General features: G+C 35.5%; 7 protein-coding genes and 1 long non-coding RNA gene across 12 annotated transcripts; 4 read left to right on the top strand and 4 right to left on the bottom strand.

Annotated features, from left to right (window-relative positions):
- Nucleotides 1-3,823: 3,823 nt before the first annotated feature.
- LOC149415353 (alkaline phosphatase-like) lies at nt 3,824-25,051 on the top strand. The gene is made up of 9 exons (XM_089642309.1): nt 3,824-3,981; nt 6,892-7,094; nt 9,250-9,442; nt 10,606-10,769; nt 12,528-12,741; nt 14,133-14,266; nt 19,101-19,299; nt 21,696-21,926; nt 24,864-25,051. The coding sequence occupies exons 1-9, from the start codon at nt 3,867-3,869 to the stop codon at nt 25,049-25,051; spliced, it is 1,641 nt and encodes a 546-aa protein (XP_089498435.1). The 5' UTR covers nt 3,824-3,866.
- A 12,294-nt stretch (nt 25,052-37,345) lies between these two features.
- Nucleotides 37,346-47,936, bottom strand: LOC149415354 (cytochrome b5-like). Its single transcript, XM_089642310.1, has 4 exons — nt 47,631-47,936; nt 42,717-42,805; nt 41,614-41,676; nt 37,346-39,177 (listed from the first exon to the last, which is right to left on the bottom strand). Exons 1-4 carry the CDS (start codon nt 47,736-47,738, stop codon nt 39,090-39,092), a joined length of 348 nt encoding a protein of 115 aa, XP_089498436.1. The 5' UTR covers nt 47,739-47,936; the 3' UTR covers nt 37,346-39,089.
- Nucleotides 47,937-51,443: 3,507 nt separating this feature from the next.
- On the bottom strand, nt 51,444-54,634 carry LOC149415355 (uncharacterized). The gene is made up of 3 exons (XR_016303763.1): nt 54,400-54,634; nt 52,093-53,424; nt 51,444-51,920 (listed from the first exon to the last, which is right to left on the bottom strand). It is a non-coding gene; the product is annotated as an uncharacterized LOC149415355 (long non-coding RNA).
- A 706-nt stretch (nt 54,635-55,340) lies between these two features.
- Nucleotides 55,341-71,339, top strand: LOC149415356 (uncharacterized). The gene is made up of 4 exons (XM_089642377.1): nt 55,341-55,667; nt 57,726-57,991; nt 58,541-58,672; nt 70,914-71,339. The coding sequence occupies exons 1-4, from the start codon at nt 55,535-55,537 to the stop codon at nt 71,337-71,339; spliced, it is 957 nt and encodes a 318-aa protein (XP_089498503.1). The 5' UTR covers nt 55,341-55,534.
- Nucleotides 71,340-74,760: 3,421 nt separating this feature from the next.
- On the top strand, nt 74,761-82,741 carry LOC149415357 (ribokinase). Its single transcript, XM_089642558.1, has 6 exons — nt 74,761-75,048; nt 76,223-76,355; nt 78,163-78,447; nt 78,900-79,027; nt 79,400-79,550; nt 82,514-82,741. The coding sequence occupies exons 1-6, from the start codon at nt 74,996-74,998 to the stop codon at nt 82,706-82,708; spliced, it is 945 nt and encodes a 314-aa protein (XP_089498684.1). The 5' UTR covers nt 74,761-74,995; the 3' UTR covers nt 82,709-82,741.
- A 218-nt stretch (nt 82,742-82,959) lies between these two features.
- Nucleotides 82,960-86,205, bottom strand: LOC149415358 (uncharacterized). 2 transcript variants are annotated; one of them, XM_089642556.1, is made up of 2 exons: nt 86,097-86,205; nt 82,960-85,866 (listed from the first exon to the last, which is right to left on the bottom strand). In XM_089642556.1, the coding sequence occupies exon 2, from the start codon at nt 85,795-85,797 to the stop codon at nt 83,065-83,067; it is 2,733 nt and encodes a 910-aa protein (XP_089498682.1). In that variant the 5' UTR covers nt 85,798-85,866; nt 86,097-86,205; the 3' UTR covers nt 82,960-83,064. The 2 variants fall into 2 exon arrangements, with proteins under 2 accessions (XP_089498682.1, XP_089498683.1); XM_089642557.1 differs by having other exon boundaries at nt 86,129-86,189.
- An 822-nt stretch (nt 86,206-87,027) lies between these two features.
- On the top strand, nt 87,028-104,585 carry LOC149415359 (uncharacterized). 4 transcript variants are annotated; one of them, XM_089642559.1, is made up of 10 exons: nt 87,028-87,183; nt 91,581-91,765; nt 92,032-94,657; nt 97,522-98,247; nt 98,333-98,484; nt 98,580-98,768; nt 99,476-99,715; nt 101,228-101,291; nt 102,120-102,232; nt 102,480-104,585. In XM_089642559.1, the coding sequence occupies exons 2-10, from the start codon at nt 91,601-91,603 to the stop codon at nt 102,636-102,638; spliced, it is 4,434 nt and encodes a 1,477-aa protein (XP_089498685.1). In that variant the 5' UTR covers nt 87,028-87,183; nt 91,581-91,600; the 3' UTR covers nt 102,639-104,585. The 4 variants fall into 4 exon arrangements, with proteins under 4 accessions (XP_089498685.1, XP_089498686.1, XP_089498687.1 ...); XM_089642560.1 differs by having other exon boundaries at nt 101,237-101,291; XM_089642561.1 differs by having other exon boundaries at nt 97,708-98,247.
- Nucleotides 104,586-106,625: 2,040 nt separating this feature from the next.
- On the bottom strand, nt 106,626-118,284 carry LOC149415360 (uncharacterized). Its single transcript, XM_089642202.1, has 3 exons — nt 118,278-118,284; nt 107,566-107,673; nt 106,626-107,044 (listed from the first exon to the last, which is right to left on the bottom strand). The coding sequence occupies exons 1-3, from the start codon at nt 118,282-118,284 to the stop codon at nt 106,626-106,628; spliced, it is 534 nt and encodes a 177-aa protein (XP_089498328.1).
- Nucleotides 118,285-124,174: the final 5,890 nt, after the last annotated feature.

Raw genomic sequence — 124,174 nt, forward strand, 5'->3', positions numbered from 1 at the left:
CGCTAAGATTATTTTTCACGAAAACGGTGCTACAGAAAAAATCAAATCATCTGAATATTATTGATAATAGTAATTGCCTACCTAGGCGTCTACTGGTTTCGACAAGGTGCGTCAAAAGTTTTAGTCGTGCCAAGCGTTGTTTTGCTTCAGGGCCGGCCCTGACCATAATCACCGACCTCCGGCAAATGTCGCCGTAATTGCCTTTTAGTAATTGTGCACCTGAATATTGCTGATGCGGGCTGCTGAAAATTGTTGACGAAGCGTTTTCCCGTGCCACTCCAACGATAATCGCCATAAATATGTATATTATTTAAAAAATCACCTTTCTTGTTATATTTGCGGCTTATGAGAAATAATACGAGGTCACATCGGAACTATCAACTGCAAAGTCTTTAGAATAATGTGGTCTTCTTGGTGGGTACCCATAGACATATGAATATTAGTAGACCTGCCCTAAGTGATTAAAAGCGTATTATCCCCACTCCCCATACCGGTTCCATTGGAGCCGGCTGTGCTCGCGTATGGCCTCAAGTGAAATTTGAAAACGTGACGTCATCATTCTTGTGCGAACTATGGTCGAGGCATCATCGGTTCATTTTACGAAATAACACGGCAAAATGTTGACTTGTACTATGAAAACTTGTAAAAATAGATGTGAAAAAGAGAATAAACCCAATTGTCGTATTACATTCCATATATAAGCATTATTTTACTTTATTTTAAGCATATTCACATCGTATAATATGAATCAGTTGTTACTATCACATCGAGAAACGTCTGGACGCGAAACACAAAGCTGGTTGGTTGCTGGGAAGTAAATTATGAACATTTATAAAAGTGTCTTAACTAAATACTTAAACGAAATATTCGACTCTGAAAATGAAACCGAATTTTTTTGCCGAATTTGGACTTCGCAAATTTGTTCATAACGTGGCGAGCAATTTGCGCTCCCATGTAAAAATGTCTATTCATTCAAAAGCAGATTTTACTTTTAAGAAGTAAATGGTGATATTATAATGCGAGATGCCTATTTACTGTCAGATTGATTTATTGACGAATCATAGTCAGTTTCACTCCCTTCGTTCTTCAACAGTTGATTTTACCCCTCGCCATTATCTTCTCGTCTATTAATTCCTATGTCTGTGTGGGTACCCTATTCCTTGAATGTTGATTGAATAATTTTTCCCGATTAAAACCTACCGGCAAACGTCATCCACGTTGGCCCAATGCATTGGGGCAACTCGCCAACGTTGGCCGATTAAAAACGGCCATTTCGTTTAGGCGGCAAATCGAAAATGACACATTAATAGTTATAGATTTTTTATTTAGTCAGCGTAAAATTAAACTAAATATACGTTTTAATATTTTTTCGGTAATAAATAAAAACAATGGAATATTATTATTATTATTACCCTATTCCGCGTAGATCATAGGATCTTCTTTTTTAGAACCGTCCAAGAGTTCCAACTGCTCCCAACCGTCTGGAGCCAATGAGACTACATCAAAGATATTAGATGAACGAGATATGCTATGTTAGCCGCCGGACCGTAGGCGGAGTACTACCTAATTAGGATACTTTGAATACTATCGGGACGTGTACGCACAGAAATCTGTTCTATGTATTAGTGCGGATACCTTAGCGTAAGCGAAGGTGTGCAGTAGTATTGGTGAACAAAACCGGCGACACTGGGCAAAACAATTCCGCACAGTATGAACTGCTCATAGCACATCTCGTTCTTCTAATATCTTTGGACTACATCATCCCCAATCGGGGTATGTTGTGAGGCTGAAGGTAGTGGAGAGGGGAAGGATATGGGGAATAGGAAGGTAGGGGAGTACCTGGCTAGATATAGTCACCAAACACGGCCAAAGCCATTTCAAGCAACGTTTAAATTCTGAATGGTGGTATTATACCAGGGCAACACTGAGAGTATCTTCATACACGTTGGGCCCAATGCATTGGGCCAATGTATACAGGTGCTATTACGTAACACATGTTTTATGACAGTGGTTTAAAATTTTTGGGTGGACATCAGAAGGTTTGATGGATTCAGTCAATAGCGCCCTTTATGTGATTTTGCACAAAAACGGCGCTATACAAATCATCCAATTATTTTTTATAGCGACTTTAATAATTATTATTGACGTCCAATTATTGTTTTTACAAAATATAATCACACGTTGAAACATGTAATAGTACTTCTAGTAGGTGGAAAAAATAATTTATAAATCAGTTTTACTGAAACTAATTCTTGCGCATTGCAAAGGTTTAATACAGCGCGGGGCAGAAGTAATGACCCGGTTTTGAGAAGGTATAAAAAACTAATAAACTTAGAGTTAAAACTTTTTTTATTGTAATCTGTAAATAATCCAATTTGTTTCATTATGTTTTGGATGCCACTTCAGCAAGATGGCGGCCTTCAGCAGCAATACAATGATGTAGTCTATTTCTGAAGTTTTGGGCTGCTTTTCTGCACATTTCAAGGGGTACCAATGGCGGATGTTTCCTCGATAATTCGGGTTTTCAGTTCTTCTAAACTGTGGGGACGATGTTTGAAAACTTTCACCTTCAAAAACCCTATCCAAAAAGTCGCACATGCTTAAATCTGACGCGCGCTGGTCATCCCACGCCACCTCTCAGAGACACAAGTCGAGCAGGGAACATTTGCCTCAATTTTGCCATAGAAATCCGAGCTGTGTGTGCTGTAGCCCCATCTTGTTGGATCCACAGATCTCCCAGATTAGTTTCGTCGCTCAATTGTTACTGCAAGAAAAGCAGCCCAAAACTTCAGAAATTAAGAAACATCAGTATATTGCTGCTAAAGGCCGCCATGTTGCCGAAGTGGTATTCAAAACACAATGATCATAATAAAAAAGTTTTAAGTCTCTAACTTTTTTTTTTTTTTTTTAATACCTCCTCAAAATCAGTTCATTACATCTGCCCCGCCCTATAGTACAATAAACAAAGACCACACCATTCACCACATAAATGTCTGTACGTGACTGAAACATAATTTGATAATTGCTTCCATGGCCGAAATGATTATCATAAAACAGGCAATGTCCAACATAGCAACACTTTAAAATCCAAATTTTTAAATTGTTTTATCTGTCATAATCAAAAGCTACTACGATAGTTTAACGAGGACCATCTTTAAAAAGGTTATTCTGTTAATTTTCTGTCTGGAGCCAGTGGCAATGGCATCATGACTGAAAGGTAGTGGGGAGGTGAAGGAGATGGGAATAGGAAAGTAGGGTAGTTCCTGGTTATACATCATCAAACATGGCTAAGCGACGTTTCCATTCTGAATGATGGTCTTTCATCATGGCGATAAAGAGAGTACCTACCACCGGCGCTGTTCTGGTACTATTACATAACATGTACCTATTTCTCATTGCCCAGAAACTAACAAAAGGAAATAATTATGCTGAGTCAGTAGACATCTTCAATTTATCACTAAATAAATGCAAATATTGTTGCTGGGGCAGCTCAGTTATGTACGAAGAGAAATAAAGAAAAACTGAACAATTTTACTATTCCTTTGTAAAAGCCGCAAAAAAAGGGCGTCGATAATGAAATAAATACACGGAAAATGTTGCATGCGCGGTGATGGAAAATTTAGATAGCCTGGGGATACTGACCGATTGATTTATAAATTGATCTATTGTTAATTTAATATCAGATAAAAACATACTTGTATACATAGATATATAAATATTTTAGCAGTCCCGTAAAAGCTTATCAATTGGTCACACTACGAAGAGACGACAAGAAGCTAGATAACCACTGTGGATTAACGTGAGTTTCTCACTATTCAGTTGAGTTAACCGTGTTCGGGTGTCGAGCCGCGCTTTGACCATACAACATGTTGCCAATAGCACCTATTAAATTTCTAAACTCAATCAGTCTAATCGCTTTCATATTCGCATCGACAGTTTTTATCAGCCTTTTGACATATAGTGTTGCCAGCGAATCGAACGGTAAAACAATTGAAATTTATTTCGGGTGTTGCCTCAATTAAATGTTTTATTTTTCAAACACCCGAGCAAGTACCCGTGTGGGTTCTTAAGGCAGTTTTACATGACACCTTTTTTCGAAATTTTTTGAAAAAATGGACATGTTCTAATCTGGTAGTTGGAACCGTGATAAACGTGTTTTGGTATTACAGATTTTCGTATATTTTAAGACGGTGGACATTATTTGACGTCTTGTCACCTGTCACTGTTTTACGTAGATATATTTCGTTAAAATGTTGAATGTATATTCAGTTTTGTATGAAAAATATTAGTAAAAAGACTACAATATCTATTTATTACTGTTTGTAAATGTGTATTACTGCTAGGTATTTCGCGTGTATGTTTGATAATTGACATGTTGTTTCTGCTATCTCTCGTTGTTTTATGTAACTATATTACGTGAAAATGTTGCATTTGATTTACTTTATATTTTAACTATTAATAGTACTATTAACTACAATATGTATTTATTACTGTTGGTTAATGTGTATTACTGTTGATTATTTGACATTTTGTTTTGTAGAAATAATACACAAGAACTTTACATACGCCCCATACCTATGTGTTAACTTGATATTGTAACATACTTTTAAATTAATTAATGGTTGGGAGAACTGTTGCTTTGGCATCTGCGCTGCTGTATTTTGGCAGTTCCATCTCATATATTATACAAATATCGTAACGATCAAGATACGACGATTAGGTAGGCAATTTTGCCAAGGCAAAGGTGCCTATAAAATCACTATGACAAAGATCCAAAGACGAACGCGTAGATAAAAACATCGATTGGGTAATGACAACACACGTGACAAAGCTCGCAATGATTTCAGGATTGTTATCTATGGTTATGTTCAAGGTGTTGCCATTTTTGACGATTTAGTGCCGTCTCAAAATATTACTTCTTCTCTAATGGTATATATGAAATCGTAAGTATCAAAAGTGGGTGCCGATTTGGGGATCGGTATGAAAAAAAGTATGGTGTAAAGCAGTCATTAGTTTTTACTTACCTACGTAGGTACTTGTGTATTTTTAGCGTGATGAATGGTACTGCAATTATTATTATAATAATGGTGGCAAAAGGTTTAAAATAAATAACACATATTTTTCAAACAATGGATACTCGATAGAATCGGTAAATTTTATGGCTCCATGAAACAAAATAATTTTTAACTAACAAACCACCCTCCCGGGTCTCTTGTCTGTTACTGACACAGGTTCAATCCTTCCTTTCTTCAATAATATCCTCCACACAGAATCCCCAAAGATGGCATAAGCCATGAGTCAACTTAACCTCAGGGCTTCCTGTGTAGAGTTTATGTAAAAAAATTCTACCTTTTTTTATTTATTATTAAATTTGTTGTTACATCCATATAAATATATACATTTTATATTAAGTACAACAGAAAGAACTATAAAATTTTCTTTTTTATCTTATATGTAGATATAAGATTTTTTTTTAATTTAATTAAAATCAATTTTAATAATATAATTATTAAGTTCTGCAAGTATTTTTTGGTTTTTGTTATTGTTACAGCTGTTTAGGCTTCCAAGGCCATTTTCAAAGCCGAAACAGCTGTAACAATAACAAAAAATACTTGCAGTACTTAATAATTATATTAAATTTGATTTTAATTAAATTAAAAAAAAATAAATGGAGTTCTACAAATTAAACACAAAAACAATAAATAGATATAAGATAAAAAAATAATACAATTAAACAAAAAATATAGTACAATAGTATGAAAAAATTTCGATCTAAGCATTTAATTTTTTTTTTAAACTTTATTCCTTTTTTTGGCAATTAAAAGATTAAACTTTCGGAGGCGAGCCTTCACTTTGATGTATTTTAAAATAGAGCTGATATTAACGATATATAATATATAGGCAAATAAGAATAGTCAACCGTATAGGCGAATAAGTGCCTACCGAAAAAAAATTTATCAGAAGTGATTAGTAATTAGTATTTTTTATGAAAAACAATTAGGTATATGCAAAAAAAAAATATTATGAAATGATATTTATTGTATTAGTGTAAAATTATATCAAAATTTTTATAAGTTAACACAATCAAGGAGTAACTAAGATATCTAAATACCAAATACTAAATATAAATGGCTATAAATATATATATACGTACATTGCAACAAATATAATTTTAAGAGATGGCTGTTTTAAAAAATAATTGGTTATTAAAAATATTAAATGAGTTTAAACACTTTTTCTAATTTATGAAAATGAGCGAAGAAAGGAGTGTAAGGAGAATATATGACGCAAATGCGAATGTTAGCAGAAGTCGGGGACGCCCGAGGAAGACATGGCACGATCAAGTGAATCAGATACTTGAGTCAGGTCATGTCAAGAGTCAGATAATAGAAGAGAATGTACGAGACAATGTATGAATGTGAATGAGAAGAAGTGTGTGCCAAGACCGAGTTGTTTGGCAGTCCGTTCTCTCTGCCTACCCCTGGGGAGAAACGGCGTGATGTTTAGTTAGTTATGTTATCAAATTGTAAACCCATTATATTTTATATTCTTATATAAAATTGTAAATTATCAGTTGGATAGCCCTGAAATATTAATGTAGATTCACTTTCATGTTCCTACCATTAGATCAAGGTTCCCTAGTAAGTTTTTTTTGTTTGTTTTTATTTCTATTAATAACTTTGTACTTTTTCTTGTTAACTTATATAATCTTATAATTTTTCCTTTCTTCCCATATTGTACTATGTCTATCAATAACTTTCATGTGTGTAAATGGCACTTGTGCCGTTAATTCTAAATAAAATAATTATATTAATATTCTAAATTAATTCTAATAGTAAGTTGTAACCCTTAATGTAACCCAGTATTAATTTTACAAAATTTTATCCATAGATGCAGCGTACTGGAACAAGTTGGCAAAGACAGAGCTGGAAGAGGCACTTGAGGTGAAATGGAACATGCAGAGAGCGAAGAACGTGATTCTCTTTGTGGGGGACGGCATGGGACCCAACACAGCCACAGCCACCAGGATCTACAAGCACGGCGAAGGAGGACACCTCGTCTTCGAGAAGTTTCCTCATGTCGGCTTATTGAAGGTAGCTATTAAAAAACATGAATCGTTCATCTGCTCTACATGCCCAAACCATTTAAGCGTACATTTCTTTATGCTTTTTATTTATTTATTTGAGACACAATTACGACATCTATGAAACATGCTTGTAGGTAATACAAAAATTATTACTATTCAATATAAATCTATCTAGATTAATGGGTCTGTAGCATTAACATCAATGTATATTCACAAAAACAAATACATACATATAAAATTTGACAGTGCTGTAGAGGCAGGCCATTGCCAACGACTAAATAAAATATGCCAATACACACACTGTTTGTGATATTTCTTTCAAGATCTTGAGGTACGGTTGTTTTGCCGACGACTCCCCGAAACCAGCCTCAAGCAAAATCGCCCGGCATTGGGTGTCCACCACTACAACACTGTTTGCACAGAATATGTAGGAAACATAAAAATTAAAAAAATATCATTACATTATCCCTAAAGAAAACAAAAATTAGAAATTAAAACAATTTTAAAAATATTAAAATAATAGTGGCTAAAGTAAATTAACCTTCCAGCGGGCACGTTGAGAAATTTCCCTTGAGCGGGCGCTTGTCGTAAATTTTACGTCATCGAGTTTTCTCCATGTAAGTGGTGTTTTCTTTATACAAATGTTAGGGAATTTCTTTAAGGTTATAAAAAATGATAATAGGCAGCACTTAAAAAAAATAATTATTTGACTTTCTCAAAAAAAAACGAAGCAACACTCTAAACATGTTAATATTTCAAAACAAATATTTTATCGACTTATTTAGTCAGAATCAAAATTCTCATCCTTACAATTGTTACAAACCACCTCATCTGAAGAATGGTTCTTGCATGTAAAGGACTGGCAACGGCAACACTTCATTGATGCTGAGGATCTTTTCTTATCCAGTGCACATAACCGACAAACACCGCGTTTTGGAAAGCTTCTATTTTCTTCTTCTGTTATCGGTTCAACTGCCCGACCGTAATTCACTTTAATCCCGTAATTCAGCACTTATATATTGCAGTAAATGATTGACATTTGATTTGACTCTAGCATATCTCGAAGCTCGATGCTTACGACTAAGTGGTAAGAGTGGGGGAAGCGATAAGGCGCGTCTGTCGTAAATTTAACGACAGCGCGCCAGCTGGAAGGTTAAAATTATAAAGTACAATTTCTCAGGTACAGAAAATTTTGGAGATATCTCCAAAATCTTGATAAATGTCTTCAACATCTTGATCTCTATGTATGTTATTTGAAAAAATGTCTATGGTAGCTCACATCAGCCTTACATTTTTTCCAGATCTCCACATTTAAAATTAAAAAATCAAAGTTTAACTTACACACGCTCCTGATATTTCTTCAGCATTCAGTCAACTTTCGTCCTTCCTCTGCCAGTCCCATGCCTCACTGCCATACATCAGGGTTGGTATCAGCACTCCATTGTGGATCGCTAGTTTCGCTTCTTTTAACAATTTTTTATTCATGCCAATCGTATCCAGTCAATTAATTGAGTTTCCTGCATTTAGTCTTCTTTCAATATCCCTATCAGTCTTTCTATCTCTCGTAAACACACTTCCCAAATACACAAACTCATCCACTTACTCTAAAGGCAGAATGATAACTGCTGAGTGCTTGGCCGAGACACTTGCTTTGTTACTTGCCCGAGCAACTTATTGCAGAGTAGAGGTGATCACATGTTAAAGATATAGTGGGCGAATCAGTTCATTGGGATTAGTTTAAAGTGCCGTTAACATGGTTTCGTGATGGAGGAAAAATATAAAAATTAAGATAGTTTTACAACAACGAGCCGAGTTGAGTATGAGGTGGAGGGGATACTTATTCATTGGGCCTTGCTTTTATCCACTGTCTTTCCTGAATCACTCGCTCGCTACTAGGCTGAGTACTGTACTGATCACATCAGCCAAGCACTTGGCCGAATGCACTGTCTCGGCTGAGCACTCGGCAGGTGTAAGGCAGATGTAATTCAGGTCACTATACACTACATATGTATTGTGTATAGTGTTTAATACTATCTATTTCAAACACCATGTCTTAGACTTACATTCATCATTAACTCATTCTTCCCACAGCACCTGTTTTTTATAATCCAGCAAATACCACATACCTTATTGTAAGATTAATGAATTTATAAATTATTTAGACCTATTCAAATGACAAACAAGTGCCAGATTCGGCTTGCACTGCCACGGCCTTATTCACCGGGGTCAAGGTGAACTACGAAACTGCAGGCGTCGATTCGAGTGTCAAGCTCGACGACTGTGAGGGAACACTGAGAGAAAACGCCAGACTGAAGTCCCTCGCTGTGTTGGCAAAAGACGCTGGGATGAGCACAGGTAATTACAACTGGTTCCTTGATAAAACAGAACGATTATTAAAAAGTGATGAAAAAAAACTAACCCAACCTAATCTGTTATTTTGTCTGGTTGTCATTGTTAGATTCATCTAATTAATTAACATTAATCACTGTTAGAATACGGTGTTATCAGTAGATAGTGCAATTGAAAATATCCTGAAATTTCTAATGAAAACCCAAAAAGCCATACAATCAAAATTATTCTGAAAGTCCCTGTAAGAACTAGCACTGACGAAATATTCAACAATCTTAGCATCATGTCAATTAAACAATTCTATATTAAAACAATACTCCTTTACATTCATAAATACAAAACACAACAACTAACACATATATTAGAAACACTAGATATCAGTACTAAACTCTACTGCAAAATCTCACTCTCATTCAAAACTCAGAACAATATCATAACATTTAAATCTCAAATGAAAAGCTTGATACAATACATAGGGAAATCATAAATACACAGAAGATATACTGAAACCAAATACAAACCGAAACCACTCAACTGTACTAAAAAACACCATATAATATATTTATAATTATTTCAGAAAAAAATCTCCATAATACATTTGTAATTACTTATTATATTATCCATTATACTAAATTTTAATTATATGTAAATGAAATCCTCAGCACGGGAGATCCCAGTGAGGATATCATTATCTCTATGTGTTACAAAAAAGGAATATAATAAAACATTTACAATTATTATTACAACCACGGATAATACAAATAAAGGCAGATGTGGCGTAGAAGCGTGATGATGTGATCTCCGAGCTAAGTACGACGAAACTGCACAGATTATCAAAGCGCTGGAGCCATTAAAAGTTACGTATTTTGTATGTTGGTAGAAACAATAATGTGTTTTACGATAGAACTTACCTCCCATTTTCCTGTACATTATTTATTGCATTTTTACACGGTCTGTGGAACGTTTCACCCCCATATAAAAACAGAATTGATTGTAGTTAAACAAGATTTTTGAATTTTATCATTCCACGTTGTGTGATATCACATCTGAGGACAGGTATCACCTCATTTTAGAGGTAAAACGATGTTGATAGATATTGTATCATATCACATCTCCTCTAAAATGACGTCAACAGACGCCGTGTCCATGTTATTAACTTTGATTTGCAGGATTTGTGACGACAATGAGAGTGACGCACGCAACACCGAGTGCTCTGTACGCGTACACGGCTAACAGACGATGGGAGTGCGAACACAAGCTGCCCCCAGGAGCAGGCCGCTGCAAGGATATCGCCAGGCAACTGGTGGAAGATCTACCGGGCAGAGATATCAATGTAAATATCCTATTATAAGTCTTTACAGATTGTAGAGCGGAGGTTCCCAACGTGGTCTAAGTGGACCCCCAGGGGTCAATTTCGGCTTGCTGGGGATCCACGTCAATGGGAAAAAAATTGGGGATCCACGAGATTTAAATGGTGGAACACACGATTGGACCCAATTTACATCAAGGCATCATCAACAACAACGTAAACGACATATACAACTACCACAGCTAATACATTTTACATAATACTGTGTAAAATATAGCATAGAAATGACTTATTTGATCTTTCATTATTATTGAGGTCTATAAATAAAACCTACACTCCTATTCTTTTCAGAATTAATATATTGAAGCAAAACATTGCACATTGGAAGGCGCGAATTTTCTCAGTTCAGAACGGTCTATGTTCTACATTTAAATGTACTTCACACAGACTTCAAAACGAGGTTTGAGGTCATTTTGACTATAGAAATGGAATGTTGAAGAATCTGATACATATGACAAGAAGAACTGACCGGAATAAGCGCTAGCTTAAAAAGGCAGTTCTAGCTCCAGAAACAAATTCCCGTTGCTTATCCTGCTTTATGGACTTCATTTTTATTTCTTGTAACACCTCACAAGGGCGCCCCTGTCTGCACAGTGTAGGGACTGGGGAACTATATCGCCACCGGATGTTGAGCCGGCAAGTGAAGGGAATCTTCTTACGTAAAAAAGAAATTATAATCACATTTGACGTTAATAGGTTTAGGACAATTCAATATTCAGGTCTTCGGATATAAAAAGATTCATAGTGGTCTACGGGGAAAAAAAATTTGGGAACCTCTGGTATAGAGCTTGCATTTTGAAAGACAGTAAACAGCTGATATTAGCCCCCTAGCGACAGATTTATCAAATTTGACCTAAAAATTCCAACTTCCAACTTAATTTGCTCGAAAACGGAAGCAAATCAAAAAATTCTACCACAAAATTGACTCCAAATGTGAAGTAGAATCACCAGTTTCCTGTACCACTAGTTTACGGACTTCATGTATACCTTGTTATGAAACATATGTGACTTATTTTAACCAGTGTTTCTTAAGTTTATTTGGAGTAAAAATGTAGATGGCGTTTTGATCTCTCAAATAACAAAAAAATGTTTCACGTGTCGTCACTGGTCATTCAGCCTAGTAACTACCAAACCCCTCACCCCGACCCTAATTGTCCAATGCCTACTGATTTAAATAATGTTTTTAAGTGAAACAAATGCCATCTTTGCAGTAGAAGTGAGTCGTTCGCGAACGACTCGGCTCAGTGAACCGGATCTCCATCCGGTTCGCAAATACCGATCTTCACGGTTCACGGATCTTTGCGAACGAGTGAGCTCATGACCTGGTGAAACGGTGAGCCGTTGACTCGTGTGAGTGGAGATCCGTGTGATTCAACGGCTCTCACGTCACTACTGATTCTGAGCAAACGTGAAAGATAAAAGTATTTCTCGATTTCATTTGATTCTTTCAAAAGGGGATTCCAATAATATTGGGATTGCCTTTTGTAACATTGAAATATTGACTGTGAAAGTGAGGGTGAGGGTGGGGGGAAGGGGCTGACTCTTTTGCGAACCGTCATTTAATCGAGCCGGTTCACCGAACTGCATCTTTACAGAGAGCTGGAACTGGTTATCTTAATCTTAACTGAGCCACTTCGCTATTAGGGTGACTTTAGTGGGTTTTGAAACAGTGCCGAAACTGTTGCCATGAGCTAGCAATATTATATAAATATTTATCTTCAGGTGATTATGGGTGGCGGGAGACAATGCATGAAGTTCAACGTCACCGAGACCCCCGGAGACCCCATAGACACATGGGCCTGCTTGAGGAAGGATGGTAGGGACTTGCTGGAGACCTGGACGCAAGACAAAATACAGCGAGGCCTCAAGTTCTCTATGGCCCAAAACAACGCCGAGCTAAGAAATGTACAAATAGATTCTACTGATTATTTTCTAGGTAAGAATTTTTCATACTAGCAGGTTATCGCCCACCAAATATTTTTTTAGTGTTAAGTTTTAAATTAAATCGTTTTCTTAATTTGCTAATAAATAAACCAACAGCTGATATTTCACGATATATATCTATTATCAAATTAAGAAAACATTTTAATTTTGCTCATTTTCAAACCTAACCTTGAATTCAAACAAAACCTAACTTTTATTCTCTGATGCAATCTAAAGAGCATTTGTTCTGAAGATGGACACTGCAAAGCTGTCTGAAACGTTGGATCAAAGAGGAGGAAGTACAACAATACATATTCAAACTGCAACGATAATAATAAATCTAGAATCTCAAATCAATAAAGTATAAATATACTATGTATGTATATTTATTATTTTAATATTAACTCCATACAGGAAGGCCTGAAGAAAATAATTTCTCCCTGAGGGCTAAGGTTGCTATGTGGAGGGTTTTTTTGTATTACATACCTACAATGTTAGCTATGAAAGATAATAACATTGGGATGGGTATGTCACAAAAACTGTTCACAGCGGTTTTTTTATAAACGATTTTTATTGAGGAAAGTTACAAAAATGATTAAATGTGTGTACCTATGTATAATTAGTTTTGTCCCATTCAAAACTATCCTGAAAATACTTACAATCTTACTAAATACAATGTTTAAAAACAAAACAAAGCAACAAAAAAAAAAACTTACATAAATGATTTAAAGGCAATATAATAATAACACAGACTAATAATTTAAAAAAATTCAAAAATGGCATTGAAAACTTACAAAATAAAAAATACATACTATTGCAAAACAAAAATAGGGCTATCTAAGCCTATAAGATGAATTCTAAATAACTTAAAACTATGTATAACATAATAAAATGGTAAACACTTAATTAAAAAAATAAAATAAAATGACAACAATTGTCAGACAAATAGGACTTACAATTAAAATTAACATGTTTTATCTTTAAAACCAAAGGAAAATTTATTTTGTTTACTTCTACTGCGATAATAAAATCAATTCCTTCCAATAATGTCGAGGGCAGATTGAAATCAACGTCATTATCAAAAATACATTTGTGAACAGACTTCGTTGTAATATTTATGTGCTTTAAGACTTCCTCCGCGGATACATAAAGATGTGTAGACATTGGTGGAAACTCGCTATTGATTCATCGTTGTGTCTGAATGTTTGTTGATTCGACTAAAGAAAAACTAGATCGTTTTTAATTTCTTATGTACTAATATAAATGGTTGCAACACTGCAAAAATGATTTTACAATGCTTTGCTAAATATATTCCTCTAATATTGGATTGGAAAAGAAAGTGATATAGCCCTGTAAGCTAGCAGTGGAAAGTTTTTATGTACATTATAATTTTTGATAATTCAGGTATTTTTGCAAATGGTCATCTTAAAATGGAGGACGAGAGAGACGAAAGCGATGCGGGCATGCCATCCATAACCAATATGACAGAAATGGCCATAAAAATACTACAGAAAAACACAAAAGGATTCTTTTTGATGGTAGGAACAATATTGTAATAAATCTAAATACTAAAGAAACAAACCAAAATAAGTAACCCATATGGTTATTTGGAAGGATGATGCATAAAAAAATGTTAAAGTAATTTTCAATGATCAACATACATTGTACGTATATTACCATTGCCATTATTTGATTCTCATGTAACTAATATGATTTAAGATTTTCACAGCCAAAAGTATTTTTGTTATTTGTTTTTGGGGTGTTACGCCGTGTTGCGCTAGCTCCTTCTTTAGCCAACGTTTCGGACAGCATTGCAGTGTCCATCATCAGGGCAGATGTGTTATTTTGAATCTAATATCTTTTGAAATAACTAAATAACTAATCTTTTGAAATAACACATCTGCCCTGATGATGGACACTGCAATGCTGTCCGAAACGTTGGCTAAAGAAGGAGTTAGTGCAACACTGCTTAACACCCCAAAAACAAATAACAAAAAAACTCATGTAATTACTTCCAACAGTATCCACAATTAGCAAACAAAGCTAGTATTAATGAATTTAGAGTTTCATTTTTAATTTAGAACCGAACACAACTTTATCAGAAGATTTTTTTGCATGAAAACTTTTGCTTCTGGATATAAAATCTAACTAACACTTAAATTAGTTCCTGCACCTCCACGATCAGCTGGAACACTTGGTTTTGTATGTCGTGAAGTTTAGCGAGGATTTGTTTAAGTTTGTTCCTCTGCTCCTTTTCTTTGTCGCCAACATTGTCAAGAACTTCAGATTCTGACTTTTTGATCTCTTTACTGGATTGTTCGACGAGAACTGCTGTAGATTCTTCACACTTTTTGTCATTTGGTTTCTTTTGAGCGAGTTTAAGATACCCGTCGATTAAATCGTACTTTTCGTCCAGTTTGAAGTGGCAAGACCAGCTGGATTCATCAACAAACGTAAAATTGGCATTGATAATATCGACGCAAACTTTGCGTTCGGTACTCAGGAAATCTTCAAATATAAAAGTAGATGCAACAAAACTCGGATACCTGGATGAAATGGCACTTAACGGAAACATTATGAGATTCAAATTCCGATCCATGAACTTGCTCTTGCCGTGGTGCAGGACTAAACTTATTTTTACGTTTCCTTGTCGTTTAAGTCTCTCCATCCAATAAAAAATGTGTTCGCAAACTTCGTTGCTACTGTCTAAATGATCTAATTCAGATAAATCCACGAAGAGTACCTTGAAGCCTCTGTTGTCCTTTCCGACCGGTTTGACAGCATTTGAATATTTTTTATCCAGTTTAACATCGTACTTTTCACTATGGAACAGGTTCCTCTGAAAATTACTGTCTACCAGGGTAAACGCTGCAGCGAGCACGTCACCACCCGTAGAATCCAATACGGATTTCAGCCATTTGTCGTTCTTCATCTTCTCCATGTCTGATGGGTTAGCCTTAAGGAAGTTCGCTTCTACTAACCGGTAGAACATTCCTCTTAAAACTTCCACGTTCCGTGCAGTCGACGTCATGATGCGGGTGTAAAACTTTTAATATTCTAATTAACAATGATATATCGTTGAAACCAATTGAAATGCGTCTTCGTTTTAAGATTTGTCGCAGTTATTTTTTTCTGTGGTAAACAGTACCAGGCACCAGTGGTCCCACCGTTGCAGTTACAAAAGTCTTACACAAATGACCTCACACAATACGGATTACGATTAAGTAACTTTACGAAAATAACCACATAAACAATAGTATTTGAGGACTACGGTGATTTTGAGAAATATTTCGGTGATTTTGAGTCAATAATTTCTAAAAGTAGTAAAAATCCGAAAATATTATAAAACATAATGTAAGATGACCCATTCATTGAGAGAAAATGGAAAAGAGCCCGGTGCTGCAAAAGAATGAATATATTTGTTTTATACAATAAAATAGTGTTTCATCAAAATTAATAATAATAATTAGGAAAAAAATACATAGAATGTAACATTAGGCCTTTAAAGTACTTCTTATGCTGAGCGTATAATAACCAAAACAATGATGACCGTGTGTGGCCCTGTTCTGTTATCAGTACGCATCTCAGTACGTCAGCCCTGGTAATTGGGATTCCCGCTGAAAGTATGCCCGTTATGTTGGTACCGTGCTACGAGTGGCTATTAGTGCGATTTTGTATGAATGGCATTGAATTATGTGGCTCTGTTCTGTTATCAGTGCGTCAGCCCTGGCAATTGGGATTCCCACTAAATGGATGTCCTTAATATTGGTCACATCTATAGAATGGTGAATTCTTTATTCTATGGTGAGTGTATATCTTTGATTTCTATGGCACCTTGCTACGATGCAGTGATGTGATGTCTACAGAAATTTCCATAGATCTAGGGGAGAAAAATATTTTTTAGGGAAAAAGCACCAACATATACGGAAATTATGATACGTTTTTCGAAATAAGGGCAAATTCTGGAGAAATTTCGAATATTCTAGGAAAATTTTGGGGAGGAATGCAGATCACGCCAAACTCTGGGAATTGAATAAAAATGCACTTTCTAGATGAAAAAAGTGTGTAGAAATTCATTAAAAAAATAATTAAGGCGCGGAAGAATAAATTGAGGGAGATACAGCCGATCAATATTTAATAAATTGCACTTCGCGATCTGATATTATCACCATATTCGGACAGTCCGCCGCCATATTTTGTCACGAAAATCAAATTAAAAACTTTTAATACTTTTGAAATTTCAGTAGTGCCATCCAAAAAATAAAAAGTGTTGCCATATAATAATATCAATGCATGGAAAATTCTGAAAATTAAATATCATTTGCCAGATTGGTAGTTTATTATTTAAAATCTTGTAAATACTTAATTTATGTATATATATAACCTAACCTAACTGTGATTTTCTATAACAAAAAAATGACCCTTTAATAACGCCCACTCGCGTCCCCTTTAGAGTTTTATCCCAGTTTTCAAGTAGTTTGTGGGCTACGCTAGGTTTGTATAGACGGTTTGTGATTTAATACTAATACCTTTTTTCCATGTTATTTCCTGTTACACAAAATTGCCCCTTTAATAACGCCTGCTCGCGTCCCCTTTAGAGTTATATCCCAGTTTTCAAGTAGTTTGTGGGCTACGCTAGGTTTGTATAGACTGGTTTGTGATTTAATTCTAATACCTTTTTCCCATGTTCTTCTGCCTACTCTAACCCAAACTAAACACCTAACCTATTTTGTAAAAAAATATTATTATTATATGGCAACACTTTTCTTTTTTTGGTTGGCACTACTGAAATTTCAAAAGTAAATAGTTGCTAATTTGATTTTCTTAAGTCATAATTGATAAATAAAACATGGTTCCTATGTATCGCGTACGAAGTTTCAAAACCCTATAACTCAGTTAATAGTGCCGACCCCCACCTAATTCTTTCAGATTCGGATTTCCCAGCCCTAAATTAGTCTAAATCAAGTTCAATTTCGGTTATACTCCCATAAACCGAATTTTACCCTCAGATCGCGAAGTGCAATTTTATTAAACTTTGATCGGCTGTATCTCCCTCAATTTATTCTTCCGCGCCTTAATTCTTTTTTTAATGAGTTTCTACACACTTTTCTCATCTAGAAAGTGCATTTTTATTCAATTCCCAGAGTTTGGCGTGATCTGCATTTCACCCAAATTTTGATATATTCTGAAAAAAATTCTAAATATTCCACAGTTTTGCGGAAATTGTTATCCGAAATGTACCAGAGGACACGAAAATATTGTGGGAATTATTTCTCTCAAAATTCCCAAGCCAACATCCCGCCCATAAATTTTGAAATATTATAGGGAATATTTTTTCCCCGATATTCTCTAGCCACCCCTCTCCTCCTGGGATCCAAAAAAATATTGCGGGAAATCTAGTAATGAGCAAATAAAATACCCCATACAAATCCATTCTGAAATCTAGGAAAATTTCGGTCTGAAATTTAGGGAAATTAAAATTTTGGGCGTACCATCACTGCTACGATGCTACATGCATGCTAAGAGTGGCTACATTTAGACGTGAGTGGTTTATTTATGATTCAGACCAACAAACAACACTAATGAACACCTTTTTGCATACTTTACCATTTGCATTCGTATTGCACCATTGCATGTTGCAAACGCTAGTAGAAATGATTTTTACAAAGACAAAAAAATTAAACAAGTTAAATCATCACTGTCTTCCATCGTCATTACATCAATCTGTCTCCTCATAGGTATATCTTTTTCTTCGTTTCGATTCAGAAAACAAAATTGAGTGCCTATCGTCAACTGCGAGTTGAAATATTATTATTATTCTTAATTCTTTCCCTTCAATGATATTCACTTGTGATTTGAAAATTCTTGCGTTGATTGTTTATTGCTTGTATTATATTTAGAATTTCGATGAGACATGAAATGAAAAAAAAGGTTCCACTTTTGTCTGTCCAATTTGGCCTCCAACGCTCTACCGACAAATACTCTATAGGAAAATACAAAATCAGGTCTACGCGCATTGCGCACCGATTATCACTAGTGGAACACGTTTCGACAATATAGTAATACGCAATAGCGACTCTAATTGTATAGCTCTATGGCTTATTGTACTTATGTTATTGTGCTTATATTAAACGTATCAGAGGACACGAAAAAATATTGTGAGGAATCCAGCACTGAGTGAGCAATACCCCACACAAAACAAATCCATTCTGAAATCTAGGAAAATAAAACTTTAAGCACTATCACTACAAGGTATAAGTGCGAAATACTAGGGAACAGGTATTTGGAATAAGTATTTATTCTTACTTGTACTAGTTGTTCCAAGTATCAAGACGAGCTAGTATGACTCACCTCTTGTATTGTTTTATGCAGGTGGAAGGTGGCAATATAGACATGGCCCACCACCGAGGGAAGGCGAAGAAAGCCATCAACGAAGCTGCCACGATGGACGAAGCCGTGAAGAAAGCCTTGGAGATGACGGACTCCTCGGACACTCTCATCGTAGTCACAAGTGACCACAGTCACACGCTCTCTATCAACGGGTACGCCGAAAGGGGGGCCGATATATTTGGTGAGCGACCTTTCTTTTCAATGTTTACCAGGTCTCAATAGGTGTAGAAAAGAAAGGAGAATTTTTATTTTAATATTAAGTTCCTATATAATTAAATTGACAAATTTTAGAATAATTTCAAAAATTGGTGTCGAGTTCAGACCGGCTTTTCCAGAGATGGAATGTTGAATGGAGGGGAGGAAATTTTCGTATGGCTTGATAGAAACTAATACATCTGTTTTAATACGGACAGCCAAAAACGTGTTATCTAAAGCTCTTGCTAATTCTAAACCTCATAACGTAAGTACCTACTATTCGGAGAGTTAAACACGTAACTTTTAAAATGGTGGGCAATCTCCAATTTACATTCGGGCAAGTGAGATTTTTTTAATATGAGAATTGATGGGATAGTGCCTACATCTCGACGGTGAGTGAATAAATATTTAGATTTATTTACAATCAACCGCTTGCAAGATGATTTAGTTGCAATTTTTTGGCTTAGGATGATTTCTAAAGCTTTCGGAATTTTTACTTTTTTATTAATTTTCAAAGCGGCAGAATTTAAAAAATATATTGAATACCATTGAAATTCTTGAACGTTTTATGAACTGCAAAGAAAAGTTTACTTAATTGACGTTTGAACAGCCATAATACAAATAAAAGAGAGTATGTCATATTACAACAGCTGTCAATGTCAAATACGTAAGCAGGGTTCCATTCGCGGAAAATTCCCTTAATTTCGGGGAATTTATAAGAACGTTCACGAATTGGGTATTTTGTGGGGAAAACTCCAACCAAACCGATAAATAATATTTTTCAATTAAAACTGAGTTCGGAGTAGAGGTGGATCCTATGAGTACTTTTCGTTACTGGGTACAATGAGTACAGGTATAGAAAAATACCGGTGACAAAATACTCAAAAGTATTTAATACCGAACTGAGGATTGATTCAGAATACGTAATTCTAATTATAAATTCTTAAAACATCATATGTGATTCCCCTCAATAATTTTTCGAAATCCATGGGGGGGTAGCTACGGAATTCCATTTCCAAAAATTCCTCACATTTTTCCAGTGGCAAAATATCATGTCATCAAATACATACTACAAATATCCATCGAAAATACCCATCAAAAATACCTATCAAAAATACCTACTAAAAATACCCATAAAAAATACCTATCAAAAATACCTGGTAAAAGTACCTATTAAAAATATTTAGTCCCGGTATAAAATACTCATGAGTATTTTGGAACCAGGTATTTTGGAGATCTGTCACAAGTACAAAGTATCGCATGGAAATACCCGGTACTTTTACTGGGTACGATAAATACGTCTCACCTCTAGTTCGGAGGTAGAATTATTATTATAGGAACTTGTGGAGATATAGATTGTCAACCCTGTACGTAACTTAAATCAAGAAAAAATAAAGAATGTAGATTTGAGAAACTTCATTATTGTAGAAATAAATTAAATTACATACCTGGGTTTATTTTTAAATTTCGTTAAAACAAGGTGCTGGAACTCCAATTTCAGTTTTAAAATTTCATTTTAAAAAATTGTGTTCCGTAACAAATAACATCACATTATTATTTTGTAATGATAATATGATGAGATAAAAAAAATATGTAGCATTAAAAAACAAAAAAATAAACATAAACATTAAAAAAGTTACTTATAAAAAACACGAATTTAATTATTTAGTACAAGCCAGAATAATATATTTTGGTAAATATTTATTTAACCGCCGCTCAAAAGTAATTTTAAATGGACACAGATTATGGAAATTACACTTCGTTCCAACCTAATTACTAAAAGAAATAACTTTACTCTTCACATTGGGGGATTTAAATAACTTGTGCGTATTTAGATTGAAACCAACTCTAACTCCAATTCAATACTAAAAATAATCCAGAACAGCGGCACACAATCTTTTGACAAGGGAAATTTTGAACGTTAAATAAAATGGAAATTGAATGCATCTTTTACCATCTTCCGCAGCTTGAATAGTTGTTTTTTGTATTCATTAAGTTGAAATGAAGTGTAATTTGTGTAACCAGTGCCTATTGAAAGTGCGGCGGTTAATTAATATAATATATACCTAAATTGTTTGTAGAATTTCCGTATTCTCAGTAGAAAAATATATTTATAAGATTATTTGTTGCTAGCGCTAGGCCCATTGGTTCTCATCTGACTAGACAGGTACTTCCTAATCTTCCCCTCCCCCACTTCCTACATTAAATTAACCAAATGGGGATGTAGTAGCTCCACTGGCTCCGGCACTTGGAATTCTCGCAGTCCATAGCAACTCAGTGGAACTGCTGTCGGATGAGTCATGAAACTTTGAATCATGTAAATTGAAAATATGCACTTTCCAACTCTCTTAGCTTACTAATTATAAATAATGTTGTTTTTAGGAATTGCCTCTGCTTCAAAGATGGATTCCAGGAATTACACAACTCTGACCTACGCAACCGGCGGCCCTGATTCTTTTCAATATTCCGTCGTAGAAAAGGATGGAACTCCCGCAGTAGAGAGAAGGGACCCGAGCTTAGATAACACTACCCACTTTGACTATGTGTCTCAGTCGGCCATTTTGACAGACGAAAATACTCATGGAGGGAATGACGTTATTGTATATGCAAAAGGTAGCAATTTTTCAAAAAACTTTGTTTAATGAATAGTTGGAACAATAAGTTACCAATTATACAATAACAACCAATAATATGATACAAAAAGTTATTTAAAATAAGTTAAATTAAAATAGATGAATGATAAGGGAATTAAAATATGACAATGTGATTAGGTATAATCAGTTCAAACTTCAATGACCCAGGCAACTACATAGTATGTTGATAAACTTACTGAGGGATCTAGTCAGTGGCGGATCCAGGGGGGGGGGGTCACGGTGGTCATGACCCCCCCCCTGGATCCCAGCCCAGGGGGGGGTCATGACTACCTAGGTCCTGGGCCCATCCAGGACCTAGGTGGACCACTAATTAAAATTGTTAAACATAATGTTTTTATATATTTTTTGTCACAATATAAATTTTATTTAAGTACTTTCAATATTTAATTAATTTAATATAATACTTTGTTTGACGGCAAACGCATTATTCGGGAACGAACGCATCGAAAATTCGAATGTTACCGCGTCACCGCGCACCGCCACCGGCGGTGCGCGGTGACGCGGTAACATATTATTATGACACATTTCGTGTAACCACGTGTGACGCTTGCGCTCGCTTTGTTTCGACTAACGTCTAGCGTCTAGCAAAACCTAACCTCAATCGGAACGACTAAACTTTATTAATAAAGTGTTTACTTTTATTTGTTTACTAAGTTAAAAAAAAATAAGTTTCAATATAAGTAATAGTGTTCTTAAAAATTGTTGCTGCAAATTCAATTCATTACAAGAAATGGTAAGTAATCTAATCAGTTTCTTCATTATGCCAGTGTATGTGTGTTTAAACTCAAATGTTATTTGTTAATGTTCTAAGGCTGGGGTTAGACTCGTAAGTTTTTTTCCTGTAAATCGCTCTTGAAGGCGAGTTTGGCCAAATTCCCAATGTAAACGACACCAAAAGTCACTTAACGTAATTTTAGTAAGTTACAGAACTTATTCTTTCGGAAGTTTTTTGACAGGTCTGGACAGGTCTAACGCGCCCGCGCGAATTACCAGCCTTCCTATACTTCCTAAAGCAATTCTTAAGGCGAGACACAACCTCGTTCATCGAGGTTTTGCCCAAGGCTAACATTTTAATTTATTTCGGCGAAATTATAATTGAATTTAAAAAAAATAAAATTATGCCGCACGAGGGATGCAAGTTATTTATATTTTAGATTAATAAAACAATACCTTACAATTAATATATTTTACGTTCAACGATTTTAAAACTTTATAACCCGTGTATAACTATAAAGTTAGCGGACTTAGCGGTAAGTACCAGATTTTATTTTTCTAGATGATGAATTAATAACTTCGGAAGTGGACACATTTTTAATATTTGTAACAAATTCTTCAGAATCAATTAAAATGAAGGCTAAAAGTGTGGTTAATTTTTTTACTAAGATTACGAAAACGTTAGTAATTTTTTTTAGAAATGCATAGTATTATTTTTAATGATGGATTTTGAATGATTTACATGAAAATGTTCCGTCTCCGATTATGTTCGCTTAATTTTGTAAAATTCCACACTGATTATTTTTTTTATACGGCAACACTTTGATATCCGGCGAATTTTTGAATTTGACGTTTAACGTTCACTAGATTTATTGTTTGTTCTCTGCGAACTTAACCACTTAACCTTTGATTTGACTTTTTGCATGAGTAGGTGATTTGGTATATTTATGCTTTTTGCTAAAGATGGCGGTGTTTTGACAGATGTTATGAACAGAACTCCGTACAATTTCATGCCATTTTTGTGACATTCGTGTGGAAAACGTTCTTTTTTAAATGACTTTCGGCTAGTTAATTACCGTTTTTTTGCACATATAAAATTATGTCCCGTCTTTCCGGTTTATAAAAAATTGTCTGATTTTTCGAGTTGAAATTTTAAAAAAATCACCAGGGTTTCAAAAATACGATTAAAAAAAAATACGGAACGTCTTAGAATATTTGTATATATTATTATCAAAATTAAATTATAACTTCTTGTAACTGTAACTGACCGGACCTAAGTCTTCCATCACAACACAAGCAAGCATTTTCGGCTTTCTGTGGTAGTGGTAGGAGTTATTGTTGGGTTATTCGTAACCCGGGAATGTTTGTCTTTCTTTAAAAAAAAAAAAACTTGACCACGACTACGTGACCCCCCCCTGGCGCCAAAGCTGGATCCGCCCTTGGATCTAGTGGAGAGACATTTGCAGCTTGTTGACAGTGGAAAGCACCAATAGCTTTAGGAAATTATAAAGATAATGAAGAAATACTGATTCGTCTATGGAAGAAAGCTCAGATAACTGACTCATTGTTGACCCAGGAGACATGATGAAAACACCCAATGACGACCCTGTGCAGTTGGAACTCTTGTGCGGTGTTCACATAATAATAAAAAAATATATATACTTACCATCCCTCCCCCTTTACCAAAACCTCCCCTCACCACTCTTCAACCCCACCGTGAATTTGAATTGTTTTAGAACCACAAAACTACAAGAGTAATTAATTTTGTATAAGGTGTTTGAAGTCCTTCATTCAAGTTGCACTTCAAATGTCCCATATATTGTAAAGTCCCATGCTGTACGGCGCACCTTGACACCTCATGGCTCTAATACAATAATGTTGCATACACGAAATGTATTACCAATACACCAACCACCTACCACCTCTTTTGTAGTAATACAAATAAAAGAGTTGGGACAAATATATTTTGTGAGGTGGTATGCCATTTGTAGTGCATCTTGAATGAGGTACTCAACACTAGCTCGTAATGCTCCTAAATAGACTCCTTAGTGGACAGCATTCTTCCATTCTTGCTACGAGTCCTGCCTAGTGAAGCCGTCCCAGTTTTATAAACCGTGTGTTCAATATCTCTTCGGGAATATTAAACTTTGCAGAATATAAATCATTTATATTATAATTTCAGGTCCATTTGCCCATCTTATTCACAACGTTCACGAGCAGCATTACGTGACGCACGTCATAAGTTACTCAGCAGGAATTGGTGATTTTATCAAGTTCCGTCCGTCCGGTGGTTCCGTCCTGAAAGGGTCATCTATTGTAATGTTAATATGTGTTATGTTTACACTAGTCACAAAATCTATGTTTTTATAAAGTTGCAATAAGTATTTAAGTTGTTGAATAAATATATTTAAAATGTGAGATATTTTTCATTTCTAAAGTTACCTGTCCTTGGTGACCGCAATAACATATATTGCATACTAGGCTCTTACTCTAGGTACTGGAATTTCAATGGTGTTTGCTGAAGGCTGCATCCACAACCCTTATGAACAAGCACTACAACTCCATCTCCTAACACTAACACTCGAGACAGACTTTTGTTGTAAATTTGATGTCACATGTGCCTTCTTCTAAAAGGGTACATTTTGGCATCTCGAAGCTTTCTTCATTGACAACGGAACAGAGGACCGAAAAATGGGACGGTGCTGCTCAAATGGGACATATGGTAACATTATCAGTTACATATGCCACACAACCACTCTGGAATAAACATATCATTACTAATTTGATAAAAACAGAAATATTGTAGAACCTATTTATCAATATCAGAAATTGCAAAGTAGTCTGCAACGAACCGGTACCTATTCAAAACAAAGACTCTAAGACACAAGTTAAATATAAGTAGAAAGTCAAATTCAAATTACAAATGTTTATAAGATATTACAAACATATCTATAAAATTAATTAAAGAAATGCACTGTACTTATATTTATCTTTCACACATGAGATTAATTACTGAATATCCTGTGTCAAGAAGTTAGATAGATATTTATCTGCTTTAAGTCTTAATTGACCTTATCGGCTCATTTAATCCGGGCTGTTATGATTAAAAAATAACAAAGAAAAAACAAAACAATTTTCAATTTCATTCATAACGAATAATGCAGTTTTTACAGTTATACTTCTTTTCTACAGGGTGAAAAATTGTATTTAACCTTTTAGAGGAACTTACCAAAAATTTTTTCTCCTCATCAATACCAATAGGTACTTTTGAGGCTCCCACCACTTTCCCACCCCGGTATAAGTAACAGATGGTTACTCCTTCAGGGTACACAACAGGACTCTAATTTTTTATATTGATAAAAGACTCTAGGTATACAACGATTCTAGACCTCAAATGTCCCTGCATGAGGGGTTAGTTAGCACTATGCAAGATGCTCAGATTAGTATAAGTGTTAATAGTGTATAAGGGACATTGTTAGTTTTTACACATCAGTTAATGCAAAACAAGTATGTACAAGTGGAATCAGATTCTCCGAGTCGGCAGTCCCTCACAGGTGCAATCAGACGTCGGTTGGTCCACAGGTGAGGTTCGACAACCGCTCACGCTCGCCGTTACCGTCTGATTTTGCCCCAAACAAAGAGATAAGCTGATATATAGGCTGTGAGCAGCCGAAAACCCTAAAGAAGAAATCGAGCGTTAGACGGGAGAGGATCGCAAGGAAGGTGGTCTAGTTCTTGCAGACCTCACGACAACCAAGAGCACCTCGTAAGGGGGAGGCGCGACTCGTGATCCATACACCATGTACAGAGGATAAAGGAGAAGCCAGTTTTTCTGCAGGGACGACGGTCTGTGATCCACGCCCTCGAAGGGCTGGGACAAAACATTACATAAGAAGTTCAGTTTCAACAATCTAAAACTGCGTCGACCGTGATTGCTTGTAACCTGTAAGAATCTACATTAAAAACTACGAAATGGTAAACAGATAGGCAAGAAGGAAATAAAAACAAAATAAATAAATAGCAACCATAATAACCAATAGGTACTACAAAAAGTGCAATTATATTATTTGAAAGATATCAACAATCCCGAGAACAATGTTGGATGTGCAAATTTGTAGTTTTGCAGTAGAGCCGTTTTAAGTTTCGTTTCTTAATTTTTACTGTTTTCGATAATATATTTATCCAATTAAATAAATAATAATTAATGCAAAATATCAAACAACACTATACTTCTTGATCTCAAAATGAGTAAAATGCAGAAACGAAACTTTAAACAGCTCTACTGCAAAACTACAAATTTGCACATGCGAGTTTGTTTTTTTGGGATCATCGATAAATTAAAGTAATATTTGGAAGTACATATAATATGTCACAAAAACTATTAAACAAATCTGTTTTTAAAGAGTTTATTGAGGAAAACGTACAAAAATGATTACATAATGTATTGATTATGTTTAATTATTAATTAGTAATGCAAACTAACATAAAAATACTTAAAATCTTCCTAAATTAAAAACAATGATTAAAAGCAATTAAAATTAAGCAAAAAACTTAAGTAAACAATAAGGCAAGATAAAAACTTTAGGCATTCAAAACATAGAAAATAAATGTAACAAAAAATATAATGCAATATAAAAACATATATACAGGGTGTATCGGCACGTACCCGACAAACTTTAACCAGCTATTCCTTAGCATATTTGGAGTAAAAAATCTTATGTGCACTTTGCTGTCCGGTAACGTTTTTTTTTAATAAAAATTTTATTATTCATATTTTCACCACATGTCACCACTGTTTTATCCTTTGACAAAGTTTGAAAACCCATCTGGCAAATATTTTATTCGAATCCCGTTGAATAATGCACGTGTGTACCTATATTGGCGCACGTTTACAGTCACAACGAAATAGCACGGCACCATTCGTCTCATTTTTAACTATTATTATTTAGTGTGTGCGAAAGAGCGAAGACGCTTTTTGACATACTTGCTTATAACAGCTGTTTAACACGAAACGCAATGCCAATGACAGTGATGTAGTGTGGAAATTTTAAATTTTTTTGTTTTTAATTGAAAAAAAAATGCTACCGGAGAGCAAAGTGCCCATAACATTTTTTACTCCAAATGTGCTAAGGAATAGCTGGTTAAAGTTTGTCGGGTTAGTGCCGATACACCCTGTATAGCCAATTTATTACGGCTTTCAAAGCTGAGAAGATAAATGGTAAAGAACATACAAAACTAGTACAAAATAAGATGAAAAGGAATGATATTTAAATACCATGACAAATAGGTACATATATACTGTGTTTATTTGGGGGACATTATATCTGATCAAAATGACAATTCAACACACCTACAAAAAGTGATATAAAGTCATGAAAAGTATTGAAACAAAAACTAGGTTAAATAGTTATGTAACCTATTTAACCTAGTTTTTGTTTCGTCACTTTTAATGACTTTTTAAAGGTGTATTGAATTGTCATTTTGATGAGATATCATGGAACTGTTTATTTGGAAAGATAGAGCTTAACAATATGTTAATTTTCAATGATCAACATACATCAAATACCCATTGCCATTTGGTTCTGATTACTTAATTACTTCCAACAGAATCTGCATTTAGTAAACAACGCTGTACTTGTGAATGATTGTTTCATTTTAACTCGAGGACCGGGCACAAATTTATCTGAGAATTTTAGCTTCTGTGGTATAACGAGTCACAAACTTAGATTAGTTGCTGCACCTCCGTGATCAGCTGGAACACTTGGTTTTCTGTGTCATGAAGTCTTTCCAGAATTTTTTTGAGTTTGTTCTTCTGCTCCTTTTCTTTGTCGCCAACATTGTCAAGAACTTCAGGTTCCGACTTTCTGACCTCTTCACTGCATTGTTCAACGACAGCTGCTGTAGATTTATCACACTTGCGGGCAGTATTAGGTTTCTTTTGAGCGAGTTTAAGATACCCGTCGCTCAAGTCGTACTTTTCATCCAGTTTGAAGTAACACGACCAGTTGAATTCATTAACAAAATTAAACTCGTCAGCGAAAATAAGGTTGAGGCGAATTTTGCAATTGGTACTCACCAAGTCTTCAAATATAAAAATTGATGCGAGGAAACCCGGATACATCCCACATCCAATATCTCTAAGCAACTTCATGAGGTTTAAAGCTCGCTCCATGAACTTGCTCTTGCCGTGGTGCAGAACTACAGTTATTTTTTCATTTCCTTGCCGTTCAAGTCGCTCCATCCAATAAAAAATGTGTTCACGAAGTTCATCGTCACTGTCAAAATTACATAATTCAGATACATCTACAAACAGTACCTTGTAGCCTCTGTTGTCCTTTCCGACTGGTTTGACAGCCTTTGAATATTTTTTGTCCAGTTTAACGTTGTACTTCTTACTATTCACGTTGAACTGCATCCTCCAAATATTCCTATCAACCAGGGTTTGCACTGCAGCGGCCATGTCACAATCCTTAAAATCCAACACGGATTTCAGCCATTTGTCATCCTTCATCTTCTCCGCGTCTGATGGGTGGACTTGAAGGAAGTTCACTTCTACCACGCGGTAGAAAATTTCTCTTAGAACTTCCAAAATACGTACAGTCGAATCTTTGCGATCCATGATGCGAGTATTGCGAATTACGAGTGTAAATCTATCAATATCCAAATTAGCACTTTAAATATCGCTGAAACGTCTCCTTGTTTTGAGATTAGATAAGATAGTTAATTATTTCTGGGAATGGCGATGTAATGTAGACTGTAAGATGCTGATACCAGTGGTCCCACCTTTGCAGTTAATACAAAACGTCATTATTGCACAAATGACATCTTACAATACTAATATGTAACATTACGAAAATAACCACGTAAACAATATTGTTTGAAAACTACGGCGATTTTGCGAAATAGTTAATTCATAGTTAGTCAATAATTTCTAAAAGTAGTAAAAATCCGAAAATATTATGAAACTTTATGTAAGATGACCCATTCATTGAAAGAACATTGAAAATCGCCCGGTGCTACAAAAGTATTAAAAATTGTATGAATAGATTGTTTTGTACACTAAAATAGTGTATCATCAAAATTATTAATAATAAATACCAAAAAAATACATCGAACGTAACATTGATCCTTTAAAGTACTTCATATGCTGAGCGTATAATAACCAAAACAATGATGACCGTGTGTGGCCCTGTTCTGTTATCAGTATGCCAGCCCTGGTAATTGGGATTCCCACTGAAAGGATGTCCGTTATGTTGGTACCGTGCTACGAGTGGCTACTGGTGCGATTATGAATGAATGTCATTGAAGTCAAATCTAGTGAGGGGAGATTGCCTGGCAACCATCTTTGTATGACCACCTTTGGAACTGATTTGTAGTAGTGCGTAATGATCTATTATTATTATTATTTTTGTGCTGTTAATGCAGTTAACGGCTTATGATTTTTTTGAGTATTTAATCAGACAAGGAATGGGATACGTCATTAAAAAGAGGCAAGGTTCAACTATTTATGGGTTCAACTGACAAAGCATTGTCCTAAGAAAATGAACTTTTGTAGCTCATTTTCTCAAGAGGAAACATTGTTAGTGAACGAAAAAACTAGAGATGTGCCGATTATGACTTTCGCCGACTAGCCGACTAGCCGATTAGTCGGTTGTAATAAGACCGACTAGTCGGCTAAGCCGATTACGGTTTGAAGCAGAAGCTTTAGTCTTCTTACATCATAATTTACCCTTAATTAAAAAATATAAGTAAGTTATAAAAAATATAAGGAGATTATGATATTTTTGGTTGTCACAATTGTGACTTTGATTTGATTAGATTATGTAGGTATGGTTATAAGAAATATGTTTTTTCATTTTTTTTTGTTTTTATCAAACAGTTCATGTTTAGAATTTTTGGATATAAATATAATATATACATATATTACTGTGCATCTTGTACATACAATTTTGCTTTAATACATATAACTGAGTTTGTTAATTTAAAAAATCTACTTTTTATTTTAATAATAAGAAATACTTATAAATGTTCATTGAAGATAAGAAGATATTATGTTGTTTTTTATGTTAATTAGGATAGGTACTAATTTTGTTCAATAAATGTCATAATTATGTTTTCTTTACGAGCAAGTAATTTTAAAAACTGATTACCAAAGGAAAGATTGCTTTACATTTTTTAATGTATAAAACTGATTATAAAATAAAAAAATAATATATAATCAAGGTTTTTATTTCATGTAGTTCCCCGCATTCATATTATTGAGAAATACATACAACGTAAGAAGCCGGATAGTCAGCGCTCTTTGCCGATTAGTCGCCGACTAATCGACGACTACAATAGTGGCCGGATAGTCGGCTTTACCGGCTAGTCGCCGACTAGTCGGAACATCTCTAGAAAAAACCCAAAGTGACTTGAAATTTGAATTTCTTTATAAAAGGAACAAGAAATTTGAATAAATTAGTGAAACAAAGGAACAATTAAGAAAATTTGCAAACATGATTGTGCTTATCTACGAAAGTCGAATTCATAATTTTTTTCTGCTTAGGTATGTTTAAATATTTTTAATTTCACCAAAATAATAAGATAAAACAGGATAATCATTGATCAATAACATGAATATGGTAGCTCGATGTAATAGATTAGATTTGTACATTGCAGAGGTCATTGAATAAGAAAGGTTATTTTCTTTAGTCATTCAATTGGTAGAGGCAGACATATGTGCCAAGAAAACGTTCGTAAGGAGCACATTTTAACGTGTTTTGCTTTGATTTCGAAATAAGTCACAAACTGACACGTAATTTACGTCGGAAGAAATAATATTATGTTAAAAATTCTCTTCAAACTTGAACTTATGTAGATAATCTTTATAATAATAATTCTTCGTAATAAAATCTTTAAAAAATCACTTCAAACTTAAACTTACGTCGAGTTGAATACAAATTTATTAACAACTTTATACAACTGGCATTATATTTTTATCACGAAGAAATGTATCAAGCAAAATTTAATCCGAGATGATATTACATTACGTATTGGTTTACGATCATATTTACGAAGTTTGACAACTATCATGAGATGTCAAACTCTAAGGGCGAGTTTTTCCGAAACAACTCGCCCTTTTAGCCACAACATTTTTTTGAATGAGAAAATTGATGGGCGTGACGGTTTTAAATGGGTTTCAAGGCCAGACCGAAGTTATATGCCCCTGATACACAGTGTCCGGAAACTTGTAGTACAAACTGGTCAATCTACATCACATTTGGAGTCGATTTTGGGGTATAACTTTTTTGATTTGAGCTTTTGTTTTCGAGTAAATTAAGTCCAAAGAAGGAATTTTTAGGTCAAATGTGAAAAAAAATCGGTAGCTGGGGGGTTAATATAATTTGTTTTGTCTTTAAAAAGTGTCGAAGTGTAGACCTAGCCCCAAAAGAATTTAACCCTTTAGTTGCCGAATTTAGGAGGCGGGTATGGGTACCGCCGCCCCGGGTAGTACTTATTGGATAGCCAACACCTCTACCATAGGTCACCTCAATTGGAACGCTACGTTTGGTGACTTAGCAGGGGTGCCCGGGTTAGTCGGGCGAGGCAAGGTCTGCGCCTGTCCACAAGTTGCGTGGTGGGCCAGATCGCGAGAGGCTGGTTTGGGGGAATTTTATTACCTGCTGGTCTCTCTCGACCCATTGTCTTGCACCGCAGCATGAGGGATGGATCAATACGTTCGTCACTCCTGGACACACTTATTCCTAGATCCCTATCCACCCCTCTTACCCTTTTCCATCGCAGAACTTCCTTTCCTTTATTTCGTCAAAAAGGCCCACCACTTAGCAGGAGCTGATCTAAAACTCAAAAGGCAGACCGCACATTAGTCCCAGTTCCTCAATAATCTTGGAGCTAATGGAACAACGGCATTCCAAGTGGATAATCTAAGTGACAAGAGCGATGAGAGTGGAAAATTTGTTATTACTTTCACAAGAACAGGGAAAAGCGCCACAAGTGAAATTTCTTACATGGTATCTACAGATGAAGGGAGTGGAGAATGAATTATTACATTCACAAAGTTATTAATAAGACACAGAAAAAGTGCAGCGGGCGAATTTTTTGCTAGGTTGGAGTGCAACCAATAATGTTTAGATGGAAAATCTTTCAGTATTTTCTTAAATGGAAATCTTTTAGTATTGTTTAAAACATATCAGCTTAACCGGCTAATAGCCGAGTGGACAAATGCGTTGGATTCCCACCCAGTGTCGCCACTTCAATCTAATGCTGGCTAAGTCCTCCATCATGACACAGGCAACATTTTTCACTTAAATAAAAATTTGATATAATAATTCCTGTGTAACATTTTATTTTACCAGTCGCTGGCCCGTGTCAGCAGAGTCGAGGGTTTTTTCAAGGCTCCAGTCCAGAGATGCCTGCCAAATGTATGGTCACATTATCTCTTACATAATAATAATAAGAATTGAGTAATTTATATCGCACAGTTTTTGAAAAAAAACACCTCAAGCTAACTCCTTCTTTAGCCAACGTTTCGGACAGCATTGCAGTGTCTATCATCAGGGCAGATGTATTATTTATGAATTTATGAATTTACAAATAACACATCTGCCCTGATGATGGACACTGCAATGCTGTCCGAAACGTTGGCTAAAGAAGGAGTTAGCGCAACATGGCATAACACCCCAAAAACAAATAACAAAAAAACCTCAAGGGTGCTATATATACTGCACAACCAATATGGAATAAAAAATTCACTACTAATTTGATAAAAACAGAAACATTGTAGAAACCACTAATAAATTCCAGAATAAAAGACTCCTGTTAAAAATAAGTACAAAGTCAAATTCAAATTTAAAGTGTTTATTACAAAAATATTTTCAAAATTATTTATTGCAGTGCACTGTACTATTCTGCCGCAGTAAATAAAAGCACAGTTCTTCATCAAGTCTTAAGGAAGACACTGTTTTTTTAGCTACCACGGCCGTATTGTAATGTAAATAATAGAATGCATACAATTATCTGACACACTAATGGTTATCTTATACACATTAGATTAATGGTTTTCTGGTAAAAAATAGATTAATTTCTGAATATCCTGAGTCAATTGAGATACTTGATTCTGAATATCCCGAGCTTTGGCAAGAAGATTCTTCAATTCCTGCTTTATCTTTATTTCATCCTGATTATTGCCAATGGCTTCTCCGAGCTCTGCGCCAGATTTGACTTCATTATTGTCCTTTAAAGCAGCCACAATTTTTTGTACGTCAACAATCTTCAGAATATTTTGAAAGTCTTTTGGTTTCTTTTGATTGTTCTTCAATGATCCATCGCTCCAATCAAACTTTTTGTCCAGAACAAAATGAGGGTGATAAGTATTTTCATTTATAAAATGTAAATTGAATTTGACATTGCGAACGAATTTATCTTTCATGAAATCGTAAAACACAAACAATGTTTTTATTAAATTATGATAAACTTTCCTAGCCAGGTCATCGATCAAGGCGATAAAGGAATTAAAGCGGTCAGTTAACCTTTTGCTGCCGTGGTGTAAAGCTATGGAAATTTTTCCACCAACCATCTGTCGCTCCAGCCTTTCCAACCAATAGAGGAGATGGTCTTGTTCTTCTTCATTAGTGTCGTTAAGTTTGTCAATTTCTGTCATATCGATGAAGAGTAGCGTGTTTCCTTCAATATCCTTCCCGGCCGGTTTTATCGCTTTTGAGTACAAAATGTCTTGTTCAGCGTTGTATATCTTGTCATCGATGCCAAAATGTTTCCTTGCGAGACATCTGTTAACAGTTAACGTGGCTGCAATGCCCACATTTGACGTGTGTTTCAAAATAGCAGCCAGATATATATCATCGTTTACCTTCTCCAAGTCTGAGTTATGCAGGTCCAACTTGTGGTCTTCCAACACTTGGTAAATCACCTTTCTTAAAAGCACCACTTGACTTTGGTACGGTTTCATTTTATTTAGATCAGAAGGTTGCATGTTCAATCACGTCGGGTTCACCAATTATAGGAATATGTTTATTTATATTTATAGGTACACTGGTTATAATTAATATATTTTCATTAAGTTGATGGAACACACGAAAACTGAAGTGAGGAGAAAGAAGTTAAGTTGTTACTGATCCGGGCACGAGAAAACGAAGGGAAACTTCTAGGGCAATCGGCCGATTATCCAGAGATGTTGATATTAGTAATATGTATTGGTTTTTTAACAAAACACAGAATTAAAGCTGTCAGTAAAAACGCCAATATGCCAACAATGAAAATGAAAAATGACAGATAACAATCACTACAGATTTTTGGAATAATTCTTTAGTTAACAGAGCTACAAGCCTATCTGGAAATTGTAATTACTTGTTCTTAGGTACAGGGTACGCCAATAGCGACTGCGTAGTTTGAAACATTCGTATTGGCTTTACTGTATAAAATCATAGTGTATATATATATATATATCTCTCTTGGAGATTGTGAAGAAAATTTCAGCTATATTTGACATGCTACGAATCAACTCATTAGTTTTTTTTACCGCGCAAGGAGATACTTACGATGGCTATTTCTATAGTGGCTATTCTTGTCACAATGTTCATTGTGAAATAGGAATATGTAATAATACTTAATATGTAATATGTAGATAACCATTCTAAAGTCAAGTTCTAAAAATAGGTAAAGAAAATCCAGCAACAAAATTGAGAGAAGAATAAATTTGGCTAGTCAGGTTGCCTTTAGCAAACTGCAATATCCTCAAAACAAAAATACGGGTATCTCAACACTTCCATATATGTATATATATGTATTTACTAAGCACCAGTATTAACGCTCAGAGTGCAAAAACCAACTCTTACCAAGAATGTTGAATAACTTATACTTTAAAAAATCTATTGGGTCTTTGAAACGTCCGGTTAAGCTGAACACCAAAAATCAACTTGTTTCATTTTCAGTGGGTCACCCAGCACAAATAATGAAATTTAATATACTATTGTCAGGTGGCAAAGAGAAAGATAGGTATTTATCTGCTTTAAGTCTTGATTGGCATATCGGTGCATGTAATCAGGGCTGTTGATAGAAAGATAACAGAAAAAAAAAACAATTTTCCTTTTGCACATTCCAAACAAATGACTTAAGTTTTGTTTTTCTATGGGTGAAAATTCTAATTATATTTAGCCTTTTGGGTGCGTTTAACAAAAAACAAAATTTCCTCACTTATGCAACACCAATAAAAGTGCACTTTTGCAGGGATATTATTATAGACTTTAGATGACTTCAGTCAATTTACACATTCAGTGGAAATGTTTTTACAGAATGTAATTTGAATTTGATATATTTTTTACATACATTTACATAAACCACTAATTTTGAATTTATTCGAGTGGCGGATTTCTCTAAGGTGCGTTTTTCCCATAAAAAAAGATAAGAAAATGAGACAAACCTGTATCTTAATTTTACCACACTTTAGAAAAGCGCGTCATTCAAATTATAATCGTCCGAATTATACTGCCCAAGAGCGAGTCCGAAGTGATTCCCATACGTGTGTTATTAATGTATGCGACTGCTGTGCATATACATATTTTTAAGATAAAAAATTACAGTTTCTTGTGCAAATTGTGATTTTCATATTTAAAACTATTTTTTGTTACCTTTTTTTTTTTTTTAAATTTTTTTTTTTATTGAAACATATAAACAAGGTTACAATTTTATAACAATAAAAACACCAATATTTCAATCACTCTCCTAATAAAGCAGTTGCTTGTGTTTAGGAGAGGACAACAAAATATTTTTACATTTGTTTAAATTAAACAAAAAATATTAGTAATTTAACAAAAAATGCAATAAAAGTAATAAAAATATAGGTTAGTTAATAAATGATTCAAAGAATTGAAAAGGCAAAAACATATTTCTAAACAATAAGTAAAGTTATGAGGTGGTACAAGAGTATTTTAATTTAATTTTTTTTAAATATTTTTCGTAGTTTTCTTCCGATCGTATATCAAGGGGTAATTTATTAAATAATTTTACACCCTTGAATATATAGTGAGTACCTACGACATTATAAGCCACAGACGTTTTAATGAATCGCCGAATTGTATTTTGTTGCTAGGTCGCTAAATTCTAGTGCGTTGATGTGATGAGATTCCTTTAAATCTGGGGAAAAATATACATAACATCGAATAGATGGGCCACGAACTGCTACTTCCAATTTCTGAATACCATAGTGCTTTTTTTAAAGAAACATCCTTTTATCATTGAAGCCTCTTGGTTTTGCCATTCAAATTACGTCAGCAATTAGCACTGCCATCATCATCAAAAAGCAAAGATCAGATATTTTGTCTTCGTCATTTACATGAACAGGCAGGGCCGGTCATGTGCAGGAGCAATTGGAGCAGTTTGCTCCGGACGCCGACTTGCTAAGGCGCCAAGGAGCCATGGAGGCTCTGATAACACCTAACACAGCGCCCTTGAGCTTTTTACTGGCGCCAGGTGCTGTTTGGCTCATGAGGTATGAATGAAGGTACTAATACAGACAATAATTTGGTTGTAAAAAATAAACACAAAAAATATACAAGTATTTTTATTGATCAAGGTTTATCAGAAACTATCAAAAGAGAATAATATTGTAAGCTTAAATATTACTTATTTGATATAAATAATAATATTGTACTATATCACCTGAGAAAAAATTCTCTATTGTTCATTGTGCATTTATAAATACAAAAAAAAAATTATATCCAAGCGTATATTTTATGGTACAAGCGCAACAGACAAACAGAAAAAGAAAAGCAATCCTCAAAAAATATACATATTAAGTACATTAATTATTATGTTATAACCATACTATTAGTTATTTATACTTGACTAAATAATACAAGTTAACATAATGCAAGTTCAAGGTGTTTTTTGTTATTGTATTGTGTCTGAATTTTAATTTATAAAAAGTTTACTCGTTGGTTACAGAAGATGGAGTTTCAAGTAGGTACCAAAACTAAACCTTTATGCATTGATGAATATGATTAGATATAACAACCAAGGGCCAGACTTTGGAACAACTCAAAAATTTGAAAGAAAAACTGTCAAAACGTTGGGATATAATAAACAAGAGAATATACAAGGTGTCTGGAAGTAAAGAAACTTTGGGAAGTGATTGCGCATGATAGTACAAGTAAAAAAGTACATAATAACTTTTTCAGAATTGTAATGCCGTATACGGATATTCACAACACAAGATGTAAAGCAACAGAGGATGTAACAAATCTCCCCATTGTTCAAGCCCATTCGGTGCAGTTTGTGTGTACAGCGCCGTATACACTTTGGTAATTTGTGGCAACTTTTGTTGCATTGTTGGCGAAGGCTCGATAGATATACCGGGAGTGAAGAATGGTAATGTCAACAAACAATACAAAGAATGAGAATTTTTAATATTTTCACAATAATAATTAAACATTTGAATACCGCACAAGAGTCCCAACGGCTTGGGGAGCCATTGGGAGATAGTGGCATTCCCAATTGGGGAATATTGTAAGGCTCAGGGTAGTGGGGAGCGGAAAGGAGATGGATAAGAGCATTTCAAGTAACCTTTCGATTCTGAATGGTGATCATTCAACAGGGTGATACTGAAAGTATCTACATATGTGGAATGTGGAACAAAGCTATTTATTTTATTTAAAACCTCAAATTGTAATATTTAATTATTGAAGACAATATCAGCAATTCCTCAACGAATATTTGAAACACAAAAATCATAAAAAGATATGGTCACATCTAGGACTCGAACCCAGGACCCTTGCCTTGCCGGGGCACCGCTCTACCAACTGAGCTAATGGGACCCTATCTCCTTCGGTCACATTTAACTTTATCATACTTCAAATAAGAACTACCAACATTGTCTTCATTTTTCTCACCGCACATTTTTATTGGCTGTTATCTTTATGTATGATCGCAAGATTCAACTCTAACTAAATGCATTCTAGACAGCGTCTTAGATAAATATATCTTATTTTTATTTTAATGTGCGACATCTATTGATTTTATCTGCAAGTCTAGGAAGAATATTTTATTTTTTGGAATAACTTAATGAGTAAAACCACAAATTGTAATATTTAATTATTTAAAACAATATCAGCAATTCCTGGGTTCGAGTACTAGTATTGACAAGTACATTGACCGTATCTTTTTCTGTTTCAAATATTCGTTTAGAAATTGCTGATATTGTCTTCAATAATTAAAAAGTTATTTATCATTATATATTTATATATATATAATATCACCTCACTTTACACCGAGACACCTTGCATTGTTTGTTTATATTATATTTAATTTAATTAAAACGCTACAAACATATGCATTAATCCAATAAAATGGAAATTGCGGTTGGGACATTTGGTCAGGTATCATCTTCAGATCCATTTTACAAGAGGTAACGCTTCACGAGGAAGGCAAATCCAACTACAAAGCACAGGCCACCAACGCCCATGATTATGTGGCACTTTTTACAGCTGAAAAAGAAAAAGAAAACATGTTTAAGATGAAAGTACTATATAACATATTGACAGATGAAAGGAGTTACTTTTGCGATGGATGGTTAAGTGCTATATAACATATTGTCAGATGAAAGGAGTTACTTTTGCGATGGATGGTTAAGTACTATATAACATATTGTCAGATGAAAGGAGTTACTTTTGCGATGGATGGTTAAGTACTATATAACATATTGTCAGATGAAAGGAGTTACTTTTGCGATGGATGGTTAAGTACTATATAACATATTGTCAGATGAAAGGAGTTACTTTTGCGATGGATGGTTAAGTACTGGATGACTTGACACTAACCTACTAACTTAAAACTACTTTAAAAAATATATATACAGTAAAAACTCGATATATTGGACTAATGGGAGTGAGGAGGCATCCGTTAAAGCCAAAAGTTAGATATATTATAAAAACAGGTTTTCCGAATGAGTTTTTTTTTTAAGGAAATAAATGGCACAATACATTGCCAGTAAAGTTGTCGTAAATGTATTGAAACTTCCTTAGAAAAAAAATGTATGAAAACTTTAATTTTATTTTCAGAAAAATTACTTTATTATCTGCTACTACAATGAGATAAGAAAACAAACATTTTTGCCAAAAATACGCTTTATTTGTACGTAAATATAAAGGTAAAAAATTATAAAAACTACTTTTTTTTTTGGCATGACATAAACTGACATCTATATAAATAAAAATGTTAATGTTCATTTTTTCAAAATATTAAATCTCCGAAAATTCTTCACAGATTGCTTTGAAATTTTTACACAAAGTTGCATTCGAATACGCGTGTGTTTTTATATACCTATATTATATAGATGTCACCTGGTAAAAACATTTAAAAAAATAAAACGCCATCTGTTGGACGTAAAATCAACATGCGCTCTTGTTTCCCTATCTGCACAGACAGACTGAGCCAAAGCAACGCGTGGTGGGGTACAGCTAGTTATTCATAAACTGCTAATTCATGGTTGGGACTAATTTAATTATTTTAGGAAAAAAACTTTTTGCAATTAAAATGAATTTTTTTTTGTGTCTGTACATTCAGTATAAGAATAAATCATTTATTCCATATAAAAATTCAATTTTTTCAAGAAAGGCATAAAAATACAATCCAATATACTGATGACAAACACGGTGACACTTGGATTTAAACACTTAACATTTAACATTAACAGGATATTTTTTTAAATTTTCACATCATATTGGGTCCATTATATCGAGGTTTTACTGTTTTATAAAAATCATAAATTTTATGTAATCGAATTCAACAATTATTTACGGTTTGGCGAAACATGACAATCGATTGTCTTTGAACAGATTGCAATTGCACTGTTGCTTTTCTATGAAATTTTGTACCGTTTCCCACATTTTAAAGATAAATTGCTCGTATAGCAAGACTTGGCTCGTTCATCAAATTAAAATACATTTAAAACTTGTGGTCGTCTTGCGAAACACTCGCACACCAAGTTACTCACCATTTAGGTTCGACTGTATTTATATTGATTTACAAGAAAAGGGTTTTAATAATTAAGCATATTAATCAAATGTAAAGAATTTGCAATTCCATTTTTTTAACCTGATAAAACAGAACATGATAAAAGAGTAGGTTAGTCGGTGTTTGTTCTTTTTCTTCACTTTTCATCAATGTTCTCTTTTGTCAATGTCATATTTTATCAATGTAATCTTTCTGTTATGTATATATTCTGTTTCATCAATGCTTTGTTTCGTCAATGTTCTGTTTTGTCAATATTCTGTTATGTTAATGTTTCATTTTGTTAATGTTCCATTTTGTTAATATTCCGTTTTGTCAATGCTCTAATTCGTCAATCTTCTGTTCTATCGATGTTCTATTTTTCAGTTCTGTTAAGTATATGTTCTGTTACGTAAATATTCTGTTTTATCAAAATTCTGTTATGTAAATGTTACATTTTGTTAATGTTCTGTATGGTCAATGTTCAGTTTTACCAATTTATAATTTTTTCAGTTCTGTTATGTCAATATTCTGTTAAGTGTATGTTCTGTTTTGTCAATGCTCTATTTTGTCAATGTTCTGTTTCGTCAATATTCTGTTACGTTAATGTTCCATTTTGTCAATGCTCTAATTTGTCAATGTTCAGTTTTATCAATGTTCTATTTTGTCAGTTCTGTTTCTTCAGTGTTCTTTACTATCAATATTCTGTTTTTAATGTTATACTTTGTAAATGTTCTGTTTCGTCAATATTCTGTTATGTCAATGGTTCCATTTTGTTAATGTTCTGTTTTGTTTTGTCATAGAACTAATATAAAGACTTAAATAATGAATTTGTGGGTGTTAATAATGAAAATAAGAGGTGGGACTGCAGATTACAGGTTAGAGAGCCCTGCTTAAATATAAACATTCAAAAATAATTAATTTCAACTTACCAGTCAGGTTCAGGGTCAGCCACATCTGAAAGTACTCCGATCTGGAAGTCTTTTAACATTTCCCTGGAAAAAAAATACTATTACTGTGTCTGAACCTGAACCATAAAGTGGTATGTACATATTACACAAATATTTTGCATATTTCAAAGGAAATTAACATTTCACTTCAGTGCAGAATCTTTTCAAATTTACCTACAAAGGTCAGCATTTTATAGAAAACTGGGTTTGCTATGAAAATGTATTAACCCTCAGAATGCCGATCCCCCGCCACCTTGCACTCGTTGGTGTGCCAAGGGGAAAAAGGCCAATAGCTCGCCGTACATCGATATCATAGTTCATTCAAAGCATTCTCGAACTCTCCTAGTGCCAAAAATATTGTCATGTGGTTTGAGATTTCAAGGGCAAGCCTATCAATTCGGATGTCTGTGATTTTAAGGCTATTCAAGTCATAGAAAAATAAATAGAATTTTTAAACCAGTCTTTAGATAAGATAATGCAGATGGGTTATAGGAAACCATCTGTTATTGAATCTTTATATATTGCACTTTGAAGAAATCAACTTTGTCAGTGTGTTTGTCCAAATTTTCAAAGAACAGGTAAAAGTAGGCACACAATGTTGTAAGGAGTTCTTCCTGTTTTAGTAATAATTTTAAATGTGACCTTTGTGAGATATTCTCCTACAGTCATTCAGAAAAAATGACGCAAGTGAAATCAGCCCCGATGATGGACACCGCAAGGCTGGCCGTAACAAGAAAGAGTAAGAAAGCATTAGCACATAATCTTTAATCAGATAAGGCAACCATCCAAATATTCATCACTAAAGTGTTACTTCTTATACGGGGTGTTAAGGGACACCCTTAAATACTTTAACCAGTAATTCCTGACTTTATTTGGAGCAAAAAATGTTAATGAAATTTTAGTCTTCTGTGACATTTTTGTTTTTTTTTTTCAACTAAAAACATCAGTAGCACAGTTAGGGTTGGGACGAGGAGTTGGGTGGTTTCTCGACTGAGTGACCAGTGACAACAAGTGGCTCCAAATAAAGTCAGGAATCACTGGTTACAGTAAGTCAAGTACGTCCCTTAACACCCGTTTGTACTTACTTTGCATCTGCACTGTGCCCCACATTTTCGAACTCATCGGTGGCATCTTTTCCTGCAAATTCTATCAAAATGTCTGGACCTCCGGGGTGCTGCAAAGAAGTAATCATTCGTTTGGTAAACATACAAATACAAGGGAAAAAAACATTTTTGACATTAAAGATTGCAAATTAGTATATATTTTAAAAATTGTTTTAGCTTATTATAGAGTTTAGAGATGTGGCATCATGTTTATTTTTTACATTAGCTCCACACAGGAGGCCCTGAGGAAAATTTTCCTCAGAGCCTAAATCATCCTTGAAGATGGTGTATGGAGGATCTTTTCTCTAGAGGGTCTGGAAAGAAGAGGGGAGGAAGTTCTGGGAAGGTAAAAGGTATGAGGGTTGGGTAGGAATCTAGGGGTCAGTGAGTCCAAGAGTGACATATGAATATATCCCTCCCACTGCAGCGCAAGGCGATGGGTCGAGAGATCAGTTGGAGAGGTCAAAGGGTCTCCCCAAACCAGCCCCTTCCGACCTGTCATTCCACGCAGCTGGTAAACACACTTCACCCGATGAACCCGGGCACCCCTGCTAAGTCACCAAACGTATTGAACCACTTGAAGTGACCTACGGCAGAGGTGTTAGTTATCCAATAAATGTTTCCCGGGGCGGAATTACCCGTACCTGCCTCCCAAACAAACTATTGATTCGCAGAATAGTAAATGTGTACATCACGCATTAATGGACTGACATTTTTTATCAAAAAGCCAACTATAAATTATCAGTCCAAACCTAAACATATACCTATATAAAAATGATAAATTAAATGTACTATTTAGATTCTAAATTTTAGAAACTTAAATTTATTAGTATATGTTTAACCTTAAATAAATTTGTACGGAAATGTATTGTATTGGTACTGGAATACTGGCCTGAATATAAAAAATGATATATTATTACTGTCAAATACAATTTAAGTAAATTTAAATCGTAAGACGGCCAGGTTATTAAATTGTAAGATGGCCAGGTTATTAAATTGTAAGATGGCCAGGTAATTAAATCGTAATATGGCCAGGTTATTAAATTGTAAGATGGCCAGGTTATTAAATTGTAAGATGGCCAGGTTATTAAATCGTAATATGGCCAGGTTATTAAAATGTAAGATGGCTAGGTAATTAAATCGTAATATGGCCAGGTTATTAAATTGTAAGATGGCCAGGTTATTAAATTGTAAGATGGCCAGGTTATTAAATTGTAAGATGGCCAGGTTATTAAATCGTAATATGGCCAGGTTATTAAATTGTAAGATGGCCAGTTTATTAAATTGTAAGATGGCCAGGTAATTAAATCGTAATATGGCCAGGTTATTATTTGTAAGATGGCCAGGTTATTAAATTGTAAGATGGCCAGGTTATTAAATTGTAAGATGGCCAGGTAATTAAATCGTAATATGGCCAGGTTATTAAATTGTAAGATGGTCAGGTTATTAAATCGTAATATGGCCAGGTTATTAAATTGTAAGATGGCTAGGTAATTAAATCGTAATATGGCCAGGTTATTAAATTGTAAGATGGCCAGGTTATTAAATTGTAAGATGGCCAGGTTATTAAATTGTAAGATGGCCAGGTTATTAAATCGTAATATGGCCAGGTTATTAAATTGTAAGATGGCCAGGTTATTAAATTGTAAGATGGCTAGGTAATTAAATCGTAATATGGCCAGGTTATTAAATTGTAAGATGGCCAGGTTATTAAATTGTAAGATGGCCAGGTTATTAAATCGTAATATGGCCAGGTTATTAAATTGTACTTACAGGTACGTATTGCTATTTTAATACAAATGGAAAAGTGTTAAAATTCAATTGAACTAGTAATTAGCAATAATTTTCGATCAATCAGTCCCATGAGAGTTGTCATAGTCCTTTCTCAGATACACGATGGCATCATGTGATGGAACAGTCCCATGAGAGTTGTCATAGACCTTTCTCAGATGCACGATGGCATCATGTGATGGAACAGTCCCATGAGAGTTGTCATAGACCTTTCTCAGATGCACGATGGCATCATGTGATGGAACAGTCCCATGAGAGTTGTCATAGACCTTTCTCAGATGCACGATGGCATCATGTGATGGAACAGTCCCATGAGAGTTGTCATAGACCTTTCTCAGATGCACGATGGCATCATGTGATGGAACAGTCCCATGAGAGTTGTCATAGACCTTTCTCAGATGCACGATGGCATCATGTGATGGAACAGTCCCATGAGAGTTGTCATAGACCTTTCTCAGATGCACGATGGCATCATGTGATGGAACAGTCCCATGAGAGTTGTCATAGACTTTCCTCAGATGCATGATGGCATCATGTGATGCCACAGTCCCATGAGAGTTGTCATAGACTTTCCTCAGATAAATGATGGCATCATGTGATGCCTCATGTTTCGAACCTTATATGTAAGCTCTAAAATAAATTAAGAAAAGTCTCATTAGCGTTTGAAAAAATTCTTACCTATAGTAACAGTGTTTTCCATTGAAACTTGTTTTTTTCAGCAAAACAGCATGCGTCAGAATCTTTCGAAATCAGATTTACTGTGTTCATTCACATTGATTTGTGTAGAAGCGGAAGTGTTTGAGATCCAAAGAAAAATTTGTGAAGGATAGCTTGAGACGTTTACTATCTCTGTTTGACGAAAAATAAAGAGCAAGAATCAAAATAACATTTGGAATTTCGTGGCAACGGAATTTAATTTGGGAGGCGGATTTGGGTAGCGCCGCCCCGGAATCCATTTATTGGATAACCAACACCTCTGCCATAGGTCACCCCAAGTGGTTCGCGGCGTTTGGTAACTTAGCAGGGATGCCTGGGTTCATCGGGTAGGTGTGTTCAGGATGTGTGGCGAGGCAGAACAGGAGAGGCTAGTTTGGGGAGACTCTTTGACCTCTCCAACTGGTCTTTCACTCCGTCACTCCTGGACACACTGATCCCTAGATTCCAACCCACCCCTCATACCCTTTTCCTTCCCAGAACTTCCTCTCCCTCCTTTCCCTAAAAAGATCCTCCTCACAGCATCCCCAAAGATGACATAGGTCCTGAGAGAAATTATTTTCCTCAGGGCCTCCTGTGTGGGGTTAATGCCATCATGAGGGAATAGTCTAACGATACCACTAAAGAATCATTTCACTGAAATTGTATTATAAAACATCGACTTTTCTCTACTTTCTATTAATATAATATGTATGTATTATATATATAAACCTTCCGGAAGAAATTCTCTAAATGATAGTGAAAACCCTATCAAAATTCGTTGCATAGTTTAGAAGAACTAAGCGCACAAACAGACAGACGCGGATAGCGAATTTATTTTATACTATTAGAGATAATAAGTAAAGTTAAAATTAAAATAAATAATGATATTAAAATGAGTTTTTTTTATATTCATTTTTTAATTCTACCTTAACTAAGTATTTATTTCAGGTTCTTCTTAGTTTGCTTTAAATGAGAGAAGAAAAAAGTTAGCTTTTCTTAAATTTTCAAATCAATAAAAATTGCCGCCAATTAAAAAATCTATTTTAATTCCAACTAACTCATGAGGATAACTTGTTTTTTAAGCAAACAGCTATTTTCCTTAGAGTCAATTTGCTCGCTTTGCGGGACAGCTCATACGGTCTCTTAGGACGGGTAGTTGAACAGAATTTGAATAATTCATCAAATTTAAAACTTGATTTTCAAGTTCTGTGAAGGTTTTATTCAAGTTCCGTTCTTATATCATTATTGGAAAGTTGCTTCACAAAACTGAAATAATTACAGAACTTGAATAAAACCTTCACAGAACTTGAAAATAACTTTGAAAATTGATGAATTGTTCAGATTCTGTGAAACATCCGCCTTTAGAAATTATTATGTCTTCCTTACTGTCATAGTTATAAATACGAACTAAACAGAAAAAAATACCAAACTTTGTATTAAAATATAGAAGTTAAACACAGAATAATTAAAATGTACATCTCTATGAAATCAGAGGTTAAAACCGTATTTTGAAAAAATTTTTTGAAGCTTTTTCTTATTATTTTTAAATGAAATTATAAAAAAGTGAGGTGATAGTGATGTTTATAATACATTTATCTAATAAAATATGTCTTTTTTTTTGTTTTCAGTAATTTTAGATGAAAAACTTAAGGTGAGCAATTTTCAAAAAAACTTTTGTGTGATTTAAAAATATTAATATTTAAAAAAATATATGTTTATTTCTAATAATAAAATTTGTAGGCTTATTTTATCACCTTTCAAAAATAGCTATTAGTTTTCGGATACATTCTGAAATATCCCATTTATTTAGATTCTATTGAAAAGTGGAAATACACACAAATTCTCCGACTTTCTGACAGCAATTTTTAGAAATGTAACAGACAATATGCCAGAGGCCTGAGGGGGTAAATAAAGATTAAAATGCATTATTATTTCCGATTTCTCAAATAGTTGTTTCTAATAGTTATCTAACCGATACAAAGTATTTATTTATAATTCATACAAAGTATTTATTTATAATTGATACATAGTATTTATTTATTATTGATACAAAGTATTTATTTATAATTGATACAAAGTATTTATTTATAATTGATGCAAAGTATTGATTTCTAATTGTTGTCTAATTGATACAAAATATTTATTAAATTATTTGTGCATATTGATTTGAACTTTTTTTCATTAAATCAAGAAAAATAGCTATGTAGTCTGCTATTTAGACTTATCGTAAATAATATTATGGTAACAACTTGTAGAAAGATATATTTTTTTATCCTGCTTTCCCAAGATTAAGGTCAAGTCATAACGTTATTTTAAAAGTAATTACTCCATTCGATAGACATTTTTAAACAATAAATTTCAAGAACTTAATGAATTATTATTAGGGGGAGGATTAGTTTTAAAGCCTACCTCCTTCAAAAAAGCAGACACGTTATAAACATTATCATGTATAACCATCCAGAGGCTCTTCGCCGTGTTGTTCTTCTCGACCTGCTCGATCGTAATTCGTCTCGACATTGTGTTAATAGATATGATATTCTTTGAAATAAAAATGTATCGTAAAACCCTGTAAATTTGACAAATTACAAAACGGGTTATCGTAAACCAACTTCGCAGCAACGGAGGCGAAAATAATTCTATCGGAAAGTGTTTTTTATAATGACCATAAATTAAACTGAATGACAAAACGTCACGCTGACAACCATAGATATACTCTGACACCACTGACAGCTACACCAGCGTTGCCATGTCAAAAAATAGAAACTCCTAACCCTAGCACGGAATAAAAAAAATCTGTAGATTGTAGACCAATGGTAGACCATAAATAAAACACTCACGGTAGACCATTGTACTATTTTCCAATAACCAATTTAAACTCCTGATGAAAGAGAAAGGGGCCTTTTTGCCAGTATTTCAAAAAGTCAAAAGACTATTGTAGACACTGTGAAGCGCCTCGGGACATGCTCGGGACGTGCATGGTCAATAGTTACAATTTATATCATTGACAATAATAGTGCTAATAGATCGGTTACTGAGGCAATTAAAGCGATCGACAATTGAGACTTCCCATGAATTTATGCTAACAAGCAATCAATATTTGCAGAAATAATTTTTTCAACCTCCAAATTAGAATAGTTCCCACTGGCGAATTGACGTTCGTTCCGCGACATTACTTGTAGTTTACTAAACCATACGTAATAACACACTCCTTGATCTTAGTTAAGCATTGGCCATGCGCAGTCAGGGGACGTTACTGAAATTTTTCGCTTGAAATTCGTATCGTCACCGCCACCTTTACTAGTAATATTTGGCTAATTTACATAGCGCCGTTTTCGTGAGAAATCACCTCAAGGGAAGGGGAAGAGATTCCAAAATAGCACACGTTAAAGACACAGGACTTTGAAAGAAATATTTAAATAAATTTCCTAGGGTCCCTGATTCGGAGGGGGCCCCGGCTAGTAGGGGCGGATCTACTAATCAGAATTTCACTAAACCCTTTCTCAATAGCTGTGTGAGGAAAATGACTGTATAATCTCCTTAGCCGCACATGACAGGACTCATTTTTTTGTAAAAAGGAGGCTACACATATTTTTAAAACTATTCTAGACCCTCCAGTGTCCCTGCATACATGATTGAAAGTAAGAAAGAAAAATGCATGCATAATTACATTTATAGTAACTAATAATAAAGACACATCAGGGATATGTTCGCCTGATGGTCAGCATCTAAAGTGAAATAATAAAGAAAGGAAACAATGTTTACAGCTGTAAATATGAACAAAACAAAATAAAACATCCAATCCGCGTATCGTGGGCAGTTTGTCTATCACGGGGCAGTCCCGGCGAGAATGAGAGTGCCAAGAGACCTAGCCACAACGAGCCCAACCACCCGCGTCCCTTAGCCGGTATCTCAAGAGTACCCCCGAAGAAGTGTTAATGGGGGGGGGGATATACTCCCAAAGACCCTGTGGAATGAAGTAAGCCTCTGATCACCGGAGGCAGGACGGAAGGGAACCGGGATTGCGCAAACATTCCTTAGGCCCGCTCATGACGCCGGGGGAGGCACCCGTGGTCGTGAGACGGCCTCAACAGATTACTCTCACCTGACTGGATGCAGGAACCAGGTCTATCCGCCCCCAACACAACAACTATAGTGGAGGGACAACAGCAATATGTTCGGCACCCAAAACGAAGATGATTTTAATCTAAGTTAGCAACTGTAAGCACAGGCCCTCTCTCTACCCAGCACTTTACAAACTTTTAAAGCGTTCAAAATTGTCTATGTTCGACACGAGATCGGCATTCCAAGCCGGTCTTGTAATTCCTCTCAAGCCATCAAACATTTCCGATCTGGCATCATTTATCAACTCGCAGTGCCACAGAATGTGCTCGGCTGTCTGGTTCGTGTTACCACATGAACAGTTCGGATGAGGAAACAGAGTCAGACCGTGTAGCTGCCCTCTGAGTTCCCCATGACCGAACACTAATTGCGTCATGTAGTGATCCAGTGCCCATTCCATTCTGCTTTAACTGAAGGGAAGAAAGAGAAAGACAATCTACCCTTCATCGACCTATCTCATCACTCTTGTCATACACTCAGCGTTCTATCTCGCATGGCTTTCAATAAGCTGGGAAGGGACACCATTTTGCCTGGTGACAGTTCAACCCCCAGGTGGACAGCGGCCCCACCTCTGGTCAACGCCTCTTTTGTCAAAACTTCCCTAATTTCTATGTCAATCGGCAGTATATCATTAGCCACAGTCGTATATGCACCCGAGAGCGCCAACAGGGGAGTCTGTTGGCCCTGCTTGAAGACCGAGTGGATCAATGCATTATCAAGCCGGTGTCTCAACACAGATGCGGCATACAAGACTTGCACCATGTACACACCCTATAGAGAAGGTGAAGTGCCGGAGTTCGCAATCAGCCGTTGAGAGCCTTCTCAATTTCCAGCATAGATATGAGCGTACAATGGGCCCTGCTAGAAACGTTCTTGACTTGCGTTAGGAATGAAGAGGATCTATCTAAAGTGACACCTAAATACCTGGTGCTTTCAACGAAACGGATGGTGGAGTCTCCCATTCTGATGTTTTCTCGCACGACTGAGAATACCCTTCATTAAGAGTACCACGGTCTTAATGGGGAGGTTTGCAAGGTATATATAACACTAGCCGGTTTGGAATTCTGACCTGTTATCGAACACGGTGAATTTTAAGTGCTTAAAAAAATAGGATGCGCTTAGTCGTTCAAACTAGAATAAAATCATTATTTCGTTTCAGGTGCCAGGTATGCTGCTCCTTGGGAATTAGAAACGGTTTCACTATCATTTGTTTTCATTAGTTAAATTATTAGCTGAAAAAAGTTTATACAAAGAAAGGCATAATATTCCATACTTCCATCAGAGTCTCAAAATTCTTTCAGTGAGAGCAATTCTGTGGTACAAAATTATATTTCAGCACATAAACAACCCCTTATATATGAACAGGCTAGAACACAATCATAATATGTACTCGTTTTAACTTTAATGAAGGACTTATTGTACCTAAGAATACAAATAAATATGGACAAAGAACGTTAAACTATATGCTTCCCAGTTGTTTTAATATGTTACCTGCTGAAATTAAAAACTGTGCCCAAAACAAACAATTGGTGAACTTACTGAAGACTTGGCTTACTGAAAGAATTAATTTGTATTAGCTTACAATGATATATATTATTCTAAAGACTTTTAAAATTGTTATTAATGTTTTTCATAATTTATCTTTTGCTATATTTCTGTAAAAATTTTAATTTTTTGTTTTATACATATAATTGTAAAAATTTAACTGTAAACTCACTATAATAAGATTTATAATGAAAGAACCCGTTAGACAAACTGCAAAAAAGCCGTTTATCGAGACTTTTTACCTTATATTTGTAAAGTATATAATGTATAATAAATTTTTTTTTAAAAACTGTGCGCTGTGATTTATGCTACGTAAATTAAATTACTATTCCTTTTTTACGTATTTATAGCTTACATCTGTGATTGCTATAATCACCGAGAAAATACCATTACGACTTTCAAAAAGTGTACTGCATCAGGGCCAAGGTTAAAAATAAAGTAACATAAAGTTTGTTTTTTATTTATAAAAAATTGAAAAATTATTTCGATGACAAAAACAGCACTCTAACAATAAATAATTTACAAATGAGAATTTTAAATTTATTTTACAAACCATGATTACTTTCTCAGAAAAAAATGGTCAATGAGAGGAAAGAGAGAACGTAATAAACATTAATTCAGTCTGAAAATAGAATATATCTGTGGTTAACCAAAAATATTAAATTTTTTTAAAGCTGTAGTTTGGGTACATTTTCAAAAGTAAGTACTGCTAATATAAATAACCTAGTGGCAATCTTTACAATTGGGGTGGCACTTTTTCTTGTTAACATTACAGCGGCAGCCCCCCGAGGTGTCCCCAGGACCTTTTGGGCCCCAGCGCGGCCCCCGAGTGACCCAGCATATCTGCGTCTTGCATCTCGAACAAGACACAAAGTCACACCCGTCAGACTTTTGTATAACCACTCCACAACAGGGACATTTCATAGCTTTATTACTATCAAACATTTGCTTCAGAAACTTCTCAGTATGTCCATTTGGATCTTCCTGCGTTTGCGCAAACTCTTTGCAGGTTATGATATGTGGGTCGTGAAGGCCCTATAAATAGAAAATTCGATCATTTAGGGCCTTGATTCACAGAAATCAAATGTAACATTGTCATCAAATGCGCCATTTTGTTTTTATGACATAATCCTAGATATAATATGTTTAAGAGAAAACAAATTTTAATATTTCAATAGAAATTAAAAGTTAATTAATATTTACACACCTTACATAAACAGCAATTAATTTTTTTGCAGATGGAGCACACAAAATAAGTACCTCCCTCTACATAGAACCACCCATTACAATCCGTAGATTGGCAGTTGCTTGCTTCTTTGACTCCACGCATCGTAATGGAAATGGACTTCTGCATGAATTTATCAAACACTCCTTGGCTGACAATTTGTTTGATTTCGCGGTGTTGGATAACCTTATTACAAGTGTACTGGTCATTTCGAAATGGACATTGTACTACCACATCGGTGGTCATTTCAACAATGGATGAAATACATTCTTTACAGAATACATGGAGACATTCTGTTAATATGATCCCCATGTGAGGCTTACACTCTGTCAGGCAAACCTCACATTCAAAAGGTTCTCGGTTCTCCACTATGTGTAATTTATTCAGAACGACCAGCTCTTTGAACAAGTCAGCTTTACCTACTTCTTTGCTTGTTTGAGGTGCTTCTGGAACATCTTCTATAACTCTAGAAATGGATCTTTCTAAAAACCTTTCAAACAATTCTGAGTTCACAATTTTCATTAATTCTCGATGCGGAATAACTTTTTCACAGCTATATTTGTTATCTCTATATGGACATTGGATTTCAAATTTATCCGTTGTTTCTATAATTTGTGAAATACATTTTTTGCAGATAGAGTGAATGCATTCTGTTAGTATGACCCCTGCTTTAGGTTCACAGACAGTCAGGCAGTGTTCACATAAAAAGATTTCTTGATTTTCTACTAAATTACCATCATCAAGTGCCATTAGATCTTTGTACAAGGTTGAAGGAGTCGTGTGGAATGGGTCATCTTCAACACATTTAATGGTAAATGGTTTTAGGTTTTTACCAATAGAAGGGCCTGCTACGTGGAATTCTTCTTCATTAACACCTTCAATGTTGTGAGGTTTTTCAACAACACCTGCAGTGTGGAATGCTACATCTTCAACTGTACATAATTTTTGTTTTTTATCTATGGGATTACCTGCTATGTGGTAAGACTCATCTTCAACTCTTTCAATGATATTAGAATTCTTATCTCTATCAATAGGGACTGCTATTTGGAATGATTCATCGTGAATAGTATAAGGTATTTTGTTTTTAACAGTAGGAGGATCTGCAAAGTCGAAAGGCCCATCTTCAACTTCTTCAATAATATAAGGTATTTTGTTCACAACAGTAGGCGAATTGAAAAATTGAAATGGCTCATCTTCAACTCCTTGAACACTAAAAGGCTGTTTGTTTATGAAAATATATTCACAGGAAGTTTCCAACGTTTCTTCTTCTTCATCGGAAGATATTACAATGAAGTCACTTTGTGAATTACGGGCCTAAAATTAACAAAGCATCTTTATGGGTTACAGGGTTAATATTTATCTATAATACATATATTTGTAAATACTTACCGAACCGCCACACTTTTAATATGCACAGTTTATGGAAATTTTACTTCATTTCAAATCAATTAATACGAGAAACAACTATTTATGTTAGAGATGGTAAAAGATGCATTAAAGCTTAAATTTTATTCAAAGTTCAAAATTTCCCTTATAAAACAACCTTTTAAGATTTTTTTAGTTTGGAGTGACGTTTATAAAAGGTTTTGTTTCAATCTAAATATACACAAATTATTTAAATAACCCAAACTATAAACCTATTTTGCGCAACGAAGTGTAATTTCCATAATCTGCACCTAAAAGTGTGGAGATTAGGTTTATACTTACCTTACTTTTTTCTATTTAATATTGTTCGAGTATTATTAATATTCAAGTAATTAAAAGCACGGTAAATATACAGAAAATAGGGACACGCTTAATATGCACATTTTATTTTAAAAAGTTTATTTCTTTGTAGTAGTTAGATAAGAGGAGCAAGTTTTTCAGTTTCTGGAAATGGAATATAATGCAATAGGTATTCGTTCAAATTAAAAATCGATAGTTCACTTGGCGGCCATTGATATTGATGCCAAAGTTTTATTCTTATCTTATAACCAAAATAAAAAATAAACCTATGATCAAAATAGGTTGTTAGTTTGGGTTTAATTGAAAAAAAAACTGGCCTAATAAAACTATTTTAATATTATTATATCAAACCATGGCGTGAAGAAAAGGCGTCAAATTATCTGTTTTTTGCGAAATAACTACTAAAATTAATTATTTTCTTAATACTTAGGTACTTCTCATTATTATTTAACTGATATGAGGTGTTTTTAAAATAAAATTTACGTATTAAGCGTGTCCCTATTTCCTACATATTTACCGAAATCATAATTAATTAATTATTAATCAGTGTAAGCAGATAGATACCTCACAGCAATTTCTTTTATTCGGAGTGCTTAATATAATTTCGGCAGTTCGGCGTTTCCCTGAAGTCGCAATGCCAATAATGTCAAGAGAAATGTCGGGATTATAATTTTCTTCCATAATAATTTTAACAACCAAACGAAATGTAATAATTACATAAAACCATAAAAAAGATCACAATTGAATGAACAATATATACAAGGAAACAAAGTTTTGTTTTGACCATTTGACACATAAATAAACCACTCTCATTTGACATTTGAATTTAACAGAATAAACTAGAGATGGTCGATATTCCTATCCCGGTTACCTGGAACCGTCGATGTTTATTTCCACAAGGAACCGGTTCCTCTTGCAATATTTACCAAAATTGAAAAAATATTAGGAAATATGGCAAGTCTCTTACCGTAAGTCCTCTGCTTGCGCCTCTGAAATTTTGTGGACTTTCATCATTGTATGATTATTGTATTTAGGACTGTCTTTACACTACATATAAAAGATTCCACGGGTATCTTTTTGTCAACTTTCTTCTAATCTTTTTCAAATGCAAGGTGCATATGACGCCGTTCTATTTGTATAAAGAACATTAACTTTAAATTCAGTAACATGGAAAATAAAAATCTAGAAATTAAAATAAAAATCTTTGCTTACACATTTGCTCTGATGATGGACACTGTAATGCTGTCCGGAAAGATGGCTAAAGAAGGAGGTAGCACAATATGGCGTAACACCACAAAAATAAATCACTGTAAAACTATGATGGTACTTAGGTACATAAAATTGGTTTTTTGTCAAAGGTAGATATAAAATTATTTAGTAAAATTTAAAGACAGAAAGGCCTCGATTGGCGTGGATCGGCTAGGTAATGTGTCCCCTAATTTCAGGTCGAATGGCCCCGGGCGTGAGTGGTTTATGGGTTCAGCCGTGTTGTTTAGCAAGAAGCATTATTAGTTTAGCCTTATAAAAAAATTCGCCAATTTGTCGAATATTTCACATCTGGCTACTGATTTTAGTTTTTTCGGCATGGCATTACTTTGTCAAATGTCAAATTTGTGGCAGAAGGGTGTGTTTATACTTTCAAATTAACTTTGAATTATTTAACTTTGGCCTATCCCAGTTTTCACATTCCAATTTCAAAATGTCAGAAGTAAATAATAACTTGGGTACTCTGAAGTCAAAAATAATCGAAATAATAGCCGATTGTAGTGGAGAAATTGGTCAAAATGCAAAATCTGTTCAGAAGTGGTTTTCTTCGGGAGAATACTTGAAAGGTAAACTAACTTGTTAGTAGATTATAAATAACAGCTGCTTTGTAGTATTTTTTTAATACATTCATAATATTTTAGAATCTACTCATTTTTGTTTTTAATTTACGAGAGCGGAAAGACATGGAAAAATATATTTTGGGGATGGAGTGGACTACAACGTGTTCTAAAACGATGACAACCTAAGCGGCTTGAACCAAAACCATCCCGATCGCGATGCCGTGACACTGGATTAAACCAGACTCCTAACTAGTATGATAACCTCCAAAAATTGTATTTTTATTTACTAAACCAATTAATAACTTTGGTTTTAAATAATTTTTAAAAGATTTCGAAAACAAAAATTTTTGGAGGTTCTCTTACAAGTTAGGAAGCCGATTTGGTAAATATTTACCTAACCGCCGCACTTTTAATAAGCACAGATTATGGAAATTACGCTTCTATTAAACTTAATTATACATTGGGAGAGACGGAAAAAGATGCATTAAAATTCGATAATTATTCAATCAAAGTTCAAAATTTCCTTTGTGAAACGATCCCTTTGCCGCCATTTTGGATTTTTTTAGTATGGTTTTGTCGTTTGTGAAAGTTTCGTTTCAGTCTAAATACTCAATTAACCCAAACTAAGAACCTAATAGCTCATGTTCATGTAGTTGATTATTATAGTAACTGTTGAAACGGCCTATTAAAGGTGCGGCGATTAGGGAAATAATTTCCACCGATTTGATTCAGTGCCCTGCCTTGTGATGTAGGTGGTATTGCCTGAACACGGCAATACCTTTCAAATATTGAATTTTAAAGCTAATGTTATAGAGTGTCCCGAATTATTTTCATCACCACCATTTTATTTAGAGATAATGAACATACCCAGTTTACGAATATTTGAATTCCTCCTATTACCATTATTATAAGCTCAAAAACTTCTTGCACAATTATGGAGGACTTAACCAGCAGCAGAAGGGTGAGAAACCTGAGGGGGGAAAATGTTTACACAAAGGCTATCTTTTGGCTTTTTGCGGACGACAATAAGATTCTAAAGATAATAAAAAATCACGATGACTGCCTTCTTTTCCAATCGAATATCGACTCTTTCAATGATTGGTGTAAAATTAATTGTTTGAAACTAAATGTTGATAAATGCAAAATTATGTCCTTCTATAGATCAAAAAAACCGATTGTCTTCGAATACAAACTTAATAATATTTGCTTAACAACTGTTACATCTATTAAAGACCTTGGTGTCTCTCTTGATAGCAAGCTCTCTTTTCGGGATCACATAACTGCAATCGTTAATAAATCCCTCAAACTACTTGGTTTCATCACTAGAATCACTTCGGACTTCAAAAACGTAAATACCCTTAGAACTCTTTACTGCTCCTTGGTTCGCCCCCATCTTGAATATGCTTGTGTTATTTGGTCTCCTTTTTATGCTGTCCACATTCGACGCATTGAATCTGTTCAACATCGGTTCTTAAGAGGGATTGCTAGGAGGCTAGGTTTAGAAAAAGGCAAATACTCATATGATGAAATTGAACTAACTCTAAACCTCTCTCCTTTGGAAGTCTGTCGGGAAAGAAATGACCTCATTTGCTTCTTCAAAATTATAAATGGTATTATTGATTCACCTACTCTACTGCAACTCATTCCCTTCAATATCCCCTCGCAAAGACTCAGAAATAATGAACTGCTCTTCCTCAACCATCATTCGACAAATTATGGATATTATTCACCATTGTCCAGAATGTGTAGACTGGTCAACTCAACTCTTTTTTGGAATAAGTCTGAATGATTTTTGCCAGTCGCTAAACAAGTGGCGGAATATTATAAGTGTCCTGTGGTCCTGACCCACGGCGTATTCTTGACTTGATTCGACTTGTCACTTTATTTTCTTATATTATATCTACCATATGTCTTTGCTTTCATGTACCTTTGTCTACTCCTGTATTTTTCATTTTACTTTATTCGTGTTATTATTTTGTAATTTGGACGATGTCCGTTAATAAATAAATAAATAAATTATAATTGCCAAAACTCAAAAGATTTATTTTTTACTGTCTATTTCAGAACTTCAAAAGTATAAAGAGAGCCAAGAAACGGAAGAAAAGATGGACTGTATAGTGGAAAAACTACGTGAAATGCTGCCTTGGGAGGCGGTTCTTCCCACGGAGAACATAACTAACCCTGTCAGCGGGCCAAACTCGGACTGTACCAGTGAAAACACGCACCACTTGGACGGTTTCCTGTACGACGATACTGAGGTTTATAAAATGCTGGAGGACAAGGACATAAAACAAAGATTTTGCAGTGACTGCGGCTCTCGTAATATCGAGGCAAGTACTTACTTAACCCATAAACCCCCTCTACGGCAGATGATAAAGTTATCCTCTGTTGAACAACTGTCTTGGAAATGACCTCAAATCTGTTGACATCAAGGCCAGAATCATTCTCTCAAGTCCTATTTGTTCTTTGGGTTTTTTTTAATGTGAATACCCCACGAGAGTCCCAACATCTTCTAAACCATCTGGTCCATCCTCAATTGGGATTTATTGTAAGGATTAAGTTTGTAGGCAGGGGAAGGTGAGGAAGAACCTGACTATTTACATCTGGTTACTAAGCATGGCTAAGGCCATTTCAAGCAACCTTTAAATTCTAAAAAGTGGTCTTACACCAGGGCGATACTAAGAGTATCTTTCACTCTGGAATGTGCCGCAAATATACCATATATTATTTTTAGTTAATAAATTGTGAAATTGCGCACGCCGGGATTTGAATCAAACAAGATTTCGACCACAGAGGCCTTAGGTTTGGGTTTCAACATAATATTAGCGAACAATGTTTGTGTGAATAACCTAACAATTGAACTTCTTTTATTTTCGCAGGACATCAATGTTATTTCACATTCTTTATCCAGACAGAAGTTGCAATATGTCTTCAAAGTCTTGTTGCCTAAAGACTGCTCAGCTTTTAAAATATTGGATGTTGGTTCACGAATTGGCGCAGTGCTTTACGGGGTAAATAAATTACTTATTCATATTTAACACATTTTGCTGTAGGATAAACTAATTTCCTACTGCAGTATAAAACTGAGGTTGGGATGTTTTACAGAGATTCAAATATAAAATTTACATCAATTGGCGAATCAGTACCATTTTGAATTTTTGACATTTGAAAGGCGGATTCTAATGGTCAACTGACATGTGGTAACAACATAACAGTTGTGTTTTTCTGCTGATTACAATTTGTTGAAAAGCTGTTGCTGATACATATGTTGAAAGTATACAATATTAGAATGCAGAGGTACTAATCGCATATACATTAAAATCTAAATTGCATGTCGCAATGTTGGCAAGTATACTGTATTATTAGTAGGTTACAGATTTTAGATGTTAATCAAATAATAAACTTTAATGTCTCAAGGATTCATTTGATACAGCCATAGTGATTTTGTAAAATCTAACTAAAGTGCTGAAAAAAAAAATCCAAAAAAACTGTGGCGTAGAGAAAAATCTAGATTAAATAATTAATAATAAACCGCTCGACCTACTTAGGTACGTACTCGCAGTCGAAATCAAAACAGAGCAACCTACGTACTACAAGCAGACAAACACCTACTTGTCTACTCGCGACAATACTATCGCGCAGTCAGTCTGGGACATTACGAGAACTCGCCAGAAGTTTCGAGTCTACGGCCTATGCATAATTGCCGCGCTATCGAAGGTTCCTGAAACATACAGTCTGTGCGAGTGCCTAGGATTTAGTTGCCGTCCATCTACCTACTGCTACCGTCGGCCGTGTAGTATAAATATGCCCGACGCAGCGAGTCAGTCAGTCAGTCATCTATCAGCCGTCAGTTAAATCAACGAGTTATCACCCGCGCTCCTCTTACTAGCGCGAAGGACAACGTACCCGGCTTCGCCCGTACCATCATGGACTCCATCGGGACATCATCATAGCGCCTTGTCCAGATCGCCGTCCCTGGCAAGCGCTACTCGGATTACAAGCGCCCTGGTTCCAGTGTCTCTGACCAGCGCTTCTTCCACGCTACCATGACCACCACTAGGACACGCAGCATCCTCACTGGTCCACGCCGCTCCCGTTCAACCGCCTACAAGGTCCGCCGCACCTTCGGCCTTCCCGTCAGCACTGGAGTGCCTGAAGATCTACGTTCTTCGCCAATGCCTGACAGTCATCGAGTCCCGGTCACCAGCGCCCGGCGTCGACTCACTGACCCGCGCCTGACCAGCACATCATCAGCCAGCATCCGGTGTATTCTTCTGTCCAGCGTCAACTCTCGTTACGGCTACACTGACTCATCAATAAACACTGTTACCTTCACGACACGCTTTTTATTCCGTGCCTCATCACCATGATCCCCAAAAAACTATGAAATTTTATATTTGTATATACGGTGTTAGAACGCAGTTTATATACTTTCTAAAGAACTTATTTCTTAATACTTCTGAAACCACACAGTGTTAGCACACTATGGGTGAGTTTTAACCTTGTCTACTTTAAAAATATGTACTCCTAACTTAACTTTGTCAAAATTATAAGGGCCTTACTAATAAACGTCCGTTTGATAGATTCTTCTGTCTTAACAAACGTCCGTTTGATAGAATCTACTGTCTTAACAAAAATGTCCGTTTGATAGATTCTACTGTCTTAACAAACGTCTGTTTGATAGATTCTACTGTCTTAACAAATGTCCGTTTGATAGATTCTACTGTCTTAACAAACGTCCGTTTGATAGATTCTACTGTCTTAACAAATGTCCGTTTAATAGATTCTACTGTCTTAACAAACGTCCGTTTGATAGATTCTACTGTCTTAACAAACGGATTGTAATCTTTAGAGCACAGGCATCAGGTGGAAATGCTGTCCTTGTGTTTCCTCCCTTTTACAACATGGGTATCTTCAAGACTCAGGTTCCCTCCCTCCTTTCCACAAAAAGACCCTCCACGCAGCATACCCAAAGATGACAGGCCTAATAAATAATTCAAAAATATATTCCTCAGGGCCTCCTGCGTGAAGTTAATATAAAAAAAGAAAATGAATGTTTTTTAAATTTTACACAATACCATACATAAAAATCCATATGTATGGTAAATGGTTGTTTTTTTTTTATATTTACTCCACACAGGAGGCCCTGAAGAAAATAATTTCCCTCAGGGCCTATGTCATCTTTGGGGATGCTGTGTGGAGGGTCTTTTTGTGGAGAGGAAGGAGTGAACATGGGTCTTGAAGAGTCCCATGTTGTAGGAGGGAGGAAACACAGAGGCCGGCAGTTCGTTCCACAGCCGAGCTGTTGAACTTAAGAACGAATCATAGAAGCGACCCGTTCTCATGTGACAAGTGTCAACTGTGTACAAATGTTGGGCGCGCGTTTGGCGTGTATCCCGACTACGCACCGGTGCCGAAGGGATCAATGACGCTAGTTCCTCAGAGCATCTTCCATTGTAATACCGATATAATACCTTGCGTACATATTTAATCTCTGCATCATGTCTTCCACATTTCCACATTGTTGGAAACTAACGAGGGTCAGCCCCATTCACAAAGCTGATGAAAAGACTGACGTCAGAAATTATAGACCAGTTGCAGTACTGTCAACAATTCCAAAAATTTTTGAAATGATTATCTGTGATAAAATCAGTCCACAAATCATGCCTTTCTTAAGAGGTAATCAACATGGCTTCTTACCGAAGAAATCAACGGTAACCAACTTACTCTCTTTCTCTCGACGGGTAGCACAAGGCCTAGACTGTAGGCATCAGACGGACGTAATTTACACGGACTTCGCAAAGGCATTTGACCGAGTAGATCACGATATTCTAATAAAAAAGATGCATAAAATAGGTTTTAATCAACCCTTACTGACATTTTTTGCGTCATATTTAAAAGATAGAAGTCAGTATGTAAATATAAATGGATACGACTCCCATAAGTTCGCAGCTCTGTCAGGAATTCCTCAAGGATCGAATCTCGGTCCCATGTTATTCCTCATTCTGATTGATGACATTCAGGATTGTATACGTCACAGCTCATGTCTACTATTCGCAGATGACATGAAACTGATGAAGGAAATCGAATCAGATTATGATTATTCGAAACTGCAGGCCGACCTCGATTCAATCATGATATGGTCGGTAGAAAATAAACTTAACTTCAATATTAAAAAATGCGTTGTTATGACTTATAGTCGTTCACAAAATCCGGTATTCTGCCAGTATAGAATGAATGGTGAAGTACTTACACGCGTAAACATCATCAAGGACCTTGGGGTGATCTTTGATCCCAAGCTGACATTTTCAAACCACATAGTCCAGCTTACCTCGGCTTGCTCCAAAACTCTTGGTTTTGTAATTAGAACTTGCAAACAATTCAATAACAAAGTAGCAATGACCTCCATGTTCAACGGAGTGGTCAGAAGCAAGCTGGAGTACGCCAGTACTGTCTGGATACCTTATCAACTTAAATACATAAATATGATTGAACAAATTCAAAAAAAATTCCTAAGGTATGTTTACATGCGATCATACGGAATATATCCGAAATTCATGCATCACGTGGAACTGCTAAAGGAGACAAATTACCAAAGCCTGGAGACTAGGCGTAATGCCGGACTCATGGTATTTGAATTAAAGTTACTAAAAAACCTTATCGATTGCCCATATCTCCTGTCATGCTGTGGATTATTCGTTCCTGATAAATACTGTCGAAATCGTAGCCACGACCTATTCTGTATACCGCAGGGTCGGACAGATGTCATTGCCCGACATAGCATGACAAGAGGTATGACCTTACTAAATGCCCTACCAGCGGATATAGATGTGTTTAATATCACTATACCATGTTTTAAAAAATATATGTACATGTATTGTTAGTTTTAATAAAATTGTACCATAATTGGACTTACCTGTCTGTCGTACAATAATAAAAAAAAAAAAAAAAAAAAAAAAAAAAAAAAGAACAAGGACAGCATACCTACCTGACGCCTGTGCTCTAAAGATTGCAGTCCGTTTGTTAAGATTGGGGAATCTATCAAACGGACCGCCCGTTTCTGCACAGAGTCAAGGGTTTTTTTCAGGTATTTTGGGGCTCCAGACCAGAGATGGCTGCCAAATTCGACAGTAGGGCGCACTTGCGATTTGTACAGGGTGAGCAGTTGTGTACTATTAAAGTATCTGCGGGCCCTGTACAGTACGCCCAGCTTCTGAGAGGCCAACTTTACTCTAGCTTCGATGGAGCCCCCGTACCTGAGCTGGTCACTTATAGTTACACCAAGCATATCAATGGAAGGCCTGTTCGGAAGATTGCTTCCGTTGAAGGAGACTAGATTATCATTTGGATCCCTTTTAGACGTAATCAGACAGGATTGGGTCTTTGAAACATTAAATTCGACGAGATTATTTTTACCCCAGGAGGAAATACTCTCGAGATAACCGTCCATTCTCTGCTTCAAAGCCCTCCGAGCCGTTGGAGTTTGTGTGCCCTTTGGGGGCTTGTCAAACAAAAAGCTATCATGAACTGTACTGTCATCCGCGTAACAATGAATCGGTGCACATGTCAAAAGGTCATTGATGTGCAACAAAAACAAAGTCGGAGACAGAACCGATCCCTGTGGGACGCCAGCATTTATGGAGTGCGAGGAAGAGGTGAAACCGTCAGCAACCGCCTGAATCGACCTATCCCTTAAAAAGTCAGCAATCCACGTACACAGGGATGCGGGAAGTCCGTAAGAATGCAATTTGTTGACAAGTCCTCGGTGCCAGACCCGGTCAAAGGCCTTGGATATGTCTAGTGCGACCGTTTGGGTCTCACCGTGACGTTCCAGGCACCGCCCCCAAACATGCGTCACATACGCGAGAAGATCACCGCACGAGCGGTTCCGCCGGAATCCGTATTGACGGTCGTTGATAATTTTGTTCTTCTCGAGGTATGTGAGCAGTTTGTCGTTGATCACACGTTCCATCACTTTGGACAGAACTGATGTGATCGCTATGGGGCGGTAGTTGGCCGGGTTGGAGCGGTCACCTTTCTTGGGAATAGGATGAATTACCGCTTTTTTCCAACCAGAGGGCACAGTGCCACACTTCAGGGACATTTTGAAGAGCTTTGTCAAAACTGGAACTATTTCCGCAGCACACCTCTGCAATACCAGGGCAGGTATTCCATCAGGTCCACTAGCTTTGTTAACATCGAGCCCCCGTATGACGTGGAGTACATCCCGATGCCGGATCCTCAGCTTTTTCATATAGAAGCCGCAGTGAGGAACCGACGGCGGAACAGCACCCCCGTCGTCGAGGGTCGAGTTTTCCGCAAACATTTTCCCTAAAAGGTTTGCCTTTTCGGTGGCGGTGTTTGCTAGTGAGCCGTCAGGTCTGGTAAGAGGTGGCAAACTGGGTTTGCAAAAATTTCGACCTATTGAGCCCGCAAGCGACCAGAATGCTCTGCTGCCATGCGGGCAGGCAGCCAGCTTTTTGCTGATCTGCAGGTCGTGTTCGAATTTTGACCTATTGATGATTCTCTTGCATTCCTTTGCCGATTTGTTGTATGCTGATCTGCTTTCGGGCGTTCGAGATGTGTTGTAGGCTCGGTAAGCCGCGTTTTTTCGTCGAACTGCTTCGGAGCATTGTCGACTGAACCACGGCTTTGAGCCTACACCAGTTTCTTTAGTAGTCGATTGTATGAAGCCATCCATCGCCGAATTGATGACTTCACCAATCTCCTGGGCACATCTTGAAGGGTCCGAAGTCCGAAAACAAACAGCTGTCCACGGAAAAGCATTGAAATGGGCCCGCATACCGAACCAATCTGCTGACCTATAGTGCCACACTTTTCTCCTCAGCCTCTCATTGGTTGGTCTGAGGCTAACGGGGATTGATGTCGTCACTAGGCAGTGGTCAGATGATCCCAGAGGCGCTGTGACGTCAATCTTATAACCGTGTGGCACAGTAGTTAAGAATAGGTCTAACAGATTGGAGCGGTGAGTCTGGACATCAGGAACCCTTGTAGGCTCCTGAACCAATTGCTCTAATCCGTAGCAAATGGCAAAGGATTCCGCCTGTCGGCCAGCCGAGTCCGTTGGGCCTGAGAACTTCAACCATGGTTCGTTATGAACGTTGAAGTCCCCCAGAACAACAAACTCGGCCGAAGGGTAGCGGGGCAAGAGATCATCAATAGTATCGCTCAAATGTTTGAAGAGCTCGGAAGTGTCTGATTCGCTATTTATTTATTTATTTATTTATTTATTATTTTATTTACGCCCTAATGGGCTTTTACATGAAAATATACATTTACATTGATTACAATAATTGAACATAAGAAGATAAATGGAGTTAATTGTAAGAAAGCAACACATATAATAAAATTTTGTGCAAATTAGCAAAACACTAATAAGATGGATTCAATATAAAATATACCCAAGCATGAAATAGTAAGTAAAAGAAAGTTCAACATAAAAAGTAAGTAAGTGGGTGTGTTTAAACCCAGTATTAATTGTGAGTTTAACAAATCGATAAACCAATATAAATTAGAGTGTAACTTACTCGTGAGGTAAAGAACATTATAACAGAGATTTAAAAAAAAAAAAAAAAAAAAAAATAACAAAATAAGAGTTGCACCTGTAAAAAGCAAAAACTAATAGAATTTAGCAATATCGACATGAATAAGAAATAATAAGATCTGAGATGGAACATAGTGTTATGTATAAAAAGTAGTTAGTAGGTATATGCATACAATTATAAGTGTATAGTAGAGCAAATAAAAAACAAACAAATATGGATATAATTTACTTGAAAGGTTTCGAATGGGAGAAGATGTAATAAAATTATTAAAGCTATAAAAGTTAATTATTAGCCGATAGAATCGAAATAAGTTGCCTTTTAAAGCTCACAAAATTGTCAAAACCAAACATATCTATAAGTTCACAGTATTTATTCGCAAGGTTGTGAATTCTAGGAATTGGTGAAAAAATAGAATAATTAGTGTTGAGGTTCTTGTTAAATTTAAAAGTATCTTTACTGCGAGTTTGCCTAGCAGGAACATTAATGCAAATAAGTTCCAACAAATTAGGGCTGTCAATTAAAGATTTAATAATTTTGAATAAAAATAGCAAATCAATTAACACTCTTCTATCAGATAATTTAAGAAGTTTAGTTTCAGCAAGCAAGTTATTGTAATTTATAAATTCGATTGGAATTTTCATTTTAAAATTAATGTACCGAAGGAATTTATTTTGTACCTTTTCTAATGATTGAGAATGGACCTTGTAGTACGGTGACCATACGGTGGAATTGTATTCTAATTTGCTTCGTACTAACGAGCAATACAGATGTTTTAATGTTGACATACTTTTAAAATTTGCTCCCATTCTCAAAATAAAACCTAGTATTCTCATCGCATCGCTTGTTATTTCATCGATGTGTTCGTTAAACTGTAGACTCTCGTGGAATATAACACCAAGATCACGAATCTGTGATACACGAAGAAGATTAGCACCATTCATAAAATAGGAAAAATTAAGTGGATTTTTGCCTTTGTAAAAACTGATAATCTGGCATTTACCTAAATTTAGTTGCAAATCATTGACAGAACACCACGCACATAGTTTATTAAGGTTCAACTGCAAAATTGCGCGATCGTCATCGTCTTTGATTATTCTGTATATCTTCAGATCGTCGGCAAATAACAGGACTTTAACATTAGTAAAAATATTAACAATATCATTGATAAACAAACAAAATAATATTGGGCCCAAGTGAGATCCCTGTGGTACTCCGCTCGAGGCAGCAAATGTATAAGAAGTAAACGAATCTATCTTGACTGCTAAGTACCTTCCTAATAGATAACTCTTAAACCATTCCAACATGCTCCCTCTTATTCCCAACAATTTTAGTTTACGTAATAATATTTTGTGGTTTACTTTATCAAATGCCTTACTGAAGTCAGTATATATGGAATCAGTTTGATGTGATGCATTAAGGGCATTAACAATATCATTCGTGTACAATATCAAATTGGTAAGAGTAGATCTACCTTTAATGAATCCATGTTGAAGGGGAGAGATGGTTCGATTGATTCGGGATATCAACTTATCTAGTACTAGGCTTTCAAAAAGTTTGGGTAAAGTAGACATTATACATATTGGCCTATAATTTGTTACTTCGCTCTTATTACCTTTTTTGAAAATGGGCGTTAAAAGACTAAACTTCCAAAGGTCCGGGAATACACCTGATGAGAGTGACTTTGTAAATAACTTATGAATAGGATATGACAATGTATGCATACAATTTACTAAAAACCTGGGCGGAACATTATCAGGTCCTGCGGATTTTCGGGAATCAAGACTCTTCAGCTTAGATATAATATCGTCTATGGTTACATTACAGTCAGATATATCAAGAGTTTCAACCAAATCAAAGCACGAAATATTGCTGTCTTCACTTGCATTAATGTAAACGCCGCTAAAAAAATCAGCAAAAAGATTAACAGTTTCCTGAAGATTTTGGGATAATTTAGAATCGAATGACACACTACTAGGTATGTAAGTACCATTTTCTTTTTGGGATTTAACATATTTCCAAAAGAAATTTGAGTCGTCCATGATAGAGCCTTCGACATCACTAATGTAATTTTTGTAACATTTTGCGGAGAGCTTATTGCACTCTGCCCTCAATTTTTGAAACGCAGTATAATCGATGGCCAGGCGACTTTGTTTGAATCTCTTATGAGATAATTTTTTGAGGTAAATTAAGTCTATCAGGTCTTTTGAGAACCATTTTGGGTATAGAGTTTCTCTGTAAGTCGTTAAAGGAACAAATTGTTCAATTGCAGAATTAACGATGAAGTAAAATTTTTTAAGGTGTACATTAATATCATCGTCGCTATCAAAGAATGACCAGTCAGTCTGTTTAAGGAAATTTGAAATTTTAACATAGTCAGCTTTTTTGAAATTTCGAGTTTCTACTACCTTTTTTACGATAGGAATTGGTTTAAGATTGGACATGCATATTTCTAGTGGTGGATGGTAAACATCGACAGGTAATAGAATTTCGGTACTTCTCACAACACAGATGTCAGACACATTTGACAGTGCCAAATCCAACGTACGACCTCCTATATTAAGAACATTATTACACTGTGTTAGACCTAAGAACAGTGCCATATCTCTAATAACACGAATATTAACATTAGAACAAGAATTGACAGAATTCATATTACACCAATCATAATGTGGCAGATTGTAATCACCAACTAGAAGTAGTTTAGTATTAGGATATTTAGCACAAATTGATTCAACCTCGTCGCAGTGATTGCTGTAGCTTTGGACATCAGAATTCGGAGGTAAGTATGCACATCCCACTATTATTTTACCTCTAGAAGTGTTCACATTGACAAATAGTTGCTCGATGGATGTGTTTTTTGTGGATATTTTTGAAGAACTGAGATTTTTTGAGATAGCAATGGCTACACCACCTCCTCTCGTTTTGGCACTTGTTTTAGAATTCCTATCCATACGGTAGATGTTGAAATTAGGGAAGCCTAATTCGGCGGAATTGATTCCTGAGTCGAGCCATGTTTCGGTTAAAATGAAGATATCACTGCTGATAGTTGCCGCCGAAGTCAGCAACATGGGAAGTTTAGTGCGGATCCCTCTCACATTTTGGTAGTAGCATTTTATTTTTTGTTGTTTCAGTTTTTTGGCGCACATTCAATAATTTTAGGTACAGAGTTCACATATTTGATAGTTATATTGGTTTCACCGTTGTTCTTCCTCGTCTCGAGTTGTTGGCGTAAATCTAGAAGTTGAGTCCTCTGCAATGGTGTTTGGTCGTTACTGGCCTTTATACCGTTTTTCAGTTTTGCGTTCCTGGTCAAAACCTCACGAGCCGAGACAGAGTCATTGAATTCGACCTTAATCGGTCTAATTTTGTTGGACTTTTTTACACCAAGTCTGTACGACTTAACCACACTCGGTATTAATTCATTATTTATATCACTAATCGCTGAAACTACTTTATCGCTGTCCATTTTAATAATTGTTGTTGTTGATTCTGAAATACTTTCGGGAACATTAAATAAAATAATGTTCTTTGACCGGGTTTTTCTTTCCTCGGCCTCTGCGAGCAAATCATTTATTGAAGATGAAGTATTTGTCGGGTTAGTAACAATAGACTGAGTATCCGTTACACTTTTTAATGTTGACAATTCTCCTTCCAACATTCCCATACGAACAGCCATCAATCCTGTGGTTCCTAACAGATCCGTTGTTATCGGGGTAATTTTACCCATTTGCTCCTTCGTAAATTTGTTGCCGGGGTCATTAATAATTTTTATCAGCGAACAGAGTAGATCCTTGGCCTTGGTCATATAGTTAAGAGAGTTCTCGTTTAAATCCATATTAAAATTTATTTAAAAAGAGTTAAAAATATGTTAACTTTATTCGTAATTAGTTTATACACAAACGCCTGTTTCCCGCAAACTGTTTAGCACTATTCAAAAGTGACGACACTTTTGACCAATGGCGATAGTAATGACGGACTGATAATGCGCCTGCGCGTTTGGTATGTTTACCAGTTGAAAATTGTTATTTTAATATTTTTAAAACACAGCACTGCACAGCACACACGATAATTTAAAAATCTAACTGATTGAATATTTCGAAGATGAAGTGATTTAACTACTTCGACACTTTATGTTGTGTTTACTTGCAATTTTCTAATGTTTTGGAAGTTTTAATGTGGAGCGTATTCACTATCTGTGTAATCAATGACGGTAGGTTGACTGATATGACTATGGTTCGGTGAGCGGTATAGACATGCGTAGAATCTTGCCGTACTGGCAAGATTGACGCGCACCCACATTACGTCGAATCTGGAGTTTTCCAGACTCAATAGTCGCACACAGTTGACGTCAGCTCGACTATAGAGGCAGACTCCTCCTTTCAGTCGGAATTTGGTTGCGAGGGTAAAGCCCTTATTATCAGTTGTGTAAAGTTTAAAATACATTTATTAGTAAGGGGAAAATATTTTGTTATAAATGATAATATAATGCCTTGTTATCTTCGACTAATGCACAATGGCGTGAGTTGTCCGTGGAAGTATGATCTATTCCCATTTAAAAGAAAACTGATGTTGCCAAATTAAGTCAAATTTTATTTTATTTAAAATAAACAGTAACTGGTTTGACTCCCCTGAACTAGTATCGCTGTATACCTAGTAGACCAACTCGACTCATATCGCCATATCATTGTAACAATATTGCCACTAATGCAGAACAAAATTCTTCAATATATCGCCTGCATAGATTTGGAAATGGATACTTTGATATCAGTGATGAAGGAAGTCTGTTATCATATAAAAGATGTATAAAAAAATATTTTTTACGTATGTAAGAATCAAAATTTAAGTAATTAAGCATACATTATTGTTTACATTATCGTTACTTTGATAATTGATAATCATTTATGTTTGGCATAGTTGACAAATGATTCTTCTAAGTCATTATTAACATTTTTTTTTCTTACGTTTTGTACTTGTTTTTTATAATTTATTCTTTATAATTAACTTAACTTTATATTTAACCTTACACTTTACACCGTAAATTATACTTTATACTTTAAACTTTATACTTAACTTTATATTTGACTTTTACACTTTATACCGTACATTATTTATTTATTAACAGACTTACGTCCATCATATTACAAAGCGACACGAGATTTGGGACAATGTACAATGCAAGAGTAAAGGATGATATATAAAAGCAGAGACAAACAGGGAAAACATAAGAAAATAGAAATGAAATAGAAGTGTCAAGTCAAGTAACCTTGCTAAAAATAAAATGGTACAAAATATCCTCAATTGCATAGTACTAAATATTATAATAACCTAATGCTGTATACTTTATACCTTGTACTTTTTTATATTTATGTTAATGACACATGTCGTGCCGTTTGTATTTAAATAAATAAATAAGTCATTTGAACTCATCAGACAGGCCAATGAAATTGATCTGTTAAGAAAGAATTTCGATATTAGAGAATATTTTATTAATTTCACCCGAAGTAAGAGAAAATTGACCTTACTTGGCACACAGACTACATGCCCACAACACACTTCTATCGGTTTATTTCAGTGATAAAATTTTAACCCATACACCCCCCATATGTAACATGACCATGATCAACTTTAAACAGAAAAATTAGCTTTTTTGAATTTGAATCATTCTTTTTGTGTTCTATTGTTTCAGGCGTATTTCTATACAAATGCGGCACAAATATTTGGCATTGAATTGAACAAAGAGTTGTGCGACGTACAGAATAAGATTGTCAGTACACATGACATGGCGAGCAGAATAAAAGTGGTAAATGGCGACATTTCCGAGCAGGAGGATATTGTGGCGACTAGTGATATTGTCATTCTGAATAATGTCTTTGAATTTTTCATGGATAGAGAAGCTCAAATAAAAATATGGAGATTTTTGAAGAAAACTCTAAAAAAGGGTTCCATAGTGATCACCGTTCCCTCGTTGGAAGAAAGTCTAGATGATCTGGATATATATGAGGAGTTTTCTAATTGGATTGAAAAAATTCCGGCGTATCAAGAAAATAATATGCATTTCGATGAAGAGACCATGCTGTCATTTCATGATATTTATTTATACACTGTCAAATAAAATATTATGTTGAGTTTTTATTGTTTTATTTCTAAATTTAAAAAAAATAAATTTTAATCCACTTAGCACATGTATGGGCACCTAGACATAGAATGGACGTTTTGTTTCACAGAATTTGACAGTTCCTAAAATTTCAAAGTAAATTTTCATGTTCTGTATAATTTTCATTCAAGTTCTGTTACCATTTCAGTTATGTGAAATAGCCGGCCAGTAATAATATAGTAACAGATCTTCAATAGAACCTTTACAGAACTTGAAATTTGATGAATTGTTCAAATTCTGAGAAATAACCCATCCTAAAACTAAATAGCGCTGACCTATTTTACAGAACTTTTAGTTAAGTACCTAGGTACCTACCTGTCTCATAAAAGACAGTGACATAGATCTGTAAAACTTCTTACATTTCAGAACACCTTACTAACCTTAGCCTGCTCAAGTGTCCTGAAAGAATCCAGTACAAATTCTGCTGTGTTTAAATCCATCAACGAGATGGCCCCACCGTACAACTCCGAACTATGCATTCTGAAAAACGCTGGTCTAAGGCAGTCAACTCTTAGATCATCAGGTAATCTGCAGGGTGACGGAAACTAAGCTCAAGCCAAATAGGTACTAAGTTTGAAGATTGTGTTTTTTGAGTATTAGGGCCCTAAGGCTTGGAATAAACTCCCTCCGGAAATAAGATTCAAAACAAGCCTATCAAGAGTTCGGCTCAAACAAAAAACTTACCTTTTTACAATTTCATACCATTAAATTCAATATCCCTGAGAGTACATTTCTTGTATCGCTTACATAATCTAAATTACATTTCATCTTATTGTATTAATATTGCCTTTTCGAAGCTCGCATATGTGTGATTTTTACGGATTTTGAAATAGGTCATTATTTGCCCCCAGTGTTGCCGTACCGGCCGTACCTATTCCGAAAATGAAAAACCATGTTTCAGGGGTAATAACCATGGTTGTAAGCTTTTTAATATGAATTTAAATTAAGAAAAACGGTACCTACCTAAGTAAATTAAATGATTTAATAAAATAATTGTTTTATAATTTTCCTTTGAACAATAGAAAAAATATGTTTTGTAAAAAATAAACACAATACAAAAATGAAAACACACTTTCTTTTAAAAATTAAATTTTCCTTTTTATTGTCACCAGGTTTAATTTATAGGACTCCATTACAAATTAAAAAATAATATTTTAAAAAAATTAACTTAGAAAAAATGACATGATATTATCTTAATTTAATTTAATACAGTATTATCTATTGTCAAAGGTAATAATAATTAGATTAAATGGTATTTCACCATACTCTTGATAAGCACTATCTATTATCGGTTATCCATGGGATAACTTATTATTTACCATTTATCTACCTATTTATATAAAGAAGATTGTCTGTAGCGGGCGGGCGACTTTATTGTTGTTTTTTAATACAAATCCACAGTTTTATTCCGAGTTTGATAAAATTTTGCATACTTGATCTTCAAAACAAGAGGAAGGTCACTGTGTAAGTCTGATTTTGAAAAACTCTGTGTAAAGCCCGGGCAATGCCGGAGACTTCAGCTTGTTTATTTATGTAGCTCGAGTTTACTATTCGGTACTGATATGCGGCTATATACAGGGTGTCCGGGGGTAAAGTGCGCTAACTTCGGGGGATGATTCTACAAGATAGTACAAAGATATTAGAAGAACAAGATGTGCTATGAGCAGTTCATACTGTGTGGAATTGTTTTGCCCAGTGTCGCCGGTTTTGTTCACCAATACTACTGCACACCTTCGCTTACGCTAAGGTATCCGCACTAATACATAGAACAGATTTCTGTGCGTACACGTCCCGATAGTATTCAAAGTACCCTAATTAGGTAGTACTCCGCCTACGGTCCGGCGGCCAACATAGCATATCTCGTTCTTCTAATATCTTTGAGATAGTATATGTTTCTTCTATCGTGGTACGAGAACACGCCGTCAGATGGAATGCAGGAAAACACTTCTTCTTGTTAACATATAAATTTATTAATTCACAATATATTTGCAGAGGATCTTATTTTCCTCTGCTAAAACTTAAACTGAAAGAAATAAAGGTCTAGTTTCCTCTATTCTTCAGTTTTCCCTAGGTTTACATAAACCTAGTAATTATCTCACGACTGACTGCCTAGGTACGTCTGTACCTACCAGTTATAGCAACACTCTAATACTGTCCTATTTCTGGGAGGTATCTGTATTTAAACTAAATTCTGAAGGACATTTTACCAAAATAAAGATGTTCCACCCGCTCGTTGGCAAACAACATTCTTAATATAAATAAAATGCACTTAACTATTCTTAATGATACAAACGTGACTTAAACAATACAAATATTTTAAAGGAATTATTTTGAGGGAGATGAAACTTTATTTGGGGTTTTTATTACTATGGGACAGGGGTGGGAAAGGTATTGGCAAATATTTTTAGGCATAATGGTTTAACTAGGGTGATCATAAAATAGAAAGCGAACAGCTCTATTTGAAAGCTGCCGCTGCTTGCAGTAAAATGTCACTAATTCTTAAATCATAAATGATACACAAACAAGACAATATCTTTATAAAAATACCAGGCCAATGAATTGTTTTATTGTAGGGTCGAATCTGCAAATGTGGGAAACTACACTAAACTTGAAAACACGATCTGTGGGAACTGGCTTGAAGGTTAAATTTTACTGAGCAATATGTAATAGTCGCATTCTGGAAGATACAGTATAAGTAAAAAGATAATTAAAAAAAAATTTAAATTCCAACGATTTAATCTAGTTTTCAGGTTACGAAGTTGAATTATTTGTATGGGAAAATAAATATTCTTCTATGGAACAAAAAAAATGTATGGGAAAATATAATTGGAATTATTTTTTAAAAAGTTATTCATCTTTTTTACGTCTACCATAATGTAGAATCATCTCCCGAAGTTAGCGCACCTTACCCCCGGACAACCTGCATATTGGATAAGTTAACGAAGTATATATTCGCAAAAAATTGAAGCTGTGAATGACATGTCCCATTCCTTGTCTCATCTAACACCAAAAAATATAATAAGCCATTGTAGCAGTATTAACAACACAAAAATAAAATTATAATAGTTCATTGCGCCACTTTGCATACAAATAATTTCAAATTTTTGTCATATTGCCTATTGCGAATGTATATTGGAATGGGACATATCATTAAAAAAAAAGTTTTAGCATTTTTCATATATATTCCCCCTCACCCCACAGTTTAAAATTTTTCTCGAATCGTTCCTTCTAAGCATTATTAGGTCCATGCAGAAAAGTCACCACTAGATAGTTGATTTATGGTCACCACCAGCACCGGTACAGGAACAGGAACATCGATCATCAATCGATTGTTTTCAATTGTTTTCGATCACTGAACAAAAATGAGTGGTTTATTTATGACAAAAATGTTCACTCTCGCTGTCTCTCAGATTGTTCAGTTTATATACGTGATTTTGTAGTTAATGATAATAATAATAGAAATGAGATTAAAACGTCGCAAATTTTCATTATCTTATCCTTATCTTAATAGCTTCGAGATAATTTAGAAAAATTCTGACGTCATGCCAACAAACTCGTAAAGTTTCTCACAATAATTCATTTGATTTGTGTGAGGAATTATTTGTTTAGGTAAGATGGATAAAAAACTTGTAGTTGTCTTAGGTTCCTGCAGCGTCGACTTTACAACGTAAGTGTAGATAAATAAAGAAAAATTGTTACTTTATAATAAATAAAATAACCCCTTGCGCACGAATAAAAGTAGTCAAACCTATGGTTAGCATATTACGCTGTCATCTGTCAACCACTGTCAACTGTCAGCTTTGATGTAAAATTTTCGCATAACCTTATATTTTTAATTTAGCCGTTTTAAATAAATTGATTGGATTATTTTGTGGATACTTATCCCACGTTTGTGGTTAATTTAGCGAACTCAAAAACAAGATGTTGGTACGCAATAATAATCCAGAATATCTTTCCTAAAAATATCTGAATGGTACATAACTACAATAAAATTATGAAACCCAAAGTGAATTTGTTAGGTTGCCTATAATGCTAGCCGGGCAATATCTGAACGATGCTATTGATATCGGGTAAATCGGCCGGTGCATCAAAACCATAAATAAACCACTAACATCAGAACAGTTTATTAGTAATTATGTCTAGTTGTTAACCATGCAACTTGAATTGCATAGGTAGTACCACTAGGTTAGTAGAACCCGCGCCGCTAGGAGGCATTTGATTCAGGTTGAAATGGACATGGTCCAGGGTGTCCATGTCTCGGTGGCGGATGCGTCTGCCCACCAACTGCGTTGCAGGTCAGATTGGGGAGACTCTTTGGCTTCTCGACCGTAATGCCTTGCATCGCAGTGGGAGGGATGGATTCATACTTCACTCCTGGACACACTGACCACCAGATTCCTACCCACCCCTCATACATTTTTTCTTCCTTCCCTTAAGAAGACTCCGCACAGCATCATTCATCACACAGAGAGTCATTATTTTCCTCAGCCTCCTGTGTGGAGTTATGTAAAAGAAAAAAGTGTAGGATACTGCCATTAGAATGTATGGGAAATATCAGAAATTCCAGGCAATGTAATTATTCTACAGTATTTGCCGTGAAAAAGTCACAGATAATCTAATTCTTGACAAATAAGTTCCTATTTTGGAAATAGCAATTAAAATAATTTTTTCTTTAAAATATAATAATTATAGGTAGATACTTTATCGCTTGTCTGAATTCTCCAAACACACTTTCAATTTTGAAAATAACATTTAAATTCAAAGCAAATCCTAGTTCTAGAGTTCATTGAATCGGAGTTACGACCGAAATTAGTATTTTTTAATTATAATGTGTTTTGTAGATATGCTGAAAGGTTGCCGGGGCCAGGGGAGACCCTGCACGGGTACAAATTTGCCACAAGCCATGGGGGAAAGGGGGCCAATCAGTGCATGGCGGCTGCCAAGCTGGGCGGAAACACTTCCATGGTGGCCAAGGTAAATAAGCATCCAACCTGCCATGGGAGGATTTATATAAGTGTATAGGCAAAAAAAACTGAATCCAACATAAATACTCAACCAGGGCAATAAGTCGAAATATACCGGTTAGCCCCAATTTCTTTACATCTTTGGGACAGAGAAATATTAAATTTCATGGTACAAAACTACATATATAATGCCCTACCAAATCTACATATATATACTGTACACAAACAAAAATTTGTTTATTTATTATTACACGCCCTAATGGGCTTTTACACACTACAAAGTTTAATAGTAGAGTATCACAGTTATTATAAATTCTACAAAATTAAAACAATAAAGGAAACATAATACAACGAAAAAATATTAAATGTTACAACAAAAGCATATATAATAAAATAAGATACATTAGTAAAAATGATAAGAAGTCTCACATAAATAGATATTCAAAATAAAAATAAATATATATTTACGGAAACATGTGTTAATTTTATATTTTTATTAAAATATAAGTGAATTACAAGTATACCATGACTACATGAAAAATCAGTTTGTCAAACCACTAAAGCCATTTGCAAAAATTAGTAGAAAAACTTTGAAATTCCATTTTTAGGACACGGAGATGACATCTCCTTATATTGAAAATTCATGTTCTGAACAATTGTGATGTAATCATGAAGGGTAACTTTGTCATTACACTTTTATAAATATTCCATAAAATTATTAATAAATGCTTAGTTAATAGAAACAACGGGAGATATGGCATGGAATCGTGTCGATTGTCGCTGAGCTACGACCGAACTGAGCGGACTATAAAAGCCATGGAGCCAATTAAAGTTATGCGTTTGGTGTTTAGGTAGAAACAAAAGTGGGCCGCTACTGTGCGTAGAAGCAATTTGCAGTAGTACAGTAATAATAATAATAATAAATGTTTCATAATTATCTTCCCTTTTTTTAAACAAATAGACATAATGATATCCTCATTGAGATTTCCCGTGCTAAGGATATTATTATCTATATATACATATATTAAATCAGCGCCCTTGAGGTGATTTTTCACGAAAACGGCGCCATATAAATTAGCAAATTATTATTATTATTTATTATGTGAGTTTGAATGAGAGTGGGATTTTGTTGTAGAGTTTAGTACCATAGTACATAATAGCTTTTTTGTCCAAATGTTGTATTTGCATGTTGGATACGTTTTTGGCCCACTGAGATCTAGTATTTCTAATACACATGTTGTGAGTAAATCATGTTAGCGACACTATAACGGTTCATGACCCATCTCTCTTGTTTCTATTATCTATGACACAGGGTAACCATAGTTTTGAATAAGAGTGGGATTTTGTTGTAGAGTTTAGTACCATAGTATAGGAAGCTTTTTTGCCCAAATTTTATATTTGTATTTGCTTGTTGGATATGTTTTTGACCTTGAGATCTAGTTTTTCTAATATATACGTGTTAGTTATACTGTCGTGGTAGCAAAAAAAAACACAGTCTTCCTTGAGAGAAATAGAAAGACACTGTGTTTTCACTTACTACTGCAGTACGGGTGAACGATGTTTGCAACACTTTTGAGTGCGCGGGTACATACTGGTAACGGTTCATGGCCGATCTCTCTTGTTTTGTTATCTATGACACAGGGTAACCATTTTGCTTATAATTATTAACTAACTAAGGTCATGTAAATAGGACTCTTTTGTGTGTGCATTTTTAAAACATAAAACTTATAGATATTTGACATACTTTATATTTTGATGTTCGTTGCATCGTGATTATTTGTTCATTTAACTTTAACTCCGATTATTTAAATTTGAAGGTTGGAGGTGACATTTGGGGTGATAAGTACATAAAACACTTCAAGCATCACGGAATAGACACCACCTTCATGTCTGTTGCCCCCAACGAGTGCACTGGAGTTGCCCAGATCAACGTGAGCAAGTCCGGTGAGAACCAGATTGTCATAGTAGCTGGATCCAACAATCTCTTGACAATCGGTGAAGTCGAAAAGGCAAAGGGAATGATCGCTAATGCCTCTGTTTTGGTCTGCCAACTGGAAACACCCATGGAATCGTCAGAAAGGGCTTTTGAACTCTGCAAAGGGGTAAGATTTTAAAACAGGTTTAATGGTACCAAATCATCTCAGCTGAAACTAGACAAAGAAAAAGTATCTCTGTAATATATATTTTAATATTATTTTTATTCTATTTTTGAAATGTGCATCCATATGACGATAATATTCTTACATATGCATGTAGTAGAATCTATTTATATTAATATGGGTGTCTGTGGCAGACGGGTGGATTTGATTTGTATACAAATCTAGTTTTATTCCGAGATGACGAAGTTTTGCACACTTGACCATGTAAACAAGAGGAAGGACACTGTCAACATTAGATTTTGAAAAACTTGCTAAAGTCTGGTGAATTTTTTTTAGTGTTAACGGCTATCTAGAAAATAAAGTAAATAGTAACAATTTCTTAGTTTCATCTTGGCAATTACATTCCATGAATTTTCACGGGTAAAATATCAATATCAATTTTTGTTTGTTTGCAGATTAAGATATTGAACGCAGCCCCTGCCCTATCGAACATAAGCAGAAAATTACTCAAATTGACTACGATATTGTGTGTGAACGAGTCAGAGGCGGCCCTGATGACAGGGAAGTCTGTAGAATCGCAGAGGTAAATATATAACATAACATTTTGATTCATAATGATACTGGCGGCAATAATTCCAGAAGAGCAGGAGAAAACAGGTGCAAAGCTGTACAACGAGAGACTGGGCCTGCAGTGGACGGAGGTCGCTGAAGTAGCACATATCCCAACAGAGAGCACAATATATGTAGGTATTGGCCAAATGGGGCAATAAAAACTGAAGAGGAAAGATGTTAGGTTAAGTTAGGAAGAGAATCATACACAATGCGATTGTGAGTATGTCGACAGTCATGAAAAAACTTCCAGTTTTCTTTTAAAATTTTACATCAATGTAAACAGTCAAGTACTGTTTTATTTTTTTTAAATTAAGTTTTGTGTAATAGAGGGTTTTTTTTGCAGCGACGTTGCTGCAGCAATTCAGATTTTACTAGGATTTGGATGTGAAATTGTTATAATAACTTTGGGAGCCAACGGAGCAGCATTTGCATCACAAACTGAGCCGACTCCAATCCACGTTCTTTGTGAAAAAGTGGTCCCTGTTGACACTACTGTAAGTAGATTCATACTCAAATATATAGTTTATTACTTTTTTATGTGATAAATGCTCCCAACTCCCGGGAGCCAGCGGAATTGTGGAATCTGAGGCTGAAGGAAGGGGACAGGCTATCCAATTTTTCCACACGAAAGAAGTTTAGTCTCCATTATGCTTAAAAAACCAACTGTTGATCCAATCTTGCACTTATGCCAATGGCCATGCAGTAAAGCAACATAATTAATTTGAATGTCAACAATTATGTATTCTAGATGAATTGAGTTATGTAAATTTCACATGAAACATTTATTTTATAACTAGCTGTACCCCGTCATGCGTTGCTGTAGCTCAGTCTGTCTGTGCAGATAGAGAAAAAATAGCGTGTGTTGCTTTTAGGTCCAACAGATAGCGCTGTTTTTCAAAAAGGATGTTTTACCTGTCATAGTGGTATCTATGTAATATAGGTATATAAAAAGACATGCGTATTCGAATGCAACATTGTGACAAAATTTCAAAGCAATCGGTGAAGAACTTTTGGAGATTTAAGAATTAATTTATTTTTGAACAAACAAACATTTACATTTTTCTTTCTCTAAATAGTATAAAATAAAGTTGCTATCCGCGTCTGTCTGTCTGTCTGCACGAGGTCGGGAGTTCTATTCCCGTGGCGTGCATAAAATCCTGCGAACTTCTCCGACCTGTGTCAAGAATTAAGTGAAAAAATGATTTATGTTATTATTATTATGTGTTTTTCTTAAGCTGGCTCTACACTCGCGCGCGAAGTCGCGCCGTGAATTCACGCCGTGAATATACGCCGCGATCCGCGCGTGAACTGTGTCCATCCACACTCGCAAAGCTTCAGTCTTGTTCGCGACTTTAAACCGCAAACCCTTTGTCGCGGGCCAAAAAACCGACAAAAATCGGGGAATGGCGCGAAGCGCGAATGTGAAGATTGCGAAGGCGTGAACAAGATCCACACTCGCGTTTCGCGGCCTTCGCGGACGTTCGCGCCGCGAGTGTAGAGCGCGCTTTAATGTAATATTTCTCAAAGTTATTTTAAAACAAGAAAAAAATTATTACAATTACAAGATACAACAACACGGGATGAGAACACATTGCCACCAAGGAAACTTTGTACTTCACTGTATACTGAAATGAACAATTAAGGACAGGTTGTTTTACAGAATTTGAACAATTAATCAAATTGAATATATCTTTCACAGAAGTTGATTTTTATGTTTGAAATTTAATGATTTTGTTCAAATTCTGTGAAACTTCCTACTCAATTAAAAAAATATATTTTAGCAGAAAGCAATATATAGGATGTTAAAACATGTAAGTACCCGACTTTCCAAAGTGGACGATACTCTCAGCATCGCCCTGGTGAACAACAGCCACTCAGAATTGAAATGGCTGTGCGCTTAGTTCTTCTAAAATACGGTTTTTTATGGGATTTTCACTATCATTTAGAGAATTTCTTCCGGAAGGTTTACATATATGATACATGCATATTATATTTATAGAAAATAGAGAAAAGTCGATGTTTTATGATCAAGTCATAAAAATATATTTTCGCGCACTACATTACTAATGCTGGCTAAGCATCGTGAGATACATCAACATAATTTACTACGGAATTATATATCTTAAAAAGGCGTACAGCAAAGTCTGCGGTGGTGTATGTCTATCTCCTAAGGATAACCCCCAGCAATGCCGGGTACCCGTCAGCTAGTACATAGATATATATTAAATGATGATTTAATTAGAAAGACTTGGAGAGATGCGTTACAAACGCGCTCATTGTATTCACATAATACTAGTCATCAATGGCAAACCATTACCGTGTAAGTCCCCCTGTAAAGCCATTGGACACTGGAAATATTTATATTTATATACAGGGTGCAGCAAAACAGTGCAGTTTTGAAGGGCCAGTACATCAAACGTACTTTTATTTTATTTTTATAGTGAATACCTCACAAGAGTCCCAACTGCTCCCGTCTGGAGCCAGTGAGACTATGGCATCCCCAATTGGGGGATGTTGTGAGGCTGAAGGTAAGTGGGGAAGGGAAAGAGGAAGGTGGGGAAGTACCTGGCTATTCAGATCTAGTCACTTAACACGGCTAAAGCCATTTGGAGCAACGTTTCAATTCTGAATGGTGGTCTTACACCAGGGCGATACTGGTAGTATCTTCCACTCTGGAACGTGCCGCAAATATACTATATATTATTTTAATTAATTAATTGTGAAATAACACTAATTAATCAAATATAATTTATTTGCGCACGCCGGGTTCGAACCCGCGACCTTCGGAAAGGAAACTTGGGAAACTCGGAAACTTGGGGGCAGGAACCTGTCATTCTGTTTTCAGTCATTACCAGGGTTGGGACCAGACAACAACGGGACTTCGCCATCCGCACATTTCTTGAAAATGGCCGTTTTTTCATCGCCATCCAGCGGGTTTTCTGGCTGCAATTTGTGACTTCTTCCTGTGGGGCTACCTCAAGGAAAATGTCTTTCAAACATCGACCTCACACCTTGGAAGAACTCACGGATTGAATTCAGAAGGAAATCGCCGCTATACCAGTTGAGATATGCTAAAATGTGGACGAAATTTCAGAAATGGCCTTCATCAATGTATCGCTCCTGGGGGCCATCATCTTTATGCATAAAATGGCACGATGTACCGAATAAAATAAAATAAACCCCATTTCTGTAAGTTGCGCTTTGAATAGCCCTTCAAAACTGCAGTCTGTTTTGCCGCACCTGTACATGCATCAGTAAAATTTAAATAATATTTTTTCCATGTAAGGGAATTATCAAACAACGAAAAGGTTTTTACCGTGCATCCCAAATGACCGTTAAAACCACATTGCATAAATACGCCAATGGTTTTGGTCCTTTCTGTAAAGTGGTAAAATATGATTTATGGGATGATGCACTGCCGTCAACACTACTTAATAATGTAATATTGTTTTCTCAGGGAGCGGGAGACGCATTCATCGGAGCTTTGGCAACGCTTTTGGCAACACCATACGAGTCCCTGACAAAGGTGGTAGGGGCTTCATGCAAGGTGGCCTCAATATCTGTCACCAAAGAGGGAACTCAAGAAAGTTATCCGTCCCTTGATGTAAATCTCCTGATGCAAGGGGATTATGAAAATAAAAAACTCTTGTAAAAATAAATCATTTATGGTGGACATAATAACTGCTACATGCCTTTCAATTACACATTATTCCATAAACTATAATATTTCATGTACTCAGTTGCGCAACGACTGCCCGGTGGTTCGAGGGAGTGCCACACTGAAGGCATCCAGCGAAGGCTCGGTGATTTGTATAATGTATTTGGTACGACACAGGTTTTGTAAAGTTTGCTATGTTTGGGGGTAAAAGGCTGCCCAGAGTCGCAACGCTACCGTGTACACACATTTCTTAAGCACGCCAATTAAATAGTAATATTAATAAAATTAAGAAAAAAAAAACAGATTTCTGATTCAACTCAAAGACTGATAAAATATTGGGATATTTAAATTCAACTCTTACAAATAACATTAAAGCTATCTAGATTTACTTCATCCACTATTTGAAGCAATATTTGTAAATCTTCAGTACTTGTCATATACTTGGGAGCTCCGAGCAGTTCCACTTCTTTGTTGTTAATCTTTACCGTGTACTCAAGATCGGATTGGAATATCACCAGTCTGTCGTAGGTCTGTTTGTCTGAAGAGAACCTTCTGAACACTACACTCGTTATTTCGTCGTCTTCATTTCCAGAGAATTTGGCTTCATCTGTTGAATGTTTATTCTCCGCACTGTCTGCAGGCTTATCAGCTTGTTGAGCGATGGATTCATTCAGTATATCTTTCGAGCATACTTCCTCGGAAATACCAGAGGGAGTCTCTAGGTTGAGTTTATTGATGCTTTCATCAGGTTTTTCCTGTGAAATTTCAGCTTTATCAGAAGGTTCTTCCTTGGCCTCTTTGGAGTCATCTGATATGCTTGTGGGTGTATCATTTAGGAGGTCCATTATTGAAGGAAATTCTTCTGGCACCTTGACATGTTCGTCTTCAGGATTTGTGGCTTCTGTAGAGTTTTTAGACTCTTCTTGCTCCCTTGTGATTTGGCCTCCTTCCAATATACTCTTTTCTTCATCATCTTTCACCGTCTCATTTTCATCTAATTTTATGTTTTCTTTGTCTGCATCTATTATTTCCAGGTTATCAATTTTCTCATCCCTTTTTTCTTCAATTACATCTTTAATATCAATTGTTTTGTCATTTTTATCATCAATTGATTCTTTATTATCTGCTACATCTATTTCTGCTTCTTTTGCACCTTCTTTAATATCTTCGTCAATGTCCATTTTTTCATCTTCATCTTCAACTTTTTCTGTAAAAATTTCTACTTTAGCTTCTTCAACTTTCTCATTTTGTATAAAACTTTCTTCTGTAGCTTGAACTTGTTCATTTTCCGTAGAGCATTCTTCTTTAATGGAATCTTTGAGATCTTCTGAAACAGCTTTTTCAATAGAGCTGTCCATTGAGTCAACCTCCATCGCCTTATCGGTGTTTACCTCAGCTAAAGTTGTAATGCCTTCTATTGAATTCTCTTTATCATTCCCATTTGATTTAATTATATTTGCTGCGGGACTTCCTTCATCTTCATTGGATTTTGGTGGCACTTCTTCATTGAGGTCTCTTAGTAGCTCTTCATCAGTTTGGTTAAGGTCAGTATCCATGCTCTCCAGAGAACCGGTATTCACCTTTTCCACAGGATTGGTGTTTATGTTTTCCACGGGATTGGTGTTTATGTTTTCCACAGGATCGGTGTTCATACTTTCCACAGGATCGGTATTCATACTTTCCACAGGATCGGTATTCATACTTTCCAAAGGATCGGCATTTACCTTTTCCAACAGTTCAGTGTTCACTTTTTCCGCAGGATTGGTGTTTATATTTTCCACAGGATCAGTGTTCATACTTTCCAAAGGATCGGCATTTACCTTTTCCACCAGTTCAGTGTTCACATTTTCCACAAGATTGGTGTTTATGTTTTCCACAGGATCGGTGTTCATACTTTCCACAGCATCAGTGTTCATACTTTCCAAAGCCTCAGCCACCTTTTCCACCAGTTCATTACTATCCTTTTCCACCAGTTCATTGTTATCCTTTTCCACCAGTTTAGTGTTATCCTTTTCCACCAGTTTAGTTTTATCTTTTTCCTCCAGTTCAGTATTATCATTTTCCACCAGTTTAGTGTTGTTGTTTTCCACCAGTTCAGTATTATCATTTTCCACCAGTTTAGTGTTATCGTTTTCTACCAATTCAGTATTATCTTTTTCCACCAGTTTAGTGTTATCGTTTTCCACCAGATCAGTATTGACGTTTTCCACAGGATTAGGTTGCTCAGTGTCGGCCATGAGAGCGTCCAACTCAGCGGCTATAGCATTGTAGGTTACATCAGACTTTGTGTTGACCAGGAGCGGAGGCACTCGTTCCACTTCCCATATTTTGGATGGCAGTTTATCCGTGTTCAAGAGATCGGCTAATGATAATAGCGTTGGATCTATTGCTTTCCTACCATTAGAGTTTATTGGGTCAACAAACACTAGTTGATATTCTGTTTCATTACTCCGGGCGCGTTTCAAGCCGTTGACTTTCCTCGGTCTGCTGATTGTGTTTTTGGGAGCGCTGCGGTTGTTGAATGAAGGTTTACCAACCTTCAACTTGTTGTACTTAGGAATTTTTTGTCTCAATCCACGCCCCATTGGCTCATTTTCTTTTTGTTTGGTGGAAGAATTGTTTACTGAGCGAATTGATTTACTGTTATCTTTACTCCGTGACGAGTTTCCATATTTGTGTGAATTTTTATGTTCTTTTTTGTCTTTAGTTGTACTTTTTGATTTAGTTTTCTTACTTTCGAGTACTTTTCTGGCTGGGTGCTGGTTATAAAATGACCTTGGCAACAAGACCATGCCGTTTTCTTTTCTTCTCAAACGACTCTCAGTTCGAGGGCTCAAGGGTGTGTTAGATAAGACAGAGGTGTCACTGACATGTCCTTCTAATATTTGAGCTACTTCTTGATCTGAGAGGGGTTTTGTTTTTTCCAAAACAGCATTGATTTCTACTGCACTCACCTGGACCGAGCATTCCCTGCATTGGGATTTTTGATACAACTCCAGAATTTTCCTGTTGTACGGAAATGCCTTTCGTGTCTTTCTTCTCGTCTCCATCTCTCTATTCCCATTCCTAAAGTTCTTCGACATTCTGCTAGTTTTCCATATTACAGGAGGTTGAAGACTCAGTCTGGTTTGCTATTGACAACTCCTTGGTACCTGAAAATTCAAATGGAATCCGAGTTGAACACACAATACATAATTTCCACATGAATTATTCTAAATAATTAAACACTTTTTGTAATATTTGGCATTACGTCAATTCGTTGTTTGGTATTTTTGCTATAACTGTTAACGCCACCTTTCCCGCGCAACAAATAGGCAATATTGGGTTAGGCGAAGCGTCTTAAGATTTGACGTTAGGTGAAAGATTATTGAAATATAATTACAGTGATGGCAGATTTAGCAGCGTGTAAATTACCCAAATAGTTTAAAAAGATTGATAAAGAATATCGAGTACTGTCAACATGAGCAAAGCATTTATATCAAAGACAAATAACAAACGACTAGACAGATGAAGTAATAAAATAGACGCTTTCCATAGACAGCAATATAGCGTAATATTAATTTATGATGAGGAAACCGGGCACACACAAATGACACCCAATGTTGTCGTCGTAGATTATCGAGGGAAATGCAAATTGTAAGTTTTATGGTTTTCTCACTCTATTCAAAAATCGACAATTTTTTTAGAGGTTCTAATGTGGTGGAAATGTTACCTCATTCGATAAATTGACTTTTTTTAGTAAAATTTCAGAAAAAACTTTCTCTCAAACATGTAAATTTATAAGAGTTCAAAGATTTGTAACGGAGACAAAATTATATGGTGTTTTGTAATTTGCACCAGGTTTGTATTTATACGATAGTACAACTGTATATTTATACGGTAATACAGCACGTGAAACTAGTAGTTCTGTGAACAGTTACTGTTCGTAGTTGTAGATTTTGCGTACAAAAAGGTATGTTTCTACTGTTGACTCGTAGTCTACGATCATGCGAACTATTGTGGGATAAAAAATCAGTATTCAACACGGCCACCATCTTTAACTGGAACCGGAACCTAACAAATAAATCTATATAGAGTTGAAATGCCAAATGGTCGAGTTAAATCAGGACTTCACTACCCTCAGCCAATATGTTTTAAAAAACAATCCGGAAATAAAGAAAGGCTTTTAGTCTGAGAATATTACAAATAACAAAAAAAATATAAATAAATGTTTAATTAATAATACATTAAAATATTATTATTTTCTGTGTATAGCAAACTTTTTCCATAGACTAGAGTTCGACCATTGATTCTTCCTATTTTTCGCTTTCGGACATTTTCGGTGGTTTGTAGCGTTGAAGCATTGATAATTTTGACGCTATTATGTTTAATGAAATAATTTGACGCTCACCAGATAGTTTTGCCTGAATCCTCAAGTATTTTTGAGTGCTCGCCGCTGTGTCTACATTTTCATCGTCAAAATTACAACGGTTGGTTTTTTGTTTCTTCCCGCTTTCAAATGTGCAAAGCTTTGGCGATAATAATTCAATAGCCTGTAGTGAATGTTTTTCACAACGATTCTTACAATTTGTGGTTTTCTACAGGGTTTTATTAATTATAATTACAGGTAAGTAATTTATTTGTGTACAAAAGTGCCAGGATTGTTGCTGTTTAGAAACCAATACTGAGTTACACATTTTTGTTTTGCTGATTTTACTAAAATATTTAAAGAGTACTAAGTAATAAGGCAAGAGTGCTTTATTATTAGGATTAAAGATAAACTTGTCGAATTCCGCTGCACGCTTAATACGCAAACAAATAAATAAATGGCACTTGTTTTCAACTTAATTATTACAATAAATAACTATTAATGTGGTAGAAGATGGTAAAAGATGCATTAGTTCCATTTTTTCTCAATTATAGTTTATTTATTATAGTTTATAATTTAAGTTTGAAGGTTAGGAAATACGCATAAATTATTAAAATAACCCTAAAAACCTATTTTGTGCATGTTTACAAACCCCCTACTTAAATAAATGTCTCCATTGGATATGTAAGTTGAAATCAAGTGTTGTTTTTTAAATAGTATATTAGAGGGTATTGTAATTTTCTAAAGCTAGTAACTGGCGGCTCCCTCTTTGGCCGGAAAGGAATCGACAAAGTAACCCTGTGCAGAAAAGTGAAGTAGGCTGAAGTAAGTTAACGAATTGCAGCACACTCCACTGTGGGATTTTTCTGCGCTGGGTCTTGCAGCACTCGGTTTATGTCGATTCTTTACCGACCATTGAGGGAGCCGCCTTAGTTCTGAAGGATTCGTACGGGTCTTTGAAGTTGATCTTCGAATCAGCCGTAATGTTGGTTTGTTGCTTTGTGATCGCTGTCTTGGACTGTTTCTGTTAGTAGTGCAAAATTTTTCTTCTCGAATAGCAAGAGCAATAATGAATTATTCTAGAACATCAAAGAAAACAAAACAATTACTGAAATTTCATATTGAATGGTTTACTCACATCTGTGTTAACCTTTTGAACGCGTTAATTTGCTCCGTTTTATCTATACCCGTACGCGGTACACATTTTCAAATACCTATGCACGCAATTAAATGTCAAATTATAGCATTCTGGCATGATTTATTGGACTATATAGACAGAACAGATTATTCTCCACAATATGAAAACAAATCCTCGTGTGTCAACACTCTTAGATGTTTATAAAAACAAAAACATAAAATTTCATACAAAGACGTACCGTATCTTTTGAATGTGGTCCCGCCATTCACTCGCCGTGTGTGTACTTAGGCCACTGCGTTGATAGACATAAGTGGGACACCATGATCACTTATCATTTTTAGTTCTGAAAACTTTTTCTCAAACTCTTTTCTAAACTCAACACTTAAAAATAACACATAAATTTTATATCACTTAATAAATATTGTTTTTTAAGCACTTTAGAGGAATCTCTGTCTGTCACATTTTTTTGGAACTATGGTAAACTTTAAAACAGGGTTCGATACATAAAGACACACCACATTCTTTACATACGTATCTCGTTAACTGCATTTTTTTATTTTTCAATCGGCATACACGACATCGTCTACGCGGTTTTTTTATTTTGCCAGTTGATGGAATCAATTCGGCCATATGTTTAGCGGCATATTTAGGCAAAACCCGAAACGGGTTGAGGTGGGCTGATGTATTAGGCTCTGGTATTTGAGAAATCTCTGGTTTATATTTCTCAACTAGTTGCATAATAACCGCCAATTGAAAATCTGCTAGAGATTTTTTTATACCTGTCACTTGGGTGTACAAAATAAATGAATTCAATAAATATAGGTCAAGTATGTGAAAAAATACTTTTGTATACCATTTTATGGTCTTCCTTATACAGGATAAACTGCTCAGCATCATGTCGCTTTTGTCAACAGCTCCCATAGATTTATTGTAATCAATGACACAGGCGGGCTTGCGAATGGGTTGTTTAGTTTGATGATTTATTTTACTGGTTTCCTTAAATGAGTTATCGTACAAGGTAGTTAGCATGTGTACATCCCTTTTATCACACCATTTTAATGCTAAAAGGGGACCGCGGCTTTTTGACTCAAATTCGCCTTTTTTCAGTTTAATAAATTTTGGCATTTCCTTCCGGTTCTTTTTTACCGTCCCACAGGCATTTGTTTTTTTCAAATGCAAAAAATTGAATAAATTTGGACTTGAGTACCAATTGTCACACCATAAATTGTGCCCTTTGCCAAAATAATCAGTTAGGAGTGTAGTAACAACAGCGCCGGTTATTCCCAAGTTTTGTTCATCTGTAATTTCCGTGCCTTCTCCGCAGTAAATTATGAAATCTAGAATGTATCCAGTTTTCACATCACACAAAACAAACATTTTGATTCCAAAGCGATGTCGTTTTGATGGAATATATTGCTTAAAAATTAGCCTACCCTTGAAAACAATGATACTTTCATCTATACATAGGTCTTCATAAGGTATCACAGACTCCTTAAATAGTGTTCGGGTGTGATTTAAAATTAACCTTATTTTATAAAGACGATCTATAGGAAGCGAATTTGAGTCACAGAAATGTAAATTTTGCAACAACAATTGATATCGGTCTCTACTCATGATCTGGCCAAAAATAGGGGAACTTAGAAATATATTTGTACTCCAATACTCTTCAATAGTCAAGTGTTCGTTTCTTGTCATAAGCATGGTTATTGCAAAAAATAGATACATTTCTTCAATACTTGTGTCCTTCCACTTATGAATTCGTGACTTCGCACCAAATTTCTTTGAAATGAGAAGAAAAGTATGGTAGTCGTTTGTTTCTCGAACAATTTCATTCATAATCGAGCGATTTAAAAAATGTTCAAAAAAATCACTTTCTGTTGAATTTTCGTTAAATTGTACAGAAACGCCGGATTGAAAATCATCAAATTCGTGTACTATTGGAATATGAGGTCCAGACACCCAGGAGTGTAGCACTTCTTCACTTACAGACTCATTCGCTTGAGTTTCTGTATCTGAAAGTTCCGAAGGTTCAAATTCATCTTTGGACATTTCATAATCAGAATCCAAAACGTTCAATATATTTTCAATTTCATCATCTTCCAAACTATGGGCCATTTTTTATCCGAAAAAACAAATGAATTAAAAAAACTAAAAACTTGTGAACGTTTCCTAATAAATTTTGAAATAGTATATAAAACACGAAAATAACACGCACTTTAGTAATATATAACTAATACATGTATATAACAAAATATATTTAAATTAATAAAGTATATAGTAAAGTCAATAACTCAGTTTTGTAACACAGTAAAATGTAAAAAAATACGCGCAATCGGCACAATATGGTCACTCGTGGATACAGTAAAATTGAATTTGCTAGACGAAACACAAGAAATCAAAAAAAAAAATGATTTCTGAAGTGAACAAATTAATTTGAATTTTTCGTAATAATTCAATATTACAGCAGAACACAGAATGTTATCGGCGCAGATTCCACAAATCAACTCGGCGCGCGCAAGCGCAGATAACATACTAGTACTAACGCCATCCGTTGACAAAATTGTGAACTAAAGCACTCAAAGGCGCGAAGAGGCGCACTTGATTATGGATCTTTTTTTATGAAATACAATTTTATTTTTGAGAAATACTTGTAGATGTCAGCATCGTGATAGTTCTACGAATGTCCAAGCAAGCAAGAAATACATTTATGACGAAAGAGCGCTGGAATATCGGCCGTCAAAGTTTCCGTATCAACTGTTGATACGGCCGCGTGTGAGTATAGACTTTTTGCCGTGACAACAGTTGATACGGCCGCGTGCAAAAGATTAATAATAATTTTAATGCAGGAGTGCTCTGGTTCCTGAAAATTACCCAATTCTGCTAATTTAACACTAATTAAAACAAACCTTGCAAATTATTGTAGATTTCTTTAAGTATTGTTTACCTTAAAAAGCCATTGTTTGTAACATTGATGTTAACTGATTGATTGCCAAATCAACTAAATAATATTTGTTTAATTTTTTTATTAATATTCATTTTTTAATACGATTTTTGACACAAAGATTAAATATAAAATATCAGTAATAGACCAAAAAGAGAAGCATACATTACTAAAATAACAACCTATACAACTTTCAAGAAATAACACCATAAATACAACATTAATTAATAATCTTGCTTCTGTTTTGAAGACAATGAAATCAGAAATCATATGGCATTGATGTCGAACTTAAAAAGTAGCTTATAATATTGATATCTTTTGAGGAAAAACAACGATAAATTTAAAATGTCAAGGTCAGGCTACGGAAGGGTGGATGTCTGACCTGATTTGTTGTTAGGTTTTGTCATATTATGTAAAGATTGTGTAATTGTGTGTGCAGCTGTTTCCTGAAGCAGTGTGATGTCCTGGCCGATGTGGAACCAGCCGGTGGCCCAGCCTGACACGATGGCGGGCCTCAGCGGGTTCACTCCAGAGCAGTGGGCCTCCATGCAACAGCAGCAGTGGCACCAGTGGGCGCAGTACCAGCAACAGTACTCTCAGTGGCAGATGGAGTATGGAGACAAGGTATACTGGACTGGACACTTACTCCACTCTTTTCATACAAACTAGACACTTTAATATCACGCTCTTTTAAACTCCATCACACTCATTCCGTATAGCTGATCACCATTTGATCAAAAGTTGAAACAGACTGAAAATCGGCAATCAAACTTAATAAATATTAAGTATTGAAACTCTCCAACTGTATTATGAACACTATTGCTTCACTCTATCGCCATGAATATTTTGGTTACTATAAAATCTCACAGGTTATTTTAATTTCCTTTCAGTATTCAGAGCAGATGAAAGGAGCGCAGCCTCCCCTCCCCGCCGTGATGCCCACCGCCCCTCCTCCGCCGCCACCAGATGCCCCTCCCCCTCCCTCTAACTCCCATCAGCCGGACAAACCTTCCAACTCTGCAGCCGGCTCCAGAGACCTGCCGAAATCCAACTCCTACGGTGGAAATTCTGCCAGGGCTTTTGACTCTCAAGTCCCTCCACCGTCTTTCAGCCAATCCAACACATCGCAAAGCTATGGCTATCAAAATAATAGTCGAGATTCGGAACAGAAAAACTATGATAAAAGCAATCAGGGGCAGACTAATTATGATAATTCCAATCGCAGTGGATATAACACAACGCAAGATCAGAATGCAGGGAAAGGTTCAAGGGACAACTATAACACCTCCCAAAATGAGCAACGGCAGGGAGCTAATCGCCACTCCAACAACTTAAACCAAAATACCGATTCTTGGAATGATAACAGCCGCTCGGCCGCTGATAATTCAAACAACTATGGAAATAATAATTATAATGCCTCCCAGAACAGAACTCAGGGTAATAGTTCTGCTTCAAACTTCAAGGACACAAAGCAAAATAAAACTGAACCCGCACCCGCACCTGCACCCGGACCTGCACCTGCACCCGGACCTGCACCTGTAGATCTCATCACAGAAGAAGAGAAGCAGTTTGATAATCAATTCAAGAAGTGGGAAGAAGACTTCTTTAAATGGAAGGAACAGAATGTTAACCATCCCGATAAAGCCGCCTATAGGGAATACGAACAGACTTTCGAAGCGTGTCGAGACCAACTCATTCAGCGGAAAGAGCAAATGCGGGCCAGGAGAAATGCTTCCTCTAATGTTGAGATACCAAAACCTGCTGATAACATCCAGAGGGACAATGCTCCTTACGAGGATTCCAACTCTCAGAGCATGGACAAAGATTCTCCGCAAGAATACCCCGGTAACAATTATGATGATCCTAGTTATGATTATGATAACTATGGTGACCAAAATTACGACGGAGACAATTACGAGGATAGTGGTAACCAAGCTAATGATTATAATCCTGAAGATGGAAGCGACTTCCTTAATTCACAGCAAGGTAAAGGCATACCTGGCTTGGATTTGGTAGACGAGGACTGTAAGATTGTTATAGATATGGAGGAAGACCGGGAAACTTCTCAATCATCCGCTGGAACTTCATCTAAGAAACCAGAAAAACCAGATCTTTCCGAAATATCCAAAGGAATCAATAGTATCCTCGGGGATACCAAGCTGCTTCAGATGTTGTCCATGGTGAGGCAGAACATGAGCGCTTCCAATCCACCACCCCAAGCAAGCAACGATGCTAAGCAAGATAATGCAAGAGCCTCTCGATGGTCTGGTCAGTCAGAAAACAACACTCCCTCTGGTGGAGGAGATAATAACCGGAAAAGTATTCCAAACGCTTCTCTGAATATGGCTGTAAGCAGTGGCGGTATGAACTTTCAGGTTCAACAGGCTATGCCCTTTCACCCCAATCAGCAGGCGTTCATGGGGAACAATGTGGCAGGCATGGTCCCTCCCCCAATGCCCATGGCTACCCAGCTCCCCTCACTGATGGGCAGCATGGGTCCGAAGATAGGATTGTTGCCTTCACCGGCTCCTCAAGGAAACTTATGGAACATGCCCCCCGGGATGACCAGCATGCCCCTCGGGATGACCAGCATGCCCCCCGGGATGACCAACATGCCCACAAGCATAGCAAACATGGTCCCGGGTATGGCAAACATGCCCCCAGGAATGAGGGCTAACATGATGCAGCAATCAATGGGAAATGTTCCCCTCCAAAGCAACCAAGGAATGAGAGGCATGCCTCAAGGAATGGACAGAATGCCTCAGGGAATGGACAGGATGCCCCAAGGAATGGACAGAATGCCCCAAGGAATGGACAGAATTCCCCAAGGAATGGATAGAATGCCCCAAGGAATGGACAGAATGCCCCAAGGAATGGACAGAATTTCCCAAGGAATGGACAGAATGCCCCAAGGAATGGACAGAATGCCCCAAGGAATGGACAGAATGTCACAAGGAATGGACAGAATGCCTCAAGGAATGGACAGAATGTCCCAAGGAATGGACAGAATGCCTCAAGGAATGGACAGAATGTCCCAAGGAATGGACAGAATGCCTCAAGGAATGGACAGAATGTCCCAAGGTATGGACAGAATGCCTCAAGGAATGGACAGAATGTCCCAAGGAATGGATAGAATGCCCCAAGGAACAGACAGAATGAACCCTACACCTAATAACACGCTCCAGACAAACAACCGTCGTCCCTTGATGGACACACCTATGATACCCCAAAATAGAAGCAATTCTGACACAAATAGAAATAACTTTCAAAATAATTCTGAAAACAATCCCTTGAGAAATAATTACCAAAATAACAACATGAACAGAGATCAGCAGGCCATGAGAGCAGGACAGCAAGACTATGACAACATGGACCAGAAGTTTGGGAACAATCGCCAGGAGAACATTGCGCCTGAAACGAATCCACCAGCTGAAAAGGAAAAACCCAAATGGCTGGTCTTCCCGCTCATAGAACCGGTGACCATATTAGATTATCAACATCAATCAGTGAAGAGAGGTATGTGCATTTCATGACATTTATTAACGACGTTTAGTAGTTTTGCATAAATCTTTATATGTACATATTTACTGTAATAAATTAAAATTAATAGCCTTATACAATATTCGGAAAACATTGACAAAAATTATTATTTGCTAAATTTCATATTTTCGTACAACGTACACAAATAGGTTAATTATAGGTAAGTTTTTAGATTCACGGCCAAAAGCATTTTTGTTGTTTGTTTTTGGGGTATTATGCCGTGTTGCGCTAACTCCTTCTTTAGCCGACGTTTCGGACAGCGTTGCAGTGTCCATCATCAGGGCAGATCCGGTAGATCCGAAGATGTGTCACACTGCAACGCTGTCCGAAACGTCGGCTAAAGAAGGAGTTAGCGCAACACGGCATAACACCCCAAAAACAAACAACCAAAAAGGTTAATTATATTTCAAATAAATCCAATGCTGAAGAAAGCGTATAAAATAAGATTGAGAAAAGGATGCTTAGATGGTTTGAAAATGTGGAGCGGATGAATGAAGAGTGGAGTTCCAGGGGAATATATGAAATGAAAGTGAATGGTTGTAGATGTTGGGGACCATGGACCTAAGCACAGGCGGCCCATGACTGAATTTGACAGCGGCGCATTGCACTAAAAGCGGCAACATGCTGATTGCGTTGATTCCTCAGGTTAATATGTTCGCTTTTGGGAACAGCTAATACATTCTCATATAAATCGTTGTATCTCCCTTATCATGGTGAGAAATATGATCTAAACGGTGTTAGAAAGAGAAAACCTCACGCTTTGTATTAAAATATAGAAGTTTACCACAGAATAACTAAAATGTACACCTCTATTTTTTGCTGTTACTTACAGAGGCGGTCCCTGCCTTAGTGCATTTGTGCACTGCACTGCCAAACATCGATATACGTCAGAAATGTAAAATCGTATATCCACTTACGAAGAATTCCCGCCAGATCATTATAATATTCTTACCAATCAAAGTTTGTACTAGACTCCCGCGCATGCGAAAAACAATGTAATATAGGTATCAACCCGTGCATATTTCGCTTTGCCGAGGCATGCCATGTACCTTCTATAGGCACTATCTCTAGAGGCCGGAACCGTGAAATGAGCGAGACAGGTAGAGACCCATAACGGCTGTTGATGTGTTAGAGCAGTGGAGATAGAAGGTGGTCGGTGCATTATCGGCGCATGCGCCGAAACATCCTGATCTTTATCAAATACCTTAAACATGCGTAAAACGTTTGGAATGCATTAGTTAGGGTTGACAGATTTCGAACTAATTAACAATGTTATAATATTCTAGCGTTACCGGCGCGATCTACATATCTGCAAACTTGACAGTATTCAGTTTTGGCGATTGACGCGGCGTTTTAACGGTTTTTGCGAGTTTTGCTCTGCAAAAAGCTTTTTAAAAATGAGTGCTGATGAAAACATTGCGGTTAACATTGATTTTATCAAAAGTAACCGAAGTTCATTTACTCCCAACAAACTAGAGATGATTTTGCGAATGCTGACGGAGCAATATCAATTTTACAATTATTTTACAAGTGTAACTTGGTGGAGTGTTTCAATAGTGAAACTGTTAAAAATAATTTGTACTATTCCGATGACAAAACTGTCGAGTGCGAAAGGTATTTTTCTACGTTGAAACGTGTAAAAACATTTCTGAGGAATACTATGTCCCAAGATCGTCTCAATGATGATCTTGTCTATACCAGACTTTAATAATCTTGTACCTAATTGAAGAATTTTCTCAAATGAAAGAGCGACGAATGGATTTTCTCTACAAATGAATTATTTGTACTGGGTATGTAGTTCCCTTTAAATCACTTTATTTTCCTATTTTACATGTTACCATTATTTGTGAAATGCACTGCTGGCAAATTCTGTCACGAGCCGCCTCTGGTTACTTATATGAAATCTTGTGTTACGATGAATGTGCGGCAGTGCATTGCACAAATGCACCAAGGCAGGGACCTAAGAAGGCCTGGGCAGAGTTTTAGTGCAATTTTGTATGAATGGCATTGAAGCCAAATCTAGGGTGAAAGGAAATTGCCTTGCAGCCATCTTGTATGACTATCTTTTGAACGCAAAATGATTTGTATGCAAAGTGTTGCATAATGAACTATTATTATTGTATTTTTGTCTTAATGCAGTTATAACGGCTTATGATTTTTACGGGGTATTTGATGAGACAAGGAATGGGATAAGTCATTAAAAAATTTAAGTAGGTTTTGGCACTTTCCATACATCTTCCCCCTCACCCCGCGCCTTCAAATTGTTCTCGAATTGCTCCTTCCAGGACTTTTTAGGTCCATGTCGAAGACACCTGAGGAAGACTTGGCACAACTAATCAAATACTTGTGCCGAGAGTTCGGATAACAGAAGAGTGTATGAGATGATGTATGAATGTGATTGAAACAAGTAGTGTGTGCCAAGACAGGGTTGAGTGGCGGTTCATCCTCTCTGCCTACCCCTCAGGGAAACGGCGTGGTGGTTAATTAGTTTTTATTTATGTCAGATATAATTAACAGTCTTAAATTAGAAAATAACTTTTTCTTTGAATTTGATGTAAAATTTATAATTTCATATGTTAGAGATTAAAAAATAGCAATTGGATATATTATATTATATAAGAAGGATAATCCACATAAATACGAATTTTTCTAAAATGAACGTGACCTCATCCTACTCATCATTTGTTGTGCACAAATTGGCATCAGTCAGCTAAAAATCTGTCCATGTAATACACTAATAGTTTTTGTTTTTATCCAATTGCTATTTTATCCTGACTGCTGAGTTATATTTCTTTTGAACTTTTGCATCTTTCAATAATAATGGTTTAAAATCTTTACAGGGGCAGATTTCTTAGAACCTGTGCAAACTTTTGACTATAACCACGTATCGACTAAAAAATCCGGACAAACTGAAACTATTGACCTGACGCGTAATGATAACGATGGTTATGCCAGGAGGTCAGATCGACCTATGGATGGGAGAAGGGAAACTTGGGATAGAAATTCAGATTATCACTCTCCAACAGGTTCTAGAGTTGAAGACAGGTATAAGGATGATAGGAACAATGACAGATACGGCAGGCGGAACGATAGGCCGGACCGGGAGAGAGATTACGGTAGGAGAGATGACCGGGATAGAGATACCAACAGGAGAGACGACCGAGATAGAGACAACAGGAGAGATGATAGGAATAGAAACTGGAATGATGACCGTAATTACCGCGAGAGAAGTCGAGACCGGAGCCAGGATCGGAGCCGAGACAGGAGCCGAGACAGGAGTCGAGACAGGAGCCGAGACAGGAGCCGAGACAGGAGCCGAGACAGGAGCCGAGACAGGAGCCGAGACAGGAGTCGAGACAGGAGAGGAAGGAATGATAGGAGCGACTCCCGAGACAGGAGAAACGGCAGGAGGTTTTCAGAAAGCAGGGATAACCAGCCCATGCAGGGTCAGGAACAACCGCTCGCTCAATCACTGGAACCTCCCAAGAATATGGTCATGATTGACGATATCCTCGAGTCCCCTGGCAGAGAAGTTAGACCAGGAAAGATTGCAATCATTTTAAGAGGTAGCACATATTCAAATTCATTTATATTTTATTAAATTCTTCACACGTTATGAAACTAATATTGCATTTTCTTTTGTTTGAAAAGGATTACCTGGAAGCGGAAAGTCATATATAGCGAAATTGATCAAAGACCGTGAATTAGAAAACGGAGGCTCCCCACCACGGATATTGTCCATCGATGATTATTACATGTCAGAAGTTGAAACTGACGTTAGTAATTCCGACAATGGCCGAAAGGTAAATATCCCATTTCTATGACAAGTATCCTTTCCTCAAACCGCTTGAATGGTATAATAATATTAGGTATGTAATGATCTTTTTCTGATTTATAGGAGAAGGTCTGCGAAATGAATTATAAGTATGATAGTTCCATGGAGGAAATGTACATCACGTCCCTTATAAAGGCCTTTAAAAAGACCTTAACAGACGGATTTTTCTCCTTTATCATTGTTGACGCTATTAATGATCAACAACATCACTTCAGGGACATGCTGCTCCAAGCCAAGCAATGCGGCTTCATGGTAACAATTTATTTATTAATTACACCTTTTGTGTGTAGTATTTTTCTCATTCTTGTTGCCAGATATGAAGCACACTTAATTCTGTTTTTACACGGTATATACGTTCCACAGACAACCGTGTAAAAAGGACAGTACATTATGTATAAGAAAACAGGAATTAGTTTTAAAATTCACAGATAAATTTATTCACTCTTACTGTCGGACAATAAATGCATCGTTTTTCGCACATTGATACAAAATTACTTTCACCAATTGAATTTCTATCTCAATTCTATCTCGATTCTATTCTAATTCAATTCTAAGTAAGGATAAATTTAAAAAATTACGCTTTGTTGACAGTGTTATATGGAAATCGTGTAAAAACAGAATTGCCTGTGTGACTATGACTAAAAAGCATAGAATAAAGAACAACACAAGAAGTGCCTTGTGGGTGTGTTTCCTGTTTGCCTAATTTTTCTAAACGAGGCTTAAATTTCCAATACAAAACTGTGTTTTCGTAATTCAAATGGGATGGAGATCTACAATGTCAGGCGATTATACGTGAGACGGAGCGCTGGGCTGTTAGGCTAAATGAAACATTGGTTTCCATTCAAATTTGTATGGATGGCACTTTATTCTAAGCTGAAAAGGGACCAAGTTTGCAAATGCATATAATTCAATATGACTATGTCAAGTCTTTACAAAATGTGACTCCTAAAACTTTTTAGACCTACATCTGTGAGATGGATAAAGATCCGCAAGCGTGTCATCGAGCAAACATCCACGGAAGAAGCCTCTCTGAGGTAGTGGGGCTGGCTGCCAAGTGGTTCCCCACACCCTCGACCCTGACGGTACTGGACCCCACAACTCTGCTGCAGAGCGCCGCCATCGACCATGTCCAGATGGAGGACGTCTCCGACGAAGACGTCGTGGAGATGGAACAGGCGGAGAATCCTGACGAAGACGAGGTAAGATTGTGTTTGAGGCATCTGTTGCCCAAAGGAATCTGAACAAAATACACCCATCGTCCCAAAGAACAAGACTACGCTGTGTTTCTTTGTATTTACCTTGTATCTTCGTTGACTCGAACAATAAGAACAAACATTCCGTTTCTTAGCATCGTGGTTGAACCAAGGAATAAGAATGCACTGCTTGTTAAGCGCCCCGGAGATGGTCAATATCGATTGTCAATGTATGTGTGAATTTACATTAGTGCATCCAAATCACCGTTTACAGAGCGATTGAGGTGATTGACAAATGTGACTTCTGATTGACAGGAAATGATGGGTATTTTGATTGAGTGCATTGACAAGCGCCATCGACGTAGCGGTTCAATCGTTTCGCTGTGCGATTGATAATTGTTCGTTCAATTGCTTGCCAATTGACAATTGATAATGAATGTCTCCAGGACAATTTAGCATTTTCTGCACCTTTGAAGAAGTGCTTGCACTGTTTGATTACGAGTTGGTTCCCTACAGACCACTGGAGCTAATTTGTAGGAGTACAATATTGCAAATGGAGGCTGTCACCATACCAGGTTCAAATTTCATTTTATTTATTTCCCTTTGAGATAAAGATGTTAAGGTCCTATAACTCTTCCCAGGACATGTTTACCTTATTTATTATATAGGTTTTTGGATTCTTTAATCTGCCCATACATCTCAAAATTGTTTCTTTTGATTTCTGAATTAGAGGCAGCCGGCTAAATGATTGCCTAAAGAAATTTCGCTGATAATTCATTTGTAAAATCTCCCTCCTTCTCATGAGGCATGAAGCAGAAAGAGAGATTAAAGTCAGAGATCTCAGAAACAGAACCACAATACATATTATGTCAGTTGGTAACAATAAAGAAAATTATAGATTTTTTTTGTTTGTTTAGCAGCAAGGTTAATAATATTTCCCTTTGAGTTGTTGAGATTCAGTAGAACTGTTAATTGTTTATGATAAATTTTAATATTATGTATTCTATTTTTGTTCGTTATGTGTTTTTTTTTTTCAGTGATAATTTTTATATTTTAAAGTTGTTCAAACAATTTCTTGTTTTGTGCAATCTTTTAATCTTCACCTGCCAGCCAGAAGACTTGATCGAAGATGTGTTTTATTTGACTGCACTAGTTTCAGGATATGTTGGGCTTCGTGATTAATGAACGAAAATCTGCTTCATCTGCACTAGTTTTCGGAATGTGTATTGGTTGGGCTTCGTTATCAATGCCAGCCAAAGGACTTGTTTGGATGAAGATGTGCTTCATGGGACATTAGATATGTTGGGTTTCGTGATTAACGCCAGCCAAAAGACTTGTTGGACATGTGCTTCATTTGACATTAGAAATGTTGGGCTTCATGATTAATGGTTGGACGAAGATGTGCTTCAATTGTTTGCACTAGTTTCAGGATATGTTGGGCTTCGTGATTAATATGTATACCATGTTTATATCCCTTTTGAGTATTTAGCCTGTCTAACATAAAGCTAAAGATGCCAGATGTCGCAGGTGCAGACCGTTTTTACTTCCAAGTGGGACCGAATGGACCAAACGGACAAACTAGGTACGTTCAAACCCCGGAAGCTCTCTTTTAGCATTACAAACATAACACATTGTGCAATAAATTGCCGCACGTATCATTACTGTACCATTATATTCGGTGTTATCACACAATGTTCCCATGGCTAAAAATATTATGTTGTTTGACCCCTGGGGTGTTAAGCCGTGCTATACTTTCTCATTCTTCTTGAGTCAATGATTATAATTCCAGCCTTGCAGTACTGATGATGGACACTGCAAGGATGTCTGAATCGTTGGCGCAAAAAGGAGGAAGCGCAACACTGCTTAAAGTCCACCCCAATAACCCTAAAAATCAACATAATTTATTCTGCGTCTTATTTTCCACATAATTGAAAACTATTCTCTTTACTTCCAAAATCATGATCATAAATCGTCGTAGCCAGTTTACTTTAGCTTGACATTAGCCTTTTCTATGTCATATGATGTAGCCAGTTGGAACCGTTTCGGAATTGCGGTCTTATATCGTTTTTGAAATCAATAAATACAAATGAAAATTACATATTTTTAATACGATAATCATTATCAGAAAAATTAGCTTTAAATCTTCCACACATTTTTAACGGTTAATTTTATTAAGTTTAGTGCTTCTTCAATCTGGATAGAACAATTATAGCAATGTAATGCACGATCAAAACTAAGGCATTACAAATCTCAACATTGGCGTGACTTCTTACTTTATTTTTATCTGAACTCTTTTTTCTTATCCGTCATCCGGAAAGTTTAATGAGACATTATATGTATATTCCAATGATGGATAGGAGTGAGGTTATGTTGGTAGACGGACATTGATTGTTTGGTATGATTGTTTCAGCCCGGCTCGACGGAACCAGCAAACCCCTCCGACACGCAGCCGGCACCATGGAAGATTTCCTACAGCTAGACGAGTGGACATCCAAGAAGAACGTCCAACCCGGAAAGAAGACGGTAAGTTACAAATTTTTATAATTTAAAATTATACACTACCGACAATTTCTTCAAATTAAACCTGAAAAATCCTAATGGAAAAATCATTTTTGAAATACTCCAGGTTTTTCTAACTCAACATGTAAAAACATGCTTTCACTAGTGGCTTGTCGCGCCGCACCACACTTCATTCTGGATGACCAGGGAACGGTCTTTTGTTTTCATCTGAACTATAACGTATGTTTAAATCATTTTTTGGTGGTTTAAGGTGCGCTGGGCCGACATTGAAGAGCGCATGAAGCAGGAGAAGATGCGCGCCATCGGCTTCGTGGTCGGCCAGACCGACTGGCACCGTATGACCGACCCCACCAAGGGATCCGCAGCCCTCACCCAGACCAAGTACATTGAGAGAGTCAAGAAGTACTAGAGGGCCGGCACACCAACACCATTAACACACATCTCCACCACAATGCAACACAATTTGTCCCTATCGTTAAGGTTAGCTTCTAGATAAAAGAGTAATTTAGACAATTTTAATATTTTTAAGTTCTAATTCAAGAGTTCTGATTTTGAAAATACAATTACACATTATTGAGCCTTCAGAGAGGGTTAAAATTCGTACAAAATAACTCTGTGTTACACCTAATAACGTATTAATTTTTTGTTGTTGACTGGGTTTGCCTTAAAGCCAATCTTCCTCAAGTGATTAAAAATTAATCATTTTACTAATTAGTTTTTTATACAGCAGTTCAAGGTTGGTATGGTAAAGCCGGCCTTAAGCTTGGTTTAAGGCCATTTTAACTGTACAAAACGCCATGGTAATAAGTCAAGTTTTTCACTGTTCTAACGCCGCATTGTATTTACACCGTATTTATAAGTAAGGGGGTAAGCCCTTGTGAATCCTGGCTCCAACAGTTGGCAGCTTCATCATGGTGGAATTTGGTTCTTTGCCATTCTTGTTTCTTGTCCTACCCCCGTGTCGCTTCCAACGGGGCGTCCACTTGGCCACGTTCACCCAGTTGGCATTCAAAATATTTATTCAAAGTGGTGTAAAACATAGTTATGGTGTTATATTTAATATGTATATATTGTATAAAGTGACACATGCTACCGCAGCGTGTTTGCTTTCTACATAGGCTATAACTCGAAAATAAATGCTCAGACCTAACTATGGCTGGTTTCCAACCACCATTGGAACCAACAAGTTTTTATCGCATAATTAGAAAATATGTCTCAGTAAGCTTGTACAGAATTTCTTATTGTTTAATTTTAATATTGAGTTTGTAGAGATTGTCAATTTTGGAATGGATTCTAGGATTCAGTAGTTTGACTGTCGAAAGAAACAGTTGTAGCTTGTCGGAATGCAATTAGTTATTTAATAATTTCAATAAAAAGTATTGTGTATATTTTTGTCTCTTAACACATTATCGTCGGGACACGGCCTTTGCCGTTTTTCGCGGACTGTCTGTCAACTGCGGGACACGGCTATTGCCGTTTTTGTCGACTGTCGGTTTTTGGCGGGAAACGGCATTATACGGGTTTGTTATCAGCGTGAAATACTATGATTCATAAGTGGAATGGGCTCTTCAATTAGGCGAGGCAACCGCAAAAGACTCTTTTTCGACAAGAAGCAATTAAACATATTAGTTATTGAGTGTGCGCCTTCGACCTTAGGCGACACTGTTCAATTTACGCGATCAGATTTCACACATCCAGCGATTGTAAAATTGCGGGCATGACAAATATATATTATTATTTATTATATAACTATATGATATGAATAAACATGTTATCTTTTACTTGGAATTTTCAAATAGTGAATATTGAATGCTATTTACTGAATTAATATCAGGTTTTTATATTCAGCTTTGAAATGTGGTGAAATTATGATATAATCAAAGCAATTATAATTTATTTTTGATGATCAAATGTCATATATGATTTCTTTGAAAATTTCAATTGAAAATATTATTTGGTTTAGAAATTGTGTCAATTTTAGGAAAGCGATATATTTATGCGCTAATCGCGAAAAACACCCGCTATAGGCTAGAGTCTATTGTTTGAAGCGCCCGACTACAATGTGTTAATTAAACAATATTGAAATAAATCAACAAAATGTAATAATCAGATGATGTGGACATAATATTATTTATTTTCTTCGATATCAGAATAAAATTCTTGATATTTTTTTGAGAATCTTCTGACTTTTTTCTTCTGACTTCTGACATAATTTTTTCCTGCTTTTCTTTATTTTATATGTGCATAAGTGTACGTAACTTTTGTTGAGCGAAAAGTAACTTTTGGTTTTATGCATAGAACTTGTCCAAAATAAGATTATTTTCTACTACTTATGGTAAGTATTTTAATGATAAAACCCCCCCCCCCAGAACTCCAAAGGCATGTTGTTGAAGTACAAAGCAACTTTTGATATTGCATAGCAGATAAAAAAAACTACATTGATTTTGAATAAAATTTTATTTTTATTAGGTTTGATTTGTTAAGTCTATTAAAGAGTAACTTAATTAAATATTGTATAAATAATTAATCTTTGTCATCTGCGTCTTTGGATTGATATTGTTATATTATTCAGGAAAATCTAATGTGTAGAAATTAATTACCTTAAATGTGATGTTTATTCTTAGTTTATTAGACTTGGGGAAGTTCATATCGTCTTGTGAATTTATCACACGGCTAAGTCATCCCGGAATGCTATTTGGAAGTTGCAATTGATAATCCTTTATCGGTAAAATTAATTTGGGATTTTTCCTACGCGAGGGAATACAATATACTCCAAATGCTTAAAATTTCCTAAACACCCTGTGATTGGCTGCGCTGCATGGAACACTCTCAAGGGTCACTAATGCGGTTTGCAAAATTATTTCAAAAGTATTCACATTCTTTGAATTCTTGTTAATTATTTATTTTGGGATTTGTCATTTTCATACAGACCCGTGTGGGAATGGCCTTATTGTTGACAAAATTTCGATTAATTTGGCAGGCTTCGAAAAATTCTAATTTTGAAAATTATTTTATCTATGAAATTGACATTTATCCATTCAAGCAATGGGTGCCCTAATTCAGGTAGGAGATTTTTATGAATTATAGAAGCATAATTACCAATATAATTAGGCTATTATCCGAGATAAATGATGAAATATTGGCAGATTTAATGACTTTAAACTGCAGTAAGTAGTTCAAATTGAATGGCCGAATTAAAAACTGAACACCCGGAATTATCGCTCGAGTGGTTATAAAAAAATACTTTTCGTTTTATTTCCAATCAAATGATAGTGAAAATCCCATAAAAAATCAATTGCGTAGCTTAGAAGAACTAAGCGCACAGACAGGCGTGGATAGCGAAATTATTTTATACTATTTATTAGAGATGAAGATGGGCAGTAAAACAAATAATGTAAACAGAATTGATTGCTTTAAGCGTGGTTTATTGTCTCTTGGAAGGTGATAAAAGTTGACTTATGCGGTGGGATTTGCATTGACGATACGAAAGCTTGATTTTTCATCACTAATAACTAACATATTGGAATAAATATATAATTTAAAAAAAAAAATACTTTAGTTGTGTGTGGAACAATGGAATGCAGTTTGTTAATGACTTTTGAATGAACGAATTTCAGGATAAATTCGAATTCGTAATTGCTGAAGCGAAATAAATAATGTGTGTTGAAAACCAATAACTTTGTGTAGATATGTATAAGTGATTCAGAACATTATTGGCTTTGAATATAAAATTTTCAACAAAAAGTTATTGTGTAATTTCAAAGAATTAAAAAAAAACTTTACTTATTATTCTGGGTCATTCATTTTTTTTTTACTCTCAGATTACTTGTTATTTTTTTTTGTGTAATAATAAAGATAATAATAGAAATTATTGTTTTTTTAATGTACCAAAAAAATACCCACCCTTTTTAGGCAGCCTTATCTCGTGACTTAGGAAAGCTCGAGTACATATATGTAGTTGAAAAGTAATACAGAAGGTAAGTATTACTTTCCCAGCCAATGAGACTCGGAGACAATTGAGCTTATAGAAGTTTTCAGACAGAAGGATTTGCACTGATTGGTATTTGTATATAAAATTCTAAATGATGCATTTGATAGGCCAGAATTGCTTGCATTGATAAGCTTTTGGATTCCACTACGTAATACTAGTGCAGAAATTCTGGGACGAACTACCATGTTATTATGTGCTCCTCTTTGCCTCCTCTTTACCTCCTCGCCCAGAATACGAATGGAGGGAAATAATTACAAGGAGTCAGTGGAAATCTTCAATATGCTTATCACTACATAAATAAGTACAAAAGATTACTGGGGCAATTAATTTGTGGGCGAATAATTTCATAGATTTTTGTTTTACCCCTGTTGGCATAGGGAAGGTAAAAGAAACATGCTCAAGCTATTATTGTTCTGTGATGATTTCTCCAATGCCGTCACCCATGGCATTAACAAATTTGGGATAAACCCCAGCAGATTTGTCGTCTTTAACTTCTTCTTCAATATCTTCAGGATAGGCTCTTCCGATCCCACCAATCAGGGTATAAGTTTTGTCTTCAAAGATGGGAATGTTTTTGTCTTGTTTGACTTGGACCACTGGTTCTTCTCTCGCTGAGGACATAACCATCACCTGCGGGGTCATGGAGGCCATCTGGTCCTTGAGACAGGACTGCAGGATATTGAGGAAGAAGAGGAAGGACAGGAGAGTGAGGGCGGACATGGCGGCCCCCCCGCCACCCCCTCCCCCTCCCTTGCCACTGCTCCCCCCACCGTGGCTGAAGCTGTAACTGGAAAAATAATCTTCATTACCCTCTTGTTCGCCAGCTTACCCATAAGGATAATATTAAAAAATCATTTCTGTGAACATTGCTAGCTTTTCTGGGGTAACTACTTACCGTAGATTATATACTTTTTTTATATATATATATAAAAAACATTATCTGGTACAATTTACAAAAACTAATTTTGCATAAAACAAGTTATTACGAAAATAGAATCAGCTGGCACATGGCGGAAATTAAGTGTCAGCGATCATGAAATTTAGATATGTTATAATGAAGATCTATCACCAAACATAAATAATATCCAATCTGTAAAACCAAATATCAATATATGCCCGGGTTGCCGGCAATTAGATAAAAAAATAAAAATTTGTGGCTTTAAGAAACGGCAAAAATAACAAAATATTGTTTATTTACAGTTTGATTCTAGGGAATGCTTTTGCATTAAAATTTATTGTTATTACACTTAAATTATTATAACCATTTAAATCACATAGTATGTTCGTGTTTGGTAAATAACCATTTTTTACAAACTTTCAGAGAGGTTTTTGTAAAGATACTAACTGCTTGTAGATGTGTCCACTTGGGGGAGGTTGGTGGTAAGTGGGTAAGTGCTGTATTCCTCCATGCCCCCCGAAGTAGCCATGTCCTGAGGGGCTGCTGTGATGGAACCTTGGAGAAAACAATATGTTACTTTTATAAGAGGGCTCATTCGACGAATCTTTGGGTTCACCTTAGTGTAATCAAATACTCTATAATGTTAAGCCCCCGCATTCCCAGTTACTCTTTAAGTACCAATAAAGTTATTTTTTTTTTAAAGATAATATCTAAACATTTGTAATGACGAAACGGTAATTATATGAAATTCACTCGATAGAAAAAAATCGCAAACTAAGCTCTGAAAATTAATAAAAACACGTTTTGTTTTGTTATTTAATATGTTATAGGTATGAAAAAATTCACAGTGTAAAGCATTTTTCGAAAGATTTTTGCTCTATTTCAAACGAGTCGTGTTTTATTAAATATTTTCACCATTTTCGCTGAATTATATATATTATATTACATATATTATTATTGTTGTTTTTTTTTTTAATATCAGTGCGCTCCTTCTAATATTCGTTTTTACATATCTCCCTTTCAAACCTTCTTTGAACGCTTCATATCTCCAGCTTCTAACATTTCCCATACAGCCTGATGGCAACATTCTACACAAGCGCCGCCTGCCAGCGTGAGTTGTGTGCCTTGGTTTTCTTTCATACATTTGAACGCATTGTATGTGAAATATATTTTAAATTTTACATTAACAAATCATAGAAATAGTTCTATAATTTACTATATAAAATCTAAAAAAATATGACCTACACAGGACTTACATCTTTTTTGCGCATACATGAAATAATATCAAAGTGGCTATTAACATTAACTCTGTCTTTGATGGTTTAGAAAGATAATAAAATACTTATGTAATTGCGAGATATTTTATTCAATTTTTTATTTGTAGATTTCGATAGCAATTATTATCGTTAATTATATTTATGTTTGCTTTAAGGCGATGCAATACGTAGTAATGCAAAATCATGTGTTTTTCGTTTGAAAATTTTGTCGCCTAGAAATGTTTGCATTGATCAAAATACAAGCAAGCGCAAAACACTTCCACTAGTCTATCCACTATATATATATAAAAACTAAATGTTCGTTTGTTCAAAATCTTAAATTTCCTAAAGTTCCTCAACGATTGCTTTGAAATTTTCACACAACGTTGCATTCGAATACGCCTGTGTTTTTATACCTTGATTATGTAGATGTCACTTATGACATGAAAAACGTGGTTAAGGCGAAGCTTAATGCTATATCACTATTTTGATTAATCTTTATAACGAATTGGTGTACATTATGAATACCAAAAATATGCTTTAGATAAATTGAAGGTTTTCCTATCGTTTCGCTTGAGTAGAATACAAATAAAAAAATAAATTACTGATTAAAAAATATAAATGTAAATAACTAAAAAATATTTTTTTTCAGTAGAAATGTATGAACGCGTAAAGGAAACAACTTTTTGAATACAGTATTATAGATAAGCTTATCTGTGACAGTTTCACTTGATTAACTTTTTTGATTTCTAATAAAATTATTTACAAAATAAATAAAAATCAGTTTTGTGCTTGAAATCGAACGTTTCTAGACTCCGTTTGTCAACCGATTTTAATGCATATTACCTACAAAATAAGGTATACCAAGAATATACACATTTTTGGCTTGTAGCTTCCTCTTAAAAGAAAAAAAAGAGCCATCTGTTGGACGTAAAAGCAAAACGCACTATTATTACTCTATCTGCACAGACATACTGAGCCTCAGCAGCGTGTGGCGGGGTACTAGTGTTAGTACTAAATAAATTTAATTTGCCACCATTGAAATTGTTGTCTACGCTACGCTACGTGACGCTATACTAGCGCCCCTAGCGGCCAACATTGTTGATACTGCCAACATCTTTCTGGAATTGAACGTATTATTAATATTATGGTGTATTTGGTGTCATTAAGGTTAAACGCAACGCTCGTTGTATTCTACGTGTTCACAGATGGCGTTAATTAATTAATTTTGTTTAAATACGCTTTTGCAAGGTATTGCTTTACAATATTAAGACAAATCATTTGTTTGCGCCCGTATATAGCAATATGAATATGAATCAATAGTTTTGTTCGTTTAAAGACTTAATTCTTTCGAGAAAGGCACACAAATACAATATTTTACCCATGATTCAATCCAATATTGTATTTGTATGCCTTTCTCGATAGAATTGAGTTTTTATATGGACAAAACTATTTATTCATATTCATATTGCGTATATGAGGGCCCAAACAAATAATTTGTCTTAATACTGTAAAGCAATACCTTGCAAAAGCGTATTTAAACAAAATTAATTAATTAACGCCATCTGTGAACACGTAGAATACAACGAGCGTTGCGTTTAACCTTAATGGTGAGGTGAGATATGGTGTTGTAATGGATTCCTAAAAATTCCATTTGAAAACTATTTTGATGTGGTAAAATTTTCAAATGACCGATTTACGGTGGAACAAATTGGTTGTATATAAATTTTAAATTCCGACACATAAAAATTATTTTTTTGAATTTATGTAATTATATTTACATAGTGGATGGGGAAAGATTTTTTTGTAATAATTATAATTATCACTAATAAAAATTTATCAAAAATCGTGAAATATTGAATTTCAATGGCCAATCTTTTCTAATTGTAAACACAAATAAAAAAAGCAGCACACACTACATATTTGCTATACCTTTTTTGTTGTTGTTTCATTTGTTTCAAATAAGGAATTATACAATTTGTCCAAAGAAAAGTCACCATCTCAATGAAAATTCCCTTTTCAAACTTTGGAAACAACAATTTTGATAATTTGACTAAATAAAAAATAATTTAATCTTGCTCCAGCTACTGTAAATATGAAATAAAAGTAAAGTAATCATCTTTTACAATTTAATCGTTTTTAAATATAAAATAAAACTTATTTATTCGGAATCAGCTTTATATTTTTCACTAAAGTTCCTTATTATTTGAGAAATGAAAATTATGAACACGAAAATCTTGGTTTCATTAGATACTTTGTAAATATGATAATAATATTGCTTAAAAGGTTGTGTTATCATTAAAATTGGGTCTTTTCAGTTCTATATTTTATAATTAAAAAAATACTGTAAAGTGTACTAGATTTTGTCATCCCTTTTCATTTAAAAAAACATTCATTTTGGTATTTTTGGTTTAAACTTACAAATTGTTTCGCAAAAGTATATTTATTTATTTATTTAGAATTTACGGCACAAGTGCCATTTACATACAAAGTTTTTATTTTATTTTTTTACATATACATAGTGCAGTGTTAAATTATTATGAGAAAAATTAAAGAATTAAATTAAGTTAAAACATAACAAATAAAATAACAGTAAAGAAAGAAGCAATGAAAATAGCCTGTTATGTTTTTTTTTTATTTTTTTTTTATAGTGAATACCTCACAAGAATCCCAACTGCTCCCGTCTGGAGCCAGTGAGACTATGGCATCCCCAATTGGGGGATGTTGTGAGGCTGAAGGTAAGTGGGGAAGGGAAAGAGGAAGGTGGGGAAGTACCTGGCTATTCAGATCTAGTCACTAAACACGGCTAAAGCCATTTGGAGCAACGTTTCAATTCTGAATGGTGGTCTTACACCAGGGCGATACTGGTAGTATCTTCCACTCTGGAACGTGCCGCAAATATATTATTTTAATTAATTAATTGTGAAGTAACACAAATTAATCAAATAAAATTTATTTGCGCACGCCGGGTTCGAACCCGCGACCTTCGGAATGGCAGTCCAATGCGTTACCACTGGACTATGCCGGCCGTCAAGTAGTGACCCCATTAAAATAAGTGGCGTGAAATGTGTTATTAGTGCAGCTTTATACTTTACAAGGGGAATATTAAAAGTATTTGCGAATTAAGCATAAAAGTTCCCAAGTGTGTGCAATCTATTTATAACTGAGTTATATCCTGAGACTGTGGTATAATTGTCACAATAATACATACTAGAGGACCTTGATCTAATGGTAGGTACATGAAATTGAATCAACATTAATATGTCAGGGCTATCCAACTGATAATTTATAATTTTGGATAAAAAATATATGAAATTTTTTTTTCAATGAATGTAATGAGAAATCATAATCTGATGTTGCTAAAGGAATTCCAAGCCTAAAATGAATACACCTCAAAAATTTGCGTTGGACTCTTTCAATGGTATTAATGTGATTATTAAAGACAGGTGACCAAATTGTACAGTTGTATTCTAGAATACTTCTAACGAGAGATGTGAACAGAGTTTTTAATGTGTTGATATTTTTAAAATCCTTGTAAATTCTTACTATAAAACCTAACATTTTCATAGCCCTGTTAGCGATGGAAGTTATGTGAGACACAAAGCAGAGTTTCTGATCAAACATTATATTATGCAGTTGGTTTCATTTTACACGCCAATCAAAAAAAAAATCACTGACTATGTGATTGATTTAAAAACAAAACTAGAATATAAATGTTTCTCTTTTGTAAAGCAAAAATAAAAGTGAAAATATTATCAAAAAAATAAAATATCTAAAATGGTACCACATAACAACTCCCAAATTTTGTAAAAACATATATCCATATTTTTATTTAATTATTTATTTTTTTACTAACGGACCAGGTATAATTCGCATTACATATTACACCAAGTTAATACAAGGAGAAATGTTACAGTAAAAAGTGTTTTTAAATGTTTACCTGTCGAGAACCTGTTTTACTGCTCCTGCACCATGCTCGTCTGTTATATGTTTGTGCGTCATATTTTATTTTACCAATTAAGTACGTTTTGCGTAATATTCAACACAATAACGTAAATGTTAAAAATAATCCTTGTTTTGGATCGGCTTCTTCTAAATTGTAATGATTTTCAAAGACGTTGTTGCTTCTATAGCATTTTGAAACGAACTGGAGGCGATGAGGAACGGTGCTGCTATTTTGAATGCCAGTTGAGTTCATTGTCATGAACGCGTTTTGGCGGAACAGATTAGTTTGAACCACTTTTGTCATGTGTGACACCTGCATTGTGCATTTGCAAATATTCTCTTCGAAGCCACCGCAATTTTATAAATAGGTACTTACCTACGGTAAACTCAAGGCTGGCCCTGAGCTGAGCGCGAGTAAAATTTCGGCGCCCCTTGTCAAAACCAGTAGAAGTCTAGGTAGGTGATTATTGTTATCGCAATAATATTCGTATGATTTGTATTTGTGTGTAGCACCGTTTACATGACAAATAATCTCAAGGGTGTTGTGATAGGTTTTATCAGCGTCTTGGCGCCTTGGCAACTAAGCGCCCGGAGCAAACTGCCCCAGTTTGCTCTCGCGCAGGGCCGGCCCTGATTGCGCCCCTGAGGCTCGTACTAGTGCTAGGCGCTGTTTGGATCAGGGTCGGGCTTAGGGTAAACGTTCGTTGGAACTAGTCTTGTAGTTTTCTTTGTAGCAAAGAACAAGTATCCAACACTAACTCTATGTATTGTTATTGGGAAATTCGTAGAACTTCAATTATTTAAAACAAAATTAAAGGACTGAACGCGGTTGGCGCGAACAAAAAATTGTCCAAAGAAGCGAACCTAGCAGACCACAAAGGAGTGTTGTTACCTACCCTGATGTATTACAGTGAGGCATGGAACTGGCCGAGAAAGGATGAACATAGACTAAATGCTGTATAAATGAGATCCCTGAAGCGTACATGTGGTAAAACCATGTATGATCTTTGGAGAAATATGGAGAATACGTAGAGATGGCAAAATTTAGCATTAATTTTCAGATTTTTTAGCATTAACAATTGGAAATTTAGCGTTTTATAGCATTTTGAGGCATAATTTCGCGTTTTGTAGCAAAATAGAAAAAAATGTATTTTTTAATGTTTTTAGCGCATATTTTAAGTATTTTTGGTTAAATATATGTTTAACCTTCATTTGCAAGTATTTCCATGTGAAAGATTATAAATAATTAATTTTAATATTAAATTAATAAGGAAGGAAACTTTAAACTTCGAAGTACGGGTCGAACACAAACACAACAAATGCAGATTGCGATTAACATCAATAGGCGTAATTTATTTCGCACAAATTTTGTAATGTCAAAAAGCAATTTTAGCCTACAGTACAAAAATATTAAATATTTACACATAAAATAGTAACAAAATTATAAAAAATTGTAGGAAAAGCTTCCAAAAATGAAATAAAGTAGGCATAATACTTTTCCCTGCACATTCACATGAAACTACCTTCCTTATGCATTTTTTCTCAATTCTTCTTTAGTTGTACTGGACTAAATATTACTGTGTCAGCTTCTCCAATTTTTATGGTTGACTTCTGAAATAGCTATATTCCCGGAAAGCGTTTAAGTTCAACGTACAGTATAAATTAAAAATATTAAATATTCACACATAAAATAGTAACAAAATTGTAAAAAGAGGTAGGACAGGCTTCCAAAAATGAAATAAAGTAGGCATATTTCAAATACAGGTAAATACAAAAAACAATGGAAAAGGCACTTTACTGATTGAATGAAAGCATTGCGCACGTTTCAATAGTGGGCTCCTTCATTCTCGTACGCCTGTTAGTCAATACCCGGTATTTTCGGGAAATTCGCGCCTATTTCGCTAAATAGAATAATTTAGCTGAAATACGGCCAAAATCACATTTTTCGCGTTAATTCGCGAAATAGAAATCACTGGAAACACTTTCAAATGCCTTGAAACGCAAAAAAACTTATAAATGCCCTATTTTCGAACCATAAATATTTTTTCGCGTTTTTAGTTAAAACGAAATTTTGCCATCTCTAAGAATACGTGATGCGAATGTGAATGGCAGAAGAAGTCAGAGACGTCTGAGGAAGGAGGCCATGCCCAAAGTCAGAATAATAGAAGAGTATGTATGAGACGATGTAAGAATGTGAATGAGGCAAGGAGTGTGTGCCAAGACCTAGTTGTTTGGCGGTCCGTTCTCTCTGCCTGAAACGGCGTGATGTTTGGTTAGAATTAAAGTAGATATATTAAATTATAGGGTTATTTTAATTTATTTTATTTTATATTATAGAAACAAATAATACATGATTTACAGAAATGAAACAATATACAGGAATAAGATATTTCATATTGTGTACCTATGATATGTTTCCTTGTAATGTCAGCGTGGTATGTTTATTCCTTAATTACCAGGTGACTTGTCTTGTTTATAGGTGGTAATGTATGTGTGAGTGTGTGTGTCTGTCTGTGTGCATCTTCGATTTTATTTATTTTGATTAAATGTGGAATGCTGCAAGTATTTTAGTTTTTTTATTATTGTCACAGATGTATCACCGTTCAAAGTTCCACATTGAAACGATTTATTTATATGATTTCTTTTACCCCTCGGCAGGGCCGTATTTGTACTTTTCACAAGTATAGGCCACTTCATTTGCGCCGCCCCCTACCCCCTTCTTGGAAATTGTCACCGATAATATCTATCATAAAAAAAAAAAAAAACATAATCACTCACTTTTAGGCTGCCATTAGGTGACACACAATTTTCAAAATAAATATTCAAATGTTGGAAGTAGGTATTCAAAAATAAAATAAACTTTAAACTTAAAATTTAATTTAATTAGCAAAATTTAATAACAAGAATTACAATTTTTTTTATTGAAAAAATCATCTATACTATCTTCATAGCTTATAGTATTCATTAAGTCTGCTTCAATGCTCAGAAGAGCCAAAGAGTTAAGTTTTTCTTGCGACAGTGAAGACCTTTGGTAATTTTTCACACGCTTTAAACAGGAAAAACTCCTTTCTCCAGAACAATTTGTGGCCGGGGTGCAAAGTGCGATTCGGAGAGCTATATACAAGTTTAGATAAACATTACACAGAGATTGTGTCCTCAAAAAAAAAAGATTCAGTAATGATGTCGATTCAGGTTTCTCTGCCGTCTTATTAGAGGAAATGTGACTACAAAAGTGTACACATTGCTGAACTAAATCGTCTTCTAAATCATTACAGTAATATTGCACAAGAGACTGAGCTTTTTCCGAGACTCTTTGTGTTGAAAATTCACTCATTCTTGTTAAAAATGAAAAATTTTCTTTAAAGATTATATATGCACCATGTCTTCTCTCTAACTCAGCTCTCAGTCTATCCAGAATTACCAAAAAGGTGTTGACTCTGAAAGAGTCTCTGGAGGTTGTTTCAATTTCCTCATTTGATGCTTCGTCTATGAAGTTTTTTTTCTTAGGGTTCCTCTTACTCTTAATGTCACCCTGATATTGCTTAAGTGCGCTCATTTCAATTGCACTTTTTTCGATAAAATCAAAGTTTTCTCGCTCTGCTATTGTAAATTCGAGGAGAGATCCATAAAGATCAGATACCGTCAGTACATCAACAGATGAGTTCTGAATCTGAGCACTCACTTTATTTAATCTGTCCAAAATAGCATTCCAAAATACGATCATAAATGCCGTTTCTAGTTTTTTCAATTTAATGCAAATTCCCTTTGCCTCAATTCGTGGGATGGGTTTCTGTGTAGCGTCATTTTCAATCAGTTTTAAAACCGTAAGTACTTCATCCCAGGAATCTCTTACAATTTGACAGGCATCTGCTCTTGCTGACCAACGTGTGAGGTTTACTCTCTTCAGCGTCTTTCGTTTTCCTATTTCATTAGCCAATTTTTTCCAACGATCGGTTGACTTCACAAAGAAAGTATAGTCCAGCAACACGAAGAAGTGAAGACGTACAAGACGTACAGGCGTACAAGACTCAGCGGCCGAGGTTCCCACCAAATTTAATGAATGAGCTGCACAAGGGACGAACATGGCAAGTGGTGCTTGTTCTTGAATTTTGGCTTGTGAACCATTAGAAGTTCCTGACATATTCGAGGCATTATCATTTGACTGACCCCGGCAGTCTTCTAGATTTATGTTCAACTTTTCTAGCTCTAAAGTAATGGCATCAAACATATCTTGAGCCTTGTGTCCTACAGAAGGTAAGAATTTAAGAAATCTCTCACATGACTCTCCATTATTTAAAACATATCTTATCACAAGTGTCAGTTGATCTACGTGTGCTGCATCCGGTGTAGAGTCTACAATTAAAGAAAAGTATTTAGCTTCTTTTGTCTCATCACTAATGCATTTCAGTACTTTCTCAGCCATTAAGCAAATGAACTCGTCGCAGACAGTTTTTGATAGGCATTGATATTTTTGATAATCGCATACACGGCTTACCAAAGCGATCGAGTGCCGCCCCCTGAACTCTGCCGCCCCTAGGCCGCGGCCTATAAGGCCTATTGACAAATCCAGGACTGCCCCTCGGTAGGTACCCTATTTTTATTTTTATGATGTTTTAAATGGTTTATTACTATTTTAGGTTAGCACCGATTTACTTAGAATTTCGTTCGTAGTAATTTATCTATTAACGCCCTTTTGGCCTTTTACATAAGGATTATAAATTAAATACAAAAAAACAACAGCACAACATAAATTTTAAAAAAAGATAGCGTACTAATTATTTATTCTGTGGGGCACTTTAGGGCCGACCCTGCGCAGGCGCAATAATAGCAGTTTGCTCCGGGCGCCGACTTGTTAAGGAGCCACCTAACACGTAACGCAGCGCCCTTGAGGTTTGACTAGCGCCAAGCGCCGTTTAGGTCAGGGTCGGCCCTGCAGGGTTTTCCAATAAGAGATGTTATTTTGAATAGCCCGCTATTTCGGTAGATGTTACTTTTGAAGCTGTCATTTTTTGTCATTTGACAAGTAGAAACTACGCCATTAAAAAAATGGAACGATACACGTTTCAATAACGCATTGAAATTATTAAAATTCACTTAAGTGAATCAAATGCAAATCATCTTGAGTGATGTGGCCCATTTCCACCTCGGTGGCTTCGTCAACAAGCGAAATTGTCGCATCTGGGGCTCGGAAAACCCAAGAGTTATTGTTGAAAAGCCTCTCTATCCTCAAAGAGTGACTGTTTGGTGCAGTTTATGGTCCGGCGGAGTCATTGGACCTTAATTTTTCGAAAATGAGGCTTTAGCAACAGTTACGGTGAATGCATTGCGCTATTGAGAGATGATTAATGATTTTTTATGGCCGAAATTGGATGGTATTGATCTAGACAACGTTTACTTTCAACATGACGGCGCTACGTGCCACACAAGCAACGAAACCATTGATCTTTTAAGATTGAATATCAAAATAACACCTCTTATTGGAAAATCCTGTACAACAATATCCAACACAACTGAGATCGACTCAAATGACATAATAAGAAATTTTCTGTGATTTTCGCACTACTTGTAAATTAATTATGTGTCATTACACATAATACTAACCGTGTTATGAAAATATCAACATGTTTTTTTATGAGATTAGCAGAAAATCGACGATTCGCAACAATAATTAAAAATGCATAAAGTTCACTTATAACATTAGAGGCTTTGTTAACATTGAAATCGTGATGAGAGAATTTTTTTTAAAACACTCGGATCAAAAAATTATATCAGAATTAATATTAATGTTCAAAATTGTGAACGATAGTATAGACAGTTCTGATTTTCTTAACAGTATTGAATTTTATATACCTACGAGAGCTACTCGTCCAAAACCCTGTTTAATTGTAACAATATCAGGACTTTGCTACGTAGAGTAGTTGCTATGGTTATTTGCTACGTGCAGCCTACAATACTCACCAGACATTTTAGGTTATAATAATGAATGTGGAATCACAAACTTTATCCAGTACTGGAAGCGCCAATTCTTGAGGGTTAGATACCCACAAGAATGTTTGTGATCCCAGGGTTCTCAGGGGGTTGGGTTCGAAACCAGAAATGTGTCAGGTTACAATGTGTACTTTAGAGTCAAGGAAAGAAGATTTAGAGTAACATTAATGTATATTATTTCGAATACAATATAAGTCTATACACTCTACCGTGTGAGTTATAACGAAAACAATATAATAAAAGTTAGATATAAGCTTACCCCCAAGGTTCCGACCACGCTTTATCTATCTAGCTAATTAAGTAACATCCTACTCGAGCTGGAGCAGCACCTCCTCAGGCTGAGCTCCTAGGGACTCCAGCCGAAGCAAGAGGAAGATTCAGTTCCGCCTCCTGGCGACTGTCCGTGGCAGGAAAATGTGTAATCTGGCGACTGAGGAAGAGGTATCTGGTGCCCGCGGTCGCATCCGTGTATCCTGGCGAGGATTCCCTTTATGTAAGGAAAAATAGGCCTCAATACGGCCCTGGTGAAAATGCGGTCGACGTAGTGCCAAACCGCGAGAAAGAATACTATCCTTAGGTATCCGGGAACCGGGCACAATATTTTAAGCCACTGGCTTCTTCATCCCATAAAGGATGGGTCGGATTCAAGCAGATCACACCCGATAACACTTCTGACTCCGTTTGCGATTCATGATGCCGCGTGGTTACAATATTCGAACGAGCCACCGAACTAATTCCACTATGGAACTTCGTATTTTACACCATTTATACGATTTTATTATGCAATCTCCGCGTATAAAATTAGACTTCGCCACTCCGATTAAAGGGAAACCATTCCCAAACAATTTCACTCCGGAAAACTGTGACTGTCGTCTGCCGAGAGATCAGGCCCACTCCCTGGTTTCTCCGCAGGCAAGGAAGTGTTTTGTTTTTTTCTGTTTCCGCCCGGTACAGATTTTAAATTTTAAATTATGATTCGAAATTTTACCAAAACCAATACCAGCGACAATCGCCCAGTTCCTAACTAGGTTAGAGAATCGGCGAGGATAAATGTGATGATGCAGAATAAATTAATGAATAAAATATTAAAACAAAAGGAGTCTAGCCCTGCATCATAACAACTAAGCATTTCAAACACCTGCAAGTGCCTAGATTACAGTCATTCAGTTAGTAATAGATACGCAGATGTGGCGGATCTATTTAACTGGACGGAAGGTACAGGTACAAGAAGGCTATTTTATCGTATCCTTTCAATCAAACTTTAGGTCATTAACTATATATATATATTTATTTTTTTTTGAAGGGCGGAGACGGTTTACACCAAAGATATTAGAAGAACGAGATGTGCTATGAGCAGTTCATACTGTGTGGAATTGTTTTGCCCAGTGTCGCCGGTTTTGTTCACCAATACTACTGCACACCTTCGTTTACGCTAAGGTATCCGCACTAATACATACAACAGATTTCTATGCGTACACGTCCCGATACCGTTCAAAGTACCCTAATTAGGTAGTACTCCGCCTACGGTCCGGCGGCCAACATAGCATATCTCGTTCTTCTAATATCTTTGGTTTACACGTAGTTCCCGTGAGCACTTAGGCCGTAGGCTCCCATTTTATTTTATGTATTTATAAATTTACGCCCAGCTGGGCTTTTACAAGTTATTTTCTTATTTTTTTTACAAAGAACATCTAAATAAAAACAACAAAATCAAAAAAAAATCAAAGTAAAATCAAAAAACAAAATCAAAAAGAAAATAGAAGACATAATAAAACACAACCTTTTAAACAAAAACAATGTCAAAACGAAATAAAGTGGAAACTAGGCACTCCACCATGCAAGATGGAAAAATATAATACTAGGAAAATTACAAAACTTTGGTAAGATAAACGGAGCTACGTAGTTTCTATAGTTAAATTATATTATATTTGATATTCTTCTTTCTGAAATAAATTGGGTAATGACTTGTTTATATTTGGTGAATGATGTGTTGAATATATCAACAACATCTTTATAGTCATTTCCCAAATTTTGTATACGGCGAACAGGGGTATAGAATTGAGATTCTGTGTTGGAGTTATCACAATAGAACGGTAGATAATGCCTAGCTGTTGGTTTGCGAGGTATATGTAAAGAAATCAAGTATAATAGTTCAGGGCTGTCAATTATTGAATGAGATTGAATGATGAGATTTTATACAGGGTGTATCGGCACGTACCCGACAAACTTTAACCAGCTATTCCTTAGCATATTTGGAGTAAAAAATCTTAGGTGCACTTTGCTATCCGGTAACGTTTTTTTTTAATAAAAAAATTATTATTCATATTTTCACCACATGTCACCACTGTTTTATCCTTTGTCAAAGTTTGAAAACCCATCTGGCAAATATTTTATTCGAATTCCGTTGAATAATGCACGTGTGTACCTATATTGGCGCACACTTACAATCACAACGAAATGGCACGGCACCATTCGTCTCATTTTTAACTATTATTATTTAGTGTGTGCGAAAGAGCGAGGACGCCTTTTGACATACTTGCTTATAACAGCTGTTGGACACGAAACGCAATGCCAATGACAGTGATGTAGTGTGGAAATTTTATTTTTTTTTGTTTTTAATTGAAAAAAAAATGCTACCGGACAGCAAAGTGCCCATAAAATTTTTTACTCCAAATGTGCTAAGGAATAGCTGGTTAAAGTTTGTCGGGTTATTGCCGATACACCCTGTATAAACATTTTAGGTCATTCACTATTCTACGTTCAGATAATTTTAATAAATTGAGTTGACAATTTTACCTCAATTCTTTAGTCCCCTGTCCCTTTAATAAAGTTCACCAGGGTTGTCATTGGGTATGTCTTCTGGTTCTACTGTATGTCTCCCCAGGTATCTGAGCCTAGTTCCCACCAGGGCAGGACATTGGCACCATAGGTGAATTGGAGTCTCTTCATCCTCTTCACATTGCCTACATCTATTGGTGTTTTCCACTCCCAATATCTGCATGTGTCTCCTGAGATGGATATTAATTAATCAATATTAATTTAACCTAATTCTACTTTTATAATATTTTTAATGTACTTGTTATTTTGAATTCTTTTAGAGCTTGTTTTCATTTTATACTTTCTGATGTCATTGCACGATCAATTGCCACATTTTATACTTTCTGATGTCATTGCACGATCAATTGCCACATTTTATACTTTCTGATGTCATTGCACGATCAATTGCCACATTTTATATTTTCTGATGTCATTGTACGATCAAATGCCACATTTTATATTTTCTGATGTCATTGAACGATCAAATGCCACATTTTATACTTCCTGATGTCATTGCACGATCAAATGCCACATTTTATACTATCTGATGTAATTGCACGATCAAATGCCACATTTTATACTTTTTGATGTCATTGCACGATCAAATTCCACACCTAAGAGGAACGGCTGCGCGGCCTTCTTCATACAAAACTTAAATTTTGTATTTGAGGCCAAAATGATCGACCAAACTGAACTTTTAGTAATCAAAAGTTATAGCAAATATCTTGTACGGATATGTGCTGCTTTATTTATTTGTGTTTTAAATGATAAAATATAGTCTATTAAAGATGTGTTTTTCAATCTTTTTGAATACGGTTGTACCTTTTACAGGTTGAAAATTTCTGGCGACGTGTTTTGGATGAAAACAAAAGTATCCAGAGCTGGCAAGGGAAGCTCAAAATTATTAGTGCCATTTGCCACTTCGTAGTTACGTGAACTGACATTCTCTTCAATGGTGGACAATAAAACTAAAAAGAGAAAAAGACTAAACTTAGAAAATGATTTGATTATTAACATATCAAAAATAGCACAACGATTTGAAAAATAAACAAGCTCATCCTTCTCACGAAATAGTATTTTTATTGTAGTTAGAACCTCGGCTTTTTCCTTTTGCTGGCGACCCCCCGAGGAAGGCATCGCGACCTCCCTAGGGGTCGCGTCCCACAGATTGAAAAACACTGTGTTAAATAATTCAATTTTTCACGATATTAGATGCAAATTTGACAATTTTTTGTGAATTATGTTAACTATTAAACAAAATAATCTTTCTCAATTTACTATGGAAATATAAATGAAAAATAGTAAATAGATGTATTTTATGTCTACATTTAAAATTCATGTACGAAAATTTTTAGTTCTAAGATAAATCTGTCGTTTCAAAATTTAATTTAAGCTAATTAAAATAGTTTTTTCAACAATTCATTTTTTTATTATATTTCAGTATATTTTCATAGTAGGAAAGATACGATTGTTTTTTTAGTAATTACCATTAAGTCACAAATACTTGACAAACTTGACTCTAAAATCAAGAATATAAAATTTCGATTTCAATAATGGTCCATTTTTTGTAATTTGAAATAAAAAAAAATAAAGTTTGACATGTCCTAGAAATTAACTATACGTTTTGAATAAAAAAATAAATTTTTAGTTTGTTTGGGTGTTTTGGCCTCAAATCAAAGGAATAATGAATTGCTGTTCCTCAATCAGCATTCCACTTACTATGGTTACCATTCTCCTTTGTCCAGAATGTCGAGATTTGTCAACTCACCGTCAAGTCAATTGAATTTTTTGGTGTAAGCATGAATTTCGACAGTCGATACGTAATTTGTAATTTTTAAAGCCCTTTAAACCTTTTTCATGCATTGTAATTGTAATTTTATTCCATCTGTACTTTTTATAATGTATGTATGTATATTGTCATTGCTCATAATTTATATATGCTCTCCTTTCACTGCCAACTCTGTTTTTTATTCGTGTAAAAATATTATATTGTTAATAGACTATTTGTCAGTAAATAAATAAATCCAAATATAAGTTTTGCATGAAAAAGGCCGCGCAATCGATCCCCTTAATTGTTATTTAAAAATTACATATTTTATAATCTAACACTGTTTTGAAAAGGTTTTAACTATATCATTTACTTTTTTATATCTCTTAATTCAAATGTGACAATGTGACCGTAAATAGGTACATTTCTAGATAAAACGTACCACGATTAACCTGTGTTAGAGAAAAAATAATATAAATTAATTTCGTATAATTTTGCATGTATTTTAAACTTATTTTTAATATTTTTAGTTCTATTTTCTTTAAAATATCTTTTATCAAACACTTTATTTTTTTTTTAAATTTTTAATGTGGTTTTTATAATAGTGTGTATTTTTAAAATTTTTGTTTTCACCATAACACGTCATTTTCACTTTTGTTTTATTATTTTTTGTTCTACAAAATACTATTTTGTTATTCTTACATAAATCATATACGACTACCATAAAAGGGCATGAGCCTAGTATTGTAGTTGAGAAAATCCAAAATACAAAACAAAAATGGTAATATTTTAAAATTTATAAAATAAAAAAATTCTAGTGTTTAACTGTTACATGCAATTATTGTATATTGGTACTGTGGCATATTTATACCGTTGATATTAAATAAATTAAATTAAAATGCATCGCTTTAAGATTTTAAAAGGCAAGCTTCTCCATTTGATTGGAATATTTTCGATATACCTGTTTTATATAAAGATGGATGGGTTGATGGTAAAGGTAAAAAATGAAAGTGTTTTTATTTTTATTTTTTATTTAACAATATACATTCTTCCTTTCATTCTTCATCTATCTCACGCGCTTTCTTCTCCACACAAATTACATAAATATACATCAGTCATTCAGACTACGGTGTCTCTCAATAATTTACATATTTATTTAATATTCCGTTGGCCTGGCAGCACTTGCTTAGCCATAGACACATGAAAATGGTAAACATGCAAGACATCGAGTGCAGAGATTTCTATTACCTCTTTTTATAAATCTCATACCTGGCAATCTTGC

This window comes from Hesperophylax consimilis, chromosome 18 (assembly GCF_061612785.1).
Source record: "Hesperophylax consimilis isolate HC1 chromosome 18, BYU_Hcon_1.0, whole genome shotgun sequence".
NCBI lineage: Eukaryota > Metazoa > Arthropoda > Insecta > Trichoptera > Limnephilidae > Hesperophylax > Hesperophylax consimilis.

Excerpts from the sequence above, each read along its gene's own strand:
- LOC149415357 (XM_089642558.1), top strand. The coding sequence starts at position 74,996 with ATGGATAAAAAACTTGTAGTTGTCTTAGGTTCCTGCAGCGTCGACTTT. Across the intron at positions 76,356-78,162 it reads ACACTTCCATGGTGGCCAAG|GTTGGAGGTGACATTTGGGG; the intron begins GTAAATAAGCAT and ends TTAAATTTGAAG. Across the intron at positions 78,448-78,899 it reads CTTTTGAACTCTGCAAAGGG|ATTAAGATATTGAACGCAGC; the intron begins GTAAGATTTTAA and ends GTTTGTTTGCAG.
- LOC149415356 (XM_089642377.1), top strand. The coding sequence starts at position 55,535 with ATGTCAGAAGTAAATAATAACTTGGGTACTCTGAAGTCAAAAATAATC. Across the intron at positions 57,992-58,540 it reads GCGGCTCTCGTAATATCGAG|GACATCAATGTTATTTCACA; the intron begins GCAAGTACTTAC and ends TTATTTTCGCAG. Across the intron at positions 58,673-70,913 it reads TTGGCGCAGTGCTTTACGGG|GCGTATTTCTATACAAATGC; the intron begins GTAAATAAATTA and ends CTATTGTTTCAG.
- LOC149415360 (XM_089642202.1), bottom strand. Across the intron at positions 107,045-107,565 it reads AGTGGACACATCTACAAGCA|CTGGCGAACAAGAGGGTAAT; the intron begins GTTAGTATCTTT and ends CTTATGGGTAAG.
- LOC149415358 (XM_089642556.1), bottom strand. The coding sequence starts at position 85,797 with ATGTCGAAGAACTTTAGGAATGGGAATAGAGAGATGGAGACGAGAAGA.
- LOC149415353 (XM_089642309.1), top strand. The coding sequence starts at position 3,867 with ATGTTGCCAATAGCACCTATTAAATTTCTAAACTCAATCAGTCTAATC. Across the intron at positions 19,300-21,695 it reads AAGGGGGGCCGATATATTTG|GAATTGCCTCTGCTTCAAAG; the intron begins GTGAGCGACCTT and ends TGTTGTTTTTAG. Across the intron at positions 21,927-24,863 it reads CGTTATTGTATATGCAAAAG|GTCCATTTGCCCATCTTATT; the intron begins GTAGCAATTTTT and ends TTATAATTTCAG.
- LOC149415359 (XM_089642559.1), top strand. The coding sequence starts at position 91,601 with ATGTCCTGGCCGATGTGGAACCAGCCGGTGGCCCAGCCTGACACGATG. Across the intron at positions 99,716-101,227 it reads AGAATCCTGACGAAGACGAG|ATGTCGCAGGTGCAGACCGT; the intron begins GTAAGATTGTGT and ends TAAAGATGCCAG. Across the intron at positions 101,292-102,119 it reads GGACCAAACGGACAAACTAG|CCCGGCTCGACGGAACCAGC; the intron begins GTACGTTCAAAC and ends TGATTGTTTCAG.
- LOC149415354 (XM_089642310.1), bottom strand. The coding sequence starts at position 47,738 with ATGTCGAGACGAATTACGATCGAGCAGGTCGAGAAGAACAACACGGCG. Across the intron at positions 41,677-42,716 it reads GGGCACAGTGCAGATGCAAA|GGAAATGTTAAAAGACTTCC; the intron begins GTAAGTACAAAC and ends TTTTTTTTCCAG. Across the intron at positions 39,178-41,613 it reads GCTGACCCTGAACCTGACTG|CTGTAAAAAGTGCCACATAA; the intron begins GTAAGTTGAAAT and ends TTTCTTTTTCAG.